Source organism: Phyllostomus hastatus, unplaced genomic scaffold (assembly GCF_019186645.2).
Source record: "Phyllostomus hastatus isolate PE091 unplaced genomic scaffold, TTU_PhHast_1.1 phas_scaffold_129, whole genome shotgun sequence".
In the NCBI taxonomy this organism is placed as follows: Eukaryota; Metazoa; Chordata; class Mammalia; order Chiroptera; family Phyllostomidae; genus Phyllostomus; species Phyllostomus hastatus.
In genome coordinates, this window is record NW_025334009.1 from 26,561,315 (window position 1) to 26,677,707 (window position 116,393).

Consider the following 116,393-nt stretch of genomic DNA (forward strand, 5'->3'; position numbering starts at 1 on the left):
ACATAATGTTGCTAAATTACCTCCATGTTGTAACACGTGTCAGTACTTCATTCCTTTTTGTGTCTAAATAAATATTCCCTGTATGGATATTTTACATTTTGTTTATCCAGTCATCAATGGATGGACACTGGGTTGTTTCCATGATCTGGCTATTATGAATAATACTGCTATGAACATTCATGTTTCAGTTTTTTGTGTGCATGTTTTCATTTCTCTTGAGTATATACTTCAGAGTGAAATGGATGGATGAAATGGTAACTCTATGTTGAACATGTGAAGAACTGCCAAACTGTTTTTCTAAGTGGCTGCCCATTTTACATTTCCACTAGCAATATTCGAAGCTGCCAATTTTTCACACCTTTATCAACATTTGCTATTATCTGACATTTTTATCATAACTGTACTGATGGATGTGAAGTGGCATATTTTTATAGTTTCAGTTTTTTTCATGTGCTTATTGTCCATTTGAACATATTTCTTCGAGAAATGTGAACTCAGATCCTTTGCCCAAATTTAATTGGGTTATTTGCCTTCTTATTATAAAGTTTTAAGAGTTCTTTATATATTCCAGATATAAGTCCCTTATTAGATAAATAATTTTAAAATATTTTCTCCCATTTTATTGGTGTCTTTCACTTTCTTAATGGTGTCCTTTGAATGCCCCTATTTTTTATTTTAATGAAGTACAGTTTGTTTTATTTTTATTTTGTTGCTTATGCTTTGGTGTCATATCTAAGAATCCGTGCTAAACCCCAGGTCAAGAAGATTTACCCCTATGTTTTCTTAGTTTTGGATTTACATTTAAGTCTTTGATCTATTTTGAGTTAATTTTTGTATTTGGTGAGAGGTAAAGATTCAAATTCATTGTCTTGCATATAGCTAGCCAGTTGAGCTGTAAATTTATCCTATGCCAGTACCATGTGGTTGCTTTATAGTAATTTTTGAAATTGGGAAGTGAATCCTCCAACTTTGTTCTTGTTTTTCAAGATTATTTTGATGATAGGGCTCCTGCAATTGCATATGGATTTTAAGATCAGTTTGCAAATTTCTACAAAGAAGCCAATTGGGATCCCTGACAAGGGTCAAATTGAGTCCGTAGATCAATTTGGGGAGTATTGCCATCTCAACAATAGTAAATCTTCCAATCCATAAACATGGGATGTCTTTCCATTTATCTAAGTCTTCTTTAGTTTCTTTCAACAATGTGTTGCAGTTTCCAGAGTATATGTTTTGCAGTTCTTTTTGTTAAAATTTATTTATAAGTATTTTATGCTATTTGATGCTATTATAAATGGAACTGTTTTCTTAATTTGTTTTTCAGACTGTTCCTTGAATGTGTGTAGAAATACGACTGATTTTTTTTATGTCTTGTATTCTGCAAACTTGCTAAACTTCTTTATTAGTTCTTATCATGTTTTAGTGGATTCTTTAGGGTTTTATATATACAAGATTATGTTATGTGCAAACAGGAATAGTTTTATTTCTTTCTTTTCAATGTGATGCCTTTATTTCACTTTGTTGCCTTTATTACTCTTGACCTTTCTAATTTCACTTTATTTTTTTCATAGACCTTACCATTACCATTACCATTATGCTTGATGTTTATCTGTTTATAAATGCCCTCACTAATATTTAAGCTCCTGGAAGGCAGATTCTTTCTTTATTCTGTTCACTGCCTTCCCAGGTTTTCTGGAGCACAGCCTAGCACATAGTAGGTGCTCAATAAATGTTTAAGTTCTCTGTCAGCTTTCAAGGTGAATCTGCCAAAGTGACCTCTTCCTAATCTTAGCATGCTCTCCAGACCCAGCATTGCTTGGAGTTGAGGACATAGCTGAGCAGGAGCAGTTCAGGGAATTCAGGACCACTGCACCAGGATGCACACACCTTTTTAGGAACAGGTAGAAGGCATTGCAAAAACAAACAACAAAATCGCTTTCCATCTGTAACTACTGATAGCAAGTCAACTTCCATCCCAGGCTCCAAGATGAGGGTCTACAGGATCCCTTACTGCTTCCCAGACCATAGTGACTATGTCTTTTCCCACCACCTGACAACCTAGGGCAGAGGGACCTCTTGTGGCTGCAAAGCAGTGACAGGAGCTACAGGGCCTTCTGACTATCACACTGGGGTAAATCATTCAAGAGTTGCTACAGTCACTGAGTTGCACAGACTCCACCTGTACCGGCCATCCCATCCTTTCTCTTGCCAACAATATCTCCCAACCACTGTTTGTGTTGCTTCACCTGAACCATCCTTTCTTAGTATTGAAAGAAGATCATTAATCAGAGCAATGAACAGTGCTAGGAAGAGGTTTCCCTGAGGCTAAAGGGAGCAAGAGCTGGTCTGGAACAAAGAGTGGGTCGTTTGGGCTCCATGACACAAGTTATGATTTTTGGAATGCAGGCAGGCGGCCAGTGGCTCCACAGGGAGGTGGGCTGTTGCTGAAACTGCAACCCTCCTCTTCCACCCACCCAAGGCGAGGGAGAAGGATGGAATAGGGATTCTTCTGCCTCTGTTTATTAAAAGAAAATGAGTCATTTCTGGTAAAACAACAAAACAAAGTTAAGACTATTAGCAAAATTGCAGGAGAGATTTTTAGATGTGCAGAATACTCCAAAAAAAATTGTTCTCTCAAAAAGCTGTCCCTGGGCTTTGGCTTCTTTCGACCCACTGTGCTTTCAGGAAAAGTAAATGCAATTTCCATGCCAAGTGTAAGGAAAATGAGAGGGAAATCCAAAGAATTCCTAAGGAAATGGAGGAAAACAAGAATTGACTGGATACATGTGAGGTCTTTCATAGTGTAGTTTTTCTCTGTTGATGAGTTTTGTCTGTTTTACTGATACTCTGACAACTGAATTATAGACCAAAATGTTGGAATCTTAAAATATTAAAATTGAATATATCTTGAAGCCTGTTATACACAAAATGTCAGGCACCAATTTTGTGATTAAGAGAACTAAAATAATTAACTAATGTCTCTAGTGTTTAATTTATGCCAGGTTCTATTCATTTAGTTCTCCCAGCAGCCCTCAGAGGAAAATGCTATTACTAATCCCATTTTCCAGATGAGGAAGTTGAGCAAGTTGCCCAAGGCCCCACAATCACTCTGGCAGGGCGTAAGTTTGGATTTAGGTCATCCAATTCCAGAGCCTGGGTTACCACTGCAATTTATTTTCTATGCCATTATAATTATAATAAGTATTCTGTCAATCTAAGAACTCTTAGTATGCAAACTATATTCATTTGCAGATAGAAAATTGTTAACCAAATTAATATCTCACTTTATGGGCTGCTGGAATTTAACCTTAAGATATTCTTGTGCATAGGCCAAAGACCAAATATGCTCCTTATAGGAATGTTTTTTTTTCCTTTTGGTAAGAGCCAATATCTCAAGAGAACCTAGGCACCCATTAATAAAAAAATTGTTTAAGTAAATTGTGATTTATGGATTTACTATCCATAAAATAGTAATATTCTGCAGCCACTAAAAGAACACACAAGACTGGTCTACGGTGATGTAGAAACTTTGTAAGATACAGAAAAACACATTTGTGTAAATAATAAGGAATGTGCATATGATTTTCTGAAAGGACATAGAGAAGTATAACTGTGGTTAATACTCTAATCTAATATTGATACTAAAGCAAGGGAGAAAGCATAACAATGTGAATATACTTGACACTATCAGACCAAACACTTAAAAGTGGTCAAGATGGTAAATTTTATATGTATTTTACCAAAATAAAGCATAAAAAATAAATAAGGGAGAAGAGATATATACTTCTCATTTCATATCTTTCTACTCTGATATTTGCACACATTGCTTTTATTTTCATAGACAGTCCACTAAAAAATAAAGAAAAGGCATAAAAGAAAGTTTGAGTGGTTAGAGGGACTCAAGATCACTTATCCTCTACATCCACCTGTATTTTTATCATTGTCCCACATGGAAAGCTCTCAGCAACAGTTACATTTATGTGCAATTTCAAGGGACTCTCTGGCCACCTGAAAGTTCCTAAATAAATAGTTCCCTGAAAGCTTCCCATCCCATTAAAAGAAGAGAGTTTTGTTGAATGTGGTCTGTGTAAAAACAACATCAGATGGAGAACCCACCTGACATATTTTCCTAGAATTTATTTCAGTTTATCTTGTTTTGAAGAACAGGTAGTTTCTCTGTAATTTCAGACTGTCCTACTGAGAACACATTATCCCAGTGTCCTCTCTCTTCTTGACCGGGCAGTTTCTTCGTAACCTTTTATGGCTGTTGTTTTGTCCCTGTTGATGACTTTGAACAGTGAGCCAGAATATAAAAATGTGCAGGGAGTAGGGCAAACTGTAAATTATACGTGTTGTGGTTAAAGACAAAACATAGGCAAGCATCTAACAGAGAACGTTAACATTTATTAGTTTTACCTTGATTGTCCCTTTTTTAAAAATTTTATTTTAATCATTGTTCAAAAACAGTTTTCTCCCTTTTACTCCCAATCCAGCCCCCCCTCCCAACCCTCCCCACTTCCCTCCCATTACCACCCTCCCCCTAGTTTTTGTCCATGTGTTCTTTAAGTTTGTTCCCATGAACCCTTCCCAATGTCCCCTCTCCTGAAATTCCTCTTCTCTCCCCTGTGGCTGACAGTGACCACAGGGGATTGTCCCCTATCTTTATGTGAAAATGTTGGGTGAGCCTGGGTCTCTAAGATTTCATCCCTGCCTCACAGGTTTTAGGATTCCATGAGCAAAGCAATCGCAACTTCCAGAAGAGACTTTGGAGACGGTCTGGTTTCCAGTTCCTGCGGGGGCGGGGGTCCCACCGTAATGAGGGAAATCTAGGGAGACAGTGCCCCCTCTAAAAAGAGCGCCCCCCTTTTAACTCCAGCCCCCAGTGACGCTACAGGACCCAGCGTGGCAAGGATGTCTCTAAGGATTTTTTCAAGATAAGCTGGAAATCTACACTTGTACGTAAATGATTCCAATTTTTGAATGTTGGCAATTAATTTGAGAAATTTGAAAGCACTCTGAGGGACGAGCAAAACATGTCTCTTGGCTCAACTGAGATGGAACCTCAAATGGAATCCACCTCTTCGTTTTAGGGAAGAGGCTCGCAGGGAAGTGAAGCTCCTTGCCGAGGGTCCCGGGGCCGGTTTGGGGAAGGAACCCGCACCGGATCCATTGTGCCTTCTAATCTCACCCTCTTTCTTCAGCCTTCAGCCCGTCTAATAAACCTGCAGACTAATTTTACACGAGCACGTGACAAGTCTTCCACCCCAACACATGTCAGTAAGCATTCAGCCTGATGGGCTAGACCTTAACCACACAGACCCAGTCGACAAGCTCCACCCACTGGCCACTTATATATATGGCTAGAATCTAGTTCTCCATCTTTCTCCTTGGAAATGGGGAAGAAAAGGAAACGTTGACATTTTAACCCTTAGTCTGTGGGAGGCCTGGGAAAGTCTGTATGTTCTGGTAGGAATTTTGAAAAATCACTAATTATAAATGTGGCATTGCTTGGGAAGATGTTTTACTCAGCTTCCCAGCAAGCGGACATTCCCTGCTCCATGGTGACTTGAGAGTTATGGGACATTGCCAAAAACTTGTTTCCCATGTCACAACAGGAAATGAACCTGTTGTCTTAAGAACGTGGACTCTGGAGCCAGATGGCCTGGATCAAATCCACACCCTGGAAATTACCAGCCATATGATCTTGGACAAAACATGGGACTCTGCTGTGCCTCTATCTCTTCATCTGTAAAATGGGAACAATGTCTGCACATCTTTTATAAGATAGTTGCAAGGATTAAATGTGTTTATAGGCATAAGGTATGTGGCGAACACTGTGCATGTCAGCTGCACCATGGAAGCACCTGGTGAGCTTTCAAAGAAATATTGATACTTGGGCTCTGCCCCCAAAGATTTTGTTTTAACTGCTCTGAGAAGTGTATGGACTGGGTGTCAGCTCTTTTTAAGTCTCCCCAGGTAATTGCAATGTGTAGTTAAGCTCGAGAACCTCTAGTATAAGTGCTTATTAAATAAATGATGGTCCTCTGAGTAATTCATTTGGAGGTATGGGGGTTAAAACAATAGAAATTTATTGTCTCACAGTTGTGGAGGCTAAAAGTCCAAAATCAAAAGTCAGCAGAACCATGCTTCCTCTGAAACCTATAGGGAAGAGCTGTTTTCTCTCTGACCTCACTTACAATGGTGGCTGTCATCTCTGAGTAATTTTTAGAGAAACTAAAATGCTCTCTGCATTTTAGCACATATTTTGCAGCCTCTTCATGAAGTTCCCTGAGTGGTCATCTTTCAGTAGCTTTCAGCACAGGGAGAGCCACGAGATTCTGCGCACGTTTGCAAAGAAGGTGAAATGCTTCCGAGAACTTCCCCACGTCCTCCACACTACTTTCACGTCTCTGCTCCTGCTTTGGGTGCTCAGGCAGCCCATGGAGGTTCTGATTCAGCTGGGTGGTGGAAGAACTGGGGAGAATTCTTTGAACAGTATGCGTGTTTAAAAGAGGGATCTGTAAATCCAAATAATCTTTAATGAGTGGAATAAGACTGTGGGGGCTTGGATGTGGGGATGAGTACGGGAGAGTTGGAGGTATGTCTTCCCCATCTCCCTGAACCTTCCAAATCCCAAAGACCAGGGCAGGCCAATAGGGCAACAGGGGCCTCTAATGTGGCTCGCCAGCATCGAAAGATGGTACCTCTGAGATGCCGACTGATCTAGTCAGAAATATTGCTGACATAGTGAATTACTATCAATTGAGTGTGTTACATCCTAGAACTGCAACACAGTACACTCTCAAAATAAAATGATTTTGATTTCACTCTATCACAGGAGGCTTGTTTGTAAATTACTATCCCAGCACCTTCAGTTTTGATGCTGATCAGAAACTCTAATGGCACTGGGGTGGGGGGGAAGAGTAGATCAGCGAAGGGTAAGACTTCCTTGTGATAGAATGTCTGCCCTGAACTGGGAAATTTGGGGAGAGGGCTTTTCAACCAAATGAAACCTTGATGAGGGGTTGGTACCATCTGTGGTTTGAAGCACAAAAAAATCAAGTTCCTTTGTTAGAGCCCCTGGTATTTTTTATAAGCCTCCGTGCTTCCCCTGGGCTTGGTATCTTATTAGTAAGCACTCTGTCAAACACATTTGTTCTCATGGTAGGAATCTGAAACAAAGCTTTCCATGGTGTTTCTGGATTTTACCACTAGAAAAACCAGGAAGTTAGTTGACCAAAGCTAGATTCATTCTTTACACATCTCTAGCCTAAAGCATCATGATGTCCCTGTAGTCCAGCCAATGGGCTAGAAGCCTTGTCCTAAGAGGCCTAGAACCCCAGCAGCTACCATTCTATTTCTCTCTACTAGGCTGTTAAGATTTCTGGGGTTGCAGGAAAAAATAACAACAGCAACTATTACAACAGCTAAACTTGCATAGTGCTGATTATCCTAAGCCCTAAGCTCTCTCCATAAACTAACAAGGCCAATCCTCCAACAATCCTATGAGGTAGGTAAACCCATTTGTCAAATGAGGATACTGAGACACAGAAAGGTCAAGTGACATGCCCAAAGTCACACAGCTAGGAAGGGCAGAGTTTGGACGAGCACCCAGCCAGCCCAGTTTCAGCTACTCTGCCTTCCCAGAGAGTGCCTAGCCTGGCACAACAAAATTTTTGTTAGATTATGTGGTCAGGAAGGGACACGTTCAAAAACCCACTTCTCCTTTATACGCCCCTAACAAGTACCACCCTTCTGTCATCTTCCCCTCAACTCTCCCATGAGTGAGCACATCTAAGCTGTTTCTCAGGAGATTCCCTCAATTGACCTCATCTCACCCTGACCCTCTTCTGCTCTTAGTTCCTCTTTCTCTCATGTTTCAGAGAACAAGCATTCACCCATCCCAAGATAAACACCCAGCTGTGCTCTAAATCACTCCTTGAACCATTGCTCCTTGGAACACTAACATTTCTTGAGTTCTATACTTTCTGTTTCTCCCTCTCCTTTCCTGATGCCCACAACGAAGTGCAAGCATCTCAGAAAGCCCAGGTGCACAGCACTGGCTCAGAGGCAGTTGTTGGGTTTGAATCCTGGACCCGTGTATTCTGGAGCAGCAAGTGACTTAACCTCTCTGTGTTGTCGTATAACTTGTGGATAATAACAGTACCCACCCAAAAGGATTGCTATGAAGATTAAAATAACTTAGGACAGTGTCAGGCACATAGTAAGTGTTCTAAATGTCACTATATTATTTTTATCTCCTTTACTGGACATACATTGTCCTTGGTCCCATTGCTCTGTGCAGATGCCTTCCCACTGCCTTCTTAGAGCCAGTGACCAGGTCATGCTCAAAATCAAAATACCAAGTTCCCTGGTGGTCTGGAGGTTAGGATTCGGCGCTCTCAAAATCAAAATATCTCAATGGCTCTCCATTGTCTGCACAATAAGATAAGACAGCTTGGTGTTCAAGGCCTACCCCTTCCTCCCACCTTCCTTGCCTGATCAGCCCCTACCCATCCTTCAAGGCCCAGGTCCCATGGCGCCTTCTGCAAGAAATCTGAGATCACCACTTCCTTACTGGGCCCCTTGGTTTCTACCACTCCCCAGCACTTTGCAAGTACAACCCTCTAGGATGTGCTTTCTCTCATCTACCATCCACTAAGCTGCTTCTTCTCTCCCTACAATGACTCCTACAGCCAGACCATTTTGAGTGTTCACTAGATGCTAAACCCTGAAATACAAGCATTATCTCAGCCAATCACTACAAAAAAAACAGTGGAAGTCATTATTCACATTTTACAGAGGAAGACTGGATAGCTTTGTAACTTACCCAAAGTCTCTGAGCCAACAAGTGACAGAGCCCAAACTTAAAGCCAAGCCACAGAGCTTGTTATTTTAACCATCACACTCCACAGCTCCCTGACTTTGTATCTCCCCCAGCCTTGAAACAAAACAAAACAAAACGTGTGCTGCTGAGCACTTCATCAAGTGCTTAGTAATAATGACGACACTGGTAATCAAACATAACAGCTAACTCGAGCACTTGCCCTGTGCCTGCACCTTTCTAAACACTTTATATCTATTAATCAATGAAACCCTCACAACAACCATTTGAGGTAGGTACACTTATTTTCCCCATTTTACAGATAAGGAGGCTGAGGCCCAAAGCATTAAATCATCTGCTCAGAATTGCACGCTGGAAGGGGCAAAGCTGACATGCAAACCCAGAAAGTCTGGCCCCAGAGTCCGTGTGCTTAACCAATATGCTACCTCCTAGCATGTCTATTTTGAACAAATGGATTTAAATGAGGAAAAAATAGAGCCAAAGATATATCATTGAAAAATAAAACTTAATAAACTTGCACTTTGTAGACATTCCCTAAAGCAGGTAACAGGAACTGAGCTGTCATGTTTAGCCACATGTCCTATTCTGGGGACAGGCAGGTAAGAAGTTAAGGGCACTGTGCCAATGGCCACAGAGAACCTGGGAAAGAGCAAGAAGCCCAGGCAGCACCTCCTGCCACAGCTCCCTGCTTCTTCCAGCCCCACAGCCATGGAGACTCATTCAGGTGGCCCTGGGCTCTTAGCCGATCTCATCTGACCTCCTCAGGAGAAAATCAAGAAGGACCCGCTGGCTCCCATGCCTGCTGCCCAGCTCAGGCTCTGTGCCAGGAACACCAGTGCTGAGTGCCATGGTGGATTCCGTGAGCATGAGCCAGTGTGCCCACACAGGCACACTCCCATGCAACCGCCAGGCACCTGCCCAAGGTATGTGGAGTCAAGGTCACCACTTGGCAGAGGTTAGCTAAATACCTCTCTTGGGCTTCATTCAGGAATGGGGTAAAGGTGCAGGTGGATGGGAAGGGAGGAATAAACAGAAGTCCTTATTTTTCTATTCCAGTGCATGTTCTGCACTCATTAACTAGGACAGATACAGTTCTAGTTATCGCATGGATATGTAAGAAAACTGCTTGCTTTGCTGATACTGAAACATCTTGTTCTTTCCTTATCTGAGTACTTATTCCTCTTCACTGTAATTGCTCTTTTAATGGTCATTTACCAGCAAATGGTAAGTAAGCTCCATAAGGGCAGGAATCATGTCTGCTTGTTCACCTCTCTATCCACAGGTTCACTATCACGCCCAGCAGATATGCAAATATCTACTGAATATTGAATGAGCAAGTAAATGAATACACAATCATGTCAACAAAGCTAGTCAACAGACCTGCTCACAAATATCCAGCTTTCCTCTCTGAAGTTCTTAGTTCCATAGTGGTTAGATAGGCTTACCTGACTTGTTCTGGCCAAAGAGTTGTGAACAGAAATGGTGTGTCATTTCTGGTCTGGGGCTTCAGTTGTTGGTACAAGACCCACAGAGCTCTCTTTCCCTCTATGATGGCTATTGATAGTTTTCCAAACCGTGGGTTTCCTCTCAACTTAGATCCTAAGTTGGACATGCAGTATGAGTGAGAAATAAATCTGTTCCATTTGAAGCCATCAAGACTTGGGGGTTATTTCCTACTACAGCAAAGCCTAGTCTATCCTGGCTGATAGATATTAAGTCTGTATAGGTTTGTCAGGGCCTACAGAACTAAAAAGACCCAGGAAACTATCCTCTAGAATTACTCAATACAATTTTCTACAGTTATGAAAATGTTTTATATGTACTCTGTCCGATACAATAGAGACTAACCATACGTGGTTATTAAGCACTTGAGATGTGGCTAGTATGACTGAGACTCTGGATGCTTAATTTTAATTCATTTAAATGTAACTAGTGCTTATCGTATTTGTTAACATACTTCTAGAATGTACCATGGCAGAAGATGCTGTAATGCAGTATGCCACAGCCCCTCACTCCATCGGATTCCAGAGCAGCTGTGGTGGACAGTCCCATGCCCAAAGCCCAAGCCCCACATCAAGTACACTCTACAGTGTCTGTCTGGTCTGCCTTCTCAGAGACTGAGAAAGCCGTAGAGCCAAAGGCAAAGTGGGTAGATGTGATGGAGAGCTGAGGCCCCCAGAGGCGATCTTCAACAATGGAGGACGGAAGTCAGTGACTAAATGCTCCAGCTTCCCTGTTTCCCAGGCGGAAGATTCTGAGAAAACATTTGACATGGGTTTGACACCGCTTTTTAGAGGGTCCCCAGGGAGAGACCTACGGAAAGTAACCCATTCATTCATATACCTTTTATTACCAGTCTTCCTCACTTTCCCTCCTCCCTCAGCTCTGCTTTCTGGGATCATTTCCCAAATAGGCTACTTGTGTCCAAGGGCCCCTGGTGACAACAAGCTTTAGAAGGAATCCAATCTAAGAGGAAGTGGTTCTACTTTCCTAAGCATCCCACAAGAAAAGCTGCTGATTCATTACTTTAAACAAATCTTTTAAACTTTGACTAACTATCCAATAATGGTTTGTCTTTCTGCATTTTTTAGCCTGCCTCTGTGATAGGTGAAAGGAGGGGGAAGGGGGGGCAGCTATCAAAGGAAGAACAGGATCACTCACAGACTGCAGGATCTGCTTTTTGCTTTCAAATGCAAATGAAAGACAGATAGTATCCTTACAAAATGCCATCCGAAATGCGAATCTCAGTTTTTATCAGTTGGGGCGGGGGAGTGGGGGGGGAGACAATTTAATCCCAATATAATATTTAGAAACTGAGCAAAACATTTCAAGCCTCCAAATTCCATTCCTCCCAGGGTGCATTTTAAAAAATGTATTCTAATGATGATGCATTCAGGCTGCAGTCTCTTAGGCTCCTGCAGGAGGCAGCTGTCGCTTGAATCCTTTGAGCTAATTGCCTTGTAAAAGTACAGTCTTTCCCCACCTGCTAGCCTGGAATCTGATGAAGAACAATTTGTGGTGAGGAAGAGGCCGGCAGAAATGGCTAACTTTATGGAAAAGCCCTATGCAGGAAAAGTTTCCATGAATATAATTTTTACCCACTTCTTAAGTGCTGTTTCAGGGCCCATGGTATCCTGGCTGCTGCTGTAGGTATATACAGTGGTGTATTCTTTTGAGAGGACACTGTCAATTATGGAGGGCTAACCGTGGCCAGACCCTGTACTAGGTTTTATGTATAGGATCTCATTAATTCTGAGAGATGGGTATTAATAGAGCCATTTGCAGCTAAAAAAAAACTGAGGCTCAGAGACAATAAGGAATTGGGTTTCAGACCCAATCTGATCCCAAATTTCATGTGTTCTCTTGTTCTTTTATACAATGCTTAGGATATGTGGCACTTCCATAGATCTTTGGCCAAAACAGGGGAAAACAAAAGGATGGCAATAACAGGCAGACATTTGTGTTATAAGAAGAAAGGTTAAGGAAGAAGCAGAGGGAAGAGAATGAGCAATGAATTAGGAAAGATATGGGCTGCAGTTCAGTATTTACAAGACCTAAGGTAAATCCCTTGTTCTCTCTGAACCTCAGTTTCTTCATCTTTGAAATGGGATGGTTCGATGGAGTCATCTCTATGGTCTCTACCAGCTGTGTAGTTTTACTGGTCTGGCCATACAACTCTGAAGACTGCAAACCACAGCCTCTCTGGACAATCATCTCAAATTAGATTTTGTTTTGTTGTGGCTACTCTTAGACTAAAAAAATTCAAGGTCGGTATTGAGTGGCGCTATCTTCACAACCAGTCTAAATCAGATTAATTTTATGTCCTCCTTGGGTAATGGTCCCATGCAAATATCTGGCATTCATTTTTTTTTCTTAGCACATTTTTTTTTAAATTTTAGAATAGTTTGAGATTTAAAGGAAATTTGCGAGGATAGTACAGAGCATTCCCATATACCCCACACCAGAGTCCTTCCCTGTGAGCATCTTGTATTATTATGGTACATTTGTCCCAGCGAGTGAGCCAGTGATGATTCACTATTATTAACCGGAACTCCATACTGTATTCTTATTTCCTCCATTTTCACCTACGCCCCTTTTCTGTTTCAGGATCGCATCCGGATACCACATTCCAGCAGTCCTGTTTTTCAGGCTCCTCTAAACTGTGACAGTTTCTCCGATTTTCTTGTCTTTGATGATCTTAACAGTTTTGAGGAGCTCTGATCAGATGTTTTGTAGAATTTCTCTTGATTTGGGTTTGCCTGGTATTTTTTCTCATGGCTAGACTACAGTCATTAGTTTAGGGGAGGGAGGCCACAGAAATAAAGGGTCATTCTCATTGCATCATATCAAGGGTGTGTGCTATCAACATGACATCACTACTGACGTAAACCCTGATGACATGGCTGAGGGACTGTTTCATAGGTTTCTCCACACAAAGGTCAGTTCCCTTCTCTCCATACTTTGCTCTTCGGAAGTAAGTCTCTATGTGTAGCTCACAGGTAAAAGGGGGGGCATATGTTCTACCTCTTGATGGGAAAGCATGCATTTTTGTAAAGTACAAACATGTAGGCAATTTCTCTAGAGAACAGATTCCAACTCTAAAGTTTATTGCCCCAAAACAACTAAGCTGAAATGTTGGTGAAGTGTAATCACTGTATATCCAGTCTTTGAAAGGGGCACTCCTTAACGATGAGGGCAAATTGCTCCATACAAGTAGCATACGTAAAGTGTCCTACACAAAAGAGGCTGCTGACCAGAGGGTTTATTCCTATTCCTACTTACACAAGACTTATTTCCTGCTCAGAACATTCAGTCTCATTCTCACCTACAAACCTACTGCAGTTAAGTATTACCTATAGAGAGCTCTTAGAAATCAATAAGGAAAAGTTTGTATTTTAATCCAAGTTAAACAGAGATGACAGATATTATGATTCCTCTGGATCACCATAATGGTCTTAGTTTAACGACTCCTTCATTGAGAAAAATGCCTACATATATATTTTGTTATGTTAAACAATAAATTTAATACACTACTTTATTGTATTAAACAATATATTCACATAAGAAACACAAATGGACAATAAGTATACATACATGCCAAGGAATCTGAAGTGGCTCTCTCTGAGCCACTTAGGTACCTCTCTGAGGTGGAGGAATTATACTCTCACTTTCTACATTATGATTTCTGGAAACTAAACAACACACTTTTTGCAACCATTTTTTAAAAGCAGTAAGATCATTTTAATGTAAGAAAATTATATCCATTAAATATATGTGGTATGGTTTCTCAGCCAATACTCGCTATAAAACCTGAAATTTACTCTAGAATCTCTCACTGTCTCTTGCAGTGGAGGACCTGCAGGCTTCGGAAGCCGGCAGTTGGTATTGTGAAACATGATGTGACCGTTTATTTGCATTTCTTAATTGGAAATTGAGCATGCAAGATCATTCCACCTTATGTGTTCATAATAAGAAATTACAGATATTTTTCTGTGCTAGGTTTTCAAGATTTTGCAATTGAGCCTGTGACAGTGGAAAACCATTGTCTACTAGGCAACTTGAGCTATACTTGCCCTTAGCTGGAAAACAATGAGTCATACACAGTTTCTGAAGAAGAGTATTTTTCTGCACACTCTTGCTTTGGTTATATTAAATAAATATAGATGTAGACATCCTTCTCAATGAAGGAGTTCGTACACCAAGACCATTAGGATGATCCAAAGGAACCACAAAATCTGTCATCTCAGTTTAACTTGTATTAAGAATGAGAAAAATTAAGAAAAACTGGATCTAAAATTTAATTATAAACTTATATTCCTGAAAAGATGATCCTTAAATGGATGCACTGATATTTGGGGGTGTTCAAACAAGAGAAATATAATGTGTTATTAAAATTCAACCATCACTATTGAATAATAAGCATGTCATACGGTGTGCTTCTGGCACATGCCACCAAAGGGTTTTAGGAGAAAGAAATGTGTTAGAGTTGCTGGCCAGGCAGAGGTAACACTAGTTCTGTATTATCCCCAAAGAAAGAACGTAAGATAAACACAGATGGGAGCAAGAGAAGTCAATGCCCACTTATTTTAAGGTGTGATTGTGTGGAAAAGACTCCCACAGAAGTGCTATGCGTCTGTTTTTCTGACAAGGGCTAGAGCCACGATCACGAGCCTTGACCTGCGAGGAATTGAATTAGCTTTGACATTATTGTTCTGGGCTTCTGAATATCTGCTAGTCTGCTGTTTGCTGATTAGCTGAAGAAAATACTAGCTGAAGAAATCTCTTCTATCAAGAAATTTTTGACTGTCAGGGCTGAACAGCCAAAATAACTTCAGAAGCTACTAGGAATGTGAGGCAAGTACATTTATTGAGGCTTAAGAGGGGTGAGTAATTTAAGCCACCATGGATATAGCTAGTCCTTTTAAAGTACTCAGGAGATCCTATTGGAAAATGGTTTGGGGGGAGGGTTTTGTTTTGTTTTGTTTTTTCGGACTTGGTGCTGAGTCCATTTGGAACATTTAAAATTTTGGATGCTATTTTTGAACAAAAACTTTCTACAAATTTCACTCAGAAAGAGTCGAGATGAAAGAAAGAAGCCCTAACATTATCTTCCCAATTCCAAACCTTCAAACAACATTGGAATATTTATTCTGGAGATCCACAGGGCAACATTACCCAATTTGGTCACAATTCTTCCACTATAGTGGACAGCCAGGCTGAAAAACAACCAGAGTGGTGATGGGAAAAATTTTTTAATCTGGCAGAGACTAAATACAAACAAAATTCTGCAAAGCATCCAAATCAGACCCTCGGCATCTCTGAAGTTCTGATTCATGGTCAGAATCCAGCCCAAGACCAAATCTCTTTAATTGTTGGACAGTTTGTTTTGGAGAACAATCTCCTCCTATGTATACTTCGTATAGTCAAATGTTCCAATGATTCATTTTCCAATTTCTTGTGCCAACTCCTGCCACAAAATGGTCTTAACATCCCACCAAGCTGATAGGGTTTCTGTCAATATATTTTTCTGCATTTTCTGTGATAATGCAGAAAATACTTTTGCTACTGAGAATTGAAAAGATGTTCTCTCCTCAGAAAAATCAAAAGCCCTGCCAGCTGTCTCAGGTGTCCAATTTGCAGCAAGCTTGGAAACTCTGTGATCCCTCGGGTCAAGGCATTTCGAGAAATAAGTATGTTCAGTTGGCACCCAACACACTATAGCTTACATCAGCTCTTTTCCAAACCATTACCACCACCACCACCAACAACAACAACAAAACAAACTGTCCAAATAAGCATCATCCATGTTTTGGTCAAACAAAGACATGAAAGTCACCAGAAGATACAATATTTCAATTGGAAGATGTTTCCCAAACTTTATTTGTATACCACTATGGAGAACGTTGCTATAATCTAGGACCACTGTCCTATTAGGTGGAACCATCTAAAGTCACCGATATTTGGGCATGTCTTACAAAATAAGAAATTTCATATGGTTCAATCTAATTCTATTCACTTCATGTTTTTATCCAGATTGACTAACTTTAAAATCTTACATTGCATCCAGCAGTTGTGCTCCTCAGTATTTATCCAATGGAGTTGAAAATTTATGTTTACACAAAAGCCTACACACAGATGTTGTAACTGCTTTATTCATAATTTCCAAAACTTGGAAGCATTCAAGGTGTCCTTCAGTAAGTGAATGGATAAATAAACTGTGGTACATCCAGACAATGGGATATTATTCATTGTTAAAAAGAAATGTGCCCTAAAGCCATGAAAAGCCATAGAACAAACTTAAACGGATATTACTAAGTGACAGAAGTCAAGTTGAAAAGGCTGTATATTGCATAATTCCAACTACATGACGTTCTGTAAAAGACAAAACTATAGAAACAGTAAAATGATTAGTGGTTGCCAGGGGTTGAGGTAGAAAGGGATGAACAAGCAGAACACAGAGGAATTACAGGGCAGTGGAAATACTCTGTATGATATTATAATGATGGATACATGTTATTATTCATTTCTCCAACCTGTAGAACGTGCAACCGTGAGCCCTAAGGGAAACTATGATCTTTGAGTGAATATTGGGTATCAGTGTAGGTTTACCAATTGTAGCATGCACCCCTCTGGTGGGGGATATTGGTAATGGGGGAGGCTGTCCATGTGTGGGTCAAGAGGTATATGGAAAATCTCTCTACCTTCCTGCCAATTTTGGTATGAACTTGAAGCTGCTCTAAAAATAGTCTATTAAAAAACTAACAACAGCACAAGCTTAAATTAGTGACAAGTACTTTAGTCCTTAAGCATACTGTGGTAGGAAGTCTCCAAATATGGCCACCATCAATTCCTTTCCTCCATGCACATTCATGGAGGAAAAGAGTTGAAGATGGCTGGGTCTGGGGTCGATTACTCCTCCTCTTGAATCTAGACTGGCCTTGTGACTTTCTTTGACCAATGTGGTGTGACAGGGGTAAAGTGGTGACAGTTCAGAGACCAGCCCTAACAGCCCTAGCAGCTTCTACCTTTCTCTCTGAAGAGATGCCAGCAACTATGACTACCTAAGACCACCACGCTGTGAAGGAGCCTAGAAGCTGGTTCCATGAGGAGGTCAAATGGGGGAAAACCGAGCAGCTTGGCAGACAGCGACAACTGCAACACCAGATGCACCATCTCAGCCAGGTCCCAGCAATTTGGGTTATCCCTGTGGGGCCCTAGATATGGGGAAGTACAGATAAGCAACCTTTCTTGTGACCTATCTGAATCCATGGCACACGAAATCAATGAACATAATGAAATGCTTGTTGCTTTAACTCATTAGGTTTGGACATATACAACTGAACCACTCTGTTAAGGAGATCTATCTGGTGGTTATGATGTAGGTTCTGGAGCCAGACTTCTCCAGATCTCAGTTTGACTGCTTACTAGCTATGTTACTGATGACTGTGGAAGACTTCAGCACTGGTGGCCCCCAGTGAACCCCACCTCCCAATGTTCACTGCCCTTGTGCAGTCCCTTCCACATTGACTCTGGACCTGGCCATATGTCTTGCTTTGGCCAATGGGCCATTAGCAAGTATAATGTGAGCAGAGACTTGATAAGCACTTGCATAGCAGGACTTGTCCTCTTGGAAAGCTTGCTCTTAGAGCCTTGATCCACCATGTAAAGAAGTCCAGCTCCCTGGCTAAAGAGATTTCCTAGAAGGAGAGAGAGATCCCCAGCTAGCCTTACCTGTTCCAGCCATCCTAGCTCAGGTGCCAGACAGGTGAGTGAAGGAAAGAAGAACTGACCTGCCAAGCCTGGCCCAGATCACAAATCAAAAAGAATAATAATAAACCATTGTTGTTTAAGGCACTAAATTTAGGATGACTTGTTATGCAGCAATAAATAGCTCAAATAGACGTTCTATTCATGAAATCATAAATGATTATTTTTTCTAGCACACATTAAAATGTTTTAAAAGTCAATGTACCGCATAAAATCATCTTATATACCTCCAAACAATCCACTTATCAGACTTTGGGAAATGCCAGTTTAATGGGACAAAAACAATGACAATATGTATAATAGAAATCGTTAACTGAATATCTACACTTTTCTAGATTCTGGGTTAAATGGTTTATATGCATGATCTAATGCAACCCATTAGGTAGGTGATACTATTTCTATTACATAGACAAGGAAAGCAAAGCTCAGAAAGGTTATTTGCCAAAAGTCACCAGAGGGTCACCTTTGGTGACCCTTATAACTTTTTTATTGTTGAGTAGAAACTTTCCTTGATCTGGAAGCAAATGAATGTTATCTTCTCTCTATGTAAATATGTTTTCACCTTTTAGTTATGAATTGCTGATATATTTGCTTATATCACAGTCAGGGTCTAGTTCAGGGATAAAGCTTCTCTACTTGATCAGAAACCTGGGCTACAGACAGCCTTTTCACCCACCCACCACCTGACCCATCTGCCACTCCTACTGGGGAAAGGCACTGTCAGGACCAGTACATTGTTCTAATCAGAGCCATTCTGACCCTAATAACCAATGATATTTATTGGGCATTTAGTATGTGCTCAGTTTTGTGCTGAGTGATGGGGTGGGAATGAAAGGTTAAGAAGAGATTCAGTATGAGGGTAAAATATAAATTGAACTCTCAAAGACAACTAGTTTGCATACCCAAAATAATCACTAGACTAAGTAAGGTCATTTTAAATTACACAGAATAAATATTTTACAGAAATTGGAAGGGAAAGGAAAAACCAGGGAGGCTGAATTGTAAAGGAAATTCTTGCGTGCCTCAGAAGTTGAGCTAGATCTTACAATATTGGAGCCGAGAGGAGGGGGCATACTAGGTAAAGAAAACACCCCAGAAGAAGAAATGGTGATGAGACTAACCAAGGAATGGAGAGACAGGTTGGGGGTAGGAAATAAGTTTGGATCCATAGACCAGAAGCACTGAGGACCAAGGCACCAAGCTGGATTCACCTCGTGTTCCCAGCCCAGCACAGGACCTGTCACATAGTAAGTACAGTACCCACTGAGGAAGGGTGAGTCACAGGGAGACGGTGGCCCATGGAGCATTTGTAGATGGAGGGCTGGATTGGAGAGAGGAAGACTGGCAGGGGAGAAGGTAGATTTCCAAGGATTATTCCAGGAATGAATTCAGAGGCCGCACCCATAACCTTTCAGGACGGGTACTGGGGTCGGGCACAGAGCCCAGATGGATTAACAACCAGAGGAGAGAGCATCCTTTCCTCCAATGGGACTGTACTGGCCTGGGACAAAAGCTTCCCAGCCCCGTCCCAGCAGGTATCTGAAACAGGCTAACTCCACCTACCCAGAGACATGGGAAACTCCATGGCATCTTCCTTCATTGGCCTTAGACAGGGCTCAGTAACTGCCCTCTCTCTTCAGAAACTGACTTTGGCTCCACAATGAGCCATTTCTCCCCTCCAGCAATAACCACCTTCCCCATGCCCAGCTTCCTCCCAGGCCTGACCAGCAGCCCCTGTTCCTGCACCCAGCCTGAAGAGGAAAGAGGGTCCCACAGCTCCCCTACAGGGAGCTGAACACTCACTGTGCTTTGGAAGTCTCTAAGTTTCCAACAGACCGTGGGGTCTATGTGTCTTCTTCAAAGTCCTTTGACCTGGCAAAGCCACACGCCACACCCAAGGCCCACGATGGTGAGACCCTTCTGGTGCAAAGTCAGCAAAATCCAAACAAGCCTCCTGACTTTCTGATCATCGGAGCGCTCCCAAGCACAGGCATGATGTTCTCACTCTCTCTTTGTTCTTCAGGGAACAGTGAGCTTTGGTTTGACGTTACCTCAAAGGAAAGACAATCTGATGTGTGATAAGTAAGCCTCTTTGGCTGCTGGCAGAACAAGAAGGGCCTATCAGACCTGGTTCCAATTAAACAAAGCCACGCTTTCGTAAGGGGTTAGGCTAAACCATAGCCCTAGTTTTGGTGAAAAGAAACCAGCTGAAACTCCAGCCCAAGGCTGACACCTGGGAAACCTTCTAGAATTATAAATAAGCAAAGGAAGTTGTGCTGGGGAATTTGCAGTACCAGAAAAGCAATTTCATAAGCCTATACATTTCAAACAGCACCTCTACAAAAACAGCTCAATTTGAAATATTCATTTGCATCAGAATAGTCATGAATATTCAAAAGTCAGCCAGTGTTTCAAAACCATTGTCTATTCCTGGCGCTTTCATCTTCCCCTGGAAAAGCAGATCATGGGTTTTCAAGAAAGGTGGGCTTGGCTGGTCTTTGCACTGCCATGCTTGGCAGGAAAGAGGGTGATTGGGTTTTTTTGTTTGTTTGTTTCTCAATATTTAAAAAAGACTCAGTTGGTGTTAAATCTTCGCTCTTTGCTCTGGTCAGGGTATGAATCATACCACTGACCTCAAATCTAGTCTGGGGGTTCTTTTTTTAAACTGCTAGGCAGAGCTTTCTGTTCAGAATCCTGGGCATATTTCCCTCCTCCGTGCAGGTTTCCTAAAGAGAAAATCCCACCAGGGTCATAATCAGCTCTAAAATTTGGGAGACTCCTGTCACAGTGCTCAGACTCAGGGTTACTGTGGCCAAGCCACTTCTCTCCTGCACTTTAATATCCCTGGTGACCAAATACAGACTCCTATGCGCCCATCCTCCCTCTTTACTTTTTCTTTCAGTTTTACAAAGCTAAATAAGATGATACTGCTGAAGGGAAAGTGCTTTGACCTCCTTGGAAGAAAATCAAGAACTATGGCCAAGTCAATGGTTGTATATCAAAGCTTTCATTGCCAGAAAGCAATACAATCTTATGATTCACAAGGGATTATCGTGAACAGTGTCAATGTTAAGAAAATAAATGGCATTAAAAAGAAAAGAGAGACTCACCAGTTTATCATTTGCAGAGATGATTGGCAGCCCCTTCTCTCTTATATACTAAAATGCGATTTTCCCACCACGTCGTCCTTATGTTCCAAACTGATAACCGGTTCAATAGTAGGTTTAAGGTGGATTATGAGAGAAGGAGACACAAGAAGGTTGAATTGGCACTAACTTAATTTTCTGAGGATTCATCCCTCTGCCCCCATCACATTCCAGTTGAAGTTCACTCTATTGTTGCCTGAGCGCTCTCTAATCGTGCAGCGTCTGTGACAGAGTCTGGATGGTGTCTCTTTAAGGCTGTCAGAGGAGTCGATGCAATGTCAATTCAGAAGTGAAGTCATGGTTACAAAAGTGCCTTTAATAAAAACTGAAAATGTGGGAAGTCTCACTTGTTCTCCCGCAATTATTTCCGTATTCAATTTGCAAGACAAAGGATGAGTGCCTCTCCACCCACCCCATACCTCTGGATCAGGCTGTGCTCTTTCTATTTATTCATCAGCTTCTTCGGGTTGGCCTCAGATCACTAGGTAGAGTCCCTGCATGTTAGTGCTGGGTAGAATTTTGAAGATTTCTCGTCTAGCTACAGTAGAGAATCTGAACATCCAAAATGATAGAAGAGTTCAAAACAGATATTTGTATTAATTACGTACTTTAAAGGGCACATTGCCATCATAAGGCTAAAAAGGATTTGAGTCAAATCTGGAGAATCCAGACAGGAGGCAGACACATTGCCCCACAGCTTCATGGAGGATAAATACCTCAGCTTCCATGCTCTTCAATGGGACAAGGTTTAGATGTGTTCTGGACTGTCCTAGAGGCCCCGAGTGAGGCTGACCTCTTTCCACCCACAGCTGTAACCAGCTCGTTAACACACCCGTTATTGGCTAGCTTCCCCTTTCCGACTTCCCAATCCTTCCCAATCCTTCCTGGGATGACCTTCCGAATCAACTATTTGCACTTAGTTCTTTGTCTCCAGGACTGCTTTAGACAATGTGAAAGTCCATACATCCAAAGGCACTCCCCCTTAGAGGACTGGTTCTCTACTGGGGCTAATTTTGCTTCCCAGAGGATGCTAGGAAAAATCTGGAGGCAATTTGGTTTTCAAGACTGGAGCACAGGATACTATTGGCATGTAATGAGCAGAGGCCAGGGATGCTGCTGAAGATCCTATGACGCATAAGAAAGGCCACCGTAGCATCAGGGTGGGAGACTCTGCTTTAGAGTACCTATCCCACAGTCTCATACCATCAGCTCAATTCGAAATTGTAGGAAGTTCCACTCTGGGAGGATGAGCTCACAGAGAGGAACCATCCAGGCCATCTCAGCTGCTCCTCTGCTTATAATAACAGAAGAGTTGTTTTCTGGGGTCTGGTGATGGAGTGGCTCCTGCAGCTACAAATATGAAAGCGGACAGGCAGCATAGAGAATGACTGACAACTTTGGGGCACCACTGAGGTGCTTAGGATAGGCATTCATTGCAATGATTCCTGGGCAAGTAACTTCGCTCTTAACCACTGAAGTGCAACTACATAGGCATATTACATGCTAAAATCATTTTGCAGCTAATTGTGTTATTTAGAACTGCATTTATCTAACTTGGGGTAAGAGAACCTGAACAGGTCCCAGCCACTCTAGGGAAACATGATCTTCTACTGCAGCTCATTTCACAGATGATGAAACTGAGGTTCAGATCAAGGAAGCTGTTCCTCAACACACAACTAGCTGGCTGCCGAATCAAGACTGGTACACAGATACTGGAACTCCTAGCCTAAATGGGAGAGCCCAGTTTTTTGTTACTGGGTAGATTATATAATCCTAGCAGATGGCAAACACTGAAACCAGTAGTTTTTCAAAATTCCCAAATCCTAAGAAGTATCAGTCTCCTTATGATGAACTGTACCCTTCAACAAACTAATACAAAACACATATATACACAACCTGTATTTCTTATCCTTAAAAACATATAGGCAATTCAGCTTAAAAAAAACTTTTTAAATTCCAGGTGAAGGTCAACAGAGAAAGTGAAATCAAGTTTATGCTAAGAATCCCGAAGAATTTTGTCTCTGATTTCTTAACAAGAGGTCATAGATAGCTAGAGAAAACAGCCAGAAACCAACAAGAACTCTTCAAAGAACTGTACAATTTTACATCTGGGAGAAGATTCCAGATACTGTTTCGCCCAACAGCCTTACTTTACCAATAAAGAAACCGAGGCACAGAGAAGGCAAGGAGCATAAGCAAGTCCTCTCAGCAGAGGCCAGAAGAACATTCCCTGCCCATTATTGTACAACACCCATTCTGAAGCCAACTTTCTAATGTGGTTCTCATTTAAAAGCTGATAGTCATCAAATATGAATATGGTTCTAAGTGAGTGTGTTTATGTGCAACCCAAGAGGAAAATAAAAGAGACGAGGAAAATTTATTGCCTTACAGGATTTTCTGAATTGTTTTCTTCTAGAGTCATCTATAATTTGAATCTTCTTTGTAGTTCCATGAAGAAATAAATTCCTACCAAGTTCTGGATTATACCTTTGAGAGAGTAGTTATTATTTATTGGAAATGAAATAAATATGGGGTCATACAGGAGACTGATGAAAACAACTTAAGTTTTGTAACTCTATCACTTTAATTAGAATACCACCTTGAAGCAACTTCTTTCTTTAGATCATTGATACTTTAGTTTTGGAAAGGTGATGAGAAAATTCATGTTGGATTCATTAGGATTTTGTTTCATTATCTATTATAACTAGACTACACAGCACTCGAGGTTAGCAACAGATCACATTTGTCTTCCTGGCATTTAGCACAATGCCTGGCACTTGGTAATTACTCAACATATTTGTGTGGAATAAATGAATGTCAGTGATTGTTTTAGAAGGCATTCTGCATTGACAGGAATTATGAGTAAGTGCAAGTCTGCTTATTTTTCATAAGTGTGTTTGAATTCCTCTATCTTTATATTTCTTGCAACCCGAGTCACTCTCAGAACATCTATCTTTTACGTAATAATAATTCCAGAAAAGAATGATTGAAACAGAAACCTGAATAGGAATACAGATCATCACTTTGAAAATCATTCTTCCCTTTTTATAGAGAGAAGTTTTAGATGGGACATAAACACAGAAAGCAAGGGTTTTAAAGCTTGGGTGTTATTTCCTTGTCTCTATTTATCCTTCATTATTTTAGGTTGCTTCATTATAAGTTTTCATGGCAGTGCAGTAGTGTGGTCATGAGCAAGGACTTTGGAACCAGGCAGACACAAAGTCAAGTCACAGACCTGCCACTTGCCTATCATGTGGACTTGGGCACGTTATATCTCTTCTCTGTACCTTGGTTTCCCCAAATACCCACTATATGGTAGCACCTATCTCATAAGGCTGTTAGGAAGATTAAATGAACTATACATATAAGGTACATACACTAGATACCCACTATATGTTAGAAAAATAAATAAACTCTCCATCTAGTTGTTATCTTGCTTTTCTACCATCAGAGTGCATTCAAGACTTTGACTATATCTATTGCACTTATCTATTGAAGCATAAAAACCTACTCCAAAATTTAGTGACTTAGAACAATAAGAATGTGGTTTGTTTGTTTGTTTATCTGTTTGTTTGTTTTTATGATTCTGGGCATTGACCAATTGGTTTTTCTGCTTTTCTTACCCAGGCTCACTCATGAAAGGTCAGCTGGGGACTAGACCCAGTGGGGACTGCTAGGCATCCGGCCTCCCTCTCCATGTGGTCTTTTATCCGGGCTTCTTCTGACACAGTGACCACAGGACAGAGCTCCAAATGTGCAAAGGCTGGACCTGAAGGCCTCCTGGTGTCTAGGCTCTAGAGTTTGCACATCACTTCTACTACATTCCACTGGTAAAGTTAGTCACAGGGCCAACCTAGTTTTGAGACAGTGTAGACCCCTGCTCTGGATAGAGGAGAAGTGAAGTTACATTATAAGAAGTCATGCACACTAGAACAGATGACTTTGTGCTTGTAATACAATCTGCCACGATGTCCCTTCAAATGGCCTCATTTATCTCTTCTTGGTCTTTTCTTTCTCAATCCTCCACTTTCACTTCACAAATCTTTCAGTCACTGTATAGAATAAAAATAACTTTGTCATGTAGCCAGAGCCTGCTAGAGAATCATGCCACAAGTCAGTGAGCAAAGAGCTTATGCCCCAAAGTAAGGTAGACACTCCAATCTGGGGATGAATTCAAAAAGAGCCACTATCCGAGAAAGAAGCCAATAAGAACCCATATACCATGACTGGAGCCATCTATTTTCCCTGGAATAATCCAAACTCAGGGTTCTGAAGTTGTTTTACTTGGAGCCATGCTATTTTTCTAATATGAAAAGTAAACAGCATAAAATATAATTATTAAAAAATAATCTTGCCCTGTCCAGTGTGGCTCAGTTGGTTGGGTGCACTGCAAAGCAAAAGGTCACTAGTTCGATTCCCAGTCAGGGCATTTGCCTGGGTTGTGGGTTCAGACCCCAGCTGGGGCATGTGCAAGAAGCAACTGATCAATGTTTCTCTCTCACATTGATGTTTCCCTCCCTCTCTTTCTCCCTCCCTTCCCATATCTCTAAAAAATAAATGAAATATTTTAGAAATAGTCTACACATTTAGGAATTTAATCTGGTATGAAAGTCTTTAGAAATAAAAAGAGAGTAGTGAGGAATCACAAATAAGGCAGGAATTGCTTTCCCAAGCCTCCCTCAAGCAAGGCCAAGACATATGACTCAAGATTCCCCAATCAAAGGCTCCCACCTCAGACTTCAAGTTGGAAGCTAGTGATTAAAAAAAAAGGCAGAAACACATAGAAGCATTTTTGGTGGAGACAGAGATACCCAACTGCCAAAGAGCCTGTGGCAATGGAAGTTCTAGAAATCTGCAGCATGGTGAGTAGTACCTGTACCCAGGTGGATTTACACAGGAGCAATGCTCAGGGGTCATTTAGAAACTGTTCCTGCTGCATGTCCCCTGCATTAGACTCTCTAGCCGTTCTACAGATTCTGCGAGCTACCTGTATCTTCTTGAATAACCTCCATTTCTAGTTAAAGAAGGTTCTGCAGCTTACAGTGAAGACCCTCCCTGGTACATTAGTATAACTAGGTAGTTTGGTCAGTAGAGTGATATTCTCAGGACAGTTTATCAGACTTTATCAGAGTTCAGATGATGCCATATTCTCTCAATCCTGGCATGTGGCAGCCATGGGAGTGTGCCACTCTGATCGCCCCATTGAGAGAACTACAGAGATGAGGGGAGTTAGCAAACAGCCTCCACATGCCACCGTTTGGTATGCAGCACCGTGTTCTCAGTGAGGAGTCCATGCTGTCCTCGGGGGACCTGCAGGCTATGGGAGCACAGTGAGAGTACCAGAACTGGGACATTTTGTTCTGGAGTCTGGGTGAGATTCTCTCAGAGCATGCCTTATTTAAGAAATCCTTCCCTGGAGGTCAGAAAAATATTAACCTACATTTTCTATGAATGATTTTAAAGTTTTGCTTTTATAATTAAAGACTTGAATTCATCTGGAATCGTTTTGGCATATGGTGTGAGGTAGAGGTCCAGTTTCATTTTTATCCACATGGATAAGCATATTTTCAGCTCTACTCATTATAGAGCCCTTCCGTTCCTCATTGGGAAGTTGCTCCCATCATATATCAAAGTTCCATGTGCACACAGGTCTATTTTGGAGCTCTGTATTACACCCCCTCAGTTAGTTTATCCACTGCAGTGCCAGTGCCACATTATTTTAATTACAGTAGCTTCAAAATAAATTCAGTTTTATGAAAGGTAAATCTCCCCTTCTAACCCTCCTTCTTCAGATATGCCTTCACTATCTCTGGCCCAATACTCTTCCAGATGAATTTTAGAATCAGACTGCTAATTCTATGAAAAACTCTGTTGACATTTTTGTGTCGAATTTAATTTGAGGAGATAAGACTTCTTTTTTTTTTTTTGGTCCTGGGATTAAATGCCTGGCTGCTTGCTATTCTGTATCCAGATGTGGGGAAATCAACGGCTCCCTACACAGACTCTCATTTAACTTCTGTTTTCAGCCTCTTTTCTCACTCCCAGTCCATGTGATTCTGAGTTTAAAAACTGAGGATCGGTTCCAAAGATCTCTTCTCTTCTATGCTGTACCTAGAGGTAATTTTTATTTTCTTATTATATCTTAGAATTTTTCTATAGCGAATAGGCATTATTGTTGTGGTGAAACAAACAAAATTGTTACTTCATTTTTTTGCTACCAAATCCTAATCTAGCAGTCAACTTTGTCAGTTATAGCACCACCAACAGATGCACGTGGCCAGTGCACTCTGCCAGGTCAATAGCAGACACTGATAATGATCATACCTATTTGCCTGATGCACCTCTTCATTAGAGTGAATACTTCTCAGCACAGCCCCACAGGCAGCTACTGCTCGTTTATCAAAGTTGCGAGAGAAAACCAGTTTGCCATCCCCGGATGTCAAGATGATTCACTCTTCCTTCTAGGTCTGTATTGTATGAATAATTCTGATGGAGGCGGTCCGGGTGATGAAGGCAGCACTGCACATGCAGCCAGATTACACAGTGTGGAGGTCTGGCTCTGTCCCCAATAGAGGATTCCTCCCTCCCGGAGTGAGACAGCCACTTTCCTCATCCCTGAACTTCCTCTTCTGTGAAATCAGGAGGAGGATTACTTAAGTGCTAGCTGAGGCCCCTACCTGCCCTAGCCCAATGTGATTCTAAATTCTATTTTTCCTCTAGGCACATGACACAGGGAAGGAAAATGACAATAATGGTAACAGTAGCACATATTAAGAGCCTCCTCTGTCCTAAGCATCATGCTAAGCATTTCACGTGTATTATTATCTCATTTACTACTCACAGTATCTCATGATGGTGTTGCCCTCCATTGTATGGTGGATAAGGAAACTGAGAATTAGAGAGGGCAAGTAACTTGTCTGAGTTCATCGAGCAAGTCAATGGATAAAGATTTGAACCCAAATCTGACCATAGCAAACACTGCCACATTCTGCCCGTGTCCCTCAAAACACTCATGGCTCTAGTGCATCCTACCACACAGAGTCCCTCTTCACTTAAGGACTTTCTCTTGTCCCAAGGTCCGAAGTTTCAAAAGTATAGGGCACTTAACGGCCCCGGGAGCAGCTCTCACGTAATGACAGATGGGAGTTGGCGGATACACACCCCAACCCCCTCACCTCTTGGTCCGGATACTCTGAGGCAAGTTTTTTTCCTTCTCTGTCTCACTTCCTCTCTTCTCTATCTTTGCTTCCTGGGATAACCTCCCAAGAAACGTGCACTCAAATTCTTGCCTCAGAGTTTGTTTCCTGGAGCTTAAACCAAGACATCCTTGTATGATGCTATACTACCATGAAAACTAGACAGGAGTATTATAGAAAAATAGATTTCAAAATTGTTTTTCTGACCAGACTGACTTCCCTTTGAGTTTGAAGAATATAAACCAGGTATCTCAAGATCTGTATCCCTTGAGAGAGATGAGTTAGGAGCTTTGGGGGTTTGAAGAGCTGTGAAGGCCCCATGCCTTTGGTGAGCAGGCCTCTGGGTTCTTGTTTTGTGTTCAGCCACTTCTGTGTCCTCAGACAAGGGTGGAACCTCCAGAGGTCTGCTTCTTCATTTGTAAACAGGAAGCTCTGTGACTCTGACTCTGAGATTTCAGATCTTGAATTCAAGGTAATCCGGCATAGATTGGCCAATCCATAGTTAACGCTGCAGTGCACCGCTTCATGCGACTGACAACGTTGCATAAAAGAAATAAAGGCCTGGGACTCGGAGCAGGAAAATGTGAAAGCCCGGTACCAAACAAGGAAATAAGATGGGCAGAGAGATAAGGAACTGTGCAGTCAGTCCCAGGTAAAATGTCGATTCTGCTTCAGCCTCTTGGAGCAAGATGGAATATAAATTCCACACACTACAATGTGCCCAGGGCTAAGTACACAGCCAGTGTGATGATTTTTTCAAAGAACCATCATATTCAATTATAGCTCCGAGATGTTTCTTTTCATTGATATAACACTGTTACATATTTAATCACCTCTTTTCAGAATCAATCTCACTTTTCAGTGGCAGTGGCATTACTGAGTGCCATGTCTTCCAGCCCTGTCTTGGAGGAGGTTGTTTGTAGGATCAGCTGAAATAATTCTCACTATTTCATTTGAGGAATTTGTGAAGAGGACAAGGTTCCTGGTAAAACCTGAAAACAAAGGGAAAAAAGGCATCCCGTGTGACTTTCCTCCCCTGAAGTTCTCTGTGAATCCACGCCTGCCATCAAGCTTGGGCTGTGATGTGAATTTTTCCATCTGCTTTGCTGCAGGTAATTTGGAGACACTGACGTCACTAGACCATCTGTTCAGTAAAACCACAGCGACACTTTCCCCCTGAGTTGTTTATGCCTTAACAGCTACTTTGGGCTATTTTCAATATAGGCTTGGGCAGAGAATATATTGTGTTCCAAACAGTCCCTTGGCATTGCATCAAAGGGTAAGGACTGAAGATTAATTCTGTTTGTAATTATTTAAAAACTGCAGGTGTAAACAGAGTTGTTAAAACTCATGGCTAATCCCAAAATGAGGGAAAGCAGAGCGTTAGCGTATGAGTGGTTATCCCACATGATTTTTTTTTTCTTCCTGACGATTTTCTGACTGACTCAGTTTATATAATCCGATCATTTCAGCTATGCCCAGGGCTTTGCTGATTACTGAAAAGCTGTTCTCAAAATGGCATTGCTCAATGCAGTGCATTTCCTTCCACTTTCCACAGTGATTTTGAATTTTCTGAAAAACCTGATCCAAGTGACATTGATTGAGTACCTACTATGTGTCAGTCAGCGTGTTGCATATGAGTATATGGACAGCAATAACACAAAGGCCATGCCCTTCAGGTATTCACAGGCTGGAAGCAGAGACAGGCACATAAACACAGAATTCATTAATCTCTCTGTGACTCAGTTTTTTCATTATTAACTGGGAACCGTTACAGTACCTGCTTCTTGAGGTGTGTGAGGGTTGAATGTAAAGCAGAAACAAAGGGCGATTAATACATGCTAGGGAAACTAACAGGTATGGAAGATTAGAAACTTGGGGCTACTATGAAAGAATTATTAAAGTGTCTTGTGAGCACTGGAAAAGGAGGAATTAACTAGATGTCAGGTGAAGCATGCACTGCATGCCCCGTGAGTCTCACACCCCATTAGTCCACCTTGAGTCCACCTGAAGGTCCACCTGTGGACATTTTCTATCCATGCTGACAGCTTCCCTCCTCAAGCCCTGAGTCTCTCTGCTTCTATGCCTGAGAGAGTTTTCTGTGGCACCATTGTGGGTCTTACTCAACCTGTGTTTAGGACAGCTTGGAAGTGCTGGGGATTTACTGCCCCCAGAAGCAACCCTCAACCACTGAGAGCTGGAGCTAGCAGATAAATATCCAGTTTCCTATTTTATGACATGCCATTTCCAAGGCACATTCTGCACGGTCCCTCAGAAGCCCCGGCAGTGCAGAGCTCCAGCTGCCCACAGCAGTAACCCACTGACAGATGCACACTTCATTGGCCCTTTCCCATCTCTCTCCACTGTTTTACTTGTGCAAATAAACTATCTGTGACCAAGTCCTTGTCACATGTTTTGCTTTTGAGGACCCACAAACTTTAAGAAATTGGAGTCCTGTGGGATGACCACTCACATGCAAACTGTGCTTTCCCTTGTCTTCCTGATGATTTTCTGATGCAGTCTGTACAATTCTATCTATCACTTCAGCTGTGCCCAGGGTTATTGAAATCTGTTCTCAAAATGGCATTGCTCCTTGCCATGCATTTCTTTGCATTTTCCACAATGATTTTGAATCTTCTGAATAATCTGAATCAAGTGACATTTATTGGGTACCTACTACATACAGCTTGGATATTGCCCCATATCAGTTCAGAGTTTCCCCATACTTTTTTTTAAATCCTCACCTGAGGACATGCTTCTAGAGACATGCCCCTCTCATTGATCCTAGAGTGATGGGACAGGAGAGAGAGAGAGGGAGAGAAACATTGATGTGAGAGAGAAACATTGATTGGTTGACTCTCTTGCACCCCAACCAAAAACCTGCCCCACAATCTAGGTATGTGCCTTCACCGGTAATCAAGCCAGTACCTTTCATTTTATGGGACAATGCTCTAATCAACTTAGCCACACCAGCCAGGACTCCCTGTAATTTTTCATTTTACAGCTGAATGACACTCCATTGTGTGGATATCTCTGGTCTAATCAACCACTCTCTGATAGAATGGTGTTACGAACTGAACTGTTTCTCCCCCAGATTCCTGTGCCGAAGCCGTAACCCCCAGTAACAATGTGACTGTATTGGGAGACTCTAAAGAGATAATTAAAGGTTAAGTGAGGTCATAATCCGAAAGGACTGGTGCCCTTATAAGAAGGCGAAGAAGTACCAGAGATGTGAGCACACAGAGTGAAGTCAGGTGAGGACACAGCAAGCGTGTGAGACTGGGAGCTGCCCCCTATTAAGAACCCCCTCAGAAGATCAGAATCAAGCAGGATTTGCTTTGGGACACCACCCTCTACTTCAGAAGCCCTCGATGTCTCCCTAGGAGCTCTTGTGACATCCGCAGCTGACAGTGTTCCAGGTTTGCCCTGGGGATGAACCCGAGGCTGCTAGTGCTCCTGCAGCTCCACGGGTGGGTAAGCAAAGCATTTATGCATGCGAGTGGTGGGGGTTGGGGGAAACTGGCACAGTTTTGCTACAAGCAGTTTTCTAATTAACAGTTCCTACAGTTTGCTCTCCCACCTCCCACACTAACACTCCCTACCTGGTGATGCCAGGCTTCCCCCCTTCCTGGGACTCCTGGGGAAGACAGGCTCCAGGAGGAGCTGCAGTCTTCTTTCTGGCAGTGGTGGGTTCCTCCATGTATTTACCTGTCAATGTATTCCCATTCTGCTGTCTGCCATCCAGACGTTCATTAATAACTCTCATGTAATGATAAACCAGCTTCCACTCGCCACACTGTCGGGGGTTTATTTCCTCTGGAACTTCTGTGTCATCATCTCGATGGGATTCAGAGAGAGAATGGGCAGATAACTGCATGTGGTCCCCTTATCTTGACCTAGAAATCTGCATTCTTACAACATAGTGTGGTGTCAAGGGCACTTAACTAAGAGATTGGAAACTAGAGTCCTTGTCTTCATTCCATCATCATTTATGTCACCATATTCTTACACTCCTCTTCCTCATCAGTCCCTTACAGTTCCAACATTCTGAGATTCTTTAAGGAACATTTTTCTATATAGCTGACACCCACCAACTGGCTCTGTGAGTCTTGATCCATCACAAATGGACATTTGTGTCACCTTTCTTTTTCTCATTGTTGAAGAGCCATTAAAGATTCGAAGATTTCAAGCAGGAAGATAACCAGAAGAAAACTATTCAGTAAGAACTGAGGGCTGAGGAGTCTCAAAATAATGCAGAATCTTTTTGCCCTCTTCTTTAAAATCCCCTGCTAACAACAGTAGACTGCTCTTTCTTAAGACCTATCCTTTCTAAGAGTTAGAAGACACCTAAAGGGCTTAAGTGAAAAGATTAGGCAAGAAAAGCAGCAGAAGCAAAGCTAACTGGTAGTGCCACAGTGGCAAGAATGCATTCATTCATCTCAAGAGAAGCTATTGGGACCCACGGACACTTAAATTGCAGTACTTGCCCTCCGGGAATCTAAAGTGTCTTCCATCAGATTTTCAATCATGGAGCCAAATTGGAAAGGAGCAGTCAAGTGTTTGCTGCTCTAGATAAATGTGAGGCTGACTGAGAATTCACTTGGTGGAGACTGTAGCCTACAGAGGTGCTGTCTGTTATTGCCAACAAAATGCCAAAGGCTAGAATGAGAAATGTAAATCTCCTCAATAATGATTCTTTGGAGCATAGGACACACAGGTGAGCCAGCTCACAGAGTAGGAAAAGTTCCAGTATGGCACACCAGGTGATACAGGAAGAGTGGATGTAGGGAGTCAAAGCCAGCATCTCAGCTCACCTGACACCATTTGCCCATCCAAAAGAGACTTGCTGAGGTTAGGCAAGATTGGTATAGATCTTATGCAGAACATTCATCTGGAGATGGCTACTGTTTAAAACAATGAGTACAAAGATTAGGTATAATTTATTTATATCAGTTTGGGCATTCACCCTAAATATCTCTAGCTGCATAACAAACTACCCCAAGTGTACTAGCTCAAGGAAATGGCCATTTCATTATTATTATATCATATAATTTTGTGGGCCAGGACTTTTATAAGACTCAGCTAAGTAAGTCTCCTTTTCAATATGACCTCAACTGAGGTTACTTGGTGATTTTAGTGGTGGTATTCAGTTGATGCATGGGCTGGTCTGGAGGGTCCAAGACACTTTCACTCGTTAGTGCCATGGTGATGGATAGAAGGTTATGACCAGCTGAGATTGTTGACAGGAGTGTCCACATGTGACCATTCCAGCATAGAAGTCTTAGAGTAATTGGACTTCTTACAAGGTGACTCAGCACTCCAAGAGAATGTATAAGAGATGGGAAGTAAAAACTGCCAGTCTTAAGGCCTGAGCTTGGAAACTGGTACAGAATTTCCTTGTATTCTGTATAATCACAGAGCTTCCCAGGTTCATGGGAAGGGAATATAGACCTCACTTCTCAGTAGAAAGAGTGTCAAAGAGTCTGTGATAGTACTAAAGAAGAGACTGGAGAACAGAAGGCTGCAGTATTCTGCTTATAGGGTGACCAATCATGTGATTTTTTTCCCAGGACTGGGGATGTCCTGGGACTTTTAGTACTGCAACTGGGACCATCCCAGGCAAACAGTCATTTTGGTCACCACACTTATTCAGCCTCATTCTTCATTCACCTTGACCTTGACAGACTGTACATTCTTCCTATTTTTGCATTCTAGTGTCTTTTTATAGGAGATTTGTGTTTATGTAGGTTGTGGTTCAAGGAGACAACTCAGGAAACAGTTTTTCTGAAGTTGAGATTGGAAAATAAAGGTATGTACAAGTGAAGAGGAAAAATGCACCATGGTAGCAAATGGAGATTAAGAAAGAAATGGCCCATGCTATCTTTTCTATGAGTCAATGTCAGAGGTCATCAATATTATCATTCTAATTATATTTAGTCATGGCTTACATTTTGTTTGCTCTTCTGCTAACCCCTCCTTAGCCAATATCCAAGGCTGAATACAAAAAGAGCAGAAAACATAGGTTCAAGTTCCTTCTTTGTCACACCTATTAGAAATGTGACCTTGAGCATATTCCTCTCTGAGTCCTGGTTCCCTTATCTCAAAAGCATTAATAATTTCCCTTGGTTATCTGATGGTTTATGTACACATCAAATGAAGACTTACATGTTTATTCAACATTTTAATCAATGACTTGGATGTGAGATCTAATGGCATAACAGAATTTTTAGGCCATATGCAGCTTTGGAAGGGGAGATAATATATCAGATAGTGCTCAATAGCCAAAAAGACTTCATAGGCTGGAATTATGGGATAAATTTAATGAAATGAAGTTCAAGAGAGAAATTAAAATGTTTGAACTTTGGCCTGAAAAAATCTAACTCAAGCATAGAAGAAGGAACAGGAATTAATAGCAAAAAATGTGACTTGATTTGGGAGTTTTAGTTGCCTGTAGGCTGGGTATGACTCAACAGTACTATGTGACTACCAAAAATAAAAGCCAAAGTAGCCTTGGGAGGATTGAAGGGAATCCAGAACTGCATGAAGAGGAATGCTCATCCTTTCCAATTTGAAATGGAGGAATCACATTTAGAGTATGCATTCATTTGAAAATCCCAGTGCTTTACATGGGTTAAAAACACAACTAAAGCTCATTTAGAGAAGAATGTACAAGATGCAATATGAACCCCAAACTTGAAATGGTTAATCTAAAGGACCAAAAACTCCTGGAGTACTAGACAGATTCCTCAAATGCACTGGAGGTAATAGGCTGGCCCTGTGTGGTCCCAAGTACAGAGAACAAGGCCTATTTCCTAGGGAAATAAGTTTTATTTATGACAAGGAAATAGTGACTCTACACAGATCTATATCCATAATGTTGTCCAGGTCATGGGACTTCCCACAGGTCACAGCATGGAAGGAGAGCCTTGGGTGCTAGGATGTATAATGGCAGGTTATAGCTTCCCAAAACAGCCATACCATTACATATCCTATCCCTACCTTACAATGTGATGTTGCCACTCCTTCATCCAGTGGTAGGGGGTCTATATTGTCCACCTGGAATGGGGGCAGATTTTTGTAACTCTCTTGATCAGTAGAAAAAAAATGATCCTACATGACTTCTGAGAATAAGTCATAAAAAGTACACATCTTATGTCTGGCTCTCTCTTTTGGTATTCTTGCCCTTGGAACCCAGTCACCATGCTGTGATGAAACCAAGCAACCACAGAGAAAAGCTACATGTAGATATTGTAGCTACTGTTTGAGTTTTCCTAGCTTTGAGTCTTCTCAGTCAACAGCCAGCATTAACCACTATACATGTGAATAGATGACAATTAAGATGATTCTATCTCTCATCCTTCAAGATTTTCCAGCTGATGTACCAGACATTATGGAACAGAGGCCATCCAATTCTGCTATGCCTGGAGGCTCCCTGAGTATATACTATACCTGACTCAGATAATCCATGAGCATATAGTAGTCTTTTTGTGCTACTATACTTTGAGACAATTTGTTACAGCAACCAAAGTAACTGTAACAGATGAGTCCTACCAAAGGACTACTGTGGCCCTCCTATCAGGAGGAAGGGAGAAAATGTCTAAATGATGGGTTGTGACCCTAACCTCTCATATTCAGGAAGGATGGAGTTATAAGGTATCAAGAAAAGGCAAGGGTGTTGGGAGAATAAAGAGTGAGGTGTGAACCAGATGGGATCAGAGGATTCAGGAACGAAATCTGAGAATAAAGGAACTCTGGGCATCCAGGGAGCAGGTGTTTACTTTACAAAGAGCCTGGTTGGCCTTGCAATAAGGAGTGGCTAGCTCCAGATCAGGGAGGTAAAGGAGGCTGTCTTGGAAGGCAGTGGGTGGCCTTCAGTCTATGCCATAGGAAGAATTTAAAAATCATGGGTGGCCAGACTGCATGATGATGGCCTTTAATGTTTCTTTTAATCTATGAAGAAGTTCTTAGAAAAGTATGACACACTATGCAGATAGGATGTATTGCTATTAATACACACTTTACTGGCCCAATAAAAGAAGCTTAATAGAAATTGGTGGGTAGCTGAAAGTCAAAGCAAGTTAATTATTTTGATAGGGTTAATGAGGCACAGTTGGTTCCTCCTCATGTTGGTGGCAAGATAAGCTCCCACCACTCTATCCATCCTGCTCTAGCCTTTAGTCACACATTACATTCTGGGCCACAAAAAATAAGCTACTAATAAAGATGGGAGGAAATGAGGAAGAAGAAAGAAATCTAAGTGGGAGCATTTAGCCATTCTAAAGAGGCAACCTCAAGTCCTGCAGCCACATTTGCGAACAAATTATACATTGTTAGAGAAGTAGCTGCCTATGTCCTATGCTCCAAATAGTTCATAATATCTTTATTGAGCCATTTATTGCAATAGCTTTTAATTATTTGTTCAATGGGACTGACTTTTAACTTCTAAAGGGCAGGAATAAAATATCTTCATGTCTCTAGTGATTAACATAATACCTGACAGAGAACAGGAACTCAATAATCCTTTGATGAATGGGTAGATAGAGAAAATGCCTGGCTGGCTGGCTGATTGGCTGGCTGATTGGCTGGCTAGCTGGCTGATTGGTTAGCTGGCTGGCTGGCTGAATGGCTGGATAATAATTCCTCTTAGATATTTGAAAGCTGACAAACCTACCACTCAGAGCCTTTTAACATAGGTAAGAAAGGGGTAGAAAGAAATCTGAACCTTTTATCAGTGGTCACCTCTGTATTATTTAACCTCCCTAGAACCGCTCCATAAACTACTGTGGAGTCCTAGGATGATGGGTCCTCCACCTATTAAGCGTACTGTACATTTTGTCAACAAACATTTATGGAGTAGCTCAGACTGTGCTAGGAACGAGAAATAAAGATAAAAGTTGTGACCCTGACCTCTCACAATCAAATAATCAATAGCACATGATTTGATATGTGCAGTGAAGGTGGAAGAACAGAGTACCACAGGAACATGATAATAGCAGATAATAATTACCTTGGTCTAAGGACCATCCCAAAAGGTGTCCCTTAGAAAATGACATGGAACCTAAAACATTAAGTGTGAGTGGGAGCCAGGCAAAATGAATGGGGATGCGTATTCCAGGCAGTACGAGGTCCAGAAACAAGCTAAGAAGAGTTTCAGAAATTGACAGGGTCATAGCTTGAGCCATAAATAAGTGTGAATACTCCATGGGAGAGCCCTTTTTACTACAATTGAAAGAGGTCTACTCACTGAAAAACCTTTTTTGCTCTTCTGAAAGAACCAAATAAACCCTTGGCAAGCTAGGACTGTGTTTTCCTCATCTTGGTGGCCACAGAGGGCTAGCTTTCCTGCATCGAGATGGAGCCCAGCAGAAATTGCACACCTAAAACTGCCCTTGGCACATGATCAAATTCCGATGTTTTTTTAGAAGATCATGTGCCCAAAGGTGGTCAGACTGGAAAGAACTTTCTGATGGTTCTGAGCACTGAAGCAACTCTGTTTTTTAAGCCTTTGGCTATTTCCCAGTGACTGAGTGTCTACATGGCTTTGTCTTCTTTGACAGGCAGACCCTGAGACAAAGAGTTGGGTCCCAGTAGCTTATTGCAGAGGTGATCCTAGGAAGCACTGTGAGGGAGAGGGGAAGTGAAAAAGGCAAGGAAAGGAAGCCAAGAAGTAAAAGGTGTGTTAATGAGTTTACTGCTACGCAAACCTGTGGCTCCATCCTGGGTGACTCTGGGAAATAGTGTAGAAAATCCTTCTAAGTTGGCTCACCCCAGAAGGGGCGGTGGTGGGGAGCAGGAGCTGGTATTTATCCACCAATACCCATCTCTCATTAGTTGAAGGCAGCTCCTGAGAAAATTAACTCCCAGCATTTCTTGCCTACCCACATGCACACAAAGGAAGTAACTGCCTGTGACCAAAGATAGGAGATTCCTGGGTACTTGAGACATGAAGCCATCCACCCATGGGTAAAGAAAGGGCTGAGGGTTTATGGAAAGGGCAATGACCACATCTGCTACTGACTCCCTCCCACTTAGGCTCTCTTGTGGCTCAGGGACAGAGCAGGTCTGGCTCCTGAGTTCCAAACCACTATCTGGTCTTGGGCAGAGGTGGATTTCCTGATGGCAGGGAGGCTGAGGTCAATCCTGTGTCATTTTCACTGTTTGAGTACTAAAAAAACCACACAGTTCATTGTTGTCATTATTTAAGCTTTATACTTTCCAGCCATACTCACATTGTATTTACACGTCACTTAATTTTTCATCTTATGTACTGCTGTATTTTTTGCTTTTAATCAAAATATTATTCATTTTGAAGTCCTTTCACTCTTGCCTTCTGTCTCACTCTTCCACATGTCATAGAGCTGAAGAGACCAGGGAGGGTCCCGTGGTGAAAGAGAAATTGAGGCTCAGGAACTAAAATAATTTACACAAGGTGACCTAGCTAGATAAATCAGATCTAGGAACAGAATTAAAGTCTCTAGGCTTCTAGGACAGAGGCTGACAAACTTTGACCCTTGAGCCAAATCCAGCCCACTGCCTAGTTTTATAAATAAACTTTTAACAGGACATTTGTTTAAATATATATATATATAGCTTATTTGACACCTCAGGGAGAGCTGAATAGTGTCAACAGAGGTGGTATGTGCTCCACAAAACCAAAATGTCTACTCTCTGGTCCCTTACACTAAATATTGGCCCTGTTCCAAGCCATTGTTTAGTCCCTCATCCCCTGATCCCTAACTCTAGCATTATCCACAGTCACAGCATCATCTCACAAATAGTCTCTGATTTAGACTTCACTGGAGTCTAGTAAAGTAGGTAGTTTTTCCCATTTTATAGATGGGAAAATTAAGGCCTGGAGAGGTTAAGTGACTTGCCCAAGATTATGAAGTTGGTTAAGGGACAGAGGCAAGACCTGAATCTATATCTTCTGACTTTACATCTATGTATTTTTCTCCACTTAGCCTCTGTTCCCTTGGGCTGCATTGCGCTGGTTTTGAGTTTAACTCCTAAATACCGGCATTCACACAAGAGCTCTCCTCAGTAGATGTGTGGCTTTATGTGTGGCATGAGTGATCTTAGGTATAAACCTTCAGGTTTTTCTTGTTGCCTTTAGCCCCAAAAAACATATAGCACCAGTACAAGATAAATTCTATGAATCCAGGAACAAAGCCATTTGATGGAACAATACATTTTGATGATGTAGGGGTTGTGTTTTTTTTTAAACAAACTGTAATTTATTGAGGTAGAAATGTAAGCCTTCCAAGTTCAGAGGACTGGGAAGATTTACTTGTAGTATAACCCACTAGAACTAGGTCTCACTGGTTAAAGAACTATTCCAGAAGGGTTTAGCAAATGCAGTTGTGTCTGTTCAAGGCAACAATATTTTGCCTGAAACAGGCCAGTGGAGCTATGTGGTTCAAAGAGTTGTCTGACAACATGTCAAGGATAAGAGAAAAAATGACAAAAATTGTACACTTGCTTCATTGAAAGTATGTATGTATGTAGGTGGCTAACACTGAGAATCATAATTATTTTCAAAAATTTTTGTTGTCCCATCATAATTCATCTGTAGCAAGTTCTAATCATTTAAGCAAAAATTTAAATTATGATGAACAGCGGGACTTTGGATTTTTTAAACTTTGGATTTAAAATGGACTACTTTAAACTATCACACCACGTATGATTTGCCACATGAATTTGACAATGTGCAAGTTGGGTTATACCGTGTTCAATGAGACAAGTGCACTGTTTCTCCCACACTGCCTCTGCTCCTTTGGGCTTATGCCTCTCTTGGTTTAACTACCAAATACTCATCTGTTAAGCCTCATAGCTTTTCTACATAGTTTCAGTAATCCTAGGTGTATGTCTCCCATGTTTTAATCAGCTGCTAGAATCAACATGAAGGAAGGAGGCCAGGAAAAAGGACAACAATCTTTGGGATACCTTGAATCCTGGTGATAGCTCAGAGCTAGCTTTGGCACAAGATAAATTACAAGAATCCAGGACTACACTTGGATATTGCAGCAATATCAAATTCTTATCATCTTTTCTAAGTGCTTTCTCTAAAACCCTGTATTTCTCAAATTGCAGAGCACTAACCTGTAGTCTGCAAACCAGCACCAGTCCATACCTTGAATAGCACTCACAGAGATCTTCTTTTTTTATTTTCCAATGTGTGCTGGTTTTCTTTGGTGTGCTCCATGCTACGTTCCTCTCCCGCCCTGTCAGTATTGGCCCTGATTGCTTCTGTGTTTCTATATGCAAAGCAGAATTGAGCTTTCATCATAGTATTGCCAAGGAGGCTTTTACTCCATGATAAATTCTTCCTACCAAAAATGCTGGCTTCCTGCTTCACTTACTGTCTCAGGAATGGGTACACCATGCAAGATTCTCTCCCCGTCTTTTTTTTTTTTTGTCTTAAGATTCTCTCCCTTTTATTCTGAGCACTCCACCTATATTTGGGTGGCATCTGCCATGTAGCCAGGGCAAAATGAGGAACTGTTTAACATCTATATGACACAAAGCATCACTTTCTCATTGGCATCGAAGCTGAAATCAATCTCCCCACTCAGCAGAAACACTGTAGCCATGATGACACCTGCATCATGTCATTGCCTGGGTTCTTCATCTCAACCCTCTCCTCTGCCCCCAGCTGAACCCCATTTGATTGAGAACATTCCTACTTGATCATATTATGCTGAATATTAAGTAGCCAGAACATTCATTGACTGACAGTTAGCTTGCCTGAAAGCCTAATTGTCCCCATCAATTCACACCTCTCTCAAAGTTACTAACATTAGGTTCACAGGCATTTTCTTAACTAGAAGAGAGAGGTGCATATTTTAACCTACACCAATCCCATATGAAGTTTCAATTGCCAAATATACACTGTGAAGCACCATTTTTAAATGGATAAAATTTTAGCTGTTATTCCAGGCTAGTGTTTAGACTTTGATGACTAAATTTCTTTAGAAGATAAAGTATTTAAGGAACAGTTTGGGAATAGAACTGGCTTCTGTACAAATTAACGTTTGTCACTGTCATACATTTTGCTTCTATACCCTTTCATCTACTACTTTTAGCTCTAAAATTTGTTAATTACCCTCTATTTCAAAGGTGAGAGATAACAATATTGAGAAAGGCAGTGAAGTGCTAGGGAAAGGGAAGGAGCCTTGACCTCAGGGAAATACATAACAGGTAAATGTTATTCTAAATGTTGGAAAGAAAATATCCATTTTTAGTTACAGGGAATTAAAGAAAAGAATTAAAATACTAAACTTTTTAAAAGATGTAAGACATGCCTTATTTAATTAAAATCTTGGACAAATGCCCGCCCCCCGACAATACAGTAGTTTTAGGAACCTGTCACAAATGTAAAGATTTTGTTTTCCTCAATCCATCACAACTCCATATTCCAGGAAAACTGAGACTAACAGCTTTCAAAACAACTTAAGTTCCTAAACCATGAATTCTATAAGCTTCTGGGCTATCACCAGAATCCAGGTATCCCCAAAGATCATCTTCCTTTTCCCTGGCCTCCCTCCTTCGCATTGATTCTAGCAGCTGATATTTAAAGATCAGGACAAGAAACAATGCCATTTTCCTCTGCAGTTAAAAAAGAAAGAATTGTTGACTTCTGGTCAAGATGTCAAGATGGAGGTGCAGGTAGAATGCTTCACTTCCTTGCACAACCACAAGAAACATCACAACTAACTCAAAACAAAAAAACACCCAGAAATGCCAGAAAATCAAATTGTGTGGAAGTTAAACAACCAAGGATTTAAAGAAGCCATATTCATTCAGATGGGTGCGCTAAGACAGGGAGTCAAAGCAGCTCTACGTAATACACAGAAACAAACACAGAGGGGCTGCCAAATTGAGGAGACAAATTAATATGGCCCAAATAAAAGAACTAAACAAAACCCCAGGAGAAGAACTAAATGAAAAAGAGAAAGCCAATCTATCAGCTGCAGAGTTCAAAACACTGGTGATCAAGATGCTCAGAGAACTCATTGAGTACAGAAAAAAACATAAGGGAAGAAATCAAAGCTACACTAAATGAAATAAAGAAAAATCCATAGAAAACCAACAGTGAAGGGAAGGAAGCTGGGGTTCAAATCATTGATTTGGAACATAAGGAAGAAATAAACAGTCAACCAGCACATGATGAAGAAACAAGAATTTAAAAAAAAAAAAAGCAGAGAATAAGGAGACTCTGGGACATCTCCAAAAGTGCCAACATCCAAATCATAGGGCTAGCAAAAGGAGAAGAGGAACAGCAAGAAACTGAAAACTTATTTGAAAAAATAATGAAAGAAAACTTCCTTAATTTGATGAAGGAAATAGACATACAAGTCCAGGAAGTACAGAGAGTCCCAAACAAGTTGGACTCACAGAGGACCACACCAACACACATCATAATTAAAATGCCAAATGTTAAGGATAAAGAGAGGATCTTAAAAGCTGCAAGAAAAAAGCAAAGAGTTTCCTATGAAGGAGTTGCCATAAGACTGACAGCTGATTTCTCAAAAGAAACTTTGCAGGCAAGAGGGGACTGGCAAGAAGTATTCAAGGTGATGAAAAGCAAGAACCTACAGCAAAGATTACTCTATCCAGCAAAGCTATCATTTAGAATTGAAGGACAGATAAAGTGCTTCCCAGACATGGTAAAGCTATAGGAATTCATCATCACCAAGCCATTATTACATGAAATGTTAAAGGAGCTTATTTAAGAAAAAAGAAGATCAAAACTATGAACATTAAAATGACAACAAACTCACAACTATGAACAAATGAATCTAAAAAACAAAAACAAACTAAGCAAACAACTGAAACAGGAACAGAATCATAGATATGGACATCATTTGGAGGGTTATCAGCTGGGAGGAGGAAGGGAGAGAATGGGGGTAAAGGTACAGGGAGGAAGAAGCATAATTGGTAGGTACAAAATAGGCAGGGGGATGTTGAGGATAGTATAGGAAATAGAGAAGCCAAAGAACTTACATGCATGACCCATGGACATGAACTAAGGGGGATTGTGAGAGGGAAGGGGGGTACTGGTCGGAGGGGGACAAAGTGGAAACATTGAGACAACCTTAACAGCATAATCAGTAAAATATATTTTAAGAAAAAAATTGTTGAATTGAGACATGACTGTCACTCACAGCTCCAACATCTGACAGACTTTTTTTAAAGTTATTATTTCTTTCAAAACAAGCATGGTAATTCCTGCATTACATAAATCCTCCATCAACTGGGAAACACAATCACTAGAATTTTTGACACACTACTTTTGGGAGAAAGAGGCTATTGAAAAGACAGCAAGCTAATGTTCAGCACATTTGTTTAAAGCAATTTTCCCAGGTACATCCCAGAGTCAAGCAGATTCTTGTTCTACATCTATGGTTTTGGTCAGAGCTGATCGATGGTCATAATGTTGACCCACAGGCACATTAAGACCCTGACGATACAAGGAAGAATATTGTCTGATTCATTGTCCTTACTAAGCCAAGAAATTAGAGTAGGACATTTCAGAAAGATTTTCAGCATTAGTTGAAACCTTCATTTTAACCAACTGATTAAAAAAACTAGAATCCAGATTCCTGGAATATTCTGGTTAAACAATTACCTTATCTGTAAAATAAGAAATTTCCATCAGAAAGTTTGTTCACTTACTTAGCAGAGACTTACTAAATGCCTAATTTGTGCCAAATGCTGTGTTGGGTGCTGAACATATGGACAGGGACAAAACAAAGTCCCTTAACTCATGTGACTAATAGCTTAGTGGGATAGATACAAAGCAAATAATTGCATAAATACTTTATAATTGCAATTGTGATAGGCGCTACAAAGAGAATGTTCAAGATGTTATGAGAGAGTGTCATGCGGACAGAGAAACCTACTCTAGGATTCCTAAATCAGCAACAAGAGCACATGCAAAGGTACTGAGGTAGGGTGGACTCTGGTCCTTTAGGGAAAATGAAAGTAAAAAAACAAGAGTTAGAATAGTATAAATAAAACACCAGGGATGAAGCCAGAGACATAGCAGTGACTAGGCCAGTCAGGGCCTTGTTGATCATAACAATGAGTTCATCCAAAAAGCAATGGGAAACTCTGGCTGAGACACTTTTTTTCTGTATCTGTTCAACCCTTCTTTCTTTATCAATATAATTCTGACATGTAACCAGGGATACAACTGCCCAAAATAATGACTACATTTCTTAGACTCCCATATGACAGTTCTAGCCAATGAGGTGAAAGTAGAAGAGGTGGCAGCAGCTTTCAGGAAATATCTTTAAAGAAAAAGGTATGTTCTTCCTTCTTCCCTCATGTAGGAATGCTCATAGGATGGCGGGAGTCTGACTAGCCACCTGGGACCATGAAGATGGAAGTCACATACTGAGGATAGTAATGCCATGTGGTGAAAGAAGCTTAAATGCCTGTTACCATGAGAAGCCACACTAGTCTTGGATGGAAGCCTCTTGAGCTTCTACTACGTGAGAGAAAATTACACTAAATAAACATCTATACAGGCCATTCTTGTTTTAGACTTCCTGTCAATCTCTGCTGAGGCTAGTCTTAATTGATACAGAACTCTTGTCTTAAAAACAGAGTTTAAAAAAACATCTTTCATGATGGGATTATGATCTCTTAAGACCACAAATTTTTATGATTTCTGTGATATATCTGAATATTTAATATGAATATAAGAACCAAAACTGTAGCAAAACTTTTGTTTCCTCATTCATTCTTTTTTCTATTCATTTACTTAATCATCCAGTACTTGCTATATACAAAATATTAATTGTATTTGGTGTTGTAGAGGACAAAATCACAAACGATTTGATGCCTACCCTAAAAGGACTTATGGAAATACAGGAAGTGGTTACACAAGTAAGTTGCAGATGACCAGTGAAGACAAGAAAGCTGACATTAGGGACATGGGCCATTCACTGGACAATAAAACAATCATGCATTGAGTCTAAGTGCAGTTATAAAGCTACCATGTAGCCTAAGCTTGTGTAATGCCTCCATTCTAATTCAGAAACAATCTAAGCTAATACACTAAGACACAAAGTTTCAGGACAACAGGAAACTTTAAAGGAAAACCACCATTTGTCCAATTAAATAATTAATAGGATTCTGCTGACCTGAGCAGACTGCTCAGGAAAAGTAAATAGGCAAAGATCACTTCTTCCTTTAAAAGCAGGAATTAACAAAGAAAACTCAGCCAAACAATGGGCTTCAAATACCTGCTGATGAAATATGTTTTATTATAGTCATTGCAAAAGCTAGTTCCAATCATGGGTTTATCATAGTTGCTGAGTTCTTACTTAAGAATTAATGCTGCAGATTTACAGGAGAGAAACCTGATTCCATGTTTAGAAGTAGGTAGAGTTGAAGAGCCAAATGCCTCTTTAACAATCCTTTAAGACTATCGACCATAACATACCACCTGCAGGAGGAAGCACATGGAAGAGAGTGTGCTCTGGAATCTTGGGTGAGCAGGCAGTAGCAGGCCAAGAAGGGCTATTTTTTGAGCACCTTTGTGCCAGAGATTGTGTAAGGCACATTATTTGAGGAACCTGATCTGCAATCAGGGCACGACTAGACCACACTCGAGATGTGTTCTGTCCATTAATTCAGGCTACATGAAGCTCTGTGGGAGGTAGTGTCTGCAACTACAAATTGGAAGTGAGAGGTGTTAGTAGATGGTCTCCAAGGGCACTTTCCTTTTACAAGCCAAGCTATAGTTCTCCACCTAACAGCCAACACACTCATTTCTGAGACTTAGCGGTGCTTTGCAGTCCCAGGAATAGTAAAGTCTTTCCTTTGTACAAAATTGATAAATTTAGCACAAGAATCAACTATAGCTGTTCTTCATTTTAGTATGGAGATCTTCATCTTAAGATTTTGAAATATCTTAAGTTATATGAAAATTGGCACTTTCAAACACTATGGTAGAAACTTTTATGGGGAAATAAGAAAAAATTGACAACTTCAACAATTAAAAATTTGGTTTCCATAATTCTATTTGATGATGGGTTATTTCTTTCTCCTGTGGAAGTCTGGAGGTTGGCATTTAAGAGAGTGTAGTAGCCCTGCTGCATGAAGTTCTCAAGGACAGAGGATTCTCCCAGGTCAGTGTTTTATCATCTCTATGATGTGGCCCTTGTCTTTATGGCCCAAGATAGGGGTGAGAGCTCCAGACACAACATCTGCATACTAGGCATTTGGACAAAAGAAAAAGGGGAAAGAGTGCTTACCAGTTGTCTTTTAAGGGACCGTATTAGAAATGCCATGTAGTACTTGTACTTATATCTCATTGGCCAAAATGTAGTCATAGGGCCAAGTGTTCTTACAATGGGAATATAAGATGAAATCTTTATTCTGGCAGCCAATATCAGCTAAAAGTCTGAGGCTTTGTCATGAAAGAAGTATTGGGTTGACCAAAATGTTCATTTGGTTTTTTCCATAGGATGGCTCTAGTAGCTCTTAGTTGCCTTTCACTTTATTCAAAACAATTTTGTTAGATTGTATTGTGCCAGCAGTTATATCAGCATCCATTTAAAAAATTCAAAATCAGTGAATTTTTGTGTAGCAATTTGAATATTGAAGATGGAAAAATACACATTTCCAGCACATTATGCTTTATTATTTCAAGAAAGGAAAAATGCAACTGAAATTCAAAAAAAAAAAAAAGAACTTGTGCAGTGTATGGAGAAGGTGCAGTGACTGATCAAACGTGTCAAAAGTGGTTTGTGAACTTTTGTGCTAGAGAGTTCTCACTGGATGATGCTCCATAGTTGGGTACACCAGTTGAAGTTGATGGCAATCAAATCAAACATTAATTGATAAATATCTTAGTAAACTAATAATAGGAAGAAACTTCATTAACCAATAAACAGCATCTACCAAAAACCTACAGCAAACAATATACTAAATGGTGAAATGTTGAAAGCATTCCTTTAAGTTAAGGAGGAAAACAAAAACCAGAGTATCTGCAATCAACTCTTGTATCCGACCGTGTAATGAGGGTCCTAGTCAATACAAAAAAAAATTAAAGATGTGTTTTAAAACAAAACATTGTTATTCACAGTTGTAATAATATCTTCATGTCAACCCAAAAGAATCTATAAAAAATATTAGAGTTAATTAAAGGTATGAGTAATTCACTAGATTTAAAATCCACATATAAAATTCAAACACATCTTTACATATAACGAACAATTAGAATAAATAATGTTGAAGGGATGCCATTTACAATAGCATTAAAAACAATGAAATACCTAGAGATACATCTAGTAGAGATATGTAAGGCTCAAGAGAGAAAATTATACAACTTCTGTGAAATGTATCTGAAGAGGCAAAAATAAGAGAGGATTTATACCATGTTATTGTATTGGAAAATTCTATGTTAAAAAGATTGTCAATTATCCCCTAATTATTGTATGGAGTAAATGTAATTTTAACAAAAACAGCAACAGATTTTTATTTTTAATTCAACAATGTGGATTCAAAATTTCTATGAAAAATCAAAGGGTCAAAAAAATCTAAGACATTGCCCCAAAAGGAGAATAATACAGGGGCTTGCCTTGCCATGTATCAAAATATACTATAAAGAGATAGTTGTTAAAACACTATAGCACTGACACAAGAATACACAGAAAATCCAGGAGAACAGAATAGACAGCCTAGAAAGAGATCTACACATATACAGAAACTAAATATATGGCACAATTGGCAAAACAAGTTAGTGGGGCAAAGGATGAGCTCTTCTGTTGTGCTGGGATGGTTGGTATCTCTCTATTCTCCACCACACACTCTTCCTCATGCCACACAGCAAATCAATTCTTGGTTCAGCAAACACTGAAATATGAAAGGCAGAAATATACAAAGCATTTAGAAGACAATATGGAAATACAGAGTTATGACCTTGAAATAAGGAAAGGATTTCTTTAATAAGATACAAAAATCAAATTACATGATTATAGACTTAGTTACATTAAAATTAAAATTGTTGACCATCAAAAGATACTGAAAGAGAATACAAAGAAAGGCCAGAAGTTAGAATCTTTGCAAGATACATAACTGATGAAGTGTCAGTATCCACACTATAAAAAGACCCACACACCCATAAGAAAAAGACAAACAACATAAATGAAAATAGATTAAAGGCAGGCACTTCAGAGAAAAGAAAATATGAATGGCCCATAAACATGTAAAAATATTCTCAATCTCACTGTAATCAGGGACATACAATTTTACTCCTACAAATTAGCAAAGATTAAGAAATCTGACAACATCTATTTTTAGAGAGATCATGGAGCATGAGAAATTCTCAAACACTGTTGGGAGAGTGTGAATTGGTATAACCATATTGGAAGACGACCTTATATTATGCGGCAGCAATAAACCATTGTATACCTTACGACCCAGCAATCCCACTTCTATTATGCTCTAAAGAAATTTTTGCATCTGTGTACAAGAATATTCATAGCAGTTTTGTGTAAAATAGCAAAAACTTTGGCAATAATCTAGATGTCCATCAATAGAAGAGTGAATACATTTTGTGCATAACTATACACACAGAGGTGAAAATAAGCAATAGTCACATGAGTCAATAAGGATGAACTCCAAAAGTGTCAAATTCAGTAAATAAGTATCTCAGAAAGATGTGTACCTACATATATCATACTTGTATAAAGAATTCTGTTAATATAAATTTCAAAACATAAAAAATTCAAAACACGTAGTACTAATCAATGTTATTTAAAAATACAAACATATTTAAACTATCACAAAAATAAGGATGCATAAGAATGTGAAAGATTCTCAACATCATTAATCATCAGGGAAATGTAAATCAAAACCATAATGAGGTACCACTTCCTACCCACTAGGATAGCTATAATCAAAAAGACAGATAATACCAAATGTTGGTAAGGATGTGGAGAAATTGAAACCCTCATATACTTTTGGTGGGGATATAATATGCTCAATCACTTTGGAAAACAGCCTGACAATGCCTCAAAAGGTTAAATATGAAGTTACCATAAGACCCAGAAATTCCACTTCTAGGTACTGAGATACTTCGAGAGAAATGAAAACGAAAGTTCACAGAAAGCTTATGCATAAATGTTCATAGCCACAGTATTCATAACAGCCAAAGTGGAAAAAACCTAAATGTCCATCAACAGAGGAATGTATAAATAAAATGTGGTATATTCATACAATACATTATTTCTCAGCAATAAAAAGGAATGAGATACAGACCACCAAGTAAATGAAACTTGAAAACATGAAGTGAAAGAAGCCAGTCACAAAGACCACGTATTGTATGATTCCATTTATATAAAATGCCCCAAATAAGCAAATTTAAAGAGACATAAGGTTGATTAATTGTTGCCTAGGGTAGGGATGGGGAAAGGGGAGAAATGGAGGAATACTGCTAAAGGACACAGGGTTTCTTGGGGGGATGACAAAAAGGCTCCGAAATGTACTGTGGTGATGGTTGCACTACTCCGTGGTTGTACTGAAATAAACTCCATTCATTTGTACACTTTAAATGGATTTGTTGTATAGTATATGAATTTGTCTCCAAAAAAGCTGGTACAAAAGAGAAATAAGGGCAAGACTCCCACAAACACACACTAAGGTAAATATATGTGACATAATAAATGTGTTAATTAACTTGATGGAGGGAATCCTCTCACAATATATCAAATCATCATGTTACACCCTTTAAATATACACAATTGTATTTGTCAATTATATCTCAATAAAACTGAAAAAATAAGGGTGAGGAAATATAAACACAAACTTCAAAAGGACTATTACCTTTGAGAGGGAGAGAAGTGAATGGAATCTGGGAGAAAGCCACAGGGCATTTCACAGTAAGATGCTTTTAACTATACTATGTACGCCTGCTTATCACAATCTTTAATACCATATAAACTGTACACGGTTGAAATATTTAAATTGTCAATATGTACATGGAAAAGTTTGAGTCTTTACTATTAATGAAACAACAATCATTTTTAAACCTATGAAACCACCAAGGATTGTTATTGGGTGGTGAAATGCATGCTTTTACATACTACTGGTGTGGCTATGCCTTGGTAGAAACTTTCTGGGTGACAATTTGATAATGTGTGTGTCATGAGTCTTAAAATATGCATATCCTTTCATCCAGTATTTCCGTCTCACTCCTTGAATCTGATCCTATGAATGGCTTTGACTAACAGAAGGAAGCAAAAGAGATATATTGGGACATCTGAGCCTGCGTCTTATCTTGCACTTTCCTGTTCTCCCTTTTGGGAGCCAGCCACCCACTATACTGTGGAATGATAAAGGGCCACATGGAGAGAGATCACAGAGGAAGAGAGATGGTCTCTGATGATGCAACCCCAGCCAGGCTCTCAGCTCAATGCGCCCACATGAGTGACTTCAGCTATACCACATGGGGCCAAACTTCCCAGCTGAGCCCAGTCAACCCACAGAACAGTGAGTAAGAAACCACTGTTGTTTTAAGCCACTAAGTTGGGGTGGTTTATAATGCAGCAACAGAACTAAAACAACATTGTAAAGAAATAATGAAATATCAACAAATACGCTCATAATAGCAAAACATTAGAATTCATCTAAATGGCCATGGTGGACTTCTGTTATTTCTTTGGCTACTCAGCATCCATTCTTTTTTTTTTATTTCATAACAGAATCTAGAATTTCCATTGTGAAAATGTCCTTCCTCATTTTCAGTCAACGTGGTTCCAATGAGGTTTCTGCCTACACCAGGGGTAGGCATATGACTCAGACCCAGCACCAGATCCCCTTAGGGCTGGCTCAGGGATCCACCATGACTCACACAATGTGGTCACAATCAGAGAGAGTCCCAGACTTGTGCAGGAGCTACAGGAAGGAGGTCTTTCTTTCTTTCGAGACTGTTAACAGATAAGAAAGATTAAAGACAAGAGTTCTTAATAGGCTGGGAATTAAATGAACACCAGAGTATGCAGAGCTGAAAGATAGAGATACCCAGGTCTAGAAGGCATTTTTGAGTCCAAGATCAAGATATACCCTGGACCTTCTGGGTATATGAGCGAACAAGAGTCTGTTTGGCTCTTTTAACCCAGTTGAATTTTCTGTCTCTTGCAATCAAGATTTCAGCAAAATTTGTTTGTGAAGGAACAGATATCCACTCACACTAATTACAGAAAAGAAAGGAAGTAAAGGAAGAGGAGAATCTTATGGGTTCCATGTGAATTGGATTGTTACCAAACTGAAAACCTTTCCACTTCTCATAGCCTCTATTTTAATAGTGTCTACATCATTTCTTTCTGTTTTTACAGTCAGTTTCTTCCGTCCCCTTCATACAGAGGTTATCATAATCACCCCAATCCCCAGAGTTTATATTGCCTTTAAAATCATTTCCACACATCTAACTGGCACAGTCTCAGTAGCCCAATGTCAAATTCCCAAAGGAAAGATCTAATGGGCTCAGCTTTGGCTGCATGTCTACCTGTAGTCCAACCAGCCATCCCAAAGGCAATGATCATGAGATCTCTAGGGACTGCTTTTTCTGGGGCTATGAGCTGGACAGTTTTCCTAAAGAAAGGTGTGGGCAAGGAGGAAATTATACGCATATCTAGAATAGCACAAGGGAGGGAGGAATGAGCAACCAAATGACAATATACTGTTGAATACTATGCAGCTACCAAAACCATATTTTCAAAAAGTGCTTAATTTTCTTCAACAAATGGTGCTGGGACAGCTGAATTTCCATAGACGAAAGAATAACGTTAGATCCTCACCTCACACCATTTACAAAAATTAACTCAAAATTGATAAAAGAACTATGGCAAGTGCAAAAACTATTAAACTATTAGAATGCACAGATATAAATATCCATGATCTTGAATTTGACAATAATTTATCAGCTGTAACACCAAAAGCACAAGCAACAACAACAAAAAGATAAATTGAAGCTCATAAAAATTTAAACTTTTTGTGCATCTAAGGACACTATCAAGAGAGTGAAAAGACAACCCATAAAATGGGAGAAAATATTTGCAGATTATGACTCTGATAAGAATTTAATATGTAAAATATATAAAGTACTTCTATAACTCAACAAAAAAAGAAAAAGAAAAACACCTCAATTTGAAAAATGGGCAAAGGACATTTCTTTAAAGAAGATACACAAATGGCCAATAAATTCATGAAAGATACTCAATGTCATTAGTTATTAGGGAAATACAAATCAAAACCATAATGAGATATCACCACTTCATCTCCTTAAAACTCTTAGAATAAAACATAGGCGTAAATTTTCATGATCTTGCATTAGGCAGAGGTTTATTGCATTTGGCACCAAAAGTGCAAGCATCGAAAGGAAAAACAAAGTACACCATCAAGAAAGTGAAAAGAAAACCCACAGAAAACATGACGATATTGCACCTGTATACAGAACACCTAAAGAACTCTTACAACTTCAAACTAGAGAGACAACCCAACTTTTTCAATGGGTAAAAGGATATAAATGGGCATTTCTCCAAAGAAGACATACATGGCAATGAGGTACGAAAAGATGTTCAACACCATCAATAATTAGGGAAATGTAAATCAAAACCACGAAGACATACAACTACAACCCCAAAAGAACAGCTACAATTGAAAAAGACACATAAGTGTTGGCCAAGATCTGGCGAAGTGAGGACCTTACACATTGCTGACAGCATAGCCACCGTGGAAAACATGATGGATGTTTCTCAAAAAGTTAAACACTGAGCTACCATATAACCCAGTGATTCCACTCCAAGGTATATACCCAAGAGAATTAAAAGCATGTCTACACAAAAACCTAAACGTAAATGTTCACAGCATCATTATTCATAGTAGTCAATATTAGGATGAATCCAAATATCCATCAATTGATGAATGGATAAAAAGTGCGGTACATCCACTTGTGGCCACACAGGGCCAAGGCAACTGCGGGGCTGACTAAATCTTCTACTTCTATGCCCCAGCTGAGGCTGCACTTTCCAGTGTGGTAGCCAGTAACCACTTATGGTTGTTTAAACTTAAAATAATTAACCTTTTTAAATCTAGTTCCTCAGTCCCACTAACTACATTTCAAGTGCTCAGTAGCCACACCTGGATAGTGGCTACCATATCTGACAGCACAGGTACAGGTACAGGACTGCACAGGTATTTATATTATGTACAAAAAAGATTGTGTGTCACTCCTAGACCCTGCCATGCCTCTGCGAGGCCTCCTTAGGCCCTGTCTGCTTACACACACCACACGATGCTTCTTCTCAGGGGCCATGCCACATCTCAGGATCTTGTTCCAGGCCGAGTTCCCATCTGTAATGAGACCTCATAAACCTCAACTGGAGATTCTGCTCCCTCCCTCTCTCCAGCCCACCATATTGGCTTAGGAGGAACAGGGCATGATCCAGGTCTCAGGGACCCATAGGGATCATTGCTCTCCTACCTTCTCTATCTCTCCTCACCTACTAGCTGCTACCCTGTGCAGTCCTTAGTTTATTCTGAAGGTGCGAGGCCTTGCTAGTCCTTGTCATGTATTCTTGCAACCTACTGTCTTTGCCAGGCCCTTCCTAGCAGGGCTAAACTCTTAAATCTCAAAAAAATAGAAGACTCCTTTTCCTAAGAGGTCCACTCTCTCCCTGAGGCAGAAAGTATCCATTAATAATTCCAAATGTTACCCCATCACATAATCATATGACGAATATATAATCACCAACTGAAATGAGTACCAAGTCAATGATTCAATGAGAAAATATGACAAAGGAATCTGGCCTGGTTTGGGGGAGAGGTTCAAAGAAGGCTGTTTGCCCTACCTTTGAGATACATCTACCTTATGCTCACTTTTCTGCCCCCCACCATCTCTGTCCCACTTACCATCACCTCTCACTTCTGGGTATCATGTACACTTCTCACAGGCTCCCAGCTTCTACTGCTGTCTATTTTCCACCCAGATGCCAGGAGATCCTTCAAAAACAAAAGTCAATTCATGTTACTGGTCTGTTCAGACACCTGCAGTAGCTCCCCTTATCAACTGCGGGAAACCAGAGTCCCTATCATGGCCCACAAGGTTCTCCGTGATCTGTAGCCATTTCCTGTTACCGTGAAGACCTCCCCTCCCTCACTGTCCTCCTTGCTGCTCAGCATGCTCCAGTCACAAGGGCTTCCTTGCTGTTCCTTGAACAAACCACAAGCACTCCTACTTCCAGGGCCTTCATGCCTGTTGTCCACTCCTTCACTTCCTTCCAGTCCCTACTCAAATGTCCCCTTAGCAGAGACACCCTCATTGTCCACCAGTCTAAAAGAACAACCCCATCCTCACCTTGGCTTCTCCTTCCTTACTGTGCTTTATTTTTCTTCTTAGCATATCTAGCCTATGACACATGGCATATTTTCACCTTTGTTTATTTTGGGCCTCCCCCTACTAGAATATCATCTCATGAGGAAAGAAACATGTTCTCTTCACCCAGAAAACTGCCTAGCACATAGGAGGTGACATACACATATAAATGAAGTGCCTTTGAGCTGAGAACTGAAGGGTGAGCAAAAGAGAGAGATGGCGGGTGGGGTGGACAACCGTTTCAGGAAGGAGGCAACATGTGTAAAAGCGCTGAGGTAGAAGGAAGCATGGATGAATTAAGAGATTATTGTGGTTGAGCCCAGAGTGATAAACTGGTACCCAGTGAAGGGTAGTAGGAGGCAGCAGCTAGATCAGGAGGGCCTCCAGGTAATTGCTAGGACCAATGAGAGGCCTGTAAAAGATAATAAGGTGGGCGGGTGATATTATCAAATCTACTCGTTGAAAGCTCATTCTGGATGTGCTGGGGAAGCAGCGAGGAAGGGGCACTAAAAGAGCCAGGGAGAGATTCTGTAATATCCTGAGGAGAGGAGATGATGGCTGAGAAAATTTGATTCTCATCACTAGCAGGTTGCTTAAGCACAACTTTCTGGGAAGACGTTTATTTCATAAACATCCCTGCATTAAAAAACAGAAGATAAATGCCTGCATAGGTATAAGATATGATAGTTTGATAGCAGTGCATTTACAGTTTATAAATAAAAGGACATCTAAGGAATTCAAATAAGCTACTATATAGAGCAAATAAAATATGTTCCATGTGAGTGTATACATATTCATAAAAAGTGTACCTCTGGGCAACCTCTGCCTGGAGTTGGATTTTCTTGAGTTGGACCTTTGATCTTCCAGTTAAAATGTCTCTCCATTCTGGCTTCTGAAAGGAACCTGAAGATAACACATTCATTACCCACAAACACAGACCTATATAATTGTTCATCACAGGACCAGATTATCTCTGAGACCTCTAGTTACATCCGTCAATTAGGTGACCATCAAACTACCTCCTTTGCTTTTTCAAATAAAAGATGATTAACTTAAAAGGGCATCTGTGTTTTAAGGGCCAATATTGTATCTTTGGGTTATAGAGAGAAGTTCTAAAACAATGATTTTTAAAATTTTTTTCTCATGACCAATAAATACATGAATATAAAAATAAAATTATTTTTCATGTTTATGAAATGCTAACTACCTTATGCATTTTTTATTTCAGTAAGAAGAGCTATAATTACATACAAAGACCACCACTCTTTTCTGTTTTAATTTGGGCCCGTACATTCCTCTTACCTGACAGTCGTTTGCACACTTAATTACCTGTGGCCATATCTTTCACCACACTGATCCCGGAGCATAGCCTGACTCCTGGCACAGAGTAGGGACACAGTACCAACTTATGGACTGCCTGACTGGCCTCCCTGTCAGTCCCTTCCCGTACCGTCTCACTGGCAGCATGTCAGTAGTAGTTCACACTGACATTACCACACACACACGCACACACACACACACACACAGAGCTTCACAGACTGTTTCCATTCTGCTTACTTCTGGTAAGCCCATCTTGCTAAAATCCCGTGTCTCTTATTTTGTGATTCTGACCAGAAACCTTTAGTAGATCCTTACTGCTTGGTGAAGGAACTCCAGGGCAGTGGTTGAATGGGAGTTTGGGAATCAGAATGACTAAAGTCAGATTCTGGCTTCCACACTAATAGTTGCGTGACATTGGGCAAGTTAACTTCATATTCCTTTGTCTCACTGATAGAATAAGGGTAATATTACAATCCGTGTTATAGAGCTACTGTGAAATTTATTTTTTATATTTTAAAGATCTAATTGGCTTTGTTGAACGACTCATGAATTGGGCAGCAGATAGTAAATAGAGAGGTGCTCCAGAGTTGCTGTGAGACTTAAATGAAATAAAACACTTACAAAAGTTTTTGACAATAGTAAGTATTCAATGTGTCAGATATTATTATCATTCTTGTTAGAATCAACTCCAAACTCCTCAGCTTTATTGAAGGCATTGTGCCATCTGTCCTTAGTACTTTTTATTTTATCATTTTGTATTCTACCCCTTCCCCAACCCCATGAACCATCTGCTGAGGCTGATGGATTCTGTCCCCATATTTTCAGCTGTCCTACTTCTCAAATTTTGTTCGTGTCTCTCTGTCCCACTGGAATGTCCTCCTACTGCTCCCTTTCTGTTTACATCATTTCCGCCCTTCAGGGTATGTATGAGTCTCATTGCTCCCACAAGGTCTTCCCTGGTCTGATCAGGCCCTCTTGGTCTCACCAATAGCTCTTAGGAATTCTGTCCCTTATTTTCTGGTGAAGCAAATATTTCCCAGGGACAACTCATTTTTTTCCTCATACAACTGAACAAAATCCTCAGTCCATAACAAACTACCATCATTAGTCCATGAAGGAGCCATTATTTTATTATTTATTTGTTTTATTTAAAAATTGCATCCTTATCCTCCATTCCAAGTATTCAGCCAGTATTATACCCTGCATCTTATCCTGCTTGTTATTTTTCCACCTGAAATTTTTCTTCTTAAGATCTATCCATGTTGATAAATGCATATATGTTTAGATGAATCTAATTTATTCCTTGTAACAGCTAAATAATAGTTCATTCTTTTTGTTTAGACTGCATTTTATTTCTCCATTCTCATTGAAAGGCATTAAGATTATTTCAAGGTATTTTTGCTATGAAAAATTCTGGGATGAAAACCTATGTTTAGTTCTCATTTCTATGCCTTTATTCAACAAGTAGTTATCAGGTGTCCACTGCTAGGTGCTAGGCATACAGCATGAACCAAAATAGACAAAGGCCCTGCCCTTACTTTAGGAAAGTGAGATAATAAATAGACAAATACATAATTCTACATTATAAGTGCAAAGAAGAAAATAAATCAGGATGAGAGAACAGAGAGCAATGAAAGGTGGTGTTTTAGACAGAGAGGTCAGAACAAAAGGCCTTGTCATGACTGTGGTGACATTTGAGACTTGAATAAAGTGAGAGAGTGAACCATGCCAATATCTGGAAAAACAACAGTCCAGGTCCAGGGAGCAGCAAGTGCAAAGTCCTCAAGGTGAGAAGGTACAAGACATATTCCAGAAATAGCCCTGGGTGGGGCTGATGCAGAATGAGTCAGGGAGGATGGTGACAGATAAGATGATAGGGGTAGGCCGGGACCAAATCAGATGGAGTCCTGTGTGCCAAGGTAAGGACTTCAGCTTCCATTTTGAGTGAAGTGGGAAGGATTTTTGAGGGGAAAAATGTCAAGATCTGACTTACTTTTAAAAAAAGATAACCCTGGCAGCGAGTGGAGAACAGGCCACAACAGAGTAAGAGGGAGCGGGAGAGTCCAGATAGGAGGGCATGCACTGGTCCTGGATGGAGATGACGTGCTTGGCTCATAGTAGTGGAGGCAGGGAGAGGAGGTAGACATATCACAGCATATTTTGAAGGTAGAGCCAATAATATTTGCAAATGGAATAAATGAGGTGCGCAAGAAAGAGAAGAATCAAGGGGGACCCCAAGAGTTCCAACTGAGACAGCTGGATGGATGGAGTTACCATTCACCAAGAGAAAGATAACAGGTGGAACAGGTTTCAGGGTTAGATCAATAGTTTGATATTAACATTATAAGATGGAAATGCTTATTAGACATCCAAGGGGAGCCGTCAACTAAGTAGTTGACTTCTGGAGTTTGGGATCAAGGTCTGTGCTGGAGATAACTTTGGGACGTCATTCTGGTACGTATGAATCATTAAAGCGAAGATTACCTAGGAGTGAGTGCATACTGAGAAGAGAACAGGCTGAAGGGCTAGAAAGACTGTGAGGAACCTGCAAGGGAAAGTTAGAAGTAAAGAACATGAGACAGAAGAATCAAGCCCAAGATAAATATCCCTAGAGCAGTGAAGAAAGGATTTCAAAGAGGAAATCAGCAATTGAGTCAAATTATATTGATGGGACCAGTCAAGGGAAGACTGAGAATTACAGACAATTCTTTGGACAAATTTTGCTGTTAAGAGGGGAGCGAAAAAATGAAGTAAGTGTACAGGGTGGGGCAAGTAGGTTTACAGTTGTTCACATGGAAAAGATAATAATTCATAAATAATAATACAAGAATAAACAGTGTTTTTGTATATTCACAACTGTAAACCTACTTTGGCCCCACCCTGTATAAAAGTGGGAGGTTTTCTTTCCTTTGTTCTTCCTTTTTCCTCCCCCCTCCTCTCTTCTCCCCTTTCCTCCTCCCCCATAGGAGGACTATAACAGCATGCTGATGTGAATGACCTAACTGGGAGGGAAAAAACATAATGCAGGAGAAAGGACAATCCAGGGCAAAGTCCTTGAGGTGAGAGAGATGGGAGGAGTTCGTGTGGGGAAGGGAGGAAGACAGAGGATACAGGCACATTTTCTGACAGACTGGTAGATTTGGAGAAAGGAGCACATGGAAATACTTTTGCTTCCATATTCTCAATTCAGTAACACGTGAGGTCATCAGCTGAATGTGAGGAAGGAAGAGAAGGTATTAGAGGAGGGAAGTTTAAAAGGAAAGAGATGAACATGGGAAATATGGCAGGATTACCAGGAGCACTGAAGACCAGGCTTGACTTGTAGACCAGGCGGGACTGGATGTGTGAGAGTTTGCATGGGGCATGTACATAGGAGAGAATTGTGAGATTGTAGGCTGTGCACATATGTAAATCCACTACACACTGTGAATTGTTCTCCTGAATGGCTGCACTAGTGGTATATAGGGCTTCTATTTTTCTACATTCTCACAAGCATTTTATAAAATCTGTATTTTTAGTTTTCACCAAGCTTTTAGGGGTAAAGTTATAGTTCCCTACATGGTTTTTATTTCTCTGATCACTGAAGTTGAGCATCTCTTCCCACACTTGCTAGCCTTTCATATTTCTCATTCTCTGAAAGGTTTATTTATGTCTGTGCTAATTTGTGTCCTCTGGAAAGCAGACCCTCAGACAAAGACTTGAGTGCAGGTCATTTATTCAGAAGCACAAGCGAAGGAGTAAAAATAGTAAGACAGGGAAGGAAGAAATCCAATAAAGGGTAGGTCATGAGCAGGTTGCTGCTGGGCAACTGAGGCATAGTCCTCCTGGGAACCCTCGGAGGAGTCATGTAACACTCCTCAGAATTGACACACCAAGAAACGGGGGAGCTGGGCTATTTATACACTAGCCCTTGGTCCTCATTGGTTGAGGCTGCCCCTGCAGAGATTCAACCACCAGCACTTCCAGTTTTCACTGCACCTAAATTGAGCATATTCCCACAGGACCTGAGAGAACGTTCAGGCCAAGAGAGAGGTTCCCACACTGAGGTGAGCAGCTGTGCGATGCAAGGGACCGACAGTCCACCAGGGCTGCTGGTGAATTCAGAGGTGGGCTGAGGGGTGTGGACAGGGCATCAGCAGGGTCTGCTACATTTTCTTCTTTTTTATTTATCTGATTTACAGATATATCTGTGTATTCTAAATATGTCTTTGTCGGTTATCCAATTTGTCACGTCCAATCTATGGCCTGTCAACTTTATTTATGGTATGAGAAATCTTTAATTTTGGGATTATTAATTTCATCAGTTATCTCTTTTATGGTTTTCACTTTTTGTCATCTTAAGAAATCCTTGTCCATCCCAATGTTACAAAAAATATTCTACTTTTTTTGTAATAGAGGTGTAGCTTTCTCTTCCATATCTGGTTTTTAGCCCAATTAAAAAAGATTGAGATCTAATGTAAGTTTTCCCTGGATAGTGAACCAGTTTTCTAGAGACTAATGACAAGTGATCCCTCTTCCTCCCACTCTGTTATGATGCTGCATACCTACATCAAGCCCCCAGCACATATGGGTTGGCTTCTAGATTCTGTCCCTTTGGCAGTCAATCAGCTTTTCAACTCCTTCTTTATTTGGGGAATTACATTTTTTTTTAAAGATTTTATTCATCCATTTTTAGGGAGGGAAGGGGGGGAGAGAGGGGGAGAGAGAGAGAGAGAGAGAGAGAGAGAGAGAGAGACATCAATGTGCGGTTGCTGGGGGTCATGGCCTGCAACCCAGGAATATACCCTGGCTGGGAATTGAACCTGGGACACTTTAGTTCCCAGCCCACGCTCAATCCACTGAGCTATGCCAGCCAGGGCTGGGAATTACATTTTTTATATCTAGTATCTCTGGTTGACTTTCCTGCAAAACTATCAATTCTTTTTTTTAATCCTCACCCAAGGATATGTTTTTATTGATTTTAGAGGGAGGGAAAGGATAAGAGAGAGAGAGAGAAAGAGAGACAGACAGACATCGATGTGAGAGAGAAACATTCATTGGTTGCCTCCCGTACAACTCCCAACCAGGGATCGAACTCACAACCTAGGTAAGTGCCCTGACTGGGAATCAAATTTGTGACTCTTTGGTGCACAGGATGATGCTCCAACTTACTGAGCCACCTGGCCAGGGAAAAATTACCCATTCTTGTTTCATATTTGCAACATCTTATTTAGGATTAAGATTCCTATTCATATCTGTCAATAGGTCTCCTTCTACCACAGGTTGTTCTCTTCCCAGTTATTCTCTCATGGCACTTGTTTTTTCACATTGCCCCGTGATTTTTATGTGTGGAACTATCTTTAGTCCTTTGATGTCATTAACCACCTCAGCCTCTGAGGTCTAACTGGGAAATATAGCAGAAGCCATTGTCAGGTAGATGTGGGGAATGGGTGAGTGCTCTTTCTACTAACAGCCAAGCTTAATAACAGCCAGTTGTCCCCTGAATGTCTCTCGGGGCACTGCCCCACCCTTATCCCAAGTACCAGTATCTTCCTGAGATGGCACTCAATTTGGCCCATAGTAGTAGTCCCCATCCCAGCCAAACTCTCTTAATCTGCTATCCCTGGCTACTCACACCCTACTCACACCCAAGACTTCTTTTAAAAAAAACAAAACAACAACAACAAAAAAACCCTAAGATCTTTCAATCATTCCTCTTGACATGGCTTTCCAACTTCTGATCACTTGTCAATGGGCTTGTTTCAACTTGTCATGGTCCTTCTTAAGATGTGGTACCCATACCAGAACATGATGCTCTAGGTTGTTCATGTGATAGCATTTGGACAGGTAAATATCAAGACTGTAAAAATTCTTTCTGTTTCCTTTATTTAAACCAAGAAGTTTTCAGTGAAATACTTTGTTAAGTTTCTAACAGAGGATCATAAGATGTGAGAAAATTATCCTAGCAAGGGAGAATGATATTGGCATCTCTGCGCCACACTGGAAGAAGAGTTGGCTTGGGCCACTCATTAAATACATTGTGACATGCAGTCTCATACTGTTTTAAGTAAATTTACGATTTTGTGTTGGGCCACATTCACAGCCATCCTGGGACACATGTGGCCCACAGACCGCACGCTGGACACCTCTGTATCATAGAATGGACAGTAAAAAAAGACCCAATAGATATGGGGTGATTAAAATAACAATATCAAGCAGTTTGGTTAGGCACATGTATCATTATTAGCCACACTGGGAACAGAGATAAAACAAAAAGACTAAGGAGAAGTGAAATGCAAGAAGAAAATGAAGAGTGAGTCTATGAATGAGGGAAGGGAAAATTCTGGAGTTCGGCAAAATTAAAAAAGAATGAAATTCAGAAATGTGAAGCCCTGAAAAAAAATTAGAAGCATATATGAAATTTCCCCATTCACTTAAGAGGGCAGCTTTAAAAATTAAAAAAGAATAATTATCATTTTAAGTTAATGAATTCATTACATAAATTATTTTCCTATTGCTACCCAGACTTTGCTCTCCAAAAAATACTTCTAAAAACTATGTAACAGAAACATTTGCAAGTAAAAGTATGCAGAGGAATGTCTGCAACTTAATCAGGGAGTGTGTTTTTGGCAGATAAAACCAACTGGTTTTTAAAAAAGATTTATTTATTTATTTATTTTTAGACAGAGGGGAAGGGAGGGAGAAAGAGAGGGAGAGAAACATCAATGTGTGGTTGCCTCTCACATGCTCTCCACTGGGGATTTGGCCCACAACCCAGGCATGTGCCCTGACTGCGAATTGAACCAGCGACCCTTTGGTTTGCAAGCCAGCACTCAATCCACTGAGCCATGCAGCTAGGGCAAAACCAATTGGTTTTGAAATTTAAGAATATTTTCATTCTTAAGTATAGAAGATAAAATAAAATAAAATTATTAAGAAACAGAATTTTACTGTTTGCTAATTTATGCTACTCCCCCTTGCTGGATCCAAGTTTCAAAGTTTGTGGGCGCTAATATGTGTTTGTGGAATGAATGAAGGCAAGAATAAATAAATAAGTGAAAAATAAGATGGACAAAGGAAAGAAAGAAGGGAAGAAGGAAAGAATATTGGCAGCAGTATCAGAATTCAGGACATCTGTGCCATGTGAATTCCTTCAGGAGCATCTCTGTTGCATCATGGTGGTTAGGACCAAAGCACTTGCAGACTCTTACTTTATCCTTCTTTGATTTCCCTGCCTTCTGGGGCTCATGAAAGGCATTAGTCAATATTTGCAAAGGTATCAAATCAATGATGATACTGATGATGACAACTATGACATCAGATACCACTGCTTTCATTGCTCCTATTTTGATCAAAATTCCCTACAAAGTTATTTGATGTGTTCTTTCCTCCATTCACTACTGTGTCCACTCCTCTGCCTCTCTCCTCTTCCCTCCCGAAGCTACTCCAGCCAGGCATTCCCCTCTACCATGCCACCAGATTAGGATACCCAGATATCTTCACTTCGCTAAACCAACCAGTGGCCAAGAGGAGACACAGGAGAGCTCACTGCCTCGGCCATGTGAGAACACTGCAAAAAGGCAGATATCTGCAAGCCAGAAGATACTCTTACCAAGAACCAAACTGACCAGCACCTTGCCCTTGGACTTGCTAGCCTCTAGAACTGTGAAAAAATAAATTATGGTGTTTAAGCCACCTCATCTATGGTATTTTGTTATGCAGACTAGTACAGCTACTTCACATGGCAAAAGATACTTTGCAGATGTGATTAAGTTAAGAATCTTGAGATGAGAAGGGTATCCTGGATTATCCAAATGGGCTCACCGTAATCACAAGGGGCCTCATAAGAGAGAAGCAGGGGGGCCAGAGTCGAAGAAGATGTGATTATAGGGACACTCACAGATAAGTCCTGAAGTGACTGAATGACTTCATTATGTACATGGTTCTTGTATCAGTCAGGATAGACTTGATTATGCTGCTGTAACAAACAACTCCAAAATCTCAGTGCCTTCAAACATCAAAGGTTTATTTAATTTACATTGTGTGTCCAGTGCACACTGGCAGGGTGCTCTCTTCATCCTCACTTCTACACCCTGTCTGAGAAGCCTAGCCCATTGGGAATGCTGCTGATGTGACAGCAGATGTTAACAGACCAGATGGACAGCACTAGCTCTTCAATACGTCCATCTTGAAATGACACACACGTTTGACTCATATTTCAATGGCCAAATCCAATCACATTGCAATGACTTCCCACATACCCTGTGGTGCTACCACATGCAGGACAGGAGAACCAGGACCTGAGGGGAACAAACCCAGTGTCTACCCTCACATCCCCAACTGGTAGCCCAGAATTCTCTCCTAGTTTCCAGACTTGTATTTTCAAATGCCTAGTAGACATTAACACCTGGCTGATCCTCTAGTGTGTTATTTTTAAAACTGAACTTATTACATCCAACTCCAGCTCCCTTTTCTTACTTTCTTTGTATTACTGGATTTATCCCAGGAAAAACCTATGGGTTCCAAACCTTGACATTGTCTTAGCCTTCTACCCTCCCTTGCACAATTAGTTGCTATATCCAGCCAATTATATACCTCAATACTTGAATCGTATTTTACACCCTACCCTAAACTACTCCACTCCTACTTATTCATTCCACAGGTGAAACACACACTGTGGGCCAGGAAAAACTGTGAGCTCTGGCGATACAGCAATATGGAGCAGAGTCCCAACCCTGGCCTCATGGAGCTCACAGTCTTATAAAGACGGAATGCTGACAAATGACCACACGCGAAATCATTTAAGTATGGTTGTACTCCATTACGTGTTGTAATGGAGGAAAGGAGGTCACGAAGGTCTCTACAGGGACAGTTGAGGAGGACTTCCCCAAGGAAGTGACATTTGAGTGGCTATCTAAGTGATGAGTGCTGTAAAACAAAGAAGGGGAATGTGTTCCAGGCAGAGGAAATCCCATAGGCCATGACTCCCGTCCCAAACCTTTCTGCCTGTCTTTCAAAACTGCTGCAGAAGCCTCCACCACGGTCCCCCTTCCTTCACCCACTTCCTGTCCAGTGCTGCAAAGGTGAGGAAGAGTAAAATAATCTTCCTAAGCAAAGGACTTACCATAGCACCCCTTGCTCAAACATGTTTAGTGAGTCTCCACTGCCTCAGAATAAAGTGACTTTTGACGCCCTCCAGTTTTACCCTCATCTAACTCTGCCATTGTCTCCCACTTACCCCCTCACTGACAGTTAAACCAAACCGAAGTGCACACAGTGCTCTTTACACACCCTCCATACTTTTCAACTTCTAGCCCTTTTCTCTGCCTTGAATGCCTGTCAATCCTTGGCTCAAGATCCCACCCATTCTTCAGATCCCACCTCTTCCATGAAGCTTTCCCTTGGAAGCCCGTCATAAGTAACTTCTCCCTCCATTGAATGCCAATGACGTTGGATCTGAATTTTTCTGACTAGTGCTCATGTGTGTACCTCATCTCTTCGGGAGCTGTCATTTCCTTAAAGAGGAGATCTGGCTGTGACAGGCTTGCTTTTCTCAGGACTCATCACAGGGATTTGCACCGAGTAAGTGGAGTGGCACGACTCTAGGGCCCATCGCTGCACAGTGTCTGGACCCAGGAACCTAGAGAATTTGCTCCCCTCTGCTCCCTTTCTCCTTTTCGCATAGCAGGTGCCCCTTGGGGGTGGGTGGGAGGTGGAGTTGAGGGATCCCTTCATTTCTCAGGGAGAGATCTAAGCTACATTCTATTACATCTGGTCTCTGGAATGTTCTTCAGCCTCTCGGTCAACTTTCCCTGCCAAACAAGATATATGCTCCTGTCTCCCTAGCCTAGTTCACCCATTCTTTGCTGGCTTTGAAAGGACATATTTTCAGTTCTCCACTGGGGTTGGAGGCTAGGGGCCGGTAGGAGGGAGCTCACTGTGCTTTTGGAGACTACCAGCTTGGTTTGAATCCTAACTCTCCAACCTAACAAACCTGTGACTGTGGAGAAGTGCCTTAAGCTTGCTGTATCTCTTCTCATTCATTTCCATGATGGGGATAATTGTGCACCTGCCCCCAGACAGAGGGAGAAAGACATAGGAAGTGCTTCATTTATTATTTCCTCCAACAAATACTTCAGTAAGTGATTGTTAACCCAATCTGTTTTGCTTCCCCTTACTTTGTCCTCCACCCCACCCGCTCCTTAACCTCTCTATCCCCAGGGCACCAGCAGCAGTGCCCTTTACTGCCACACCTCTGTCCCTCCTCTCTTGCCCACAACCTCCCCTTCTCCTCTTGGCACCCACAGTGCCCTTGTGAGGAAGGGAGGAAGCAGGTGAAAAGTTTAGAGTGAAAAGGACGAGCCCCAGGGGCAGCCTGATCTCAAACTCAACCACTTCAATTTGCAGCTTCTCCGGCCTGGAGAGTGGAAGGCTTTCACTCCCCATCCCAGGGAGCATGCTCTTCCACTCTCCTGAGGCCCAGTCACCACGCTGTCCATGGAGCAGCCCGAGGATCTCTCAGCCGCTCAATTTACTCCTGTTCTCGGCCTGCTTTCCTCCCACCAGAGCAGACAGGAAGGAAAAGTTCCTTTCTCCCTTGTCCACAGAGGTCCCCGCAAAGCCTGAAGATTTTGGCCTGGCTTTGTCCCAATGTACTGTATTGTAGTCTTTCTGCTAAAATACTGTATAGCAACAAGAAGATCCCTGGAAGGTCAGAGTAAAAATTTCAATGGGCAAATTCTAACCAATTCCCTTGTGCTGCAGGCCTGAGCTTGGTGGACACAGGTTGTGAAACAGCTTTGCCTCTGGGAGCCTGGGGGTCCCCGGCACAAAAGCAGACATTCTGGGTGTCTGGAGATAGGCACGGATTTTATGAAATCTTCAGACCCAAGGTCCTGTGGGTGATTTGGGGCCACATTAGGACTACAGTCTCTTGAGTCCATGCAGCTGTGAGTCTGGAAAGCACCAGTCATAATCAGCCAAGGGTTTCCAATAGGCAAGAACATCCAGAATAATGGATAACATATGCCAGCTAGTGATCTAAGGTGTAGAACCCTTTAATCCCCTAGTAAAAGTCCTAGGAAGTATTTTTACATGGAAGGAAATAGAGAGGTCCTTATTCCACATGGATACATATACACCTCTCCCTCCCCTCCAGCTCTGCAGGGAGCTTGCTTTTTTTAAGTCCAGCAGGCAGCATCCAGCTACATTTTATACTGTATACAAATGTTGAGAATTACTGATTCATTACATTAACCCTGGGCTATTTGAAGAGAGAGAGAAAGAGACAGAATGAGAATATGAATATGAATGAATTAAGGAGCATACTGGCCCTGTTCTTTGTTATTCACACCTAAGGAATGACAAATTGGTTGGCCCCCATGCCTGTCAGACAAGTGCCTGGTAAAGACTTTAATGCCTTATGCCAAAATAAGACAGATTGAGTACTGTAAAATTCTAATGATCTGTGAACTACAGACATGCTTATCTTACAGTTTGTTCCCTAAAATTGTGCCTAATTTTTATTATAATAAGTATAATAATAGCTAACATTTCGGAGCACTTCCGATGTGCCAGACTCTCAGCCTGACACCCTCTCTGGTCCCGACCACAGCCCTCAGGGCGAAGACTATCAGCGCTCTCAGTTACAGACGCGAAAGAGAGGCTCAGAGATTGGGCAGCTCCCTGAGGTCACACAGCTGGGAAACAGCAGACTTGGGTTAGACACCAGGCTTTGTGTGCCTCTAAAATCCAGGCTATTAACCACACAACATGTTGGGGCAAAAGTAGCTGATGTACTTTAAAAATCTGATTTACAAATAAAGAGTATTAGGCGCATGGAGAGTGCAAACAAGGTAAGTCTGTAGACTAACAGGACCTGGTCTTTCCAGCAGAAATCTCCCCTTGACTCCCCCGGAGAATGAAAGGCTCAAGCCACAGGGAAGCAAAGGCGTGAAAAGGCCAGGCAGCCTGATTCAGAAACTGCACGGGGTGGGGGTGGGGGGCTTTGTGCCTCCACGCTTTTCCCTTCTCCAAATTCACGTCATCTTTCCCGAACCACATCCTTCTGTTGCCAAGGTGCCCTTTCTCCCCACTTCAATAACTGTCGTCTGTCTAGTGGATGATTTTTATTGACACCCCCTGCTCTTTGCGATTCCTGACTAATAGGAATGCATATTAGGAATTTATAAACTTGCTTTCAAAGACACCACAGGAACAGTATACAATTTTTCACACATTGCTTTGTCCCATTCTAAGAAAAAAAAATAAGCCTACAATGCAATATAGTGAGTTAAAGGAAAGGTCTTAAGTGGTAGCAATTGATTTTCTGTGAAGTCTTTCCTTAGAATGCCTTTTAGAGAACAGCGGGGGTCCCCCCACACACACTTCCCAGGGGTTCTCAGAACCATTCTTCCCTCTTATTCTGCAAGTGGTAGCTGCCATGGAGGTGTCAAGCCACACAGGAGAGCTGTGGGGGCTCAGCCTCAACCTTTATTATCTTTTCAGGGAGGAAAGAGTTGCCTGAAACCAGCTTTTATGTCACACACCAGCAGCATTTAGTCAGACAATGTGGACATAATTACCACTTTTAATCTGGCGGTGGCGGGCGGGGACACTGCCAATCTAAAGGCTTGTGATGTGGCTTCTGTTTTAGGACAGGTTTCAGAGCCTCCTGCTACAGTGGGAAAGCCTGATGACTTCTGCATCCTCTTCTTCACAATGAAGTCATCAATGGAAAGAAATGTTACAAACTACTTTCTTCCTAAGACAAGCCATTTGTTTACAAAAATTTAAGCCTAAGAGATGCACTTTACACCAGCATTAGCCAACAGAAATGTAAGGCACATCACATTTGTAATTTTACATTTTCTAGTAACATTTAAAAAGATAAAAAGAAATCGGTGAACAATAAGTACATAATTTTAAGAATGCATTGTCAACACAAGAAACATCCAAACCTATAAGGATTTTTATGAGTTTATTTGAGTCAAACTGACGACAATTGCCGGGAAGCAAAATCTCAACAGACTGAGAAAATGCTCCAGAGAATGGCAGTTTTGCACCTTATTTTATACATTATCGTCAAAGGAAGAGGTGTAAGGGGCTTGCATGAAATCCACTGGTGATAGATTAGAGATGGGGAGAAGTAAAAGAGGGGAAGCTCTGGGATAGGTGGGAATAAGACAGTTAACAATTAGCATGATGATAGTAACAAGGAGGAGATTTGTAGTCTCTGCTCTGGAGCAGTGGTTGTGCTTTGAGGGGTCCGGAGAAAAGGAAATTACTTTGATATTCCAAAGTTACTGTTATCAGGTATGTATGTTATCATAGATGGGGGAAAAAAGGACAACCCCCCAGACTCAATTAAGATAAAGATTTGATCTTTGCTAGGGAAAAATGCCAGCCTAGGACATGCCTACATGCCATGAGCTGCTTTTACTTAGGAAGTTTTAATTTGAGACCATCCTGTGTGGTTACTTCCTTCCCATCTCTGCGTTTGCAAGGCCCGCGGTGCAATCCTCCCCTGAGCTTGTCAGGTTTAGTATGTGGCCCCTTGTTTATCCACAGCATTTTATTTAATCCAGTATAGCCAGGACATCATCTCAACATGTAACCAATATTTTAAAATTTACTAATGAGTCATTCTGCATTTATTCGTATTAAATCTTTGAACTCAGATGTATATTTCACAAGTACAGCACACCTCAATTTGGACTAGTCACATTTCAAGTGCTCCATTGAGGAGCACATGTCATGACTTGGGGCTATTGTACTGAACAAGACAGACAGAGCTGTTGCTTAATGCCAGCTCGTGTATGCATTGCTTTAAGCAGATCTGAACAGTAAAATTCAGGATTCACATAAGAAAACAGAGCACATAAGTCTGTATTATTATTTCCATTCTCTGTCAAACAAGTTGCAAACACCTTGGGAAAGGACAACTTACACATGGCCAGACAGGTTTATGAATGATATTAATCATTTTGTGGTTGTTTATATCTATGCATTTGGATGGTTTCTTTAAATACCCATTACTAGTCTATTTCTCCAATTTTATATTATTCTACTTCCAAACACTTGAATTTTGGAGAGATCTCCACACTCATATTCAATCACCTACCCAGCCTCTCCAGTTAAAGGCATCTCACACTCAGTATGTTCAATATTGTATTTTTTATCCATCCTCCCCTGTCCCACCAAAAAAGAAAAACTTGTTCCATCTATAGTCTTCTGCATCTCAGTTGATGGCAGCTCCAACTTTGAAGTTATTCAGGCCAAAAATGTATGATTCATCTTGATTCTTGACTGTCTATCACACAACACATGCAGTCTGTCAACACGTATGTGGGCTCTACCAAAACTTATCCAGAATCCATCATTTCTCACCAACTTTCTTATTACAACCCTAGTCTAAGCTATGACCCTCTCAACTCAGAATCCAGAGGACTGTTTTTAAAACCTAAGTCAGATCAGTGTGTCTTGCTTTAAAAACTATTTGATGACCAAGTAAAAAACAAAGTTAACAACAATGCCCCATTAAACTAAATTTCACCTATTCCTCGTTCTCCATTACCTCTCAGGCCTCATCCCTGTAACCACGCAGGAAACTTATTTTCTTTAATCTGCTCTTTTGATTGTTTCTCCCATTGACTCAAACTGGCCTCACCTAGCACCGTGACTCATCCACCTCCCTCTCCCTTACTTAATCATGAAGCCCTCAGGACAACGAGGTTCTGGTCAGCATTTCGCCTCAGGTCTGCCGACCATACAGATAAGGCTTCGGGCAAACCTAGAGATAATATCTAGGCTTCAGCTGTGTTTCAGCTCCAGAATGACCCCAAAGACTGCACACTTGAGAAACCAAAGTGATCCCATGGCTGACATCAGGACCAGATGCACTGGTCAACTACCCCATAAGCTGGCACCAACCAGTCAGTAAAGATCACATCCCTGACTCCCTTAGTCACCATGATCAAAGATTCACCCCCTATACAACCCACCCCCTGGGAGCCCTCAGGGGCCAGGTCTCTGAGCGTGAGCTAGCTACCTGTGACTCACCATGGTGCCTTTTTCCTAATAAACCCTTACTTTTTTGGCTGCAAACTCCTGTTCATGTCATATTGGGGTTTTATGTGCACAAACTGACCGGTTCAGTCTGGTAACAACCCTTCCCTCTCCTCTTTGCTCTCTGCTCTAGTCACAGTGGCCTTCGTGCCGTGCCTTGAATGTACGTGAGGACACGTGCCCTTGCAGGCACTCCTCCTCTAGACAACCACGTGGGTCTCTCCCTCACCTCCTTCAAGTCTTGTCCAAATCTCCCCTTCCAAGGGGCTACCTTCTCTGATCAATCTGCTTAACCCTACCTTCTCTCTTCAGTCTATTCCCCATCTTCACATCCTGATCTTTCCTAACCTGATCTATTTTTTTTTTCTCCCTGGAACACTTTCCTCCCAGATCTTCACATGGCTCACTCTCCTGGCACATGGGAGGTGCTCAGCAAATATCTGATGAATGAGTAAATTTCTGTTATGCACAAGGAAGCACATCATCAAAATTTTCAATAGCTTAAAAAATTTTTTCTCACACCCTCCACAGATAATATATGGGCAATAAATATTGTTCAGTGTCTAGTGTTCAGTCTGCACAAATTTATGAAATCCATAAAATTTCTCTTGCTCCCCTTCCCACCCTGTGTGTCAACACTGTGTCCCCACCCCTTTTCCTTTTTATCCTCTGTCTATTGAATGCCAGTTTAAGCCAGTTAGCACGAACACAATAGAACAGTGATAGAAATGTTCTGTATGTTCACGGCCCATTGTGGTAGCCAGTAGGAGCACATGTGCTTATGAGCACTTGAAATGTGGCTAGCACAATTAAGAAATTTGAATTTTGAATTTTATTTAATTTTAATTGATTTAAATTTAAATAACCACACGTGGCTAGTAACTACCATATTGGAAAGTGCAGCTCCATCCTTAAGGAGTATTTATAAGCTCATTGAAGAAAAAAATATATCTGTATATCTTCTTACCAAAGTATCCTTACAAATATCTCATTCACCATTATATGAATTAATAAGAAAACTAGTCAGTATTTCCTCCTTATTTAGAACTTGTGAAAGTGTTGTGGAAAGAAGTGAGTTTTCGATGGTCAAATTTTAGAATACCAAGGTTTTAATTAAATCCAAGAAGGCCAGGGTTGGGAGAAAAGGAGATGGAATGAGGGACACAGGTCCTGTCTCTTTTCCATATCTCACTTCCAAGAATAAAGATGATAAGAACATTAATCTCCCTTCTTTAAGCAAAGTACCAGGAACTGTGCAGGCATTCTTTGTTTGTTTGTTTGGTTTGTTTTTTTAATCAACAACCTCATCAAGTTCTCATAATAATCCTGCTCCGCTGGTTAAACCATTAGCGTGCCCATTACCCAGAGAGAGAAACTGAACCTGTGAAAGCACGACCTGGCCTCACAGCCGGCCTGATACGCTAAGTCTGTCTGGTTCTGGAACCAAGCAGTACCCTGTGCAGCCTCTCTCTTCTTCCAGTGCTGAGTGGGTAACTCAGATATCTTTAAAATACATTTAAGTAAATCAAGATCATATCTACCACCTTTGCTACTTTTATACAAAAGACTAAGTGGTTTAAAATAGGGAATAAAGCTGAGTTACAAGTTGCTTATTAAATTCCTTAGCTTATTAAAAAAAAAGCAGCAATGACAGAGGAATCCAATGATTCTAGACTATCAGCTTCTATTCTTGCAATAGGAACAGTCCTGCCCACTTGCTCTCCTTGCATCATTATGGTTCTGTAAGAGGATACAGATCTTATTAAGTCCTCATTTTTATTCATCTCTTCTTTGTAAAGATGTGAAAGTAATAATTCACCCATAGTTAACAGCGACAAAGCTGTCCCACCCTCAAGCATTCCCACCCCTGCTATGGGCTTTACTTCACCCAGCAGGGGAGCCCCAGCATTTTATAATCACACGTTAATGAAGAACAGAATCCTTCCTTGTTTTATTTTGCATTTCATTTCCAGAGTAATTTGATGTGTGTGTGCAGAAGAGAGGGTGTGAGGAAATGTAAGCAGGGCTCATTTATTACACTTTAATTTAGACCAGATCTCCCTCTAATCCAGTTCTGAGTAGCACAGTTTATACCAGTGAGCAGTAAACGCTAATGAAGATCAGCTGCAGGAAGACGAGGAAACACATTTTTGCTGGGTAAGCCTGCTAGTGAAAAAACAAACAAACAAAAGAACTCGAATACATTCACATTTTGCCACATAATTTTGACCTAGATATAGAAAACACAACAAAATTTTGGTTTCAAACTGTCTAGTTCTATGAGGTGTTTTCTTCCCATAATCTGGTTTACTGCCTCACCTCAGACTCCCACCCATAGCCATATCTTTGGCCTAAACTCAAGTTCATTGCCTGAATTCCTAGGCCCTTCCTTCCAGTATCCTATATGATTGTTCTACTGCTGCTGTAACAAATTACCACACACTTGGTGACTTAAACAACATTAATTATCATACAGTTTTGCGTGTTAGAAGTCTGACTTGGCTCTCTCAAGGCTAAAATGAAGACATTGGCAGGACAGTGTTCCTTTCTGTGCGCTCTGGATAGGATCCATTTCTTCCTAATATAGCTCTCATTTTGGTTGTCAGTGTCCCTCGCTCTGGATGACAGTGTCCCTAGCCCTAGGAGTTGAATTACAATGGTCTAAGCCAGTTATGGTGCTTCTTAGAAACTCACGTTTTCAGTCACGTTCTCCTACAAAACATGAGGAAGTCAGTTGGGTACAACTGGGAAAGATTCTCCTCTCTGATAAAATAAGAGCTCTTTTCAACCTTTTCTTTCCTGTTTGAATCTCCAAATGTTTGAAGATATAATGTTTGGAACTGTGGCTGCAATTTGTGGTAATGAGTTGACAAACTCAAGAAAGCAAACTGTCACCTTGAGGAGGGCAGAGCAGAAAGACACAAAGAGCCTGAGTCTTTGATGACACTATTGAGCCTTTGGACCAAATCCTGGAATGACCTATTTTCAGACTTCCTGTTTTGTGAAACATTTAAGTATCTTTTTTTTTCTTAAGCCTCTGCTTAATGGGTGCTCTGTTCTTTTCAGAATGCCAAAAGGCATTCCTAATGCATACAGACCTAGGTGAATCTTCGGGTGAACTATGACATCCAGGGACACCATACCTGATGGGATGCATGTGGGTTCCCAGAAGGTCTCAAACCTCAGGGTGCATCAGAATCACCCGGCAAGCTTGTTGAAGTGTAGGTTCTAAGGATCCACCACCAGAGTCTGCTGTAGGAAGTGCAGGGTGGGTTGAGGAAACTGGTATGGCAGCCATAGAGAGGAGATCCATCTCCCAAGTAAGAACTTCCTTCTCAGCTGTGAGGAGCACAATCAGCTGACAACTTCCAGTTTTAGCATCTGCAGGATCCACCCTGGTTTTTGAAGCCAGAGCCACACACCTCTCCCAACCAGTGAGGAAGTATTGCAGGGGTATTAGGTCACAGCCATTTCTGCCCAATGTGGGGCTCTGCTGGGCAATCTTTGCTCTGAAACTCCCCAATGGGTCGGCTAAGGCTTTGTCAGGTCTTCCTCATGCTCTGAGCACTCCCTGCCCAATCTTGGTTCCTTCCCTCTTTCCTTTCCTTCAAGGTGTCAGATGAGCATTCTGTGTAAAGCCCCGCTGTGCCCAATACTGCCTCCTCTCCTTTCTACCTCTCATAGGCGTTGCTACCCACTAAACCTCTTGCACTCCCAATTCCATCTTAGACTCTGCTTCCCAAAGGACCTAATTAACACAATCACATTTTAAAAAAGCACCAAGGACTAAGTCTGATGCAGGTGATCTATGGTTAAACTTTGGGAAATGCTAGTGTAGAAATTAGGTTCTTTGTTCCTTACTCCAACTCCAGGGATGAAGAGAGATGCTGTCTGTCAGACTCTACCTCCATGTCCCAGCCTGTGTCCTCCTCTTCCTTCTTCTCTGGTGATACTTTCTCTTTTTCTCACCAGTACATTTGGCATAAACGTGTGGTAAATGTATCCAACATAGTACCTGTGAGGAAACTTTGTGGTACAAACTATTTGCTGTTGAGTCACTTTACAAAATTGTACAAACTGGTACAAAAAGATTTTGTGTACATGTTTACCTTTTTCAGTAATTGTAGCACCTCTGTGGAGCACTTGACAATACCTTTGCTTTTACTTGTGCAGTTGGAAGGTCCATCATGGGCTCTGATCCTTTTGGTTAGTTTTATTCTGGAAAACTTCTTTCACTCTTTAGATGAGGAGAAATGGATACCCAATGGGAACAAGCCTGTGACAGAGGCCCACCATAAAAAGGAGCCCTGAATATGACAAATGCTACTTTACTGTATTGCCTGGAGCCAGCCTTACCTGAAGTTCACATTTCAAGTGTCCAACTTTCAAAATTGAGTTGTACTGAAGTCCATCTTTGGAATAGTACTGAAAAACTGCAACTCATAGATATTGCCTACACTAGACTTGTTAAATGCACATTTAAATAAAACCAACCAAAAAACCAGCAACAGAAAAAGAACAAATGGTGCCAATGTTATCCTTGACATTATATCCATACTGTAGAGTGCCATTCTGTAAAGTGATTTAGCATTAATGCCAATTCTTCCAATTCTCATGGTGTAGACATCTTGTGAAGGCAGCAATGACATTGAGTAGTACACATTCCTTTTTGTCATCACACCCACTGAGTTGCTAAAACCAGGAGTCTCCCTGCATAGCTCCCTCTCATACAGCTCTCACCTTGAAGTTAACACTAAGTTGTATTCCACCTACTTTCTAATGATGTTTCTAACCCATTCATTTGGCGCCACCTCCACGGCTATGATTCTTGTTGAGGCTTCCTTCATCTCTCCTCTGGACTCCACTGGCCTCCTCTGGCCATCACAGTAGCCCCCTCCCATGCTTGCTTCTTTCTAACCCATTCTCCACAAGGTTGCCAGAGGGATCTTTTAAAATTATAAATCAGATTGTGCCACTTCTTGACTTTCACACTTTCAGTGACTCTGCCCTAAGGGGAAAAAAAAGCAAAGCTCCTTACTTGCCCTATAAGCCCTGGAGCAATCTGACCCCTTCCATCCTCTGTAGCCTCTCTCTGCTCCTCGTCCACCACTCCAGCATGCTTGCAGATTTCTGGATGGGCCAAGTTCTTGTCCCCACTTATAAGTCTCTTCCATCTTCTTCTCACCAGAGCCCTCACTCCTTCAGGAAAACCATTCCTTACCACCACAGCCTTCTGTATTGGTGCCATAGTGTTCCTTCATAGAACTTGACCATGCGATAGTTCATGCAATGTATGTTTTGCCTACTTCAGTATAAGCTCCATGAGCTCTTCTGTCTGGTTGGACACCAGATACTCAACACCAGACACAGTGCCAGATTCACCACTTACTTAAAAAATGAATAGAGTTTATTTTTATCATAGCTCAATCTTCCTCTCACCAATTTTTCAAGATTTCTTACCTTTCTGCTAGGAAACAGAGGCTTTGATCCCAGCTGTTGATAATTTCTATCTGGCTACTGAAAGCACTGCACCCTCTGTTTCCTGAGACTAGGGACTAGGTGAACAGCAAATTATTTTCATGGGCTCAAATATACAATATACTTTATAAATCCCTTTGAGAAAGTATATAATAAGGATATATTGAATGTTTTAAAAACATAGCCTGTAACCATTCCCTCTAGGTTTAGATTCTCAAGAAAGCAATAGAATCTCCAGTAGTAATGAACCCTGCGGGGACTCCACAGCTCTGTCTCAGCTCAGCCAGCGACTTGGAAGCCCCGGCAGCACAAAGGTCAAAGTTTCCATTTCCATTTCCACGTGGCTGGTTATGTCTCCATTCTAGGCCAAGACCACTTCCCATGAATCTGAGGGTCCCTTTCCAAAGGTAGTGTCATCTCACTAGGTGAGTGGGGGTGGGGCTTGCATGGGAGGCTACAAAGGATGAAGTAAAGGAGTGAAGTGGTCTGAAAGACTCAGGAAGATTCAATAAATTCTAAGGGAGGTGTCAGTCAGGATTTGGTCAGAGAAGCAGAACCACTAGGAGAGAAATATACAAGGAGGAATTTATTTAGGGATTTGACCTCTCACAATCATGAGATTTGGTTATACAGTCTCTGCCAGGCTCTGTGTCTGGTGTTAGAGCCTGAAGTCTTCTGTAAGTGGTCAGGAAGGGAAGATGAACACGAAGCAGCAGTTCTCAATCAGGGCCGATTTTGCCTCCACCAGCCCTGCCACACCCAGAGGTCATCTGGCAATGTCTGGACGTCTGGAGACATTTTGGGTTCTCATAACTGGGGGATGAGGTATTCATATCCAGTGGGTAGAGGCCAGGGATGCTGCTAAATATCCTACAATGCACTATTCCCTACAGCGAAGAATTATCTGAACTACATGGTTAGAGTACTAAGGTTTAGACATTCTGAGGAACAAACAGGAGCCCAGGAGTGTAATCTGGAACCCAAGAGAATGGACTAGAATCAATGTCTCTTACTGCTTCCAATTTCAGTAATGCAGGTGTCCTGCTGGTGTTTTTTGTCACGGAGTGAGTCATGCACTTGGCTCATATGTCAGGGAAGCCAAAGAAGGCCCTGGGGCAGGTGGGAAAGCTGCAGGCTCAGCTGCTGCTCCACACCAGTGAGGTGGGCCAGCAGATGCAATGAAGTGTGTGAGCTGCCCAGGTGCCTGGCACCCTGCACCTGTGACTCCTGCAGTCCCCCCAAGTCTGTCCCCTCCACGGAAATGCAATATGGCCAGTGCTTTCAAATCTTGAGTGAAAATACCCTTGTCACTCACCTTAAACATAGAGAGAAGAAAATTCTGGAAAGTGTAGTTCAGCATTGTCAAATTGACACTTTATAAAGCCAGCACAGGATTTACGTGGAAGACGTGGAAGAGTTGTCCATTAGTTGGGGTCCTCTAGAGAAGCCGAACCAGTAAGGTGTGGAGAGACAGATAAAGAGATTGATCGACGGACGATTTGTTACGAGGGGTTGGCTCATGCAGTTAGGAAGGCTGACAAGATCTGCAGTCAGTAGGCTGGAGACCTGGGAGAGTGGAAGGTTCCAGTCTAAAAGCTGGCAGGCTCGAGAACATAGAAGAGCTCACATTTCAGTTCCAGCCTGAAAACAGAAATAGATCAATATTCGAACTCAAAAGCAGTCAGGCAGAAGAAATTTTCTCTTACTCAGCCTTTTTATCCTATTCAGTTCTTCAACTGATTGGATGAGGCTCACCCACATTAGGGAGGGCAATCTGCTCTAGTCAGTCTACCAATTCAAATGTTACTGTCATGCAGAAACACCCTCAGAGACACACCCAGATTAATGTTTGCCCAAATATCTGGATACTTCATAGCCCAGTCAAGTTGGCATTGTTGGGGAGGAACAAATTTTCTTCTATCCTCAAGATTCTTCATAACCAAGCTTGTCTAATAATCAAATAGACATGTGACAGATTAACACAGGAACTCTGTATAAATGAGAGAGTCAGAGACCCCACAGGCACAAGAGGTTCAGAGACAGAAAGAAAATGTGGGTATGTAGAGACTTCCTGAGCTAGGGATGAAGTAAGGGGCCTTGGGGGCTTCAAAAGGTCATTGGAGGGTGATAAGAAGAGCAGATCTCTAGTAAACAAGTTTTCTCTGCCCTACAGATGGGTCAAAAGAAGTCACCTCTGATAATCTCTTATGGGCAAAGCCTGTAATTCAAATTTCTCTAGGTAGTCAAGTGGGGTGTCAGTAGGGTATAAGTTTCTCTTCAGCCTGTGGCAAAAGTTGCCTTTAGCTCAAAACAATCTGCAGACCACAGAAGCACATCTTGGGGTCACTCATTCTGGACTCCTACAACATGTAAAATTAACCATCTTAAATCACTTATAGCATTTCCTAGATTGTACATCAGTAAACACAGGGAGCCAGAGTAAGGGTCTTTCTTATCAGACCTCCTGCAGACCTTGAGTTTACTCTTTGATTGGAAGTTGAGTCATTCACCAGACTCCTAAACAAGACACTAGTTCTCCTATATTGACATCTTCTTAAACCTTCCCTGGGTTATTACAAAAATGGCATATTGTACTGCAATGAAAAACAAATGGATCTTTTTTCTCTTTAGGAATAAAAATAGAAATAAAAATCTCAAGAACAAATACTTTAAGTGTACTCAGCTCTTCAAGATCATTTTTCACCTTCAAAACATAACTGAGCAGCAAAATAATGAACCCTAAAACCTGAAACAGCAAGAATTTAAAAGAAGAAAAAAAGAGCAAAGGACAACCTCTGTTTTTACTCTAATCACAACAGATACCACTATATTCAACTGGAGGTAAAAAGCTTTGGAGATGAAAGTCCCCAGAAAAACAAAATCTTTTCTTTCCTACATTTTATGAAGGAGAAAAATGAAACTCTTTTGAACTTCACTGGTCACCAAGAAAAATGACATTATATCTAGGTTTTTTTTAAAAACAAATATCATATTAAATAGGCTAAATAAAAGACCAAAACATCAACTTATAAAACTTCACTTTCCATGATATTAATAATTTCTGAAGTTATTGTGCATCTTAAAACCTGATGGTCCTCTGGCAACTCCTGAGTTTCCAATTGAACTGAGCCCTGGATCTGTTAGCTAGTACTTTTCATAAGGAAATTACTATACTACCAAGGAAGAATACTCTCAAATTCAATTTCTCCAAGAGCCAGGTAAGTGGACTGGAAAACACTATGATCTCTATTTAAAGAGTATCTATCATAAGAAGTATCCAACATAACAGGTGAAAGCCCTAACTGAATTAGTTTCAAAGTAATGTGAAATGTCTCTGCTTTTAGGACAAGGGTTCAAGATTCAGAGTTCAGAAACTTGGATTTAATTTTTGACTTTGCCACTTACAAGCCACATAACCTTGAAAGGGGTAAGTGAAGTGCTAGGGATTAAATGGTAAGCCCAGTCCCACACCAAATTCCTATGTTGAAACCCTAACCCCCCAGTGTGATAGTATTTGGAGAAAAAGTCTTTGGAGATACTTATATTTAGATGAGCTCATGAAGGTGGGCCTTCATGATTGGATTAGTGCCCTTACAAGAAGAGACACCAGAAAGTTTGCTCTAGTTCTCTCCCTCCCCCTCCTCCTTCTCTCCCTTTCCCTCTCCATCCTTCCTTTTCTCCCTATCTCTCAGCCATGTAAGAACCCAGAAAGAAGGCATGTGTCTGCAAGACAGGCTGAGAATGCTCACCAGAACCCAGCTTTACTGGCACCCTGACCTTAGACTTACAGCCTCTAGAACTGTGAGAAAATTAATTTCTGTTATTTAAGCCACTCAGTCTGATATTTTGTTGTGACAGCCCACGCTGACTAATACATGGAGGCATTAAATTTCTCTGAGCTTCAGTTTCTCATTTGTAAAGTTGATATAATTATAACTAAGCCATCAGGTTATTGAAAGATTCAGTGAAATAATAAATTATGAGAGCTTTTAATTAACTGCAAAGATTAATACAAATGCATGGTCTTGTTCCACTATTCCACATTGTTCCATATTGTAAATAATTATGATGATAATTACAATGATAATAATATTAGTTGCCATCGACTGAGTTCTTACTGTATGCCAGGCACAATACTAAAGACTTTGCAAGTGTCACATCTTAATGAGAGCCCTATGAGGTAGGTATTATTTTTATTCACATTTTACAGATGATGAAACTGAGGTCCAGAAACTTGGACCTCATAAGCATAAGAAATTTGGTTAGGGCGAAGTGATTATGAAAATGCAAAGAAGAAAAATATATTTTTCCTTTTACATTTCCAGGTTCTCCACGGGTCTCTGTAACAAAAGACCAATTACCAAGAGAAAAGCACACACATTTATTTAATACAAGTTTTACATGATACAGGAAACTTGAGAGTGAAATAAAGACTGGAAGAACTGGTTAAACTTGAGTGTTTGATGAAGAGTGGAAAGTGCTGGAAAATGTGATTGGACAAAGTGTAGTGAACTGCAGCAAGTAAGACCTGTTTGCTCAGATTCCTCTCAGAATCCCTCTGTCTTAGAGACAAGGATGCTCCTTTCTTCCAGGTACAGGAAGGGCGCCTCTCACATAAGGCATTCTGACCTACTGTTATAGAACCCCGGCGACGCTGTTCTGGAACAGCAGTAGGACTCAACTGCCCGCTGCCAACAAGTGTGACTCCCAGTGCCAAGACTTTGGTGAAAAGGGAAGGGGGTTGTTTATTTAAAGGTTATACAGATTTACAATAATGGCAGGTTTCTGCCATTAAGTCTCATGCCTTTAAAAACATCCGTAAACACACAGACCTGCATCCCTTTGCCAAACCAGGCCGGTTTCAGAACACACCAGAGGTACTGTCTTTCAGAAAAGCAGAAGTCTGCAGCTCCGCACTCCTGGTCACAGTTCAGCATTCCAGGCATCTCCCACTAACCCATGTTTGGTTAGGCAGGCCCTTGCAATTCCCAGCACCATCAGCCGTGCTGCCATGTTCTCCAGGCAGGTTTCCCAGCAGGTCTCCTTTTTCTTACTCTAGTTCTTAATCCAAAACTGAGTGGCGCCCTCTTAAGCCATATCATCTGCTTCTCCCCTTACACACCAGACCTCACAGTAGACGGGGGGCCCTTCTACATCCTTTCGAACTGCATGGTTGTTACCCTTATGGCCAGCCCAGGCCACATGGCTGAATCCTCAAAGGAGCAGACTAGCCTCTCCCTCACTACTGGCAGCATGGCAGAATCTTCTTTTCTTTCAGAGCGTCTTTATTTTTAAGTTCTGACCTGGAGCTTCCTACATGACTTCCTATCAAGCTCCTCCCACAATGTGCTACATTTGCCAGTTTCCCCATAACATTTACATTCTTTCAGTTGCCATCTTAGGTCAGGGCAAGGATGATTCAGTGACACAAGCACCTCCACCTCTCTGCCTCTCCTGCAGGCACTGTACAAACCTCCAGCTACATCAGGAGTCCCTGAATACTCTGGAAGCCAGTATGCCTTTTGCCCAGGGTAGTAGCCTGCTTCCCTTCAGGAAAGACAGGGCTATCACCTTGCCATTGCTATGAAAAGTATCTTAAGCCATATCATCTGCTTCTCCCCTTCCCCCAACCATGGGCTGTGGGGAATATCTCCTATTTCAGGCTCCTCTTGCTTTGCAACCCATTTCACTACTTCAGGTAAAAGTCAAAGAGTTGTACTCATGGTTTCTCTGATTCCTTCAGTGTAAAATATTCCATATGCCAAGGTGCTAAATTTGGGGGTAGTGTGTCCTCAGCAGCATCAAAAACCATGTGGAAAGTGCTATACTAAAGAGAGAAAAATAACCAGTGTGCTTCGAAAGTACAGGGGAAGTAGTAGTTATTTCTGACAAGGGTGGTAGAAGTAGGAGAGAGGGACTTTAGAAGGACTTCACAAAGGGAGGGAGATTTAGGTTGGGTCTTGAAGAATGACTAAAGGCTCAGGTAGCAAGCAAGTGAAAAGGGAACGAGAGAGACTAGTCAGAGAGAACATCAAGAATGACAGGGTGGGAGTGAGAAAGTGCACAGCAGTTGGGGCAGCCACAGGTGTACGAGGTGGGAAGTGGCTGAAACCAGGGAGGGAGTGGACAGGAAAGGCAAGTGAGGGGCAGAAGCCCACAATGGCTTGGCGAGGCACTCTAGCCAAGAAGGGTCAGGCCTGTGGGCCCACGTCTGAGGCCTGTAGAAGAAGATCCTAAATAACCCTCAATGATTCCTGACAGAACCCCCACAAAAGGCTATCTAAGAATGATGGAGCAAGAATGAGAACTGGCCAATATGTCTCATATGCCCAACGCAGCACTGGCCCACTCAATAGGACTGTCTGGCCCATAGAGCCAGAAATAAACACTCAGCTCTAACTGAATAAAAACACAGGTGTTTTTTTTTTCCAATTAAATAGTCTCACTTCACCTCACCTGAACTCACATTACATATTTCATTTTGTCCTGCTTGCCAGAAATTGATCCGGGAATGTGGGAATTTACTGATAAGATGTCTCTGTTGGAAGGAAAGCAGAAATGCACACACTCTTTTGTGTTCCTTTATCACGTCATTTTAAAACATGAAGGCCATTTCTTAAAGGGGAAACTCAACCTGGGTATGAATTTGTGCCCAAAGGGGTAGAATGATGTTGAAGGTTAGAATTTCTGCACGAAGCTTCAAAAATCAAAAGCCTAGCCTAGATTCAGAAGTCTAAATATGACTTTAATTAAGAAGTTTTCAGTTCCTAATTTCCCACCTCCTTGAGCTAAAGGGGGTCCAACAGTTTAAATCTGAGATTCTCATAAAGATACTCAATGTGTATTTTTACATGGATTAAAAGAGACTAGAGAAAAGCATATGTATTCAATTTATATATGATAAAAAACATTATTAATATTTCTAAATAAACCATTTTGCCCTGAGCACTAGTAATGAATTACACTCACCTAGTGACCTAGTTCTAAATCCTTTATTCCCAAGTGCACATGCAACAGTAAATAAACCCTGCTAATTAATCCTGCTGTCTTGTCTGAAAGAGATTTAAAATAACTAGAGGAAGTAAAATTGCCTTGTGCATGAATTCAGAGCAGACCATGGGAAGACACTTATGTTTCCCTTGCTTGCTGCTCTAGAAATCTGAAGAACAGGCAAGGGGCTGAGCGTCATCTGAAAAACACATCAGGTGCAACTCAGGAATATGCAGAGCCTATGCCCAAGGTTCTTTCAAGCCATTTCTCCCTGTGCTGAAATCTATCCAAAGTAAAATCAAGACCACAGCAGTCACTGACCCCTGGGAGGTGCAGGAGTAAGGTCCGGATCCTCATACATCAGCATTCATGCTCAACCGGACTAGTTCACTGCCCACGGAGTGAAAGCAGGAAGTTTGCATGCCCCTCCCCATTTACTGTTCAAATAATTCCTCTGGCCTCTGACCCACCCTGTGGATCATTAATCAGTTATGGACACTGGTCTTCTACCTTCCTTGAAGTGAAATACCCAGTGGGATTCCAGTGGTAATGCCAGAAGAGGGAATTCATCAGACTTCCCTTTATGAGCATCACTGCCAATGGGTCCTGATTTCAAATCGCTAAACCTAAAGCAACTCTTTCCAAGTTCTCAGAAGCTGCCTGTGCCACCCAAGTTGGGGGTCTAGGAGAACCCCCCCACACACACACTTTTGCCAATGACTACTCAGTAATGACATGAAGTTTACATGGCTATTGGAGCTAACTATGTAGACCCCAAACAGGTTACTTGATAGGCTGCTGTACAAAAGGCCAATTTTTCTGTAAAAAGCAAAACAAAACAAAACAAAACATCCATCCTTTGTCATAATAATGCAATTCTAACAAGGATCTTAGAATATGAGATTAAAAAAGCACTTTCAATATTACCCTAAGCCTGCCGTCTTACAGATAAGGAAACTGAGGCTCAGCAAGGCCACATCACTTCTTTCAGGTCTCAAATTAATTAATATCCCCAGGAACTGGAACAGATATCTCCAGGTCCTGGTCCAGTTCTTCTGGGGTTCTAGCTAATACACAGGTGAGAAGCACAGCTATAGGATTAACACAGCCTATTTTTCCAGAGCAATTTTCATACAATAATAATCTACAAAATATTTTGTACTAAAATATCATGTTAAATTTTTAAAAAGTAAAACAAGACTCTTTAAGGAAAGTTCATGTTTGTGGTAGTGTTTAGTGATCTGTTCCCTAGACACAAACTGGAGAGCTTCCTATCAATATGGTAGCAGACACTAGCTACCTGTGGCTGTTGAGCACTTGAAATATGGCTACTCCAAATTGAGATGTGCTGTGTAAGTATAAAATACACACCTGATTTCAAAGACTTAGTTAAAAAAAATACAATTCCTCAATAATTTCTTATGGTTATAATATTTTAGATAAATTTGTTTAAATAAAATACATTATTAAAATTAATTTTGCCTGATTCTTTTTCATTTTGGGGGGAGAGCACGAACACAGTCCCCCACTACCACAAATTATGCACTCGGTTTCCCATATTTGGGAAAATCTCAGGAGTCAGCACACCCGGAGTTCAATGGATAAGCCTCGCCCTGGGAAAACTACCTTTGTGATTGTGGTACCTCCCCTGCCAGGTAAGTAATCTTTTTCACTTTTTTTAATGTTACTATTGGTAAATGGGAAATTATATTTGGGGCTTGCTTTACACATCTATTGGACAGTGGCTGGACTAGTAGGTACATATTGGCTGTTTAACAGTCCCTCTTCCTTCCAGGCACAAAGTGTGATCGCAGGTTCCCACCCACTTTGAAATCAGATGTAGTCATATAGTTTTCTTTGGCCAATGAAATGTGAGTGGAAGAGACATGCATTCTTCTGGATACTGAATTTAATTGCCCATGCAAGACACTGCACTGCCCTCTAAGGGGATTGCAGGAGTAAATATGGAAACTGAACCACTGTCAAGCTGACTATGAGTTGAGGCCCCTGCCACTTTACCTTAGATATGGAATGTGAGCTCAAAATAAACTTTTAAAAATAGTCCATTGGAATTTTGGGATTGTTCATTCCCATAGCATAACCTAACATATTCTTAAGTACAGCTTTCCGGTGTAAAGGTGTGCAGAGAACTATGCCATAAAAGCATTTCCCAAACTTGCCTAAATGCAGAACACTGTTGAAAGTGTAACGTTTTAAGAGGATAGTAATTAGGGCCCATGAGATAAAATGCATACTTAGATTATATTAGTGAAGACAGCAAAATTAGGTCATACAGAACCAATGATCTAAATCTGATCTGCATATCTTATTATTCTGAGAATAAACCCCAAATAAATCATTTTACGTTAAGAATGAATAAATCAAGTTTATTTTAATTTTTAGAATAAATTATGTTTTACAACAATTTTTCTATGAAAATAATAGTTTTGTGACTTTTAAAAAATCATGAGCCCAACTTCTGGCCAAGATGGAGGCATAGGTAGACACACTGTGTCTCCTTGCACAACCAAGATAGGGACAACAATAATTTAGAAACAGAATAACAACCAGAACTGACAGACAATTGAACTGTATGGAAGTCAGACAACCAAAGAGTTAAAATAGACACGTTCATCCAGACCAGTAGGAGAGGCAGTCTGGCAGCCAGGTGTGAGTCGCAGCGCAGGGAGCAGAGAGCATTGGGACTGGGCGCATAAGGCATCCCGGGTGCACAAGACCACAGCTGGTGGACCCTGAGCGCACAAGCGGCAGCTGGTAGACCCAGCGAGGCGGCAACTGTGAAGCAAGGCACTGCGAGCAACCCAGGATCCCAGTGCTGGGAAATAGAGCCTTGGGGCACTGATTGAAAACACCTGTGGGAGGTTGAGGCACAGGGAGAGACTCCCAGCCTCACAGGAGAGTTCGTTGGAAAGACCCACGGGGTGCACAAGCCCACCCACACAGGAAATAGCACAGTTTGCTTGGGGGAAGTGGCGAAAGGGACTGCAGTCTGAGGAGAGCAGAGCAACTGCCATTGTTCCCTCTCAGACCCCACCCCCACATACAGTGTCACGACCCAGCCACTGGGTTGCCCTGTCCTGGAGAACACCTAAGACTCCACTCCTTATATGCAACAGGTGAGACCAGAGCAAAAAAAAAAAAAGAACAACAACAACAACAACAACAACAAGTGAAAGCCCCAGAATCCATCCTTTTAAGCGACCAAGAGATAGCCAGCTTGTCAGATGCACAGTTCTAGGCACTGGTGATTCAGGATACTCACAGAATTGGCTGATTTTGGTCACAAATTAGATGAACAAATGAAGGCTACAATAAGTGAAATGAAGAAAAATGCACAGGGAACCAATAGTGATGGAATGAAAGTGGGGTCTCACATCAATGGAGTGGACCAGAAGGAAGGCAGGAACAACCAAACAGAAAAGAATGAAGAAACAAGAATTCAAAAAAATGAAGAGAGGCTTAGGAACCTCCAGGACATCTTTAAATGTTACAACATCCGAATTATAGGGGTACCAGAAAGAGAAGAGGAAGAGCAACAAGTGGAAAACTTATTTGAACAAATAATAAAGGAGAACTCCCCCATTCTGGCAAAGGAAATAGACTTCCAGGAAGTTCAGGCAGCTCAGAGAGTCCCAAAGAAGTTGGACCCAAAAAGGAACACACCAAGGCACATCATAATTACATTAGCCAAGGTAATAATGAAGGAGAGAATCCTAGAAGCAGCAAGAGATAAGGAGACAGTAACCTACAAAGGAGTTCCCATCAGACTGTTAGCTGATTTCTCAAAAGAGACCTTATAGGCAAGAAGGGTCTGGAAAGAAGTATTCCAAGTCATGAAAGGCAAGGACCTACATCCAAGATTGCTCTATCCAGTAAAGCTTTCATTTAGAATGGAAGGGTAGATAAAGTGCTTCTCAGATAAGGTCAAGTTAAAGGAGTTCATCATCACCAAGCCCTTATTTTATGAAATGTTAAAAGGACTTATCTAAGAAAAAGAAGATAAAAAACATGTATAGTAAAATGACAGCAAACTCACAATTATTAACAACCACACCTAAAACAAAAACAAAAAAGAAACTAAGCAAACAACTAGAACAGGAACAGAACCATAGAAATGAAGATCATATGGAGGGTTAGCAACAGGGGAGTGGGAGGAGGAGAGAGGGGGAAAAGGTACAGAGAATAAGTAGCATAGATGGTAGATAGAAAACAGACAGGGGGAGGGCAAGAATAGTATGGGAAATGTAGAAGTTAAAGGACTTATGACACATGGACATGAACTAAAGGAGGGAATGTGGGTGGGAGAGGGTGTGCAGGATGGAGGGGAATGAAAGGGGTAATGGAGCAACTGTAATAGCATAATCAATAAAATATATATATATAAATATAAAATAAAAATAAAAACCATGAGCCTACTTTAATATCAGAAACAAGGTTGCTGATCAAGGACAGCATATAGTCTCTTCCTAAATGTTGCCTTAACTGCATTATAATTTTTTTAAAAAATCATGTTTTCCAGAAACAGAACAACAATATGATCAGTGTGTTTTGCTGCACTTGGGGACTACTGAAGCAGGCTTCTCCAAAATTCAGTTGTTTCATCCCAAATAGCTCACTTCCTTCTTTTTTTTAGAAAACAAAGTATGATTTTTTATTTTCATTTTGAAGCACTCACTTTTTGCTTGTTTTAGAGTCTATAAGCTCTTGAGACTCTGCTTTTTATTTACAACTTTCTTCTTTCAATCTCAGATCCACTGAGAACAAGTGTATGTAGTATATTTTTACATGCAATCAAAACTAAATATTATCACAAATTAATTTCTGATTGAGATATATCACAACCGCTCAAAGGAGTTTTAGTATATTCACAAGCTATGCAATTGTCACGACTAATTTGAGAATATTTTTATCGCCCCACAAAAACCCTATTCCCATTAATAGTTACTCCCCACTTTCCAATCCCCCAGTTCTGGACAACCACTAATCTACTTCCTGTCTCTATGGGTTTATTTTTTCTGGATATTTCTTATAATTGGAATTTGTACATGTAGTCCTTTATGCCTGGATCTTTTACTTAGCATAAAGTTTTCAAGGTCCATCCATAATAAAGCATGAATTAATAGTTCGTTACTTTTTGTGGCCAAATATTATTCCATTCTATGATGGCAATAACACATTTTGTTTATCCATTCTTTAGTTGATGGACATTTGAGTTGTTTTCACTTTGGGATATTATGAATAATACTGCTCTGAGCATCCATGTAGAGGCTTTTCTGTAAAAATATGTTCTCAGTTCTCTTGGGTCAAATTAAAACGTTAAGACAATAAAATAACTTTTAAGACACAATACAGATGGGTAAATTCTGCCCTCGGAGCAAAGTGCACATCAGATATCTTGAATCTATACTTCAGGCGTAAGGTGAATTCCTGGGTAACGGGGGCACACTGGGAGATTTTCAGCTGGCCTTTTTTGTTTCCAGTTTGTTCCAGGCAGGAGCTTTCTCCACAAGCCCTGGTCACTACCACCACCCTCTATAAGGTATCCACACCCCACTTTGCATTCCAGGAAATTCCTGAGCATCCTGGATCCACTTACGGTGAATCAGAGGGGGGCCCTGAACAAAATCTCAGAGCACAGATGACTGCCACTCATGCTAGATGATTGACGACCATTGGGCTGGCAACTGTCTATGAGCAGCCCTCTTTGGACCACAACAGGAGGCCCAGACAGGCCTGTAATTGATTTCTAGAGAGCCTCCTAGGACTGGAAACTCATTGTGCTGATTTCTGTGGGAGGTTATGGTTCCCCCTTTAGAATGGTTCCTCCCAATGCTTCCTAATATTCTTTCTCTTGACCCCATAGGGTTTTTAAAAATCTGTTGTGCCTTTTACTACCCCTGTAATTGTCTACCTTTCATCAGTGTATTTTGAACTCAAGACTCAAATATACCATCTTTTTTTTCTTGTCTTCCATGCTTCTATTCACCCAGAGAAGAGGCTAGCTGATGCATGGGTTGGGGAAAGGAAGAAGAGAAAGGCCCAAGAAAAAGAATTTGATTTTAATATACAACTTTGGAGAAGATGGGAGGTAAGAAGAGCACCAATTGATTATTCTCAATATTGTCCTGCAACAGCAGTGTTCTCAGTAATGCCATGCCATTTCTTAATGATAAATTATTCCATGAGACTAAGAATAACTATAGGTTTGATATTTTTTTAGATACTTAATAAAAAATTCACTAGTATCAATTTTCCTCCACTGAATTCTATTGATGCCTGGCACAACCATGGCCTTCTGTGGGACCCAGCTTTGGAAATGAGATACCCTAGCACATATAACCATCATGTATCTGTTCTGAGTTTCATATCATTAAATGCCCTCAATTTGTGACACACTACATTTCATTGGCCAAAGCAAATCACACAGCCATGCCCAAGTTCATAGGGTGTAGATGTATAATCCTCATGGAGAGGGGCATCATAGTGAGGGGCCCTGAATCTGAGTGAAGACTAAGTAAGTCAACAACAGGACCAGAGCCAGCAAGCCTTACAAATCTTTGGATGCTTGTGTGAGATCTAACTTACCAAGCCATACTTTCTCTTCACCCTCATTGAGTTCTTCTTTGAGATCATTTGGTTCCATTCTTATTGGGACCACATCGCCTGGTCAAAGCCATGACATTATACCCTACCACCTTTCTTTAACTTTGAAATCTCAGAAAGTAGGGTTTGGGATCTCAGTAGGGACCTCAGACTCTTTTTCCGACAAGACCCTTGGCTCCTTATGCAAATTAGCCTCCTTCCCTTTCTGCACTGGGTACAGCATTCTGTTTACTGCCTGTTCTGCTCCCTACTCAGAGGCAATGTCAAGGGCAAGAGAGCCATCCCAGCAATGGACTAGTTAGCTCCAATCCCAGGCCAAGTCGTGGAGGGCTCCAGAAGTTTAAGCCACCATTTTCTTTCCTGTTCATGACTTCCTCCATACAGTAATGTTGACTAACAGAAAAAGTGCCACATCTTGGGTAGGACAAATTAACTAGTCTTAGCAGAAGTAATAAAGTGACTGCACTCAAGTTCTCTCAAACATGCATGCTTGTGTTTACATATTTATTCTAAATCTAAAACCCTCCCTTTCCTTGATCACTGTAGATATTAAGATTGCACTTACCTGCAAAAGCAGAAGACCCCCGAAAATGGTGACTTAAATAACTAGGTATGTAAGGGAGCTTTTTTTCTTTTATATAACATTACATTCTAAGTTAAGCAGTGCTGGTACTGAAGTTCAGTGATGCTAATGCTATCAGGTTTTCTTCTCTTCTTCCACTCCTCCATCTCTAATGTAATGATTTTCATGGCTGTGTTTGTCAATTCATGGTCTCCAGTGTGTTGCTGGCCCTCCAAGCTCTTTGTTTTCAAGAAGGAAAAGAGCACAGAACAATGGGCTTTCTCTTAAGGAGGCTTTGCCTTTTTATTCAGGAAGTGGTGCAGTAGGGGCTTCCCTGCTAAAGGGCTTCTACCTGTATCTTATTGACCTGAAGTGTGTCATTTGGTCCCCTAGCTACAACAACCTCTGTAGTTACGATGGGTAACAAAGAAAGGGGGTTTGAAGCTGAATTTACGTTAGCCAGCCTACAGCATCTTTCAGAATCCCTTCTTGGTGTGGAAGAAAGAGGCAGCCAGGCCAGCGATGCTGCAGTCAGAACCAGTGAGGGCCCAGCTTGGTTCAGAGGCCCTCCTCCCCATCCAGCGCAAGGCCTTATAAAAATTCCATCTACCAGCTGCCATATTTTAGAGAAAATGGGAGGGAAACCTTAATCTGATCCTGGGGCACAAATTGAATGAGTTCACCCCAAAGGGGACTATTGACATCAGAAGAGACTGAAATATGGTCAACGGGGCAGATGAGAACTTCTTTCCCTCTCATTCATACTGTACTCTATTCCTCACAGTTTGTGACCCCATGGGGGCCTGTCGAAAAATTAAATTTAAAGAAGCTACCTTTTCTTTGTACATCTGAATGTAGCATGGATCAATCCTGGTGCCTGGTTAGCACTTATATATAAACAGCAGTGGATTTATAAAGATGAGAAATCTGTCTCTGCTGCCAATTATGTGATAGGAAGGTGTGGTATTTATATAACATCATGTCTTGAAGCACTTTGCTAGCACAATAGTGTTTATTTACTCAGTATCAGGAGTACAGTTTTTGTGGCCCTAATGTGAATTCATAAGTGGCAATTGTTTCTGCTTGGAATCAAAACAAAAAATGCACTCCTTTTATTGTTATTTTGGATACATCTGTGATCCAGTTGCAACATCTGGAACCTGTTGAATCTAGATCTTCTTACAAACAAAAAGAATTCTAATATTAATTTTGTTTTTTAAAGGGATGGATATTTACTTAAACTGGGGCTGTTTGATGTAAAATGTTCAATGTCAGGGAAAAAACAGTTTTGTCTAATTTGTGGCTTGAAACAAAAGCTTTTGTGATACTGGATTCTGGGGAATTTTGTTTTTACTTGTCAGACTGTACAAATGCCCAATAAACATTTGAATGGTCTGTTAACAAAGTAGCATTTCTTTTAAATAATGAACAGCAATGTCAAGAAAACTCAAATGATTTTTAAAACATAGCCAAGTAGGTTTTTGTTCATTTTTAAATCAAATAGGAATATTTTAAAGTTCTTTCAGGGAAAACTTATAATTTGGTATCATGTGTATTGAAAATTGTGTTTAACTTTCCTATGAGATTAATATTATTCTATGCTAAAAGGAAATCAAAATCCAAAATTTCTACTGTACAATTAAATCCAGAGTTGAGGTCTCTAATGCTAAAGTTTATCTGTAGGCATATCCTTAGGCAAAAACAGGAAATTAACAAACATGTACTAAATGGCCAAATACATATTTTTTCCTGATCACCTCTTTTCAAATTAACTTTTTCCTTTTCAGATAAAGTCGTTCATATCCTATGTGGAAAATCTGAAAGATTTTGATTACCTTGATGAAGATAGACACATAGTACTACCTTTTAGAGATAACTTTGCATATTAGAGCATATCTCTTTATTCTTTTGTCAATTTGGTATATTTTAAAAGATTTTACATTTATCAAATGAACAATCTGAGTTGCATTTTGCTAATCTGGTGGATTTGTATCTACTTCTGGAATAGTTAGAAATATTAACTAAAAAAGAGCAACCGACCAATCAATCATTCAACAAGTATTAAGGGAGCCCATCATATCTTGTGGTTAATACCAGTTTAAGAACTGTGAAAAATAAAGTACATGGTTAATCTCTTCCTTAGGGAATTTATAGGCTATGTGTAAGATGAGACTAGCATGTATGAAACAATTCAAAAACAAAACTGTATAGTAAATGTTATAATACTTATTACTGTAGTGATTATTAATTGAGACCATGTAAGTGAGTCTGTAGCCTAATTAGGGTTCATGTGATTCAAGAAACAGAAACCCACTAAAAGGAGACTGAAAGATGCAGAGGTATTTCACAGAGTGCAAAGCACCAAGGCATTGGAATCAAGAACTACTGATTCTTGAGCTCTTAATTCAAATTCTAATGGGAGAGAATTTGATTGACTCAACTTAGGTCAATGTTCATTCACATACAATCAATTGGAGCCAGAAGAAAGAGGTCATGTGGCATCCTGAATTGCCCAAAGGGCAGACACGGTTGACACCTATGTTAAGAACCCACTTCTTGTTTCAGTCAGGAATGTGCTCAGACCCAGAGGATGAATCATGACCGATCCAAGTCAATTATTATGGATGTATTTCCCTTTTGCCAAATAAACACTTAGCCAGATTCTCTTTGAGATGGAAGTAGATACATAACACGGTTCTGGCCAATGAGTATAAAATGAAGGCTATAAGGAAAGATTTTCCTCCCAAATAAATGAGAGATATTAGAACAGAGTACTTTCTTCCTCTACACTTTTGACTCTGAGGGTAAGTCATGCTTTATGGTACTAACTAAAGAATCCCAGAGGTGCTAATTCAGAGCCCTAATATCACTGAGCCTCACCACCAATGCTGGAACTGCTTACATCTAGACTTCATTTTAATTTAGCTTTTAAAAAATCAGTATTATTTAAACACTTTTAATCAGGCATTCTGTTACCTCTATCCAAAAAGCATCCAAAATGGTAGTTATCTCTTTTGGGGCTGTGGTAGGAGTAAGTTCTTGCAGAAGGGGTTATGAGGACAGAAAGAAAATTTTGGCATAGTTAGCATAGTTTTTTATGGTTCAGGCATGGTGTTAAGTATCACATACCTGTCCTTCCACCTAGCCTATGCTTCTACTGATCCTCTAAGGTGAAACAGTTGTACCCACCTTTTACCCACCAAGCTTCCGTGAGGGTAAATGGCTTGCCCAGTGTTATTAAGTGCTAGAAACAATACAAACCCAATGCAAATCCAAAGACTTGATATACTCCTTCCCCACTTTCACACATGTTGTCATCCAAAATTGCACATAATGTACTTTAGACACTGAAATGGCTATGAGAGAAGAAAGTAAAGGTGGGATAGACAGAAAATTCCACACATTAGGGTAAACTTGACAAGACCTAAATTCAGTATTAGGTAGAATTGAGAGAGGAAAAGCACAGCTAGAAGGGCATGCTAAATGAAAGGAATATGGAAGGTAGAATGAGAAGGGAACACTGATGGGCAGTCTAATGAGGGCTATGTAGGGTGAAGTCGTATGTTAAAGGGCTCTAAGAGCCAGGCTGAAAAGGTTAAATTTAATATGATGAAACTGGAACTGGGAAACCCTAGGTGGTTTGTGAACAGAGCATAACAGCAATATATTGACAGTAGTGTTTGATGGACATTGAAGTGGCATGGATTCTAGTCAGATACCTATTGGAATCATCGGGCACAAAATGAAGAGAACATGGCCTCACTTTTTCTAATGAGGGATGTGTCCTATGGTCTAGAAGAAAGTGGTGAGGATAGAAAGGAAGGTCTGTTAGAGAATCGATTTAAAGAAAAACAAATGGAATTTGACGACTGAAAAGATATGGGAAATAACAAAAGGATGTTTCCTTCAACTCTTTTTCTTTCTTTCCTTTTAAAGTATGTATATTCTCTCCTTTTCTTCTTCACTCTGTGATTTTCTTTCAACTTGTGTTCTGTTCTGGACACTTCTGACTTTTCACTTCCTTTACTTTGTGTTGGCCAAAACGCTAGCGGCAGCTACACAAAACAAAGCATTTGCCAAAAGGGAAGCCATGGTGGTTCTATAGACAGATTTTTTTCCCCAGTCAATTCCACATAGGACAAAGGAAAAATGCTTAGAAGGGAAAAGAAAACATTTTTTGGGTGATACAAAATTAATTTATGTTTGTGTTAATCAAATTGTTTCCAGAGACTTTCCTGCTAAGCTCTAAATACTGACCTTCTAAATGTTGTATTCATTTACCCGATGTCTCATCTCTTTTCTCTATAGTTATTGTCACTCTAAACTGAGGGGACCCAGAGCAAGAACAGAACTTCAAAAATTTTAGACCTTAGCACATTGTTGCCCACAGCAGATTTCTCTGAGATTTTCCACATTGCCTAAAAAAACACACAATATATATAAAAAAAAAACTCTTTAGAAATCACAGGTCCCAACATTTCTCCATCTCTCTGGCAATTCTTTGGTTCCTAAATGTTCTTTGAAAATGAGGGACTGACAGATTTGAATAAGAGGTCTTATCTGGTTTGTTAGGAGGATGTCCAGGAAAGAGCTGATATTCAAAGATTCAACAGTTGGTGTTTATACCAGAGATTTCCTCTCTTTTGTGGCTTACATCTCTCCAGTTCAGGGGAAGAAATTCTTGGAAATGAATGTTAACTCTGGTTCATTACAGTGGACTAGAATTTCAAGGAGACTCCAATACCAATTTTTCCTTTGCCCAAAGGGCTGAGGGGGAAAAGAAAGGAAGAAGCCAGACTCCTGAAAACAATATAAAAAAACAAGCAACCCAAAAGAAAAATGGCTGAAGGCTATGGAAAAGGCATTCATAGAAGAGGAATCTTCTCTGAGAGCAAACAATAGAAAGAGGCTCAACTCCATAAGCAATCAGAGAAATGGAAAGTAAAATGAAAACCAGATGCCATTTCTTGCCCATCAAGATGACAAATTAAAGTGTGATTTATCAATATTGGCAAATGAATAGACAAATGAGATTGTCACTCACAGCTGCAAATTAGTATCTATTGGCATAGCACTTGAAAGGGCAGTTTCGTCTTGTCTATTAAAATTTGAATTGTGTGTATCTCATGACCCAGCCACTAAACTTCTTGATGTTCACTGCAGAAAAATATTCACGTGGTTCCAATTAGGTGGGTTCATTATATATTGTTTGCAATAATAAAAGAAGTGAAAAAAAAAACCTAAATGTCCATTGACCAGAGAATGGCTAAATTACATGGTATATGTCCATGTTACATAAATTATGCCACAGTTAACAGCAACTAGGTGGATCTATATACTTACATTAGAAGTCTCTGAGTCATATTGTTAAAGGAAAAAAATCAGGTTGCAAGATGCATATAGTACAATAACATTTGTATTAAAACACAACAAAATATTATGTATTCCAAATACAGATGTACTCTGTAAGTACAAATATATAGCATAAGTATACATCTTCTACAAGTATACTAAAAGGAGTACACATTTTTTGATCGGTACAAGCACTTTCTGTAAGTACATATACTAAATATTTATACAGAGGTGAACAAAAGTAGGTTAATTAAAACAATAAATACAATAACCAATCAATCAATCAATAATACCACAATCAACTGTTTTGCATACTCACAACCATAAACCTACTTTTGTACACCCCTGTATAAGTATACAAAAGGGGATACCTAGAAAAAAGGTTTGAAAGGATTTATACCAAACTAGTCACAGTGGGGAGGGATCTGAGATGCAGAGTTGGTGGACAAAAGGGGACTTAAACCTTACTTTTAATGCTTGTAATTATTTTAATGAGGGGAAACACACTCATATATTCTCAAAAATGGATAAGAAAGAGAAAAACTTAAACACAGAATAAAACTATGAAAATAAAGTTGAGAGTCACTATGGATGAGGAAAGGAAAATGTACAAATTCTACCAGCTTTTTCTCCCTGCTCCTCCATGAGTGTTAAACAGTTTCTGCTTCCCTGATTTGCAAAAGTCTCCTCAGTGCTGCTTCAACTCGGAAAAAGCCATTCCAAAGAGATGAGGAGAAATATATATATGAGTAGGGACCCAGAAGTGTGAACCAAGGCTGGAGATGATGACCCCACTTACTAATGCAAATATATCAGAAATGACTAAAAAACTTTAAAAAAAATTATAAAACACCCATAGCTTCCCTTTTTATTTGGCTGCTCACACAGAAACCAGGGATTTGATACATAACTTGTCTCACTATATTAGCCCTTTCTTCCTCCGGGTAGTTCGCTAACACAGCACAATGGTTAAGAACTCAGAAGCCAGACTGGGTTAAAATTACCACTCTGATATTTGCCAATTGTGTAATCTCAGACAAGCTATTTGACCTCTCTGTACCTCTGCTTCTATCTCTATAAAATGGGGATGATGATAATAATAGTATCTATTACCATCATGAAGATTAGATAAATAAAAGTAAAATAGTTAGAATAGTGCCTAGTACACAGTAAACACCATTATCAGTACTAGTGCTTATTGAAATTATTGTTACTTTTAAAAAGTCAGTCACTTTTCAAAGTTATGTGTTTAGGCAGGTCTTGTGAAGCCATTGTGAAGATTAGGTCAACTTGGTTCAGACCAACCTCAAAATTCAGGCAATTTGCTCACAAGATCAAATGTAGAATGAAAAAACAATTATACAGGTCCCAGGGTTAAAGGTGCACAAGGAGAGCTTAAGCAACATTGCTCAGTGGACAGACATCTCTGCAAGTATGCACATGTGCACTTAAGATGCATGTTGCTATGCTGGGCCATGTGAATACAGGCCCAATAGAAGCTGAGGCACCATACCTTCAGATTCAAGTGGAATTTGTTCAAACTCCAGCCCACATATGGTGGGAATAGCATATGCCTCTTCTATCTCTCTAGGATTTTTGGGAGTATGGTTTATGCTTTTCCAACTCACTTTGTGCTCTAAGCTTCTGTTCCTACTCAATTATTTCATCTGTGAATCATCTTGCTGTCCTGATTGTAGTCCTGCCTATAACATGTTGCTACACAGAGGAAAAATAGACCTTTTCCTTGACATCCCTCACAAAACACTACTGGCACAAAGCTTCTGTGCAACAGAGGGGACATTATGTTGTGGAGTCACAGGGCAAAGCCATAAATCTTTTAGCTGTGAGCCCTCATCTTAAAAGTGCTCTGGTTGACCTCACTCATCACCTATTTCAGTCAAGATTCTTTGTTGCAAGCAACAGACCCATACAGTTTGGCTGATTTAAGCAAGAAAAGAATCTCAGAAAGGACTGAATAATCAGGCTAGGAATCTGTGTCTCCAAGAATGACACATGGAATCATGCTGCAAAACTGGTTCAGTGAAGAAACTTTAGCTGCCACTGTTGGGCACTGAATTGCAGCACAGCTTGCACAACTAACAGCAGTGGACATGACGACTATAACTGATGTCATGGTTGATGCTGCTGTTGTCACCCTTCTTCAGAATGTATTCTCTGCAGTCACTGCTTTGTGGCATCATTAGTCCCATATTCAAAATTTAGGTGAGTATATCTCATTAGTGTTGTCTAGGTCATATGCCAAGCTCTAGCTGCAAGAGAGGCTGGAAAGGTCAGCTCTCTGTAAGGTAGGCATTCTCAAATCCAAACATGCAAGGTATTTATGGCAAATTGTTTAAGTCAGTGCTTCTTGAACTTTAATGTGCTTACAAAGCACCTGAAGGTCTTATTGAAATGCAGATTCTGATTCATTAGGTCTAAGGTAGGCCTGAGATTCCATAGCACCCAAATGCTGCCAAGCTGCTGGTCTGGACCACACAAAGTAGCAAAGCTCTATAGCAAAGAGTTTCAAATTTGGTTGTATATTGGAGTAACTTGAGAAACATTTAAAAATACCGATGTCTGGGTTTCACTCTCAGCTGACTTAATTTGTCTGGTAATACAAACTTTTAAAAGCCAATGGATGATTCCAGTGTATTTGGATAGCAGCTTTCAAAGAAAGCTGCAACTTCTCCTCACTTTGCAAAATTATTTCTTTCCTCCATATTCTCAGATTTCCACTTTTTGAGCCTTGCTTGGTTTCCCCCTTTGAATTCAATTACTCTCATTTATAATGCAGAAAACTTGACACTTCACCCCCTACTTCCTTAAACCCAACTCTGCATATCCAAAGACCAGATAAAGAGTGCTCTTAATCCAGTATTCTCCAAAAAGTGTGCTACCTGTTGCCCTAAGAGAGTGTAACCTGAAGAGATCTACAGATAAACATTTAAAATTTTACTAGTTATACATTTATTTTAATATGTGTTGCTAAACAATGCAACTAGCACAACAAATGTGATTTCATAAATATAATTGTATAGGAAAATACTGAGTCAATTTTTTTTAAAGATTCTATTTATTTATTTTTAGAGAGGGAAGGGAGAGAGGGAGAGAGAGAGAGAGAGAAACATCAATGTGCGGTTGCTGGGGGCCGTAGCCTGCAACCCAGGTATGTGGCCTGACTGGGAATCGAACCTGTGACACTTTGGTTCGCAGCCTGAGCTCAATCCACTGAGCTACGCCAGCCAGGGCTGAGTCAGTTGTTTTTTTTTCTTTAAATTAAGTAAATAATAATGTAGAAATTCAGAGCAGATACAATAAAAATCATGCAAATGGTTTGCAAATAAATGAATTTTGAGAGTGCTTATACTAATTGGAGTCCCAGGCTTTAGGAACACAATAGAAATGGCAGAGGAGGTTTTTTAAAAAGGCATTTTTTTCTTCCCCTCCTATTAGTCTGTAAAGCAGCGATTTTCAACCTTTTGCATCTCATGGCACACATAAAGGAAATACGAAAATTCTGTGGTACACCAAAAACTATATATTTTTTGCTGATCTGACAAAAAATAGGTATAATTTTGATTCATTCACACTGGACTGCTATTGTTGTGTTGGCTGTTGTCATTTTTTTTTTTGACAATCTAAGCAAAAAGAGGTCAGTGCCCCTGACTAAATAGTTAAGTACTGCATGTTTTAAAAATTCTTGCCACACACCAGGGTGCCACTGCACTCTGGTTGAAAAATCACTGCTTGCTCTGCAGGGGTGTCCAGCCTTTTGGCATCTCTGGGACACACTAGAAAAAGAAGAGTTTTCTTGTGCCACACAGTAAATATATCGTGACATATAATCACAAAAAAAATCTCATAATGTTGTAAGTAAATTTGTGATTTCGTGTTGGGCCGCATTCATGCCATCCTAGGCCACATGTGGCCTGCGGGCCATATATGTTGGACACCCCTGCAGTTCAAAGGATAAGGAAGCAATATAGAGGTTTATTTCTCAATTTATATGAATTTGCTACCAATCTTAACACACTGAAGTGATTACAGTCAGTAGAGATCTCAAATAACAATTTTTTACTAAGTAAAGATTTCTTGGGTTTTTAAGAGAATACCACCAACCTTTGAAAAAGTCATGATCTAAACAAAAATGACTATAAGAATTGCTTATGGAATAAGAAATGCAAAAACTAATTTAAATTCCTTAACCAATTAATCTTTGACAAAAAAAAATGAGTGAATTTTTTTAAATTGTTAAAAGCTACCACAAACCAAGGGAGCCCAAAAACTCACAAGCAGGAGAAATTTTTAAAACTTCATACCCAGACACAACATTGTGAGATTTCAAAATAACAAAAATAGATCTTAACCAGAAATTAGAGTAACAGCAGATTTCTTAGTAGCAACAGAAACCAGGAGATAGTAGAACATGTTCAATATCGTGAGAGAAAATAAAAGACGATTGTTCTTAGAATTATACTATATCCAGTATAAATTATATTCAATGAACAAGGGCAAAATAAAAGAATTTCAGGTGGGAAAAACCCTGAGGGTTTACCACATCACACTCTTATTAAAGAAAATTCTATAGAATTTACTTCAGGCACAAGGAAATGACGTCTAATTTAAAGGAGGAAAACAGGATGGAACTAAAGTAGTGAATAATAACAGTGGCTCATAAATTGGGAGGAGGATGTACAGAGAGAAAAGCATCCTAAGGCCTTTGAATTATTCAAGAGGACAGTAGAGATATTTATTATTTTGGACTTTAAAATAGTGGAATAATTAGCTTAAAATATTCATAGAGTATATTACTCCAAATAAGTTGAGAAAAAATATATATCAAACACACACACACACAGGCACACACTAAAGGGGCCTTTTCTCTAAGTCTGATATTTTAATCTTTTTTTGTTGTCTGCCATTCTCATTTATGATAATAGTTTTATAATTTTTTCATTATTAAAGGGTCCTTTGCTTATGAGAATCCCTTTCAGCCTTTACGGAAAACATCTGCCCGGGTTGTTTTTATGTTTGTTTCTGCCTTGCATTCCAAATATACCTTGTCTGGAATCTTTTGGGGGGAGTAAGTGGGGATTGGGGAATAAATTTCTAGGTTTTGAGATCCCAAAGAAACATAAGTGTTCTTGTAAAAAGCAGGTCTAGGGTTTCAAAATTTCATAGTATTTTCTTTTTATCCACAAATGGGACATGCTTCCATTGGATCTTTTGTATTTTCTCTACTCTGCCTTCAGGTAAAGAAGATGATGTCTTTTGGAGACAATGACTTTTTGTAATGCACTCAGTTCCAGCCCTGACCTTGGGCCACTCCAAACACTTACCACCTGCCCCTAAACTTCCAGGCCTAAAGTTACAGAGACTAACATCTTGCCCATACCCAAGATGACCAACAGTCCCAGTTTGTTTGGGACCTGGTTTTCAAGGAGGTGGAGTTTTCCAGTGGGAAAATCAGGAAAGTCCAGAGCAAACTAGTTGGTTACCCTACACTCCAGCCCTCATATCCAGAGCCAGAGGAGAACCAGTTAAGTCACTGCTCTGGTTTTCATTTTAATTCCTGGCATCTTATGATTTCCCTTCATTTTTTCTGGGTTTAGCTGCGTATCAAAACAAAGGTCAGTTTTTATTTTATCCAGTAATACTAGGTATTGGCAGTGACAGTTTTTCAGGCTACAAAAGCCCACCATTTTGCCATCTCACATAGTAACATTTTCATGCTTTTCATCTGCACAAAAGTGAACTTTGAGGATAGTAGCCAGTTACCCGCTATCAGTACAGGGTGTTGGAATGGTTTCCAAAGTTGCGTGATTTGCTCCATTAACCGCCTCACAGCTCACCCTCGCTCAAGGTACTATTTCCTTGACCTTGAGAATATTCTAGAATTCTCTAGGCAGGCCTAGCTATATCTTCCTGTAAGGCCTGGAAGACAAATTCTCCCCTTTACAATATAAACTCCCTGGCAGGAAAAAAATAAAAAAATATTTGCCCATTTTGTTCATTCTCGCATCTGCAGTACCTGGTAATCATAAGCACTCAGTAACTGTTTAACCAATGAACATCCTGAACATCAAGCTGGCCTGACCTAGCTGGCTATTTCTTCCAATCCAATCCCATCTACCTCGAATTTGACAGAAACACATTCATGTTTCATTTCTTTCGACGTTCCGTCCCCTGTTCTGCTTAAACTCATTTCTATTTTCTATTTCTGTAGGCACTTCAATCAATTTGGGACCCGGTGCTTGGAATAATCGTGATGGGACAAACCCTCTGCATTCGGGACGCCATTTTGAATCTAGATCGTAGACACATTAAAATTTTTTTTTAATTTCAACACACATTTAAGTATGCATACTTATGTCAAGTATACCCCTAAAGCACTTTTCGGGTGACAGGTGCGTCTGTGGGTTGGTCAGTTTGTCTTAGGGAAGCTCCTCCACGGCTGCCCACTGTCGGCCCACGCACACCCCCTATGTACCCCCCACGTACCCTTGCCAGGGGAGGGGGGCCGACGTCCCCCGAGGCGTCCCCCCTGCGGGGGGGCGGCGCTGTCACCCATTGGCTAAGGAGTCTCGGATGAGCCCCAGTACCCAGAAGGCTCCGGGGCACGATCTGGACCCCCACACGCTGCGCCTCAGTCCGCCTGCGCCCCTCAGCCTCGCGGGGCAGTGCTTAGGCCTCCTGAGGCTCGCTGCCACCTTAGGCTCGCTGCCACCTTTGACTTTTCTTTTCTCCGGTTGCCCAGTCGAGGCTGGGCAACGGGCACGAGCAGACCAACCAGCACCCCAAAAGTGGTGCCAGAAGAGCAGCCTCTGCCCCTCAAGCCCCGTCTGCGGGAACTGCTAGCTGCCGCCATCATGGTGAGTTGAGGAGGAGGCATGAGGGGCAAAACAGCATGGCCGAAACTCGGTGTTTGGGGGGAAGGTGAGGCGCGGAGGGAAGCTGAAAGTGGGGTCACCCAGCTTTCCTGTCAGAGGCACGTGCCTGGGTCCGCCTCAGGCCACAGCCTAAGCTGGGGAGAGGCAGCCCTCTGGTGGCTGGGGAGCGGCCTGTTAGGCACAGCCGGGCAGGTGAGGAGGAGCACGTTGCTGGGAATGTGGTGGCAGGGGGCGGGCGGCCCTGTGGACCTGCTCGGGTTGTCCCCGGGCCGACCACGTGCAAGGCCCCGCGGCCTTCACGCCATCGCCGCCTCTCCCCGCAGCGCGAACTAGGCTGTGGAGAACGGGCCCAGGTTCTCCGCCCGGCTGGGATATGGGGTGCGGGGTACCCGGTTCCTGCCCCTCCCCCACCCCGCAGGCCTCTTTTCCCGCTCTTACCCTGTGGGGACGAGGCAGGAGGCCTCCGCGAGGTGGCGTCGGGCGCGCCGCCATGAAACGCCACGTGGCGCCGACTTTCTGAGGGACACACTTACTGATTCAGAGAGCTCGAGTTTTCTCAGAAAGCGGCGCCCTCCTGGCCCTTGTGGAGGCTGAGGTGGTGGGGTTCGGGGGAGGCACAGGGCGGGAATGGCTTCAAACTGAGGTGTCCGGAAGGCGGGGCCTGGGAGCTGAGTGAGGGGCCGGGGCCGGCCGAAGTGGCCCGAGTGCTATCGGGGGCGGCCCCTCCTTCTGGCCCTGGGGTGTGGGGCGGCTTCAGGCCCAAAACCCGCCTGCTGTCCGCGTTGCTGCATGAGGGTAGCATGAGTCGCCTTTGCTTCTAAGGGACCGCGGGTTTGGGAAATTGAGGAATTTGTACTGGGGGAACAGTTTTCCTCTGTACGTAAACCAGAGAGCTTTAGACCAAGTGTACGTATGGGAATATTTTTGGGGTATATAGGAGTGTAAATGGAGGGAGTTGATTGCCTACCACCACAAAATAAAAGTTTGTGAAGACTTTTGATTAATCATTAAGTCACAAATGCATCATATATCGTTTGTGTTCATTATAATTATTATCCTATTTTTAGAGGTAAAAGGAGAAAACAATTTTATTAGTATATACTGAAATAAAAATTTTAATTAAATGTAAGCAATTTGTAATAACTACTAGCCATGTAGTTATCCATATTAATATTTAATAACCACTATTGCTATAAATAATTGCAATAATTTTTTTCACTTTCAGAGGAAAAGGGGGACAGTGCTAATGATAGCTTACTGATGTTTTTCTAATTATACAATTAACATTCAACATAAAAAAGTAGAGGTCTATCTTAACTCCAGCACGTGTTAAATTTTTTTAAGATTTTATTTATTTTTAGAGAGAGAAGGGAGGGAGGGAGAGAGAAAGAAGAAGGAAGGAAGGAGAAACAAAGAGAAGGGAGGGAGGGAGGGAGGGAAAGGAAGGGAAGGAAGAAAGGAAGAAAACAGAAACATCAATGTGCGGTTGCTGGGGGCCATGGCCTGCCATCCAGGCATGTACCCTGACTGGGAATTGAACCTGCGATGCTTTGGTTCGCAGCCCGCGCTCAATCCACTGAGCTACGCCAGCCAGGAAATTTTTTATGTCTGTGCTTTTCCAGATTGTTTTTGTGCATATATTGCATATAAATAGGTAAATTTTATTTTACAAAAGTTGTACCATGCAATACTATCTTACAACTTCCATTTTTCACTTAATATAGTGGACATTATTTGAAAGGTAACTTTAAAATAATTTTGGGTATATAATATGAGAATGTAAGATTGTATCAATACTTATTTTAGCAAACTGCCTTATAATGAATACTTTTTTCTACATTAAAACAATACTGTGATGGGTATTTTTGTGCAAATGTTTTGACATGCTTGTTCTAGTAATTCCTTGAAATAAATTGCTAGGAGTAGACTCACAGGGTGTGTTGTGCCCATTTTATAACAATTTTAAGTTACACACCTTTCCAAATTACTTTTGATAAATTAAAGCAGTCACCAGTATGTATTCCCACTGATGGTATGTAATCCATTCTCCATTTAAGTTGCCAGTCTAGTAAGCAGGAAAATAATTCACTGTGTTGATGCACTTTTTTATTATTAGTGAAATAGAAGTTTGTCATTAGCTTTTAAAATTTTTTCTTTATAAATTCTTAAGCTACCTTTCTATTTGGATACTTATTTTTTCTTAATGATTTTTAAGAATTCTATTAATATGAACCATTTGTCATATATAATAGAAAAAAATTTAGTGGTGATAAGCAAGAGGCCTTTATTTCTAATTTCAATGGAAATGACTATAATGTTTCACTTTAACCTGAGGATGACTTAGAATTGTATCGACAGCAAATAAGATTAATTTATTTCTATTGTACTTGGGGGTTTTTATTTTTAAAAATGCTGTATTTTTATCAAATGTTTTCAACAGTGAATTACAAAAACAGGTTTCCTAAGAATGAGCCATCCTTGCATTTCCAATATAAACTTTCATTGTTGTTGTTTTTTTAAGTATACTACTGGAATTTTGCATTTTTCTTGGGGGAACATTGGGCCATCTTAATCAGATTTTGATATTCAGATGGTGTTAGTTTTGTAAACTGAATTGAGAAATATTCTTTTTTCCCCCTGAAAGTTTTTTTTTTTTAAGAAAAGCATTTGAACGTTCTTTCTCTGCCACTTTCTCTTATACTTACCATTGTTTCTGTCTTAGTGCCCCACACCCTAAACACAAATTATTTCTTTACAGTTTGAAAAAAACTCCCAATCAAATTGACCTGGGAGTCAAGGGTTCTTCCTTAAGACTTGTTTTCAAAGATTTGCATTTCTCTAGAAAGTGAGCCATTTCATCAAGAGTTTCAAATTTATTCCCATGGAGCATATAAATAGCATTCTTTCATAATCATGTTCGTATCCTTTTTTTCGTGACTAATGTATCTGTTTGCTTTCTTGCCATTTTTCTTGTTCTGCTTTTACCGGGGTTGTTTATTGTTTGGATTTTTCCTCCAAGAGTTTACTCTTGGATTTACTTAAATATTTTATTCCGATTTTCATTTCCTATTGCTTATTTTCTGCATTTTTCTTTATTAGCTCCTTCCTTCTAAGGGTATAACAGGAATACAAATTGTAGAGTTGTTGGAGGGTCAATGTATATAGATCTCAGTTTGCTTGCATGTAGACGAAGTAGTTGAATGAAATAAAACTGTCAAACAGCTGACATCCCAAGAGCTTTAGTGACAGTTTTCTTTTTCTGCTGGTACTGTCATTTGGTTATCCAGCTATAACAGGGAATATATTACTGTAAATAGCAGTGATGAGAATAGTGTGTATCGTGGCCTCCAGGTTCACCCCATTTAACATCTCAGCATTACTCATTTTGAAACCCGCCAAGTGTTTGAAGATATAATTAAGAAAAATAATTAGTTCTTACATTTAACTTACATGTAATTTATTTGCTGTATACTTATGATGGTTAGATTAATACTTCAACATCAAACTTTTTGCTTTTTGTGGAGTGCTTTTTGGCTATAGTTTAAAGTAATTGAAGATTTTCTATTGGTTATGGATGTTACATTTATAAATTATAATTATAAATACACAGTAGGAGTTTAAAAATCCCTGCTGTTCAGTCTTGTTAGAGTACTTTGCTTACTTTGTTAGCTTTGAGTGCCACCTGCTGGCTAAGGACTAGGACCTGAGGGTGCCTTAATTTAAGGCATTATGACACTAGTAAAATGATTTAATGGGTTTTATTTATATTTAATATCCCAAATAAGCACGTGGCCAATCTGACCAACCTAACTCCAAGCCAAACTTCCTATAATATCTAACAGCTTTTTTTTCCTTTCCCCCAATCACCATTTGGTTCTTTCAAGTATCCATTTTACTTTTGTAAATAGAACATGAAACTTAGAACTTTCCCTCTTCAGTTCTGGCGACACTATCAAAGCGTTTCTTGAAACGCTTTGCAAATTTTGGACCAGATAAGTCTTTGTTGTGGTGGGCTGTCCTTTGATTATAGGTATTTATTGTATCCCTGGCCTGCAAAACCTCCCCTGGTTGATAATCATTACATTATCATGACCCTTTATAATCTGGCACAGTGTTATGGTCTGATGTTACACCTACAAATTGAAAAAAATTCTTTTGTGACTCACAGATAATACTGTAAATAGTTACTAAATTAAAGGGTATCCAAAATTCATCCACAAATGAAGAGAAAATTGAGAAGGAGAAAAGAGAGTCTACAGTAGTTTCAAAACCACTATTTTGTGTTTTGGATTTTTAATTAAGCTAATTGAAAGGGATTGATAAATTGTCTGTAGTAATGGAAACCTAGTCGAATTCTCAATAGTTCAAGATATGTGACTTCTGTAAGATAGTCCCATTTAGAAAAAAAGTTAAAATTATAAAAAATTTGTTTTTATGCTTTTTAATGGAAAAACTTGAGAAATAGTTTACTCTTCCACTTCATGGTCATGAAATGTCACCCACAATTAAAGGAAAGAATTAGAGGATGTTCAAATGGAAGCACAGAATGGCAATTATAAGCATACATTAATACAAAAAAGCCAAAATGCTTAATAAACTTGGTGATTTGACGGTTTTTATTTTATCTCATTAATATAGCAGTTTGTAGAATCTTAAATTTACCAGTAACTTCTAGCACATAACAAAGTAGGAATTTTACCTACTTTGTCATTTTTACTAATTTCTATAAAAAGTACTGTGCTTACCTTTTAAAAAGTATGTAGCAGTTGGTTTCTTTTGTCCTTGTTTTATTTCATAAATAGGTAAAACAAGGTAAATTTATCTCTTTTTGCAGCCTTTTGTACTTAGCTCTTATATTCATTAGGCACTTTATAAATGAGTTTCAAGTGAGTGAATATGGCATAAAATAATTTCTTGAAGTTCCAACTCAAATTAGTTGCTAATTAATAAAGTGTCTAAAAATAAGTCAATAGTAAGACCAGGAAATAAACTTTCTTAACTTATTGAAAATTCAAATAACAGGACACTAACTTATATTGGCATACTCTTTTTAAAAGGAATTCACAGATGTTATCTCACTTCATTCTCAAAGCAATTTTCCCAGAAATAAACAGCTGCAAAGTAAGTGGCTTATAACCCAGTAAGGGATATGAACCTACATTTCATGACTAAATCAGTTTTGTTTCATTATGCTATATTGCCTTTCCAACATATATTATCAGTAAATTCTGCCTCAAAGAAATTTACATTAAACTTAGTGTGGGAAGACTAAAGACAGAGTCCTGACCAGAATCCAAAAAATAATGAGTTTCATGTGTGGGTCTCTTTTTCTGAACATAAAGATGGTATCATATCTATCAGTCCACTGTGAAAATTAGAATTATGAGTAGGACTGATTTGGTATAATTCAAGAATATGTTGTTTCCAAAGATGCTTTGAATTACCCTAGCATTAGGAGAAAGGATGATAAGCCCTTTTTAGCAGGAACTCCAATATGGGAGCAAATAATGTTTTCATGATGCACTTTCCAAAATAAAACAGACCTACTAACACACGGACTTTATATTATAAAATTTATGTTAATTTGGGGGAATAGAAAAATAAGACAAAAATGGTTTAAAACTTAGATTAAAATTTTGTCTATTTAAAAGATTTACCATAATTTAAAGTTACTTGTAAAATTAAAGTTTACTTATTGGTAAAGAACAGTATGACTTCAGTAATTTTATTTTTTACAAACATGAATTTACTAATTATTTTCCATCAGTTTACATAGTATTTTCACAAGCTCAATATAAAATCAGTGTTCTACCATAGCATTGTATAAGAAAATGTTTTATACTTTAAAAGCAAAAATTATATTTCACATTGTGTATGTTTTTTGCTTGTATATCTAGTGATAATATCTGTTTACCAAATTACAGTCTGCTGCAAATTCTGAGACTCCAAAGCCAACCATCTCCAGAGAGGCCAGCACCCAATCCTCCTCATCTACGACCAGCCAAGGCTATGTTTTACCTGAAGGCAAAATCATGCCAAACACCGTTTTTGTTGGTGGAATTGATGTTAGGGTATTGTATTCATTTAATTTATTTAAAAATATATTTTGTGAAGAATGAGATTTTAGCTCTTGCAAACATAAGGGGTTTTTTTGTACTTAGTGCAGGTTTGGAATTAGTTTTGTATTTAACCTCTGGGGACTAAAAATATCTTTGACAAAGAGCTACAGGTAATTTGGGGATACTTGAGGGAAATAGTTCCACAATATCAACTCTTTTATAGCATAATTGACATATTTGAATGCTGAATATTTGAAATCAAATTCTTTCCCATAGATGGATGAAACAGAAATCAGAAGTTTCTTTGCTAGATATGGTTCAGTGAAAGAAGTGAAGATAATCACGGATCGAACTGGTGTGTCCAAAGGGTAAGTAAAATATATGTTAAGTATAAATTATAAATTATATGTGAATTAGTCTGTAGAGTATTAGGCAGAATTCAAAACTCGTGGTCTTATACTTGTGTAAATGAAGTTTGTTACTTTGTTAATTTCTTTCATGTAGAGGATAAGTTTGCTGCCAGCTCTTTTGTTTAATCATTTTCCTAGTATTTGTATTAAAATTTTTCCATCTTCATTTACTTCATCTATGTGGATTAATCAGTTGTTTCAAAGAATTGTTTTCTTTGCATATTTCATAGTATCTTAAATTTTAATGTCTTGTCATAGGTAATAAATTAAATTTAGGATCATAGATGGGAATTCTGTGTTAATGAGTAAGGTTCCCACACTACTTTGTAAGAAAAAAAAGGTACTATTTCTAGATTATCTATCATGTACATCTTTAAAATACTTATCTCACTATATTCTTCATCCTTTATCATTATGACTTTTGTTAATTCTTAGAATACTAGTAGTTGTAAAACATGCACTTTTACACATCATTTATCTGCCTTTTCTAGCTACGGATTTGTTTCATTTTATAATGACGTGGATGTGCAGAAGATAGTAGAAGTAAGTAATTTTATGGAAAAATCTCTTAATTAGATTACGGATGTAATGTTTAGTATTGTGTGAGTCCTGAATATATATTCAGTCTTGTATAAAATATAGAGATGTACTTCCTTTCTGAAAAACCAACTTGAGCAATCTTGCATAATTTGTGAGACCCTATTTATTTTTTATTGGGCCAGTCTTACGTAAGACATAAGAGATACCATTCCTTTTTGAAATCCAAATTTGAGTAATCTTACATAATCTGTGAGAATGTATTTTTGATTGGGCATCTAGCTTCATAAACTAGGGATAGAATGTAAAAGTTTTTGATCAAATTGCACATCTCTCAACACTTAGAGTAGTGAGGTAAGTAAGGTTCTGATAAATTCTGATTTACTGTGCTTTTACCACTGATCTCCTTGATAATAGAAATTTTAGATTTGGGGTATTAAAGTCTTGGAAGTAAGATTTTGAAATTGATTATACTTTTGTTGCTATTTTATTTTCAGTCACAGATAAATTTCCATGGTAAAAAGCTGAAACTGGGCCCTGCAATCAGGAAACAAAATTTATGTGAGTAAAGAAAGGATTTTTTCTTGTTGACACACGTGTAGCTATTTAGAGAACTAATAATAAGCTTTGTTTTCTTTTTATTCTTTAAAAAGGTACTTATCATGTGCAGCAACGCCCTTTGGTTTTTAATCCTCCTCCTCCGCCACAGTTTCAGAGTGTCTGGAGTAATCCAAATGCTGAAACTTACATGCAGCCTCCAACCATGATGAATCCTATAACTCAGTACGTTCAGGTAAGAATTACCTACATTCTTGTATTTTTCATTTATTAGTTTCATTTATTTTGGAGATTTTATATGTGGGGGCACTTAAAAATAATCTAGTCTTTCTTTTACTCTCTATGGAATTATATCCGTAATTTCCATAATAAGTGATAATACTGTTCCTGTTTGAATACTTTGAATAATGGAAAATCTCTTCTTTTTTTAAATCTGTCAATCTTAGTGTTCCTTATTCTAAGCTAAAATCTGCTTCTATATGGTTGTAAGCCTTTATCTTGAAATTGACCTATGTGTAGCCACATAGAAAATACCTTTTCTTTTTTTCCCCTTCTATAATAACTCATAAAATATTTCAAGGCAGCTTTTCTTATGGTGTGCCTGGTTTATTTCTCTCTAAGGTAAGCCATTTGTCTAGTTATTTTTCATTTGCAATAATTTCCAGATGCCTCCCATATAGATTGCTGAATTATGGATGTATTCTGGTTCTAGAATGGATAGGTTTCTGATGACTTAGCTGTATTTTTAAACTCTCGTCAGTCTGGCATACGAGGTAAAATCTGGTTATGGTTATTTTAATATTTGAAGTTGTGTGTGGAATATTTACTATCTCCTATTGATGATAAATAACTTTAATTTTCATTTTACTTTATTCCATTTAAAAGACATTTTATTTGTGAGAAAAGAAACAAAACAACAATGAAATAGTGCTGCAGTGTCTCTCCTTTGTTTACATTTTCCATCTTCCTAAAGTGTAGGGTATATTTCTTTTCTTATTTTTCTTGCTCTAAACATGGCTAGAAGAATAAACCCACTATTCCTAAGATTTATTATGAGTTATTATCTATTCTGGGTGTATTCATGTATTCTACTACCTAGAAGTTTTTAATCAATGATATTTACTGAAAGATGTACAATATTTTACTGTCTCCTTTCCAGTTTTGGGTTATATATTGCCTTAATGTTTAGAAGTAAAATATGGAAAGAGCCATAAAATCTGTAGGAAGACTCTACATTGACTACACATTACCCCATGATGAGGTCAAAGAAATACAAAATTGCCTAAAAGTATTTTTACAAGAAATAGCAGGTATATAAATACAGCTTCAACATAGAAAACTATCCTAATAGAGCCTTGTCACCAGTGTAAGAAAGAACTTCTGAGTGGGGATACACATACATATAAAATAAACATAAGCTGGAAAAGTCAGTCACTTCCCTTATTTATTCCTTACTCCTAGAGAACACTTTGTGTTTTTTTTTAATGAAACCAGTCACTCAGATAGGATCTCGTATCGTATATAGAAAAGTAATTAAGACTTCTTTATTTTTATAGTTTTGTTCTTTTGGGAAAAGTATTTCTCCTTTTCTAATTTTTACACATATACTTTGCTAATATCTTCTTTCTGAAATGTTACTTTCAGGCATATCCTCCTTATCCAAGTTCACCAGTTCAGGTCATCACCGGATATCAGCTGCCTGTGTACAATTATCAGGTGATTTAAGAGGGAATAAAATCATTTACTTTGGAATATTATTGAAGCCTTTATTTATGTAAATTTCCCCAATAGTTTGCCATTTAAACTAGTTGGGTATGACTGAAATTTAATTGAAAACTTTGAATTAAATTTTTTGTATTATTAGAAATAATGGAATGGTATTTTGACAAGGATGTACTTAGCAAGGAGTTTTCTCTTGTACTGTCTTACAATATTTGGTGTCCCCTTCATAATTCTTCATCCTTGCTGTCAAACAGCTGAAACACTCAGACTGACTTTTACACATTTTACTAGGAGAATAGGTTAAAATAAAATGATTACTCAATTCTTAGAGCATTGACTTCCAATTATATTTGTTTTAGCTGACTACTACAAGACAGTAGTTCTCTGAATTTCTGTTCATAGATTTGATCTACTCATATCTTTGTGAAAAGTGTAGGAACAGTTAAATAATGATTACCTTTTCTAAAAAATTTTAATTGTATTTTTTTCCATTACCATTTAGTCCCTTTATACCCCTTTCCTCACCCCGCCGTTACCACACTGTTGCCCATGAGTCCTTTCTCCTTTTTGCTCAGTCCCTCCACCTTTAACCTCCACTCCCACCCCCACCCCACTTTAGCTGTAATCCAGCTTTCTGTGAGTCTGTCTCTAACTTGCTTTTTTTGTTTTTTAAGATGCCACCACAATGGCCCACTGGGGAACAAAGGAGCTATGTTATACCTCCAGTAAGTTGAATTAGCCAAATATATACTTTCTGTTTTTTAAAGTATTTTTTATTTTTTAACTCTCATATATTTCTTGACCTTTTGCCGTATCTCATATGCCTAGAAACATTTAGAATTGTCCTTTCACATTATATATTACGTTTTTCTAATTTCTTTGTCAATTCAAATGTATGCCCCCATGGGAGAAACTGGTTTGTTTTCAGCTTGTTTTTGTGTGCTTAAGCAATGGCTGCTCTTCATACAACAGATGTTCAATTAGTTACTGATAGAATACAAAACTGAAGAAAGGTAATAGTAATACCTGTGATAATGGGATTCTAGGATTTAGAATTAGTGTTGAATCTGCTTGTAGTTTTCTACCTACAAAAAATCTGTTGAAGCAAAGTAATATTTTGCTGTGATACAGTTACATGTTATATAAGAAAAGGAATAAAACAAGAGTGCTAACTCTAAAATACCTGAGTCTTTATTACTTTTGGTCTTCATCAGGACTGGATATTTGAAGGACATGAATTAAAATTCTCAGGCATTGGGAGATACCCTCACTAACATTTTGAAGTTTGCTGTTGTTGTTTTAAGAGCCCTTCTAATTCTGATTGCGTTGAGTCTTAAAAGATATTTCAAAATAAAAGACTCTTACTGCATTTCAGCTATTCAATTTAAAATGAAGTTTCTGTGCTAATGTAATTGAACTTCAATTCGACCCACATTTAAACTTGTAACATCAGCTTGCCATTTTGAAGAATAGATTGTTTGGAAATATATATAATGTACATCTCTTTAATTATACTTTTATCATTTTAAATGTAGGTTTATACGGCTGTTAACTACCACTGTAGTGAAGTTGATTCAGGAGCTGAAGTGTTGACTGGTGAATGCTCAGTTCATGAAGCTACTCCATCATCTGGAAATGGCCCACAAAAGGCAAATATACAATTTTGTTTATTAATATTTTCATATTTTTTACATTTTAGTAATGGTCTTTTGAGAAGTAAGCATCTTTTCCAAGTTTAAATATGGAAACTATAAATGAGTTTGAATAATTGATAATTCTTCAGTTTATGTTAAAGCAGATGAAATTTTAGGCACCCCCAAACTTTCAGTGTATACATACAATTTCTGATCCAGTAGTCCTTTCCTCTGTTCCATTTTCATTTTTTTCTTTGTTTAACCATACTTTAATAAATATTATATTAGCCTGGTTTAGCAGAATTCAATGGGCAGACTTCCTCAAGTCTCCCAATCTGCAAAAGAGGGATTAGTATGAATTGTGCCTATTTTTTTAAACCAATTTAAACATTTATTTAGCTAAATAATAGCATACAATTACTTTTACAGTATTTTTTCTATAATGTTACATGTGGATTTCAAGAGTGGTGGAGTCACTAGTAATATTTAAAATACTGAAGAGTTGTGTTTTTTTATCACTACAGCACATTTCCTTTAATAACAGTGGTCTCAGTTTTGAATTAATTCTCTTAAGTTTAATTGAATGAATGAAAATATGGGTAACAGTGGGGAATTTTCATTGTAGTATGTGGACTTTTCCCAAGTGTTTTTCAGTGGGAAAAAAAGTTGAAAACTACTGAACTATGGGGTGAAAAAATTCCCTGATTTGATATATGATTTGAAATTTGGAAAAATGTTAAAATAGCTCAAAGTATAATTATAATATCAGGTTTTTATCTTGGATATTTTTTCTTGAAATGTTGAAGTTCAGTGTTTCTTATCTAACAGGAAAAATCAAAGAGCCTTGAGCAAAGGGTTTCATTTTGAGCAAATCTTAGGGTTTCACTAAATTGAGCTTTTTGAAAAGTTCTTTCATTGTTGTTCAATTACAGTTGTCTGCATTTTCCCTCTACCCCAGCCAAATAACATCAATTGAGCTTTTTAAACCAATACTCTGTCACTAAGGTTCTAAAGTATTTCTTCAGTTTGGTAGAAAAGTTACATTCTAAAAGACATGTGGTAAGGATTATGAATTCCATAAGAATTATTTAGAAATAAGTATTCATTCATTTCTTTAGAAATAATGTACTCATTAAATTTTATATTTAAAAAGCTTGGTAACACTAAGTGAAAGAAGTAATATTTACATGACCAAAAACTTTGTGTTTCAGAAATCTGTGGACCGAAGCATACAGACGGTGGTATCTTGTCTGTTTAATCCAGAGAACAGACTGAGAAACTCTGTTGTTACTCAGGATGACTACCTCAAGGTATGAAAGGAATAGTACACAGGACAAAAAGTACATTTGCCAGCTGTGAAGCATCTTTTTTTCCTGTGGTATATACATTTTGAGATTATATAGAATGTTTAATTGAACTTTTGAAATTCGACTGGAACCAAAATTTTACTTGGCAGTGCATTTTATGCTGCTCAAACCTTGATACAGTTTTGTTCTTAGGGAACAAACCTTTAGTGGGAACTTTTAATTGAAAGACTTTGTGAAAGAAAAGAGTTGAAAGAGAATGTTAGAGGAAATAGAAAAGTTTAAATACAGAAAGCAGCACTTAAAGAGTTACCAGATGGACTTCTGTTAGTAAAAACAAAACTTTTCAAAAAACTAAATTTTTCACCAGCTGTCTTTGGGTCATCATTGCCAAACTTAAAGAATCTGCATCAAATGGTCTGATTCTAAACCCTCAGTTTCTGATGTTACCAAGATTTCTTCTTAAATTGTTGCATAAAAGTAGTTATTGGTACATTTGTTATCTGAGTTTAGGAATATTTCCCCAGATGGGTCACTTTTCTCTTATTCATAGTTTTTAAACCTGAAGTAAATATTTTAAGTATTTTGCAACTCTCTTAGGTCATAGTGATAATAGGAAATTTTTAATGAAGTAAAAAGGACTGATTTTGTCTCTTCTAGGATAAAAGAGTGCATCATTTTAGAAGAAGTCGAGCAGTGCTTAAATCTATTTGATCCTCTCTTCTAACTTTCTAGTCTCATGGGAAGTTGCTGGTTTTGAATATTAAGAAGAGACCGAAAGTTTTTCACTATTACAGAAATTTAATTGAGTATTGATAAATCACATTAAGACTATACAAGCTGTATTAGATTGCCTCGTTTTATTTTACACTGAAACTGTTTTTCATTAGATGTTTATTTAGAAACTGGTTCTGTGTTGACTATGTAGTTGAAAGTAAAAAATAATTGAGACTGAAAGGAACAACTTTAAGATTTATCTTCAAGGATTTTTTAAAAATTGAAATTAACATTTTCACAGCGTAAAAGCAAATGCTGATTTTCAAAAAATTGTTTTAGGAAACCTAT

General features: G+C 39.9%; 1 protein-coding gene and 1 non-coding gene across 2 annotated transcripts; one reads left to right on the top strand and one right to left on the bottom strand.

Annotated features, from left to right (window-relative positions):
- The first annotated feature begins 26,502 nt into the window (after positions 1–26,502).
- Positions 26,503–116,042, top strand: DAZL (deleted in azoospermia like). Its single transcript, XM_045856580.1, has 12 exons — positions 26,503–26,585; positions 102,972–103,086; positions 109,029–109,175; positions 109,440–109,531; positions 110,065–110,116; positions 110,608–110,671; positions 110,764–110,903; positions 112,313–112,384; positions 113,065–113,115; positions 113,926–114,039; positions 115,236–115,334; positions 115,989–116,042. The coding sequence occupies exons 1-12, from the start codon at positions 26,503–26,505 to the stop codon at positions 116,040–116,042; spliced, it is 1,083 nt and encodes a 360-aa protein (XP_045712536.1).
- LOC123830874 lies at positions 85,174–85,336 on the bottom strand. Its single transcript, XR_006787820.1, has one exon. It is a non-coding gene; the product is annotated as a U1 spliceosomal RNA (small nuclear RNA).
- Positions 116,043–116,393: the final 351 nt, after the last annotated feature.

Coding starts and splice junctions, on each gene's coding strand:
- DAZL (XM_045856580.1), top strand. CDS start 26,503: ATGCCACCGTTTGGTATGCAGCACCGTGTTCTCAGTGAGGAGTCCATG. Junction 109,532..110,064: donor CGAACTGGTGTGTCCAAAGG/GTAAGTAAAATA, acceptor TGCCTTTTCTAG/CTACGGATTTGTTTCATTTT. Junction 110,904..112,312: donor CTATAACTCAGTACGTTCAG/GTAAGAATTACC, acceptor TGTTACTTTCAG/GCATATCCTCCTTATCCAAG.